At 45.5% G+C, this 127,405-nt stretch overlaps 1 protein-coding gene across 1 annotated transcript; it reads right to left on the bottom strand.

Moving 5' to 3' along the window:
• Positions 1-23,545: 23,545 nt before the first annotated feature.
• Positions 23,546-83,230, bottom strand: LOC141116362 (interferon-induced very large GTPase 1-like). The gene is made up of 2 exons (XM_073608597.1): positions 83,144-83,230; positions 23,546-33,393 (listed from the first exon to the last, which is right to left on the bottom strand). The coding sequence occupies exon 2, from the start codon at positions 33,338-33,340 to the stop codon at positions 26,096-26,098; it is 7,245 nt and encodes a 2,414-aa protein (XP_073464698.1). The 5' UTR covers positions 33,341-33,393; positions 83,144-83,230; the 3' UTR covers positions 23,546-26,095.
• Positions 83,231-127,405: the final 44,175 nt, after the last annotated feature.

The following is a 127,405-nucleotide window of genomic DNA, read 5'->3' as shown; positions in this document are numbered from 1 at the left end:
GCTCATCCTCCTCAGGAGTGGGGACACCGTGCACATCTGGCTTCCTCACAGATAAGTCCCATTCAGTAGCAGCAGCCTGGTTCTCTGTATCTCCCCCAGCTAGGGATAAGGTCTCTACCATTGGCAGAGGGGGCAGATACCAGGTTGCAAACTCACTGTTAAGGACATCCTGGCTGTTGTCCCATCTAGCAGATGGGGGAAAGACAGGAATAGGATAATCTGCTCGTGAATCAGCACTGAACACACAGGGACGAAGGAGATTATGATGCAGTCTCTTGTGAGGTCCATCCGGCTTCTCTGAAACCAGATCATACACAGGCCACCCAGGGAAAGGTTGTTGCTTGACTCGATATGGACAGGGCTCCCACTTTGGCTCCAGCTTGCTGCCCCTCAGATGTTTAGGATTCATCACCAAGACTCTGTCTCCCGGTGTAAGTGGCAACAATTGAACAGTACTTTCCTCAGCTAAATCCTGGTGCTTTCCCAGTACTATCTGTTTGGCTTGATCCAGGCGGTGCCAGTGATCCTGGACCCACTCCTCGGGGGTCCTTAACGTAATAGGCTCTGGAGTTTCCAAGAGTAAATCCACCGGTAATGGCCACAATGCCCAAACATCAGAAAATGGGGAGTATAACCAGTGGCTCGATGCACAGTCTGATTGTAAGCCCAAACAACATTTCCTACATACTACAGCCAATGTTCTCGATGCTCTTGCTTTAATGTGCGAATCAATAGCAACAATGTGCGATTAAAGCGTTCACAGGCCCCATTTCCCTCAGGGGTGTAAGGAGTAGTATAGACTTCCGAATACCACTAAGATGGCACAGTTCAGAAAACACTTTGGACTCAAAGTTCGGGCCTTGGTCGGACAGAATCCGTTTGGGGCACCCGTAGGGCTGGACTACATGGGTCCGAAACAGTTTAGCCGTGGTGGCGGCAGTCTGATCTTTAGTTGGCACCACGATGTCGAACTTAGAGAAGTGGTCCACAAACACCAAGGCATAGCGATACCCTGAAGAGGTGTCAGCCACTGTCAGCAAGTCCATGGTTGATAATTCAAAGGGTTCTCCTGTGCTCACCACCAAAGGGGTAGTTTTCTCTGTTCTCCCTTTGTGGATGGCACAACTCTTACACCCCTGAAATGCCTTCTGCACCCACTTGGATAACTCCGGACAAAAGACGTACTTACGAATAAAGGCCTTCGTCCGTTCTGCACAGAAGTGTCCTCCAATATGGTGAAAGACTTGACAAACCTCTAAGGCCTCCGATTGAGGGATAATCAGTTGATGAATAACTTGCGGCTCTCCTGGAACGGTGCCTTTCGGTATAAGAGTCCATTATATCTTTCTAGCCTATCCCACTGCTTTAGAAGCTGACACAATGTCGGCGAGAGCCTTCTTTGCTCTTGAGAATCTGGTTTCCGATTCCTGCCCAAAATATCTTATGAGCTGATTAATGGCAGGGTCTTTCCACTGGATTTGCAGCCACTCTCGAAGAGTATGAATTTCTGGCCCTCTTGGCGGAACTTGGTTGCTCTGCAGAGCCGTTGAAGCCAGTTGCTCTTGCCAGTGGGTCCCGGAGGGAACAACCTCATCCTCTTCGAGTTGTTGATCTAGATCATCCTGAGGCCCGTCGAGGGGAAATCGGGAAAGAGCATCAGCATTACTATTGGAGCGTCCTGGCTTGTAGTGAATAGTATAGTTGAACCGGGCCAGTCGTGCCACCCAACATTGCTCCAAGGCCCCCAGCAGTCTCTAGATAGGCAAGAGGATTGTTGTCAGTATATATGTCCACGTGACCACTTACTAAGTACTCAGCAAACTTTTCGGTGACGGCCCAGACTACCGCTAACAACTCGAGTTTAAAGGAACTGTAGTTGGTTGGGTTACGTTCGGTAGGGCGTAAACTCCGACTTGCATAGGCGATCACACGCTCCGTTCCATCTTGTTCTTGAGCCAGCACAGCCCCCATCCTTGGAGACTGGCATCGGTGTACACCCGAAAGTGTTTACGATAGTCAGCGTAAGCCAATAAGGGAGCGGAAGTCAGCTCCGCCTAACTGCCTCCAAAGCCTCACTTTGTGCTGCCCCCCAACTGTCAGTAATGCTGGGAGAAGATTTTCCTTTTTGATGAGGTGGTTGCCTGCACAATAACTGGGTCAAAGAGGCTGCGATAGTAGCAAAGTTCGGAATGAATCTGCGGTAGTAACCCACAAGCCCCAAGAAAGAGCGAAGCTCTGTTACCGTTTTAGGGATTGTCCATGTCTGTACAGCCTGAATTTTGTCGGGATCGGGGGACACCCCTTTTGCCTCGACCACATGCCCCAAATACTGGATTTTTGTTTTCATGAGATTACATTTTTCCGGTTTAAGCCGAAGGCCATACTGGGCTAGCCACTGGAGGACTTGATCCAGATGTAGCAAATGGTCCTCGAACGTTCTGGAAAAGATGATGATGTAATCTAAGTAAATCAGGACAGATTCAAAGTTCAAGTCTCCCAAGCAACGTTCCATTAGCCTTTGGAACGTACTGGGGGCATTAGTCAGGCCAAAGGGCATCCGATTAAACTCTTCTAGTCCCAGGGGATGATGAAGGCCGTTTTTCACGATCTTCCTCTTTTACCAGGACCTGCCAACATCTTCTGGCCAAATCTAGCGTGGAGAAGTACTGGGCCTGTCCTAAGGCCATTATGAATTGTTCGACCCGGGGCAGGGGGTAAGCATCCCAATGGGTACAGGCATTCAATATGCGATAGGCCACACAAAAATGTAAGTTGCCCTCCTTTTTCCACACAAGAACTATGGACGCAGCCCAGGGACTACGACTCTCTCGAATCACCCCCCTTGCAGCATTCATAGTTAGTCAGGTTGAAAAAAGACACAAGTCCATCCAGTTCAACCATAAAAAAACATAAAAAGCATTCTGCGTAATAGGTCTTTGACCTCTTGACAAAGAGCCGGGGGTATATTACAATACCTTTCCCGAATAGGAGCCGTGTCTCCATTGTGGATGGAATGATCCAAAGCATTAGTACAGCTGTAGTCTTAAGGGCCTTGAGAGAATGCCATCAAATGTCTGTGAACTAGTTGCTGGAGCTTGTTGCTTTGAGCGGGAATTTTGGAATCAGGGCCAAAGCCGCTCCATATGGTGCCATGATTGACCCTCTAGCCACACCCCCCCGCTTGAAGACGATGGTTCTGACATCCTGCCGACTACGCCAAAATATAAGCAGGTGTAGGGTGTACACGGCTTCACAGAGGGAATCACACGTACTGACTTTATAAACCAGGCAACGTTTATTACCAGAGAAACGGTAGAAGAAAGAATATTTACAGCAGTAATGCAAGTAGTTTCACTCCAAGCATGGAGGCCTAGATACACAGCACAGTCACTTCTGATTTAAGTGGTAGTTGTATTCGTCAGCACTATAGGTACTTTACACTGACTGACACAGTATAAACCCAAGCACACAATGCGTATGGTAGAGGCTGATATTCACACACGTTACCCGGTAACAGCGGTATTCCTTCAGCATATAATTATAGGCATCTAATACGCTTGTCCCACCCTCACAGCAAAGGCACTGGTTTAATTATCCACAACAGGGAGTCTTTCAACCGACCATGATTGCTGATGCAGGACTCCGTAGGAACCCTGAGCTATCCCTCAGAAGCCCAAACACTCTCCCTACCTTCTCCTATTTCTCCCTCACAAACGGGTTCTCTGTCCCTGTCTATGCACTCACATGAACTGAATTCAACTCAATGTGGCTGGGCTTTCCTATATAAGATATCCACCCAAAAATGGCTGACCAAATCTCTCGAGATTTGCTTGTCCTATCAGGACACAGGCTTCTCCAAAATGGTGCTGGAGACAATTATAGAGGCCAAACAGCTCTGAACATATGTACACATAATAAACATATCAAATTGGCTGAAAAGGGGTATATACATAGCTCCCAACTGTCCCTGATTTCGAGGGACTGTCCCTGATTTGGAGCAATGTCCCTCTGTCCCTCTTTCCTCCTCATTTGTCCCTCATTTTGGTCTGACCTATATAGTTGTATATAAAATGCACTTTTTATATTTCAAAAAGTGTTTCCCAGTGCTAAACCTTTCATCCAATTTCTAAATTGCTGCATTTGTAAATTTTACAAGCAAATATAAAGGAATAATAGTGGTAAAAAAAAGGACTTGATTTGATTTAATTAACCTTTTTTTTGGTTAATTCTCCTTTAAGGGGGTGTGGCAGGGGGCGTGCCCTATGCCTACATACATTTGCTAGTAGGTGTCCCTCATTCCCATCTCAAAATGTTGGGAGGTATGGTATATACACTTGCTAACCCACTTCCTCTTGCAGCCAGCTAGGCTGCCCTGCACTGCAGCTGCCTACAGGCTACTATGCGATGCATAGTAGCCCATTATTATTTACCTTTGCACTGAAATAAAGAGGAAGTAAAGCCCATCAGGGTTTACTTACACTTTAACTTAAAGGGTTACTAAACCCTCCTGTTTTTTTTTTTTAATTAACAAACATGTCATATTTACCTCCACTGTGCAGTTGGTTTTGCACAGAGAGTGGCCCCGATCCTCCTCTTCTGGGGTCCCTCAGCGGTGCTAGTAGCTCCTCCCCGCATTAAGTGTCCCGTCAGAGAAGCGCCCTCCTCTGGGACACCCGTGCGGGCGCGCTCCCGAGTCCTGCTTCTGTGTCTATTGACACAGAAAGCAGGACTTGGCCCTGCCCCCTGCATCATTGGATTTGATTGACAGCAGTGGGAGCCGTGGCTGCACTGCTATCAATCTATCCAACCAGGATACAAGACACCAGCTAGAGCTGATGTGCTCGTCCTCGGGGAGAAGAAAACCAGGTTCAGGTAAGTAAAACGGGGCGGAGGGGGGGTTGCAGCACTACAGAAGGTTTTTCACCCTAACCCCAGAAGACCCAAATATAGAACACAACTGCAAAAAAAATGGTTTTACCTTTTAGATATTGGCCTCTAATGTAGAAATCAATGAGTTTTAAAATTTTTGAAATTTTTGAATGTTTTTAGGGGAACGTTGTAATTTTGCAAAATTGGGCCTGTTTGGTAGCAGAATTTCAGTAATTTTACTCATACTGTCAGAACAAATGTAGAGACCAACAAAGGGTTTATTTGAAAGGTTTTCTGCTTAATAAGTCCTTTAACAGTAGACTATATATCTATGCAGTAATTATCACAAAATAATAATGATGCGTCATATTTTTAATAACATTTTTATTTTATTAATCATTTATTATAAAACTATGTTCAAACTGTTTTTACAAAACCTACTGCATTGAATGAAAACTTTGACATTGATTATGTTTATCTATGTTTATAGCCATGCTCAGTTATGATAGTCCCAAAGGCAGTCCCAAATGTCCATACATGTCCTTGCAAATGTCTTTTGGTGGATGCGCAGTTGACCTTTTGGCCTGGGTGCCATTTGAAGGACTTCCTTTTTCTGTTTGTAGCACTAACTCTCGGTGGAGCTGCTGGTTTAAGCGGGCTTGTTACCTTCACTCTCCTTCCCTCTGTTTCACCGACACCGGGTCTAGGGTTCCGTTGAGTTTACCTCCGGACGATACAAGCACCAACACTTGAGTACATTTTCAATGCTTTATTGAACAATTAACGAAGGAAGTAGCAGGAAAAAGGCAGAAGGGAAACTGCAGGGAAAGCTCAAATACCTTTCTGTAGGATTCTTGACAAATGTCCTTTAGAGTTGAATATTACAGTAGAATGCGCTCCCCTCGTGGGACACACTCTCGCCTGGATAGGCCTCTCTCACTTGCCTAGCAGCCAGTACGTAGCACGAACAAAAGTCTCTGCCCCAGACTTGCTTGGGATGAACCCGTACGATCCTCTGCCACAGGATGTATTGGTTTTGTGGTGAATGTCAGTCACAGTGCTTGAACCTTTAAGCCAAACCCGGCAACACTATGCTGTAAAGTTAGTTTAGGATACGTCTTCCAACCGAGTCACCAGGCCCCTCTCCAGACCAGCACTCTGCATGATCCTTCCATGACGGGTCCTCCCCTGGGATCTCCTCGGTTGTCCAGCTTCTTCACTCAGGATAGACAGCTCAGGACCATTTCTCGGCTGCTGTGGTAGGCCCCAGACAAAGCTTCTGGGCCCACCCATGCGCCGCAGCGACGCAGGCCTCCGGAACGGAGGACCACAAGGTAGCTCTCTAACGCATACCTGTCAGCCAGGAGGGCCAGCAGGTGGCTGTAAAACGAAGCCCAAAATATGGCGTCTGTCCCATAAATACCCTTTCCCAGAATGCAACTCGGAGGACCACCTCCACCGAGTTGTCTCCGGGACAGAGGAGCACCCATACGCTTTGAAATGTTGCCTTTCCAACACTAGCCAGTGGTAACAGCGACACCCACCGGCTCAGTATGGAAACACACGCAACGTCAGCCAAGCTGGAACAGAGGCAAATCTAACTTCCCTAATGAACAAGTTACTAAATTTACCTATCAGATGGTAGATCGCAAATCTACCAGCGCTACATGTTGCTGGTCTCTTCCTGTCATTTAAGGGGCTCCGTCTGCGGAATTGGTCTCCCATGGATTAAACCTGGTCGCCCTCTCTTTGGTTTTATGACAGTTGTGCCGACTAGAATGAGAGAGGGTGCTAACTTGGCATGAAACAGCATCCTGTTAAGTATCTTTTTCTTGGGAGCATTCATTGTGTTACAGTCCCGTTTGTACAGCAGCCATGCATTGATCACAGCTAGGATGATGGTGTGCCAGAAGATGTAAATATACCAGCAGCTGGATTTCAAAGGAAACTTATATTTTTCTGAAAATGAGTCCAACATATTTATACCATCCATGAATTTGTTATAGACACCCACAATTTAAGTAAGGCCTCTCAATTTCAACATATCTTTTGGTGGCTTTGTCCCATCATTGAATCTCCTCCACCGCTTCTGGGCCAGCAAAGGATTTTTATTTTCCTCTTCCAGTTTACAGGCAATTTCACATCCTTTTTCTTCTTTATATCAGTGTCCTCTGAGTCCATCTCAAAGTCACTGTCCCCATTTTGGATGGCATCAATGATATGAAAAACATTGTAGACATTGCCCTTGGCTGGTGACATTCTGAGATGGAAAGACTGATTATTTTCCAGGCTAAACAATCTCAATGTAAATGAATCCTAGTCATACATACTGTAAACATTCAAAAGACTTAACACATTCCAATCAATTAACAGAATCCACAGAGGGCACACAATACTGTCTGGCTAGCCTATTGTGCCCTCTGCTTATTATGCGATTAGCACCTATACCCCCTCCATATGCCAGAACATTATCACCTGTCCCTCATGTAGCAAGCAGGTATTAAAACCTCGTACACACGATCCAATTTTTGGCAGAGGATTGTCTGTTGACAGACTGTTGTCCTAAAATCTAAAGCCTCGTACACACAATCAGATTGTTGGCATACAATACCATTAAAGTCCAAATTTCGAAGCTAGTAGCATTAACTGATATCCCTTGGGCTAGAGATCAACTCGTTATCAGGTTTCTCAAGGCGGCAATCAAGATTCGGCCCCCGATTCATCCCATATTTCTAAGGTGAGATTTGCCATTAGTACTGAAGGGGTTACTGAAGTCATAATTTTTTCCAGATTCTACCAGCTAAATATATTTTCTTACTTTGAAGATTGTGTTTCTGACAGCAGCGGTCTGGGCTAGGCGAGTTTCGGATATTTCCGCATTTTCCTGTAAGGATCCGTATTGCACATTTTTTACAGAGGGAATTGTGTTACGTCCTTCTCCAAGTTTCCTGCCTAAAGTCTCTTTGAAGTTCCACTTTAATTGGCAGTCAGTACTTCCAGCTTTTTCACCTTCACCTCTAGACCTGGAAGGGTCAGAATTACACAAGTTGGATCTGAAGACCATGCTCCAGACACATTTAGAGAGAACAGAGCCATTCCGAAAGTCTGAGACTCTCTTTAAATATCCGAATGGTCCCAGGAGGGGCATGCTGGCTTCCCCAAGGGTCATTTCGTCATGGGTGATGAAAGCAATTCAGACAGCATATTCACTAGGAGGCCTCCCCCCCCTCCCCAGGAGATTCGTGTGCATTCGACCAGAGCAGTCTCGTCCCCCTGGGCGACCTGGTCCAAGGTATCAGTGGACATGGTCTGGAAGGCGGCAAGCTGGAGTTCTCCTAATACTTTCATTAAGCATTACATACTAGACGTGGCTTCTTCTCAGTTAAGTCTTATGGGAACTTCTGTATTGTCCTCTGCTCTGTCTAGATGTTAATAGGTTTACCTTTTGGCAGCAATTGGTGTCTGTTTTTTTCCCCCCTGCTTTGTGTGTGCTAGTTAGGCCCCGAGGTTGTGCTGGCATGAGGCTGAGCCAGAAAAACTGAAAATTGTTATCAATACTTACCGTAATTTTCCTTTCCTGGCTCTGCCTCAGGACAGCACAGACTCATCCTGGGCCGTCGCAAGCTATTTACAGCCATCTGCACAGTGGCGTCACTAGGGTTGGTGTCACCCCGTGCAGAAAAAATTAGTGTCACCTCCCCTCCGCCTACTATAGACCCCCCTCCCTCAGTACAGACCCCCCTCTCAGTACAGACCACTCCCCCCCGCAGTACTACCCCGCTCAGTACAGACCCTCTTTCCTTAGGATAAACCCCCTATTAAGTACAGACTCCTCTCCCTCAGTGCAGACCCCCTCTATCAGCATAGACTCTCCTCAGTGCAGACCCCCTTCCATCAGCATAGACCCCCCTCAGTGCAGACCCACCATAAGCATAGACCCCCCCTCAGTGTAGACCACCCTCGCCACTTGTGCTAGTAGTCCCCCCTCCCATAGCGCCCCCAGCATATGTCCATGTACAAATACAATACACTGTTCAGACCTCAGAACAGCACAGGATAGGCACAGTGGTATGTCCCTCCTCGGACTCCCTCCTCCTGTGTACATGTACTGTGTGAGGAGCTGCAGTGCAGAGGGCTGGAGGGGAGGAGTACTGATCTGAGCCGAGAGCCGGGGGAAACCTATTTTGGCAATCTGTCTATACAGGGGTGTCCTATAGGGGTCAAGGGGCGATGTTGACCCAAAGTTGTGCTGTCCTGAGGCAGAGCCCGGAAAGGAAAAATACGGTAAGCATTGATAACAATTTTCCATTTTATTTTCACTACCACTGATGCCTGAGCTAATAGCAAACAATTCCTTTCCTCTTTTGATATAATTAGATCTAACAATGTATTCAGACCGCTGGTTTTGTAATATATGCCTTCAGATCCATTGCTGGCTCTGTGACACATAGACCGACTGAGCTTACTAATTATACCTCCCATTTAGTCCATCCCCCTCCTCTCCTCCCCTCCCTCTTGTTGCATAAAAGCAGATTCCATACACAGGGGCATAGGTCTGATGAAGGAGCGAATTGCTCATGCTCCGAAATGCGTTACCGCCCCTTGACATCAGCTCTGGCCTATACGTTCCAGCATGGCTCCGGAAGTCCATTGGCTATCTTGCTTCCTCGCTTCTCCCTCTCCTGTCACAGATGCGGAGCCAGCTCTCCCTCCCCCTAGAGGCGAAGGACTCTACAGGATGCTTATTATGCTGACTGAGATATTCATTTGATCTACTACATTGTAAGTGTTTTTAACCGCTTTTTATTAATTAATACTCCTTAATACTGCACTCAGAAGCGCCTTCTGTTTTTTACTTTACTTCACGGGGTATATGTATTGGTTCACAACCAGTTTAAGACTATTTAATTCCACAACAATATCTGGTGCCGAAAACCAGCGAGGAAAGAATCTCTGCAAATTTGCGCACATTTTCTTTTCCGGAGGTGGAAACCCCAACCTAGTTACAAAACTAAGGTAAGCACTTTTTAGCTTACTGGGTATCTCCCCTGCCACTTCTGAGTTACTGAATTGATGAGTGACCCCGTCCAGATTCCTTCATTGGTGAGAAATGGCTACCACTTGCATTTCCTGTATTATCTTTTGTGCCTACAAATTGAATGTCTGCTGAAAGAAGTTGTCCAACTTCAGGTGCTGTGTGCGGGATAGGAGAATCCCTGCAGATGACCGGCCACGTCAGGGATAGGACATTTTTTTTTTTCTACAACCCAAGGGATTGTAGGAGTGAAAGGGTCCTGAGATGCGGTGAGGCCTTGATCGCTTGAAATGAGTCAGTATCTATTTCACCTGCGATATCTATCCTTTGTTTTCTTCTCCATGTGGCTCTTATAAAGCTACACCATAAATAGAGAGCAGCGTCTATTGCTTTATTCCAGGTATCTCCAAACTAGGACCAGTGGCCAAATTCAGCCCACTGCAAGATTTTGTCCAGGCCACCGATGTAAGAGGGGACTCAAATGGGGACCCTGGTGTAAGGGGAGCTGTGAGGGGAAACTGTGATTCAAGGGGACTTTGATTGGGACGCTCATGTAGGGGGGGGTTAATGGGCTTAAGTATTGGAATTTCAGAGCATTGTTTTAATGAAATTTTTTTCGGTTGTTTTAAATCATATGTAGCACGAAGGGTGCAAGTCGCTTTAGTCTTTTTCAAATATTTATTGCTCCGGCTCACAGGAGGAGAGGGTTAGGGCTTCCGATACTTCCAGTAACAGGGATTCCAGACTTCACCATTCTTCTCCTCCATTCAAGATAGTACCAGGATCCTCTGAGAGTGGACATTAATCCCCCTCCAGCAGATCTTCCACCTTTGGTTCTCCCCCTTGGGTGCTGTACCTTCCTCGAGCAGGCAGGGCACCTTGAGGAGGGTTCTGTGTTAGGACCAAACAGGCTTCTGGCCTTACCAGCACACAGAACTGCACACACCCTCTCAAGGCCGAAGCCCAGGGAAAAAGAGGACTCACCAGGCCACGCCCCAAATATTAATATCTTGCACCAGCATGCACCACTGGCCATAAACCTCCATTTGGTCACCAGGGGGCATAAATATTCATAATTCAAGATTGTTCTGGATCCAATGACTGTTGCCCTAGATGCCAGTGACACCCAATGGCAGCAGCATGGAACAGCAGCAACCCTGAGAATAGAGGAGCGACAAGCAAAAACTACAAATGGGCCTGGGTTACCTACTATACAGCAAAGTAAATTTGCTAGTCATCTCTGCATTTAGCAGGCTGGCTACTAGAGCTGCATGATTCTGGCCAAAATGAGAATCACGTTTTTTTTGCTTAGAATAAAAAGATCAAGTTTCTTGTGACGTAAAATCTTTCACATTATACAAAAAAATTGGGCTAACCTTATTGGTTAGTTTTTTTTTTTTTTTTTTTTTAATTCATTAACCACTTCCCGCCCGCCCTATGGTGGATTGACGTCCGGGAAGTGGTTCTGTTATCCTGACTGGGCGTCATATGACGTCCAGCAGGATAACATGCCGCAGCGCGCCCCCGGAGGCGCGCATCGCGGCGATCGGTGGAGCGGTGTGTCAGTCTGACACACCGCTCCACCGATCTTGGTAAAGAGCCTCCGGCGGATCACGCTGTCAATAGGAAGAGCCGTTGATCGGCTCTTCCTCACTCGCGTCTGACAGACGCGAGTAGAGAAGAGCCGATCGGCGGCTCTCCTGGCAGGGGGGGTCTGCGCAGCCCCCCCGCAGATCACCACACTGGACCACCAGGGATCGCCACTGGGACCACCAGGGAAGGGGCAACATGTGGATGGCCAGGTATGTACCCCATGGCCATCCACATGTGCCCAGTGTGCCAAATCTGTGCCAATCAGTGCCCACAAATGGGCACTGATTGGCACCATCATGTTGCAGTGATGCCCAGCAATGCCACCCTTAGGGGCATCACTGCAAACAAGCAGTGCCATCAGTGCCACCCATCAGTGTCCATTCACCTGTCAGTGCCCATCCGTGCCCATCAGTGCCCATATATCAGTGCCCATCTGTGCCAACTATCAGTGCCACCCATAAGTAACCATCAATGCCACCTACGAGTGCCCATCAATGCCACCTATGAGTGCCCATCAGTGCCGCCTATAAGTGCCCATCTGTGCCACCTATGAGTGCCCATCAGTGCCGCATACCAGTGCCACCTATCAGTGCCCGTCAGTGCCACCTATCAGTGCCCATCAGTGCCGCCTATCAGTGCCCATCATCAGTGCCCGTCAGTGCCACCTCATCAGTGCCACCTCATTGGTGCCACCTGATCGGTGCCCATCAGTGCCGCCGTATCAGTGCCCGTCATTGAAGAAGAAAACATACTTATTTACAAAAAGTTTTAACAGAAACAAAGAAAAACTTGTTTTTTTTCAAAATTTTCGCTCTTTTTTTATTTGTTGCGCAAAAAATAAAAACTGCAGAGGTGATCAAATACCACCAAAAGAAAGCTCTATTTGTGGGAACAAAATGATAAAAATTTAGTTTGGGTACAGTGTAGCATGACCGCGCAATTGTCATTCAAATTGCGACAGCGCTGAAAGGTGAAAATTGGGCTGGGCGGGAAGGTGTCTAAGTGCCCGGTATTGAAGTGGTTAAAGTAATTAAAAAAAAAAAATTGCATTTGAAAGACCGCTGCGCAAATACAGTGTGACATAAAATATTGCAACTACCACCATTTTATTCTCTAGGGTCTCTACTGAAATAAATATGTATAATATTTGGGGGTTCTAAGTAATTTTCTAGCAAAAAAAATGATTTTAACGTGAAACCAAAAAATGTCAGAAAAAGGTTTAGTGTTTAGGTGGTTAAACTTTCCTCATTTAGGCCCCTTTCACACTGTTGGACCATTCAGGTCCACCTGTCAGTTTTGTCGGCGGACCTGAACGGGCGAACATGTTAGCCTATGGAGCGACGAATGTCAGCGCTGACATGTCCGCTGGCATCCGACCTGGTTCGATCTGCTAAAATCAGACGCATGGCCCTACGTTCGCATCCGTCCCTGGCGGATCGGTACGGGTGAGATCTGATGAAAACGGACATGCTGTCCGTTAGAGCTGCACGATTCTGGTCAAAATGAGAATCACAATTTTTTTGCTTAGAATAAAAAGATCACGATTCTCGCGACGTAAAATCTTTCACATTCAATTCACATTTTTTTTTAATTCATGAAAGTAATTTTTCTTAAAAAAAAAAATTGCATTTGAAAGACCGCTGCGCAAATACAGTGTGACATAAAATACTGCAACAACCACCAATTTATTCTCCAGGGTGTCTACTAAAAAAATATATATATATAATGTTTGGGGGTTCTAAGTAATTTTCTAGCAAAAAAAAATTATTTTAACTCAACAAATGTCAGAAAAAGGTTTAGTGTTTAAGTGGTTAAAATCTTTTCACTTACACATAGTCTATTCCATTGACAAATTGTTACAATGTTTATACTTAAAGAGGGAGTCCCGTGAAAAAAAAAGTAAATAAAAGTCAGCAGCTACAAATACTGCAGCTGCTGACTTTTAAAATAAGGACACTCACCTGTCCAGGAGCCCAGCGACGTCGGCACCAGAGACCGAATCGTCCCTCGGTCCTCGGGTGCTGCCACCGCCATTCTTTGTAAGGGAATCAAGAAGTGAAGCGCTGCGGCTTAACTTCCCGATTCCCTACTGCGCATGCGCGAGTTGCGCTGCGCTTCCTAACTGGTCCCCGATGTCTCTGGGATCCGTGTGTCCCCCAGCAGACAGCACGGTGGGGACAGGAAGTGGCGTAGACTCCCCTGGGAGTCTATGCTGGAAGTGGGTGCAAATACCTGTCTTAGACAGGTATCTGCACCCCCCTCCCCCCTGAAATGTGCCAAATGTGACACCGGAGGGGGGTAGGGGTCCGAAAAGCGGAGGTTCAATTTTTGTGTGAACCTCCGCTTTAAAGCAGGGGTCCACCTAAACCGCCAAAAAAAAAAATATTAAAAGCCAGCAGCTACAAATACTGCAGCTGCTGACTTTTAATAAATGGCCACTTACCTGTCCCAGGGTCCAGCGATGTCGGCAGGCGACGCCGAGAACCCGCTCGGTTCTCGGCAGCTGCCGCCGCCATCCTAGGTGAGGGAATCAGGAAGTGAAGCGTTGCGGCTTCACTTCCCAGTTCCCTACTGCGCATGCGCGAGTCGCGCTGCGCTTTCTCAATGGTCCCCGCTATCTCCTGGGAGCTGTGTGTTTCCCAGGAGACAGCGCGGAAGGACAGGAAGAGGCATAGACTTCCATGGGAGTCTATGCCGGAAGTGGGTGCAAATACCTGTCTCAGACAGGTATCTGCACCCCCCTCCCCCCTGAAAGGTGCCAAATGTGACACCGGAGGGGGGGAGGGTTCCGAAAAGTGGAAGTTCCATTTTTGTGTGGAACTCCGCTTTAAGTTCAACTGATAAAGAAGGTTTTGATTTTTGGCAGACTGCCCAGTTTTTCGTTTTTCTCTTCCTTTCTTTTGAGGGCTGTGGTTTCAGAAGAGCAGAGAGAATTCCTTGCATAGAAAAAATTGTGAAACATTTTAGTCAAGATCGCGATAACGATTCTTGATGATTAATCGTGCAGCTCTACTTGCTACCCATATCACGCTTGTTACTAATGTAGCGCACCCCACGCAGGAGCTGCTGGTGAACTGGGATCCCCCACCCTGCACAACCAGGCACACCGAATTTCCACAGGCACACTTGAGTCAGGAAACAGTCCAGCACTTTGTTTTGTATTTTATTGAGGGGATAAAACTTGGATGGGGGATAGAGGTATTATGGGATGCCCACTTGACTTCAGAAAACTCTTCAGGGAGAACTATTCCTCTATACAGCTATATACACTCCATCTCATCCTCCAGCACTTGCTTGCAAAACAGACCCAGGTGGGACACTTTAGTAAATCTGGCAAAGCACTTAGCCCGATTAAAGCAAGAGCCCTTTACAGGCAGGGACCCAGGGCCCCTTTGGTTGTAAAGCAAAGTCCAGTGTCCAGCTTACATTCCTCGTGGATCCCAGCTCCATCGCTTCAGGCACTGCCAACCCGCCTGGCTACAGCTGCCCCTTTCACTAGCCCTCCTGGCTAAGTTCTCCACAGTCCTGCTAGACTGACACCACAGCCCTCCCAGACTGCTCACTCACCAGCCCACCTGGCTGACTTCTCCTGGAGAACTCCTGGACGTGCTGGCCTGCTCCTGCTGTCCTCAGACTTGCTTCCGTGCCTCCAGGAAGGATGTCCTCCATGTGTTGTAGAGGGTCCCTCCAGCACCCGAGCCCCAGGCCCAAGGTCATCCCCCCAAACTAGGGGGCACCCTCAAGGGCCACCGACAGCCTCCCCAGCACTATTTCTCCATAATCCACCCGACTGCCCCTGCTGGCATGACCCAAGAGTAGTAAAGAGGTGCCCTCCCCCTGCCAGCCAGTTTACTAGGGATTGGCTGGGGCCCTCATCAGTACTCCAGGCAGCTCCTCCTAAACTCCACCCTCTACTTCTGGAAGCTTCTCCAAGGTTCCAGAGAGCAGGGGGAGTTACCAGAGGTGCTGCCTGATGAGTCATCCAGCCTACCTAAGTCATTCAGCCCTGAACCAGATTAAACCCAGGCTTGGCTGCTAGCCAAGCCAAATTAACCTGCTCTAACAACTATGTACACTAGCACACTAAGCTAGAGGGTGCTACACGAAAAAACTGTTAGTAAAATGTATTTTCTCATTTAAATTTGATTTGCTAATTTATAAACTTTGTAAAATATACAATGTGGATCTTATACTGTAACGTTTAAAGACCCCTGCTTTATTTCATGTGTTTTTTTGTTTTTTTTTAAATCGTCCAATAATTGGCATACTATACATGACTATTTCTACATGGCCTGATATGATTCTTGTTATAATGTGTGTAAACCTCTTTGCTGTGTGTGGGTACAGGTTGCTTGAAAACTACAGGAATACCAGTAAAATAATAGTGTTTTGCATGGGAGTGCGCATGCATGGACTGTCTGTCCTTGCAAGAGTGTGTTAGACTGTGTCTAATATTGGAAAATAAACAGTGCACTGACAAAAAGTACCATGAGGCTCATGGTATCACCGCACAGGAATGTATGCATAACCAGAGCAAGGCCACTCAATCGTTAGATCAACTTCTAACAGGAACGGCCATAGATGGATCAAAATTCGGCCAGTCCCTTCTGAACCAGCCAAATTTTGATCCATCTATATATGGCCAGTTTTAGAAAAATAAGACAACTATGACTGCTGCAATAATAAATTATGACATTATGGGGTTGATTTACTAAAACTGGAGAGTGCAGAATCTGGTGCAGCTGTGCATTGTAGCCAATCAGCTTCTAACTTTAGCTTGTTCCATTAAGCTTTGACAATAACACCTGGAAGCTGACTGTTTTCTATGCAGAGCTGCACAAGATTTTGCACGCTCCGATTTTAGTAAATCCTCCTATGTCTAAATGGAGATTCCACTATTTTTTTTGTCTATAGTTCTACTTCTGCTAACTAGTTCTACGAATACATTTTGCCTATACAGTGGAACCTTGGATTACGAGCATAATCCGTTCCAGGAGAATGCTTGTAATCCAAAGCACTCGCATATCAAAGCGAGTTTCCCCATAGAAGTCAGTGGAAACGAAGATAATTCGTTCTGCATTGACTTCTATTGCATGCAATTCAGCATGTGACCAGAGGTGGGGGGGGGGGGGGCGCCGGAGAGACTCGGAAACACTCGGGAATGGAGTAATTCCGAGTGTTTCCGAGTGATTACGAGTATTTCCGAACGTCTCCGAACGGCGCCAAACGGCTCCGTGGGTCACCGGCGCCCCCGCACCAGTCAGGTTTTTTTTTTTTAAAGTTGCTTGTCTGTCAAAACGTTATTAAACCACGTTACTCATAAACTAAGATTCCACTGTATTGATAACTGTAATAAAATTTAGAAAAACTATGTTGAGGTGTATATATGTTGGTCAAATACTTTTTTTTTACAAGAGAATAAATTGTCTTAAAGTGGTTGTAAACCCTGGTTAACAGCCTACTAGCTCATTATAAATGACTTACCTTAGATCAAAGCCTCCGCAGCCGTCCTCATCTCCCCCTCCAGCCGGCGACATCTATCCCAGGGCTTACTTCCGGGTATCGCTGTTCGGGAGCTGTGATTGGCCGGAGCACCGATGACGTCACTCTCGCGCATGCACGCGGGAGCCACCGGTAAAGGCACGCTGACTGAAGCAACGGCACATACGCTCTAGTGCGCATGTGCCGATGACATCGGCACATGCAGGGGACAGGGGATATCTCCTAAACCGTGCAGGTTTAAGAGATATCCTGGGAAGCTACAGGTAAGTCTTAATATAGGCTTACCTGTAGCATAAAGTTGTTGTAAAGGGTTTACAACCACTTTAACATTCTGTTTAAAACTTTGTGTATTTGTACTGCTTGGACCTTGAAGAAGGGGGTACACCCCAAAAGCTTGCCTTAAAAATCTGGATGGTAGTGCAAATAAAAAAGTATCACAGACAGTACTCAATTGTTCTTGATTAAAAAAATCATAATTCTTTATTTACATACAGGATACATAAAAATATTCAGAGAAAAATGAGAAACACTGCGTATGAGTTCTTATACTATTTCTTCAAACATTTCCTCATATACTTATGCCTTATAGCAATCTCATGCTGTCAGAATATACTAATCAGCAGCTGCAGTCAATCGAGAAAAAAATGACAACATCCACGTTCAAACGATTGACTTCTGTCGAACAGTGGTGGCCACACATGGATCCAAATTTGCTGAACCAGATGAATTTTGATCCTTCTATGGCCTTTCCTTCTCTAACGAATGACTTCTGTCAAATGGTACCGTTGCAAAACTTTTGTTGATCACCTACTTGCAGCCAATCAGCTGCAGACACTGATCAGTGTATTCTGAAAGCAGAGGCGTTCCACTGTCAGAGTACAATGGCCAGGGCTTTTTATATCAGAAAATAGGTGCAGGGACTACGACCCTCCAAACCCCCCCTGCCCCTTCACATACACACCCTCCACACCTTCCATCCAACCTCAATCAAATGGTGTGGTCAAATTTCAGTTATGCTGTGTACACACGGGTGGACTTTTCGACCGGACTGGTCCGACGGGACGTATCTGTCGGACAATTCGACCATGTGTGGGCTCCATCGGACCTGCAGCTGACTTTTTCGGTTGAAAATCAGACAGACTTTAGATTTGGAACAAGTTTCAAATCTTTCCGACCGACTCGAGTCCGGTCGAAAAATCCGCTCGTCTGTATGCTAGTCCGACGGACGAAAACCAACGCTAGGGCAGCAATTGGCTACTGGCTATCAACTTCCTTATTTTAGTCTGGTCGTAAGTCATTATGCACAAATCCGTCGGACTTTGGTGTGATCGTGTGTAGGCAAGTCCGTTCGTTTGAAAGTCCGTCGGAAGTCCGTCAAAAGTCCGTCGGCATAACAGTGGAAGGGTCTTAAAGGGTCATTAAATACAAGGAGTGCATTATGTACAGAGTGCTGAGTTGGGGGGGTTACACACAGAGTGCAGAGTTGAGGGGTGTTCTAAGTACATTGTGTAGAGTTAAGGGGTGCTCTGCAAACACAGTGCAGAGTTCAGGGGTGCACTTCACCCTTCTTCCAAAGCTGCTTACTTCTGCATCCCCCATCCACATCTGACTTTCACCCCTCTTCAGCTCTGGCCTCTGCATGCAACCCCCCTTCCACTGCCCCCATCTTCTCCCTCCCTCCTTAGAAGCTCCACCATCTTCCACATGTTTTTCTTGTGTTGCTGTATTAAGTTGAAGCACCCAGCCAGCTCTAGAACCTCCCCGCACATTGTAGGTGGCTCTGCCTCTATAACTTGCAGGGAGATCATCCAGTTGGGGTGTAGGCATCCACACTGCACCCTGGGCACCTTCATATCCCTTGTCCCCATCCTGCACTCAGTAGGAGTCACTCAGGAGATCAGATCTGTGGGAGCTGTTAGGATATAAGCTGTCACTGATAAAAAGCCGGACTTCTTTTTTTACAAGTAATAGTGGTGACTGGTGAGAAGGGAACAGAAGGCCTGAGCCAATGGTGGTGGAACTGAGTTCCACCAAGTTCCAGCTGAAAAAAGCCCTTACAATGGCACAGCGGGGAGAATTCTTCTATTCACCTCACTTGTGTGCATGGGAAAATCAGTTTTTTTTTTTTTCGATCTTCGATTATAATGGGAAGTTAGAACAAATGCGGGCGCCAGTCACAGTATTTTTCAATGCTTTAATTAGAACTTGATAAAGGTTGTAGAAAAGAGGTTGAGGGGAGGTTTCAGATACCCTTTTTAGCAGATCACTTACAGACTCCTTAAATCAAAGGACAAAACAGCTTTTCTTCTAGCAGATCTTGAATATCTGGGTAGGTCTCTCACACAGACCTAGCAACCAGTAAGTGCCTGGATAAGCCTCTCTCACAGACTTAGCAGCCTGGAGCTTGTTACCTTGATTAAATTGTAGAGCAGCTTCACAGTACCAGAACCTTTAAGCCACCTGGCAAGACTCTGAGGGTAGTTTAGATGTAGGTGCATCCTCCCACCAAGTCAAAAGGCCCTTCTGAGAGACCAGCCTTCATCCGGGCTCTCTCCAGCAAGGGTCCTCCCCTGGATCTCCTCAGCTTGGCTTGGCTTCTTACAAACAGGCAAGATAGCCTAAGGACCACCTCAGGATTAGTAGGCCCCAGACAGGCTTCTGGGCTTACTTGCAGAGCTTGCAGCAAAGTAGCCTCAGGCCTGGGGGGCCACGAGGTGAGGACTGACTAGAGCACATGGCCTCTGTCCAATAAATACCCCTTTCCAGAATGCACAGCGGCAGGAACCTCCTACTGGGCTGTTTCTGGAAAAAAGAATATTCATTACAGCTCAACCTAGTTGTTATGCTTACACTGTCCTCTGGTACCAGTGACACCTACTGGCTACACTGGGAAATGCACAACACAGTCAAGATTAGACAGAACCAATAAACTATGTACAATCAATCTGAGCTGTTTACAGCTCAGCCAAAAACGAAATTTACATTATAGCCCCATTTTTGGAACAGGGGGCTACATGTGACTAAGGCCCCTTTCACACTACCTCAACTTCAAAGAAGCGTGATTTTGCCATGATTGAGCGGGCTGCCATTTTGACGAGATTTTTGCCGCCATTTCCGGGAATGCCAGTGTAACTCGCATCAAAGTCAGACCAAAGTATTGCAGGGACTACTTTGAAGTCGGCACGACTTGAAGTCGTACTAATATGAATGGTTGTCATTGGAAATCATAGGGAACGACTTGTCATGCAACTTTGCAGTCCCAAGTCGCAGAACAAGTTGTACAAGTGTGAAAGGGGCCAAAGGGAATCTGGGCATTTATTTTTTTTTCTTTCAATCCACTAGCTGAACGAAAAAAATGAAGCATGTATAGACTGCCAAAGGCTGTAAAAGGGGTTGAATAAAAAAAATGACCCAATTCCCCCGTCCACTTATTCAAGGTGGATGGGGGAATCCCACCCGCTGTGCAGGGAGCTTTTCCTGCTGTCAGAACACACTGATCAGCACTGCCGTCTATAGCAGTTGGCACTGATCTTTCCTGAATATTTATCAGCAGTCCCATTTGTGAGAAGTTGATTGATAGATTGACTTCTCATGAATGGGAACAGCCATACGTGGATCAAAATTCGTCCGGTTCCTGCTGAACTAGCTGAAATTTTGATCCATGAATCGCCAGCTTGAGACTCTGTCTGTGTGAGCCTGTTCTCTGCAGCCCTGAAACGCTAACGCAAAATAAACTCTCCATTTTTTAAATTATAAATATAGGGAAGACCATTCCCCCTCCCAAAAAAAAGGGGGCTTACATTCCACTTTCCCTAGCCACACAAACTCAGCACTGAATATAGTGCTGTATATAGCACTGTATAGCTGTAGTAGCACACTACACGTCCAGCTCTCTCTTCCTGCAATACTGTCAGCCTTTTATAGCATGGGGGCTGCAAGTTTGTTAAAAACCACCATTGGTCTTTCACCTATTCAGAGGTCAGGTGCAAGGCTGTGACCAGTTTGCATTGCGTTATGGGACATTTGGTAGAGTAATTTCCTTTCCCACTGAATGTCCCATAAGTTCAGATTTAATCTAAAGCCTGGTACACATGATCGGATTTTCTGCGTACAAAGCGCAGGACTTTTGTCCGAAGGGCGTTGACCGTGAACTTGTCTTGCATACAAACGGCAAAGAATTGTCGGTCAACAAACACAAAACTACGTGGTTGTTCAGCTCTTTAGTGCCACCCTTTGGGCACCTTCTGCTAATGTTGTGTTTGGTGGGCATTGCTTCTGAGCATGCGTGTTTGTACTTTGGACTTTTGTCCGACGGACTTGTGTACACAGGCTTGGACAGGACAACAGACAAATGCTCACGGAAAATTTTAGAGCCTGCTATCTAACAATTGTCCGATGGAGCGTACAAACGGTCTGATTTTCCGCCAACAGCCTGTCATCACACAATTCCCATCAGAAAATCCGATCCTGTGTACGAGGCTTAAAGTGGATGTAAACCCACTCCCATCTTTTTTAAACTACTGCCATAGGGGTGATCTATAAGGATATACATGCCTCCTGCATGTATCCTTACCTTTCAAATTTCTCCCCTCTGTCTGTTTGCAGCCCCCAAAAACGCCGGATTCAGTGGGCGGGTCCGTTGTACGGCGCTCGGCGGGCGGAGTCATGACATCACCAGACTCCCTGCCCACCTCTACACTCGCGCCTGGCCGGAGTGAAAAGTGCGCGCACAGGGGAAGAGGAGCGTGCTCATGGCACTGTCCAGTGACAGTCGGGGATGATCAGTGCGGCAGGGACAGCTGTGAGCACGGATCCCAGCAAGGGGGCGTATTTGACAAAGTTTTTCTCATTTTGTCAAGAATTTTCTCACTGAACAATAAAAGAGGATTGCTCAGAGATGGATTAACTCTGCGTGGCAAGACTGGGCTCAAATGATAGGAAATCTTATACTCTACAATATGACATAAAAAAAAAAAAATTTCGGGTTTACATCCACTTTAAAGCTCATCCCAAATGAGGAGCTTCCAAGACAATTGGGTAAGGATAGAATATGTGATCCCATTACTTTGTATTGCAGAGCAAGATGAATCTTCCTAGTGCTTCTCACAGCATCATTGGGAAGTTTGAAAGCTTGTGGTGTGGCCTAGCATTAGGTATATACAGTATTGTGCAAAAGTTTTACGAGTAACGCGGTTAATGAGCATTTTGAAAGACGAGCGACTTTTTAAAAAAAATTCTGACTCGGTTTGCGAAACGAGCAGACTGCAAGCTAATGGGGTGTGCAGTACCGCATTTGGCCAGAGGTGCGGGGGTGCCGGTGACACTCTGAACGGTTCGGAGCCGTTCGTGAATACTCGGAAATACTCCGTTCCCAAGTGTTTCCGAGCCTTTCCGATGGTTTCCGAGATCAGCCGAGCTGTCCCCGAGTATTTCGGAGGCTCTCCGGCACCCCCCACTTCTGGCCACATTCGGTATTGCATGCCATAGACGTCAATGCAGAACTAATTATCTTCCTTTCCATTGACTTCTATGGGGAAACTCGCTTTGATATGCGAGTGCTTTGGATTACAAGCATTTTCCTGGAACGGATTATGCTCGTAATCCAAGGTTCCACTGTATTTTAATTGTTTGTTTTTTATCAATGTGCAAAATGAAAAGTGAAAAAAGAAGAAAAATCTAATTCAAATCAATTTTTGGTGTGGCTACCCTTTGGCTCTAACCGCTAGCCGATCAGCCGCCACAGTTATACTGCGGCAGGTTGGCACAGCTAAGCAAATTGCCGTAGCTATACGTCGCTCCATTTGGACGTCCGCCGGGCACCCGCGATCGCTCGTGACACAACGAGAACGGGTATGTGTATGTGTGTGTAAAATCCTGGTTCTCTCATCTCTAAGTATAAGCACTGATTGGTCTCCTCCCATAGTCAGTCCCATTCCCCCCATAGTTAGAACGCGGAGGTGATCAAATACCGCCAAAAGAAAGCTCTATTTGTGGGGGAAAAAAGGACGTAATTTCTGTTTGGGTACAGCATCGCACGACCGGGCAATTGTCAGTTAAAGCGACGCAGTGCCGTATGGCAAAAAATGGCCTGGTCATTGAGCAGCCAAATCTTCCGGGGCTGAAGTGGTTAAAGCTTTTTCTATGCCTAGGGGGAGCTCTACCAAGGATAATGATAGTCAGACTATTTCAGTCCTGCAGATACCATTTCAGATCAGCTTTAATTAGTTACATCATCTTGAGAATGATTAAATCCAGCCAGTTTTAGTTAGGCTTTTGGTAGATCGTTTGTAGTTCAACTTAAAAGACTGCATCTTTAGTACAAGTTGCTCTTTAACGACTTCAATACCGGGCATTTTCACCCCCTTCCTGCCCAGGTCAATTTTCAGCTTTCAGTGCTGTGACATTTTGAAAGACAATTGCGCGGTCATTCAATGCTGTACTCATGATATTTTGATAACTTTTTTCCCCACAAATAGAGCTTTCTATTGATGGTATTTGATCACCTCTGCGGTTTTTATTTTTTGCGCTATAAACAAAAAGCGACAATTTTGAAACAAAAACAATATTTTTTTATTTTTTGCTATAATAACTATCCCAAAAAATATAAAAAAAACAAATTCTTATTCTTCTACATATTTCTGGTAAAAGAAATTGCAATAAGCGTATATTGATTGGTTTGCGCAAAAGTTATAGCATCTACAAAATAGGGGATAGATGTATGGCATTTTTATTGTTATTTTTTTTTTTTTACTAGTAATGGCAGCGATCTGTGATTTTTATCATGACTGTGACATTGCGGCGGGCAGATCGGACACTTTTGACACTATTTTGGGACCATTCACATTTAAACAGCCATCAGTGCTATAAAAATGCACTTATTACTGTGTAAATGTCACTGGCAGGGAAGGGGCTAACACCAGGGAGCGATCAAGGGGTTAAATGTGTATCCTAGGGAGTGATTCTAAGGCCCCTTTCACACTGGGGCGGTGGGGGCGTCGGCGGTACAACAGCGCTATTTTTAGCGCTGCTGTACCGTCGTTCTTGCAGCGGTATTCGGACGCTAGCGGTGCGGTTTTACCCCCCGCTGGCGGCCAAAAAAGGGTTAAAATCCCTCGTACAGCGCGGCTATAGCCACTGTATTGCCGCGGTATAGCTGCGCTGTCCCATTGATTTCAATGGGCAGGAGCGGGGAAGGAGCGGTGAATACACCGCTCCTTCCCCGCTCCAAAAAAGCGGTTTGCAGGACTTTTCTCACCGCCCTGCCTGCGCACCGCTTCAGTGTGAAAGCCCTCGGGCTTTCACACTGAACAAACAGCGGAGGTTGTTTAGGAGCGGTTTTCAGGCGGTATTTTTAGCGCAATACCGCCTGAAAACCGCTCCAGTGTGAAAGGGGTCTTACTGTAGGGGGAAGGGACTCACAAGGGGAGGAGACCGATCGGTGTTCCTCTGTACTGGGAACACACAAATCGGTCTCCTCTTACCTGACAGGATGTGGATCTGTGTGTTTACACACACAGATCCACATCCCTGCTGTGTGACAGACAATCGCAGGTGCCCTGAGGACATCGCAGCCACTGGGCACGAGCATCGGCTCCCGAGTGATGCTGCGGGGGGCGCGCGACCCCTAGAGGTTAGGGAAGTCAAAGACATCATATGACGATTGCCCAGAGGGACAGAGGGTTCCTGCCGCTCTCATATGACAATGGGGCAGTAGGGAAGTGGTTAATGAACACCCAACCTACTGGGTACAGCCAACGTGATTACATACTTACTTTTTCCCCATTCCAGCATTCTTCACTGTGTGGCTCTGCCTAGACTTCCTTCAACATCCATGCTCTTTTTTAGTGTGCAGTAACCCCCATACATTCCTATAGGACTTTCTTACTCTGTTGGACCGCTGGAAGCCACCATGAGTATGGCTCTCCCATAGGAATGAATGAGGTCATGGTGTGCATGCACACTAAGAAGATGACCTTATTGGGACGCTTTCTGAAGAAAAGCTGTGCAGCCTTGCACCAGATCAGAGAGGAAGGTAAGTATGTAACCAGGTGTGCACTCCCAGGGGGGTGAGGGATTCATTAAAGTACAACTTGTACTAAGGCAACAGTTCTTTAAAATCTTTTTATTTATTTTTTTTTAGGAGGGAACAGTTATGACCCCTGTCATTTTTTTCCAGCTGTCTTTGTCTCTGCTGGAAACAAGATACATCCTATTGGTCCTGGTGAACATTTCACTACAACACAATGTTACATACTGTATGTCACCAGAACAGGAATGGTGTGGAAATCTTCCAAATGGCAAACCTGTTCTGGTGACAACGGTCTAAAGGTGGACTTCTCCAAACTTTGGATAGGTTTTTTTCTTGCCTCCAATTGTGTCTCCTGGACAACTAAAAATCTCCAACAGGACACACACATAGCAAAAAAAAGTGACAGGGGTTCCAATCATCACCTGCTTGTGTTGCATCCGATGTGTTTTTATGTATATAATACACATGGAGATGTGAGTGTGTATATGTGTGCTATGTATATTTATATATTCGTGTGACTATCCCAGCCTCACACTCACAATCAGGCTTGTTTGCTCAGGCTTTCAGCAAGTGGACACTTGTCCAACAGATGTCCTGGAGTGCTTACACAAGATACCCTCTCTGCTACCATTGTTTATACACGTTCCGGACAACTATAAATATCTAGCTTGACCTTTTGCTATATTTGACATCAGTGTAATGGGGCAGAAAAGTATACACCCAGGTGGGATTGTCTTCTCAAAACCTTCCAAATAAAAGCAAAAAACAGAGATGGAGAGCAGGACTCTAGCATGACTTAACACCAAGGAAGGTCATTGCCAAAACCTGAAGACGCTTTTTCTCCCGATCTCCTGCAATCGCCTGGGGTCCTCATTGCCAAGGAGATTGTGAAGTTTCTACAAGCAAAGCTAAGTAAACCTTTCGTGTATTCTTATTGCATACAAAAGCAAAAAGCACATTTATACACTGCAGAGGTCTGAGCTTCCTTGCTGATACCGCAAAGTAACCTTAATAGATAGACAAAAGCAAAACACTGCTCCGTCCAAAATAATTTTGGCAACAGACCTTTAGAGGTCATTCAAGCTGGCAATTACATCTTCCCTAGTGATATTTTCCCACTGGGATGGAATTTCTCCTCTGAGTTCAAACTTCAAGCCATAGTAATTTTCCAGGTTTGCACGGAATTTGCACACAAACCACCTCCAGTAGAGCTGAGAAGACTTGTCTGGGGTGATGCTCCAGTTGGCATAATCAAGGCCAATTTCTCTGTAATGTTTGTAAGAGATAGAAGTTGTTTTGTTTACAAGCATGCAGACGTTTGAACTAACAAGGGATGAACATATATCAGTGACAAATTCTTTTGAATCCCTCCATGGTATGCCATTGATTGCCAGGGAACGGTGGAAAGGCACAGAGTGATCTCCATCATGGCCAGGGATTGTGTTGGTGCATATTGCTTTGCAGAATGGGCACTGTTCTAAGCAGCCTGAGAGCTGAAAACTAAGTATATCATGAGGCTTCATTTCAAATGAGTCAAAATTGGTTGTTGCCAAACCTTTTTGAAAATCCTCAATGGCAGTTCCCCAAGCAGTACACATGACTTCCTGAAATAACTGGATGTTCTGGACCTCTTGGTGCTCAATGCACTTTAGATCTGCTCTTGAAAATGTCACAATATCTTCAATTTTTTTGTAGAAAACATCCAGCCAGTTAGACACATTGCTGCTTTCATTTTCAAATTTGGTGGATTCAATGATGCTTCCAAGAACTTTTTTGTGGAAATAATCAAGACTAATCTGCAAGAAATTCTTCATTCTTTGTGAATTCTTCTCTAGACAGTAATCATTAACACATTTGTCGATAAACGTTTTGAAAAACCTCTTTGAATTGCGAATATATTCCATGTATTGTTCAAAGTTTTCCTGCTTAGCTAAGTCAATTAAAATGTAGTTTTCAAGTTTGGAACGGTTGCCACTAAAGGCTGGAAAGTTACATGTCATCTCATCAACAATCGCCAGAGCTGTTCTATCATAAAATGCTGGACACATAGCTTTCACAATCTTCTTACACAGGAAGTCAGAAAATGTTTTGATGGAGGCAGCACCTTGGCAAGAAATTTTGAAACAACTGAAAAACTTTTCACGGTTGTTCTCAAGTGTTACAAGGGGATTATTGTCTTTCTGAAATGCTTCATGCATGCTTTCAAACTTGGGCACCGCCAAACCAAAGAAAAACAAGCACACATCAATCTTGAACAACTTGGTCACTGTAAATTTTCTTGATGCGTCACCATTGATGCTGGTAATCGAGTCAGATACTTTATGAATTATCTCATGAAAGTATGTTTGATTATAATCTACCCGTTCTTTTCTTTTTTTCTCCAGATACTCACAAACATCTTGACTGAGGTTTTGAAACACACTATTGATCTGTTGCTTATCCAAATTATCTGGTTTGTAGGACATTATCTTCCAATGTTTGTTACCAACAAGATGGACTGAAATATCAATGTTGAATGATGTCCATCTATTGAACGTGTTAAATTTATTGTTATTACGTAGATCATGCGGGAAAAACTCCCAGAGGACATCCACTGCTTCAGCAATCATGTTAGGTTTTTCTGTATGTGGGGTAGTGGCATTTATTTCAGCAACCCATTTTTGCCACAGTGTGTTGAAGTGGTCACTTAGTTGGGATTCATCTAGACCTTCATTTTTAATTTCAAGTGCCAGCTGTTTACTTTTCCTAAATAATTCTTCCTCATACCCCATCTGCCTCTGCTCCACTTTTCGCTGGCTTTTTTTTAGACTGATGTGTTCCTTTGCTTGCCTTTTGGTTTCTTCTACAAGTTCTGTATATAAACACTTTAATCTGAATTCAATATGGGCTTTCCACTGGATCAGTATCTCTTTGTCCGTATCTTCAGTAAAAAATATTTCAAATTCTTCTTTAATACAGTCAAACATTATTGTCATCTCTTCCTCCACATCAATTTGGCTGACAGTGCTTACCTCGCCCTTCTTAATTTTGTTGTTCAGTCTTGTTTGGTGTTCAAGAAAACTGCGTCTCAGCTGCCATGTTAGATTTCTGTATCTGTTCTCCACCCTGCCATAGGCAGAAATCTCCAAGGTGTTTTTAAAACTAAACAAAAAGTTCTCATTTTTTAAAGCTGACCACAGATCTTCTACACGGACAATGAGTTCTGAGATGTTCAGAATGCTATGGGAATCTTTTTTCTTACTCAGTATGATATCCTTGACTTTTTGAGCATCCTCGCTATAGCACGTGTTGGGTGGAGCCATGGGAGGGTTTCCTTCCCACAAAGGAGCAAAATAATATATGTGTGTTTTTGCATCAAATCTGATGACCTCACTGAATCGATGAATATTGCACTGTTCTTGTTCAGCTGCGAGAACCGTCATTTTGTCTAATTCAATCTGAAGGTTTCGATGCCCTTCCATATTCTTATAACTAGCAGTTAAGTCTCCAACATTCTGGTGAACAAAGAGGCAGCTTGAGGAAAGCTTTACGCGTTTCATTCTCAGAAATGCCTGGACAGAAATTTGGAGAACATCTTTGATCTCAGAAGGGTTTTCACCAAACACATTGATTAACGTCATGTTGCCCATGCCTATAACAAACATTGCTAGTTCATTGTCGTGATGCAAAGTAACTTTGCTGGATAGTTCCATGGCTCTCAGGCCTTCAGTGTCAATAACCAGAATGTAATCAAAGTCCAAGTCTTTTCTGAGCTCATTTGCAATTTCAACAAGCTGCATAAAAGCTCCTCGGGTACATCTCCCAGCACTGACAGCAAACTGTAGACCAAACATGGTGTTGAGCAGAGTTGATTTACCTGAACTCTGAACTCCAAGTACAGATAGTACAAATAATTTCTTATCTTCTATGATTTTATTTAATTCTCCTAGAACAGCTTTTATCCATTTCAAAGGCACGTAGCAAGCATCACCATCCATCAACTCAATAGGGTATCCAGAAACCATCATGTCAGCAGCAATTTTTGGCAGCTCATAGAAGCAATCATCCTCATAGTGCAAGTCATAGAGAGCTTCATATGTTTGTCCAACTTCTCTAAGGACATGCTCAAGACCGAACATACAGGCATTCATCTGCTGCGAGAGAGATTCCAAGTCTTCCTGTGCTGTATCCCTCAAATGGTTGTCCTCTATTTGTTCTGACTGAAGCTGACTCCACAATCTGTTGTATTCATCCCGTAGATCCATCACACGGTCACAGGACAAGTCATCAATGTAGATTTTTAGCCACTGTAAGAAGAACAGTTTGGTTGTTTTTGAAAGAGATCTCAAATGAGTGATGAAGATTTTCATTAATTCATTGTGACTTGCTTTTTCTATCTGTTGCTTCCTGACTGATCTCTTCTCTGTCTCAATGTCACTAAAGTGTTGCTCAATGTTTCGATTAATTTTGTTCTGTAGTTGAGTCATCTCTTTATCTTTTTTGCACCAGGAATGCCAGAGATGACCTGAAAGAGGAAACAATTCATTCTTGGCCTCCAAAAGACCTTTTTGTGTTAAAAGAGACATAATTTTCTGAGCATGGGATTTCCCCTCTGTGCATTCCTTGCTGTCCTCATCCACTAGGAACCCATGCTGTTGACCTATTTCAGCACAACGTTCAAGGCTGCAAGGCTTAGAATACAAAGCCAACAAACGGCAAAGAGAATCAGTTAGTTCCTTCAAGACTTTTGCTTCATTTTGTTCTTTTAGGCCAATTATCACCTGTTTGCTTTCTGTGTACACATTTATTGAAGCCGCTGTGTCTGGGGAAAGAATTATCAGTGGTTTCTCTGTTAGCTTTGTTAATATTTCGCTACTTTGTTCATTCTGGTCAGATTTTGACGAAAGAACTACATTTATTGAAGAAATCCCTTGTAAAAGTGAAGCTTGCTTGGTATATTTCCAGGCATCACCATGGAGGTTAACAAAGGCAGTGATCTTTTTAAACTGGTCTGTGTCCTTCCCACTTGGGCAAAACCAGAAGATCTCAGCAAGTCCATCAACCAAAATGCGATTTTTCACACTGCCTTCACAGTTCCTGTGAAAGAATATATCATGTTTGTGCTTACTCAGCAGATTGTTCAAAATCTGGGATTTTGAAAATGGGGTGTTTCCAAATCGAGTGAAAAAGACAACTGGAAAATCACTTTGACAGATCATCTTTTCTTTATGTTTTACAGAATCTGATACATCAGTGTCTAAAACACTCTTATAGACTTGTCTGAAAGCCCACAGAGGTATTTCTATCCTGGAGTCATAAGGCCTTGGAACTATAAGTGGCAGTGCAAATTGGCACATGGACATTTTGGTAAAAATATACTGCCTCATCATGTCATCTGCACAGTGGTAGATGGCTAACAACAGATCCATGGGGTGTATCACCTTAGCCTCAGTTTGAACAACGTGTGTCTCTTTGGAACAGAAATCAAATAGCTCATTAACTGTGACAGGCAAGCAAATCTCATCTTTAGGGTTCTTTATATTTTCCACAATGCTGACAACATCAGTGCTCTTGCACACCAGGTACCTAAAGCGATAATCTAAACTCATCAGCATCTGCATGAACCTTTGAGGGAGCTCAATCTCCTTCTCTGGATGAATCTGCAGACATTTTTGAATAGGAAAGTTTCTTCTGTTCAAACCTTTAGGATAATACTGCTCTAGACCCAATGTTTGCATGAAACTATGAACATTTTGACTGTAAGCAGTAACTTCAATATTAGTAATGTTTGGTTGGTTTTGAGATTCAGTTGTTGATACAATTACTGATTTTAAATAGTTTACTTGGCTTTCTGTAGTATCGTTGACAATGGCTTCAAAAATTCCTAACTGTAAATGGTTCAAGTCACCAATTAAAATTTGCAAATCAATAGGTTCACTATGCTTATGTAGAACAGTCAAAATTTCTGGTTCCAGGGTACTTCCTATGTTCTCCAACATGAAATGGAGAAATTCCTTTTTTTGTGCAGTGGACCTGGGTTTATTATTCTTGTCACCCAGTGTTAGTCCTGCTGCTAACATAAAGGCTTGTCCTCTGTATACTTTGATGTCTTTGAGCTTCTTATATTCCTGGAATAAATACTGCATTTTTTCAACCAAGAAGGTGACCTCTTGCCTCCCAAGACTCTGCTGGAAATAATGATTCTGCAATGAGTATCCCACACAGCTTGCAGCGCAAAAAACCAAAAGCTCCTCTTCTTTTTGTTTCAAACGTTTTAAGGTTTTTAAGAAGGATTGAAGATAAGAATAAATGATAACTGAAAGTTTTGTTGTTGCTTCTTGAATGTCCTCATTGCCATCATCAGTGGAATTAACTTGTAGGTCTTCTTTAGCCTGGGACATCAGTTTAATTAGAGCTGAAAAATCAGAGATGTCAAGAAGGTGTTGCTCTTTCTTAGACTGGTAAATCCATTTGATTAGAGGTGCATATGAATCTTCAATGTCACTAGAACATGCAATGTTTTGAAGAAGACATTTCAACAAACAACGAATAATAGATTCGTCTTCTCTGGAGCTTTGACTGTAACATTCTAAAACTCTTCCTAAGAAACCTCTTAATTCTTCATGAGGGAGGCAAACCTTTAACCAGACATTGTAGTTCCCAGTCTTTTCATTGAGATCTTGTTTAAAAGTGATCAACCTCTTTAATTGCCGCTGTGTTGGATAAACCTCCCAAGATTGCAGCTGTGATAAAAAGATATTGGCTTCATGAACAGCAGTGGAAACATTTTCACCAATTGGAAAGTTGTGGTGTAGACCGGTAGCAGATGCATAGATGCTTTTTAGATCTTTTGCTAATTGATAAACATTTTTAAAATCCTCATTGTGGCTAGACAATATTATATCCCAGACTGGAATGAGATGGATTCCACGATCGATCACACTCCAGGTCTTGTTGTTGGCTTGAAGACCTGACTTCCAGTCATTTAGAGAGTCCACTGTTGGCGGTCCTCCAGTTTTTGTTACAGACAGTTCAATGTTTTTCTCAAGTTTTTTTGTCTCATGTTTGAAAGAGGATTGTTTTGTGTCTGTTTTTATTACATCAATACCGGCTGATGCTGACCAAGGAGCAGAAAAACTTATAGCCACTGAAGCATTTGCAACCCTTGTAGTTTCCTTTTTAACCTTTTCCAGCATCTCCTGTTTAAAACCCCGAGTTGAAGCTGTCCACCAGTATATTCCTCCAAAATGAAGTGGCCCTTGATTAGCATGAGAGCCAAAACGGCTGAAGAACTTTTTATATCGTTCCTTTACAGAAGGTTTGTTTACCTCATCACAATATTCCAAAAGTTCCTCGGTTGATTTTAGTTCTTTTAGGGCTGCTGGAGAGAGGTGGAGCTTCTCTTTGGAAATAAAGCAGGATGCCAGTGGAATGTAGCAGTAGTTTGTTGTAGAGATATAAGCATGTTCTGTGTGAGACTCTGCCTTTTTTTCTGACATACTGGTTGGGCTGTAGCCAAAACTGGTCTCGGCCTGAAATCCCCAGAAGCCACCTTTAGCTGCAGTAGTAATACTGAAACCCAACTTCTCCATCAATTGTTGGAACATTAATTGTTCATCAGAGGATGAGAACTCTTTCTGCTTAAGCACAGGTTGCTGCAGGGGGCCAGTGAAACCAATGCTACCTGGAACATCAAGAAGTCTTTCCCGTTTCATTAGGACATCCTCCTGCCTCTTTGTCATGTAAATTCCTTCCAAAGCAAGGCCACCTGATGCATTGTATAGAACATCTGCATCTGATAGGTTAGCAGCAATGGGAGGTGATCCCCCTGTTGCAGTCAGCTCTTTGTGCAATTTTTCAATAATTTCTTCAAACGGTTTGGAGGATTTTACAGATTTTTCTTTCTGCTTCTGCAGGCTTTCAACACCGTGTTTGGCCCAGGTTTTGGCTTCTCTCCACGTTTTTTTAAATTCCTCTAGTCCTCTTTTGGCTTTGTCTTGGTTTTCTTCTAGTTCTCTCTTGGCATTGTCTTGGTTTTCTTTCCACTTTGTGGCCTGCTGATCTAATAATTTCTTCTGGGTAGTTTGCGGATCTTCTATATTCAAAAGATTTTTTAATGCTTGCTTTTCCCAAGGATGTTCTGTGTATTCTTCAAGCTTAAGGTAGTCTTCAAGACCTAGATATTGCAAGGCCTCTGTGTTTTCCACTCCCAGGAGTTGCTGGAAATGTGGCAGCCATTTTTCTGGCTTGAGTGCAAATGTTTTAAGATTCTTGCTAAACTCCATTTCTGCTGGTTTGGATCCAACTTCTTTGTCCTTTTCAACAAGCTCCATTTTTGCAGAAGTCTTATGGTCTCTTGCTGTCTCTTGAGGCTTTTCAGACAGGGCTGCAAAACAAAGGCAATAAACTTCAAAACTCTGGGGGACCGAAAGTCAAGTAATAAAAGTTATTTCTTCGGAAATACATCAAGGAAATATACAACCCAAAGATAATTGCAGTGGAATATTTACCATCCTTGAAAGCAGAATTTTGGGATTGCATTGACTACCACATTTGATAGTAACGTGAAGTCTACAGAAGGTACAGCAATTTTGGATCTGCAGGCTGATCTGGATGTTTAAAGTGGAAGTCCAGGCTAATCCTAACCAAAGGCGGCCCATATATAGATCTAAATTCTCCTGGTTCATGAGGAACCAGCCAAAATTCATTCCATGTATGGGCATGCTGGTTGTACAGTATTTCACAAAAGTGAGTACACCCCTGACATTTTTGTAAATATTTTATTATATCTTTTCATGTGACAACACTGAAGAAATTAAACTTTGCTACAATGTAAAGTAGTGAGTGTACAGCTTGTATAACAGTGTAAATTTGCTGTCCCCTCAAAATAACTCAACACACAGCCATTAAAGCGGAGGTTGACACAAAAATTGAACCTCCGCTTTTCGGAACCCTCCCCCCCTCCGGTGTCACATTTGGCACCTTTCAGGGGGGAGGGGGGTGCAGATACCTGTCTAAGACAGGTATTTGCACCCACTTCCGGTATAGACTCCCACGGGAGTCTATGCATCTTCCCGTCCCCACCGCGCTGTCTGCTGGGACACACATGGGTCCCAGAGACAGCAGGGACCAGTTAGGAAGTGCAGCGTGACTTGCGCATGCGCAGTAGGGAACCGGGAAGTGAAGCCACAGCGCTTCACTCTCTGATTCCCTTACAGAGAATGGTGGCGGCAGCACCCGAGGACCGAGGGACGATTCGGTCTCGGGTGCCGACATCGCTGGACCCCAGGACAGGTGAGTGTCCTTATTTTAAAAGTCAGCAGCTGCAGTATTTGCAGCTGCTGACATCTAAAAAAATTTTTTCGTGGGACTCCCGCTTTAATGTCTAAACTGCTGGCAACAAAAGTAAGTACACCACTAAGTGAAAATGTCCAAATTGGGCCCAAAGTGTCAATATTTTGTGTGGCTACCATTATTTTCCAGCACTGCCTTAACCCTCTTTGGGCATGAAGTTCACCAGAGCTTAACAGGTTGCCACTGGAGTCCTCTTCCGCTCCTCCATGACGACATCACGTAGCTGGTGGATGTTAGAGATCATGCGCTCCTCCACCTTCCGTTTGAGGATGCCCCACAGATGCTCAATAGGGTTTAGGTCTGGAGATATGCTTGGCCAGTCCATCACCTTTACCCTCAGCTTCATTAGCAAGGCAGTGGTCGTCTTGGAGGTGTTTTTGGGGTCGTTATCATGTTGGAATACTGCCCTGCGGCCCAGTCTCCGAAGGGAGGGGTTAATGCTCTGTTTCAGAATGTCACAGTACATGTTGGCATTTATGGTTCCCTCAATGAACTGTAGCTCCCCAGTGGCGGCAGCACTCATGCAGCCCCAGACCATGACACTCCCACCACCATGCTTGACTGTAGGCAAGACACACTTGTCTTTATACTCCTCACCTAGTTGCCGCCACACATGCTTGACACAATCTGAACCAAATACGTTTATCTTGGGCTCATCAGACCACAGGACATGGTTCCAGTAATCCATGTCATTACTCTGCTTGTCTTGAGCAAACTGTTTGTGGGGTTTCTTGTGCATAATTTTTAGAAGAGGCTTCCTTCTGGGACAACAGCCATTCAGACCAACATGATGCAGTGTGCGGCGTATGGTCTGAGCACTGACAGGCTGACACCCCACCCCTTCAACCTCTGCAGCAATGCTGGCAGCACTCGTACGTTTATTTCCCAAAGACAACCTTCTTTGGTCGACCAAGGCGAGGCCTTTTCTGAGTGGAGCCTGTCCTGTTAAACCGCTGTATGGTCTTGGCCACCATGCTGCAGCTCAGTTTCAGGGCCAGTGTTGTCACATGAAAAGATATAATAAAATATTTACAAAAATTTGAAAAGTGTACTCACTTTTGTGAGATACTGTGTGTGTGTATTAGGGATGAGCCGAACACCCCCCGGTTCAGTTCGCACCAGAACCTGCGAACAGACTGAAAAATTTGCACGAACGTTAGAACCCCATTGAAGTCTATGGGACTTGAACGTTCGAAATAAAAAGTGCTAATTTGCATGGTATTCTCCTAAAAAGGGTTTGGGGACCCGGGTCCTGCCCCAGAGGACATGTATCAATGCAAAAAAAAGTTTTAAAAATGGCTGTTTTTTCGGGAGCAGTGATTTTAATGATGCTTAAAGTGAAAAAAAAAAAAAGTGAAATATTCCTTTAAATATTGTACCTGGGGGGTGTCTATAGTATGCCTGTAAAGTGGCGCATGTTTCCCGTGCTTAGAACAGTCCCTGCACAAAATGACATTTTTAAAGGCATAAAAGTCATTTAAAACTGCTTACGGATTTAATGTAATGTCGGGTCCTGGTAATATGGATGAAAATCAGTGAGACAAATGGCATGGGTACCCCCCACCCCCCCAGTCCATTACCAGGCCCTTTGGGTCTTGTATGGATATTAAGGGGAACCCCGCACCCAAATTAAAAAAAGGAAAGGCTTTGGGCCCCCAGGCCCTATATACTCTGAACAGCAGTATACAGGCGGTGCAAACAAGACAGGGACTGTAGGTTTGTTGTTAAGTAGAATCTGTTTGTAATTTTGAACTGGTACATTTTTAACGTGTTTAGCTCCAGCCAAAAAATCTATTTTAAGCTTTTTGGAAAACATAGGGAAGGGTTATCACCACTGTGACATTTGTTTTGCTGTCTGTGCTCCTCTTCAGAAGATTTCACCTCACTTTCTGTCCCAATGACAAATGTTTTTAGAAAATTTGGGGTTTTTAGTGAAACAAGGATTGGTGAAAAAGCATCAGTGGAAAGGAGAAATGTTTTTCCCATATTAACTCTTACAGGAGAGAATTTCCCTTCCTAGGGGTAGATTTCATCTCACTTCCTGTTGTCTCCTTCCGTTTGCAAGTAGGAGTCGTTTGTAAGTTGGATGTTTGAAAGTAGGGGCCTGCCCTATATACTCTGCAGAAATTGGGGCCTTAGGTGTTGGTGTTGCCACAACACTGTAAGCCCTCACAGGGCCCTGCTGTAAAATATTAGATCAAGAATTGGAATTACATACCCCTGTTGAACAGGGGCAGAAAAATTGGGCCTTTGGTGATGGTGGTGGTGCTGGTGCCACAACACTGTAAGTCCTCACAGTTACTCTTGGTGGGTGTAGAAACGGGCCCTGCTGTGAAATGTTAGATCAAGAAATGTAATTACATGCACCCGTTGAACAGGGGCAGAAAAATTGGGCCTTTGGTGGTGGTGGTGCTGGTGCCACAACACTGTAAGTTCTCACAGTTACTCTTGGTGGGCGCTGGAACGGGCCCTGCTGTGAAATATTAGATCAAAAATTGTAATTACACGCCCCTGTTGAACAGGGGCTGAAAAATTGGGCCTTTTTTTTCAGAACAGGGGCTGAAAAATTGCACAACACTGCAACCCCTCACAGATACTCTAGTTGGAGCGCAGGAACGAGCCCTGCTGCAAAGTATTGCATCAAAAATTGTAATTACACGCCCCTGTTACACAGGGGCTGAAAAATTGGGCCTTAGGCACTGGTGGCATTCCCCAGAAACAAAAATATTATTACAGGCTATCAGCATGATCATTGAGAAGGAAGATGACTCAGCATAACAGGATAGTCACTCCGTATCAGCATAGGCAGTCTTGAAGGGGTCTGACATTTCAAAGAATAAAATATTCGGTTACATCAGCATCAGGTGCTTGGTGGTGATCCAAGACTGATTCATTTTTATGAAGGTCAGTCGATCGACCGAGTCAGTGGACAGGCGCACTCTGTGATCGGTTACAAAGCCTCCAGCAGCACTGAATGTGTGTTCCGAAAGAACGCTGGATGCAGGACAGGCCAGTAGCTCAATTGCATACTGTGCAAGCTCTGGCCAGTGATCCATCCTTAAGACCCAGTAACCCAGAGGATTTTCGATGGGAAAGGTGTCCAAGTCAGATCTTGCCCCTAGGTATTCCTGCACCATGTAAAACATACGCTGGCGATGGTTGCTGGAACCGATCATACCTTGGGGCTGCGGACCAGAAAATTGTCTGAATGCATCGGTCAGACGGCCACCTTCTCCACAGCTCCTTCTTTGACCGACCGAAGCCTTGGCAACACGTTGTCCAGGAACAGGAGTTTGTAACTTCCCAGTCTCTGGGAACGCGTTGCACAGACCTTTCTGCAAGGCCTCCCGAAGATGTTTCATCCTCTGCTCCCTCTGCGACGGCAAGATAAGGTCTGCAACCTTACTCTTGTAACGTGGATCAAGGAGGGTTGCCAGCCAGTAACGATCCCTCTCCTTGATACCACAAATACGAGTATCCTTCCGCAGGCTTTGCAGGATCAGGGAGGCCATGCAGCGTAGGTTTGCTAAGGTATTCGGTCCGGAGTCCTCTGGGTCACTAAGGACGACATGATCCGCAGCCACCTCCTCCCAGCCACGTACAAGTTCATGGGTTTCTTGGGACTGTAAATGATCCCTTAAAGACTGCTGCTGATGCCGAGTGCCAGGCTCCACCTCCATGCTGACACAATCCCCTCCTCCTCCTCGTCCTCTTCCTGTGTGATCGGCGGGCATGCAGGAACACTGTCTGGATAAAGGGGGCCTTGAGAGGTAAGGAAGTCCTCCTCTTCCTGCCTCTGTTCTGCCTCAAGTGCCCTGTCCATTATTCCACACAGTGTGTGCTCCAACAGGTGGACAAGGGGGACAGTGTCACTGATGCATGCACTGTCACTGCTCACCATCCTTGTGGCCTCCTCAAATGGTGACAGGACAGTGCATGCATCCCTGATCATGGCCCACTGGTGTGGGGAAAAAAAACAAGCTCCCCTGACCCTGTCCTGGTGCCATACTCGCACAGGTACTCATTGATGGCCCTCTGCTGCGTGTGCAGCCGCTGCAGCATGGTCAACGTTGAGTTCCACTGGTGGGCATGTCACAGATTAGGCGGTTCTTGGGCAGGTTAAATTCCTTTTGGAAGTCAGCCAGCCAAGCACTGGCATTATATGACCGGCGGAAATGCACACAGACTTTCCTGGCCTGCCTCAGGACATCCTGTAAGCCCGGGTACCTGCCCAAGAACCTCTGCACCACTAAGTTAAGGACGTGAGCCAAACAGGGCACATGGGTCAGTTGTCCCTGTCGGAGGGCGGAGAGGAGGTTGGTGCCATTGTCGCAAACCACTCGTGGCTTAAGTTGGTGTGGCGTCAACCACCTCTGAACCTGCCCCTGCAGACTTGACAGAATCTCTGCCCCAGTGTGGCTCCTGTCCCCCAAGCACACCAGCTCAAGCACCGCATGGCATCTTTTGGCCTGCGTACTTGCATAGCCCCTTGAATGCCTACGGAGCTGGTTCCGAGGACTAGGCACAGGGAGAGGCCATGGGGGAAGAAGAAGAGGAGGGGGTGGAGGAGAGAGGTGTGTCAGAATCACCAGTAGTGGCATTTTGGAGGCGTAGTGGCGGAACAACCTCCAACACTACTGCACCTTGTCCTGCATCCTTCCCAGCTGCCAGCAGAGTCACCCAATGCGCCGTGAAACCTAGGTAACGTCCCTGTCCATGCCTGCTGGACCATGAGTCAGCGGTAATATGCACCTTACCGCTGACTGCCCAGTCCAGCGAGGCCAAGACATTGCCTTCCACATGCCGGTAGAGAGCCGGAATCGCCTTCCGTGTGAAAAAATTGGTGTTTGGGAACCTGCCACTGAGGAACCACACATTCCACAAACTCACGGAAGGGGGCAGAGTCTACCAACTGAAAAGGTAGCAGTTGAAGTGCTAGCAATTTTGCCAAGCTAGCATTCAACCGCTGGGCATGTGGATGGCTGGGAGCGAACTTCTTTCTGCGGTGCAGCAGCTGGGGCAGGGAAATTTGCCTGGTACAATCTGACGTCGGTGTACCGATAGCAGATTGCCCGCAAGTACTTGGCTGTGACACACCTAATTCTACACCTTCATTCCTCTCAGTGCAGGTCTCAGAGAGGACTGAAGGTATAGTGGGGTTGGAGATCCCAGCTGATGAAGAGCAAGGAGAGGTCCTTTTTGTTCTTTGGTGTGGGTCTTTTAGGTACGCTTGCCAACTAACTGCATGGCAGGTCAACATATGTCTGGTCAAGCATGTGCTGCCCAAGCGGGAGATGTTTTGGCCACGCGAGATACGCTTGAGACATATGTTGCAAATAGCAGCGGTGCGATCTGATGCACTCGTCTCAAAAAAGGCCCACACCAAAGAACTTTTGGAATAATGTGCAGAGACAGCAGTTCCCTGCACATGTGGAGCTCTGCGGTGTGATGCAGTCAGTGTGCTGCCCTTAGGCTGGCCCCTGGAGGGCATCCTGCCTCGGTGATGTGCCTCCTCTTCCTCCTCCTCCTCTCTCCTATCAGGCACCCACGTGGAGTCAGTGACCTCATCATACCCTCCCTCCTCATCACTGGAGCAAACCTGGCAGTATGCTGAAGCAGGGGGAACATGACTGCCAGATTGCTGTCCTTCTTGGGCACCCCCTTTGTCTGGGCTCACATTACTGTCTTCCTCTAGCTGAGTACCATCATCGGAGCCTTCAAAACGCTGGGCATCCTCCTGGAGCATGTACCCAACACTGTGGTCAAACAGTTTGGGGGACTCCTCAGGAGGACATGGTGGGGCTAGGGAAGGAGTGACTGATGCCATTGAGCCGAGGGAAGAGGCCGCGTTGGCAGCTGCTTTGCCAGACAAAGTATCCTGAGCCTGTGTGAGAGAGGATGAGGAGGATGAAGACGGCTTGGTCATCCACTCGACCGAGTCTTCCGCATGTTGCGGCTCAACGCGGCCAACTGCCGAAAAAAAGGACAATTGTGTCCCACGGCCACGTGCTGATGAGGATGCACCGTGTCCACGGCCAGCACTGTTGCCTCTAGACACAGAGCCTGCTTTCCCTCTTTTATTGGCTTGTAACTGTCTGCCTCTCTATGTTGGCCTTCCAGACTTACTATTGGCCTGCAGTGAGATGTAGCTGCACAAAACTGGGATGTATATATATATACCGATTATACTGCAGCTAGCAGAATCAATTGCCTGCCTGTAGTATTATTAGTATGAGAACACCTGCACTTGTCTTCAGGTAGCTATACTGTAGGTGCAACTGTGCAGGGTACACAGTACACTAACTGGAAATACTTCAAGAGCCTACACAAGCACCTGTCTTCAGGTAGCCATACTGTAGGTGCAACTGTGCAGGGTACACAGTACACTAACTGGAAATACTTCAAGAGCCTACACAAGCAACTGGCTTCAGGTAGCTATACTGTAGGTGCAACTGTGCAGGGTACACAGTACACTAACTGGAAATACTTCAAGAGCCTGCCTGTGCTTTTAATAGAATCAGAAGAAGCACACAAGCACCTGGCTTCAGGTAGCTACACTGTAGGTGCAACTTTGCAGGGTACACAGTACACTAACTGGAAATACTTCAAGAGCCTACACAAGCACCTGGCTTCAGGTAGCTATACTGTAGGTGCTACTGTGCAGGGTACACAGTACACTAACTGGAAATACTTCAAGAGCCTGCCTGTGCTATTAATAGGATCAGAAGAAGCACACAAGCACCTGGCTTCAGGTAACTATACTGCAGGTGCAACTGTGCAGGGTACACAGTACACTAACTGGAAATACTTCAAGAGCATACACAAGCAACTGGCTTCAGGTAGCTATACTGTAGGTGCAACTGCGCAGGGTACACAGTACACTAACTGGAAATACTGTAAAAACACCTGCCTGCCTGTCAGTATATTACGAAGAGAATAACAGGAACAGATCTAGCTAAACTGAATACAGTGTGTATATATATATATATATATATATATATATACATACATACAACACCTGGGATGCATATATATACACAATACACTGTAAGTGCAGCTAACTGACTCGACCTGCCTACTCTATCTAACTTAAATCAAATGACACTGTCTCTCTATCTCTCTCCAGTCTCCACCGCAACACACTACACAAGGCCGCCACGGAGGCGGCCTTATATAGTGTGGGGCGTGTACTAAACCCCTGAGCCATAATTGGCCAGAGCCTCCTTGGATTTGGCCAATTACAGCTCTCTGTAGACACAGCGCTGTGATTGACCAAGCATGCGGGTCATAGTGCATGCTTGGTTAATCATCAGCCAGCAGTGCACTGCTGCAGTGAATTATGGGCCATGACGCGCCACTCGAATTTGGCGCGAATGGCCCATAACGTTCGTAACGTGATGTTCGAGTCGAACATGGGTTCGACTCGAACACGAAGCTCATCCCTAGTGTGTATATATATGTAGCTGTACCCCCGTAGGGGCTGCTAATTTGGTTACTAAGCAATCCGCCAATTACCCTGCTGCCAGGCTCCCCACAATCAGATCAGACAAGAAACAGTCATTTGCTGAGTTTGTTGAGTTTATTGCAGGATACAACTTGGGTGGAACAAGGGGGGTGATATGAGATGCCCATAGAAGTTGGTGTATTGCACTACAATACTGAATAGCCTTGGCTTAAAGTTGTTGTACATCTAGTATTCTCAATAAACTGTTGAAACACTACTTCTTCACTTCCAATTTTGACAAAGAAGAATCACTCTGAATAATTCCACCTTGCAGACTATGACGGTTTCCGAGAATCAAAGATCCAGAGGCCTAACACAACCTCTCCCTGATGGATCAATGAGTTATGCCCCGTACACACGAGCGGATTTTTCGTCAGAAAAATCTTGGATGGTTTTTCCAACGGAATTCCGCTCAAGCTTGCCTTGCATACACACGGTCACACAAAAGTTCGCTGAACTTTCGACCGTCAAGAACGCGGTGACGTCCAACACTACGATGAGCCAAGAGAATGAAGTTCAATGTTTCCGAGCATGCTTCGAATTATTTCCGAGCATGCGCAGGAATTTTGCGCGTCCAAATTGGTACAGACGATCGGAATTTTGGGTCAAAAGTTTTTCCGACAGAAAAATTAAGAACCCGCTCTCAATCTTTTGCTGGCTGGAATTCGGCCAGCAAAAGTCCGATGGACCATACACACGGTCGCATTTTCCGACCAAAAGCTCTCATCGGTCTTTTGCTGGCCGAATTTCTGATTGTGTGTACGCGGCATTAGACTGCCAAACAGTCTTTGGAAGATATTACCAATGTGCTAACCAGACCAGAGATAACACGGTATCTCCCCCCAATGGCCTGACACATGGTAATGAGCGGACTACTGTTCCCAGCCAGTCCTTTGCTATCAATGCCGTGTTCCCCGGCCACAGCATTCTACACTGTTCTTGATAGCTTCTCTTGTTACGTTCACACTGACCTTTGGTTACTTGGCCGTTCTGTGTCCCTGGTCACAGAACGCTGCTCTACTCTCTTCCGTTTTACTGCTACTTCTGTTCTGATCTTGTCCAGCATTCAAGTCCTGTGTTTCCCGGTCACGGCAGCTTGATACCTTTTTAAAGACGAAGATCTTTATCTAAAACTCCCTCTCCGCGGTTCCTCCATCCCTCCTCCGCACTCAATACTCCATGCTGTCTTTTCCGTACTCCAGACTCCTCCCTGGCAGCATGTGACTCCAGCTTATATGGGAGGCCTGCCCCCTGCCAATACCGAAAGATAATTGGTCAGGGCTCCTCACATGAGCTGCCTGCCACTCAGACTTCAGGTCCAACCCCTATTTCAGAACCAAACAGGGGAGGCATCTCTGAATCAGAGCACAGGTGACCACACCCACCACTACACTGAATACTCCCAGTCCCAAATCAAAATAACCAGGCCTAGCCTAAAGCACAGGCCTGGCTAAATTTACCTGCACTTGGGCCCTGAGCTAGAAAAATCCTAGTCTAGCACCTACCTTTAGGTAGAGGGTGCTATATATATATATATATATATATATATATATATATATATATATATATATATATATATATATATATATATATATATATATATGTAAACACATACACACACACACACTCACCGGCCACTTTATTGGGTACACCTTGCTAGTCCCGGGTTGGAGCCCCTTTTTCATTCATTCTTGGTGGCATAGATACAACAAGGTGTTGGAAACGTTCCTCAGAGATTTTGCTCCAAAGTGACATGATAGAATCACGCAGTTGCTGCAGATTTGTCAGCTGCACATCCATGATGCGAATCTCACATTCCACCACATCCCAAAGGCTCTCTATTGGATGGGATCTGGTGAGTGTGGAGGCCATTGGAGTACAGGGACCTCATTGTCCAGTGGTGAGATGATTGGAGCTTTGTGACATGGTGCATTATCCTGCTGGAAGGAGCCATCAGAAGATGGGGACACTGTAGTCATAAAGGGATGGACATGGTCAGCAACAATACTCAGGTAGGCCGTGGTGTATAAACCATCATCAGTTGGTACTAAGGGGCCCAAAGTGTGCCAAGAAAATATCCCCCCCACCATTACACCCCCACCACCAGCCTGAACTGGTGATACAAGGCAGGATGGATCCATGCTTTCTTTTCTGACCCCACCATCCGAATGTCGCAGCTGAAATCGAGACTCATCAGACCAGGCAACGCTTTTCCAATCTTCTATTGTCCAGATTTGATGAGCCTGTGCGAATTGCGACCTCAGTTTTCTGTTCTTAAGTGAGAGGAGTGTCATCCAGTGTGGTCTTCTGCTGCTGTAGCCCATCTGCTTCAAGGTTGGATGTGTATTCTGCATTCCCTGGTTGTAACAAGTGCATAGCTCCCAACTGTCCCTGATTTCGAAGGACTGTCCCTGATTTGGAACAATGTTCCTCTGTCCCTTTTTCCTCCTCATTTGTTCCTCATTTTGGTCTAATCTATATAGTCGTAAATAAAATGCACTATTTATCTTTTAAAAAGTGTTTCACAGGGCTAAACCTTTCATCCAATTTCTAAATTGGTGAATTTGTAAGTGTTAAAAGACAATATAAAGGAATAATAGTGGTAAAAAAAGCAATTGTGGGTTTAACTATCTTTTTTATTGTAAAATTCTCCTTTTAAAGGGGCGTGGCAGGGGGTTTGTCCTATGCCTACATATTTTTGCTAATAGGTGTCCCTCATTCCCAACTCACAAAGTTGGGAGGTATGCGAGTGGTTATTTGAGTTACTGTTGCCTGCCTATTCTTCTCTGACCTCTGACATCAACAAGGCATTTTCCTCCACACAATTGCCGCTCACTGGATATTTTCTCTTTTTTGGACCATTCTTTTTATACCCGAGAGATGGTTGTAAGTGAAAATCCCGGTAGATCAGCAGTTTTTGAAATACTCAGACCACCACATCTGGCACCAACAACCATGCCATGTTTAAAGTCACTTAAATCCCCTTTCTTCCCCAGTCTGATGCTCGGTTTGAACTTCAGCAAGTCGTCTTCACCATATCTAGATGCCTAAATGCATTGAGTTGCTGCCATGTGATTGGCTGATTACGAATTTGTGTTACCAAGCAATTGAACAGGTGTACCTAATAAAGTGACAATCAAGGGAGATCAGCCATGGTATATGAATTAATTAATAGAAGCTTTATTGGTGAAGTACAAAATTATTGACAGTGTTCCAATCCAGGCGGAACAACCCTTCCCTGGTTGGATAATCTTCATGTAATTTGCAAAAAATTCATGAATCACTAATAAAATCACATTGTAATAAGACAATATTGTCACAAATTAAAAAGCGCTAATACATGAACCCTACTATATCAAGACTAATACCAAAGACCAGGAGGAAAAATGGACTTGAAAAGAAAATGAGTTTCCCAAGGGTGACACCAAAGGTAATTGTAGCAAAGGTGTCTCCAGCTTTCAATTAACTGCAGAGATCTGCTGTTTTCTGTGCCGGTGCCGGTGGCCGAGGTGGTCGGCGATCGGAGGTGAGGGGGAGGCCATCCTTCCTGGCCCCCCCTCGCGATCGCTCCAAGCCAATCAGATCATTCCTCTGCTGCTGTATGCTAAACAGCAGCAGAGGAAATGATGTCATCTCTCCTCGGCACGGTATTTTCCGTTCCGGCGCCGAGGAGAGAAGACTTCAATGTGAGTGCACAAACACTACACATACAGTAGAACATGCCAGGCATACAATACACCCCCCCGATCCCCCCCCCGATCACCCCCTAATCACCCCCCCCCCGTCACACTGACACCAGAAGCAGGTTTTTTTTTCTGATTACTGCATTGGTGTCAGTTTGTGACAGTTAGTGTGGTAGGGCAGTTAGTGTTAGCCCCCTTTAGGTCTAGGGTACCCCCCTAACCCCCCCAATAAAGTTTTAACCCCTTGATCATCCCCCGTCGCCAGTGTCAATAAGTGATCATTTTTCTGATTGCTGTAATGCCCCGTACACACGGTCGGACATTGATCGGACATTCCGACAACAAAATCCTAGGATTTTTTCCAACGGATGTTGGCTCAAACTTGTCTTGCATACACACGGTCACACAAAGTTGTCGGAAAATCCGATCGTTCTGAACGCGGTGACGTAAAACACGTACGTCGGGACTATAAACGGGGCAATGGCTAATAGCTTTCATCTCTTTATTTATTCTGAGCATACGTGGCACTTTGTCCGTCGGATTTGTGTACACACGATCGGAATTCCCGACAACGGATTTTGTTGTCGGAAAATTTTATATCCTGCTCTCAAACTTTGTGTGTCGGAAAATCCGATGGAAAATGTGTGATGGAGCCCACACACGGTCGGAATTTCCGACAACAAGGTCCTATCACACATTTTCCATCGGAAAATCCGACCGTGTGTACGGGGCATATTAGTGTCACTGGTGACGCTAGTTAGTGAGGTAAATATTTAGGTTCGCCGTCAGCGTTTTATAGCGACAGGAACCCCCATATGCTACCTAATAAAGGTTTTAACCCCTTGATTGCCCCCTAGTTAACCCTTTCACCACTGATCACCGTATAACTGTTACGGGTGATGCTGGTTAGTTACTTTATTTTTTATAGTGTCAGGGCACCCGCCGTTTATTACCGAATAAAGGTTTCGCCCCCTGATCGCCCGGCGGTGATATGCTTCGCCCCAGGCAGCGTCAGGTTAGCGCCAGTAGCGCTAACACCCACACATGCAGCATGCGTCTCCCTTAGTGGTATAGTATCTGAACGGATCAATATCTGATCCGATCAGATCTATACTAGCGTCCCCAGCAGTTTAGGGTTCCCAAAAACGCAGTGTTAGTGGGATCAGCCCAGATACCTGCTAGCACCTGCGTTTTGCCCCTCCGCCCGGCCCAGCCCACCCAAGTGCAGTATCGATCGATCACTTACAAAACACTAAACGCATAACTGCAGCGTTCGCAGAGTCAGGCCTGATCCCTGCGATCGCTAACAGTTTTTTTGGTAGCGTTTTGGTGAACTGGCAAGCACCAGCGGCCTAGTACACCCCGGTCGTAGTCAAACCAGCACTGCAGTAACACTTGGTGACGTGGCGAGTCCCATAAGTGCAGTTCAAGCTGGTGAGGTGGCAAGCACAAGTAGTGTCCCGCTGCCACCAAGAAGAAGACAAACAGGCCCGTCGTGCCCATAGTGCCCTTCCTGCTGCATTCGCCAATCCTAATTGGGAACCCACCGCTTCTGCAGCGCCTGTACTTCCCCCATTCACATCCCCAACCAAATGCAGTCGGCTGCATGAGAGGCATTTTTATGTCCTCCCGAGTACCCCTACCCAACGAACCCCCCCAAAAAAGATGTTGTGTCTGCAGCAAGCGCGGATATAGGCGTGACACCCGCTATTATTGTCCCTCCTGTCCTGACAATCCTTGTCTTTGCATTGGTGAATGTTTTGAACGCTACCATTCACTAGTTGAGTATTAGCGTAGGGTACAGCATTGCACAGACTAGGCACACTCTCACAGGGTCTCCCAAGATGCCATCGCATTTTGAGAGACCCGAACCTGGAACCGGTTACAGTTATAAAAGTTACAGTTACAAAAAAAAGTTTAAAAAAAACCACAAAAAAATCTATAAGATAAAAAAAAATTGTTGTCGTTTCATTGTTCTCTCTCTCTCTCTATTCTCTCTCTATTGTTCTGCTCTTTTTTACTGTATTCTCTTCTGCAATGTTTTATTGTTATTATGTTTTATCATGTTTGCTTTTCAGGTCTGCAATTTTTTATACTTTTCCGTTTACTGTGTTTTATTGTTAACCATTTTTTTGTCTTCAGGTACGCAATTCACGACTTTGAGTGGTTATACCAGAATGATGCCTGCAGGTTTAGGTATCATCTTGGTATCATTATTTTCAGCCAGCGGTCGGCTTTCATGTAAAAGCAATCCTAGCAGCTAATTAGCCTCTAGACTGCTTTTACAAGCAGTGGGAGGGAATGCCCCCTCCCCCCACCGTCTTCCGTGTTTTTCTCTGGCTCTCCTGTCTCAACAGGGAACCTGAGAATGCAGCCGGTGATTCAGCCAGCTGACCATAGAGCTGATCAGAGACCAGAGTGGCTCCAAACATCTCTATGGCCTAAAAAACCGGAAGCTACGAGCATTGGGAAATTGGGAAAGCATTTTATCACACCGATCTTGGTGTGGTCAGATGCTTTGAGGGCAGAGGAGAGATCTAGGGTCTAATAGACCCCAATGTTTTCAAAAAAGAGTACCTGTCACTACCTATTGCTATCATAGGGGATATTTACATTCCCTGAGATAAAAAAAAAAAAATGAAAGGAACAGTTTAAAAATAAGATAAAAAAGCAAAAAAAATAAAGGAAAAAAAAAAAAAGCACCCTTTTCCCCCCCTGCTCTCGCGCTAAGGCGAACCCAAGCGTCGGTCTGGCTTCAAATATAAACAGCAATTGCACCATGCATGTCAGGTGTCACCGCGAAGGTCAGATCGAGGGTAGTAATTTTAGCAGTAGACCTCCTCTGTAAATCTAAAGTGGTAACCTGTAAAGGCTTTTAAAAATGTAATAATTTTGTTGCCACTGCACGTTTGTGTGCAATTTTAAAGCATGTCATGTTTGGTATCCATGTACTCGGCCTAAGATCATCTTTTTTATTTCATCAAACATTTGTGCAATATAGTGTGTTTTAGTGCATTAAAATTTTAAAAAGTGTGTTTTTTCCCCAAAAAATGCATTTGGAAAATCGATGCGCAAATACTGTGTGAAAAAAAAAAGAAACACCCACCATTTTAATCTGTACGGCCTTTACTTTAAAAAAATATATAATGTTTGGGGGTTCAAAGTAATTTTCTTGCAAAAAAATAATTTTTTCATGTAAACAAAAAGTGTCAGAAAGGGCTTTGTCTTCAAGTGGTTAGAATAGTGGGTGATGTGTGACATAAGCTTCTAAATGTTGTGCATAAAATGCCAAGACAGTTCAAACCCCCCCAAATGACCCCAAATGACCCCATTTTGGAAAGTAGACACCCCAAGCTATTTGCTGAGAGGCATGTCGAGTCCATGGAATATTTTTTATATTGTGACACAAGTTGCGGGAAAAAGACAATTTTTTTTTTTTTTGCACAAGTTGTCACTAAATGATATATTGCTCAAGCATGCCATGGGAATATGTGAAATTACACCCCAAAATACATTCTGTTGCTTCTCCTGAGTACGGGGATAGCACATGTGTAAGACTTTTTGGGAGCCTAGCCGCGTACGGGACCCCGAAAACCAAGCACTGCCTTCAGGATTTCTAAGGGCGTAAATTTTTGATTTCACTCTTCACTGCCTATCACAGTTTCGGAGGCCATGGAATGCCCAGGTGGCACAACACCCCCCCCAAATGACCCCATTTTGGAAAGTAGACACCCCAAGCTATTTGCTGAGAGGTATAGTGAGTATTTTGCAGATCTCACTTTTTGTCACAAAGTTTTGAAAATTGAAAAAAGAAAAAAAATTTTTTTTTCTTGTCTTTCTTCATTTTCAAAAACAAATGAGAGCTGCAAAATACTCACCATGCCTCTCAGCAAATAGCTTGGGGTGTCTACTTTCCAAAATGGGGTCATTGGGGGGGGGTATGTGCCACCTGGGCATTCCATGGCCTCCGAAACTGTGATAGGCAGTGAAGAGTGAAATCAAAAATTTACACCCTTAGAAAGCCTGAAGGCGGTGCTTGGTTTTCGGGTCCCCGTACGCAGCTAGGCTCCCAAAAAGTCCCACACATGTGGTATCCCCGTACTCAGGAGAAGCAGCAGAATGTATTTTGGGGTGCAATTCCACATATGACCATGGCCTGTGTGAGCAATATATCATTTAGTGACAACTTTGTGCAAAAAAAAAAAAATTTGTCACTTTCCCGCAACTTGTGTCAAAATATAAAATATTCCATGGACTCAACATGCCTCTCAGCAAATAGCTTGGGGTATCTACTTTCCAAAATGGGGTCATTTGGGGGTGTTTGTGCCATCTGGGCATTTTATGGCCTTCAAAACTGTGATAGGTAGTGAGGAGTGAAATCAAAAATTTACGCCCTTAGAAAGCCTAAAGGCTTTCATTTAGTGACAACTTTTTGTAATTTTTTTTTTTTGTCATTATTCAATCACTTGGGACAAAAAAAATGAATATTCAATGGGCTCAACATGCCTCTCAGCAATTTCCTTGGGGTGTCTACTTTCCAAAATGGGGTCATTTGGGGGGGGGGGGTTGTACTGCCCTGCCATTTTAGCAACTCAAAAAATGACATAGGCAGTCAAACTAAAAGCTGTGTAAATTCCAGAAAATGTACCCTAGTTTGTAAACGCTATAACTTTTGTGCAAACCAATAAATATACGCTTATTGACATTTTTTTACCAAAAGACATGTGGCCGAATACATTTTGGCCTAAATGTATGACTAGAAAATATCATTTTTTTTCAAAATTTTCGGTCTTTTTCCATTTATAGCGCAAAAAATAAAAACCGCAGAGGTCATCAAATAACATCAAAAGAAAGCTCTATTTATGGGAAGAAAAGGACGCAAATTTAGTTTGGGTACAGCATTGCATGGCCGCGCAATTAGCAGTTAAAGCGACTCAGTGCTAAATTGTAAAAAGTGCTCTGGTCATTATGGGGGTAAATCCTTCCGGGGCTGAAGTGGTTAACATCCTATTGGCTGATTCAGTCAAGTTTGAAGCTGGATCAAGGGAAACAATGTAAACACCCAAAGGTAAAAATGTCCGTTTGTATTGTGTCAAATGTCCATAGTATAGGTGTTTATCAAAATGTATACGGTCTCATATAGAAGACAATTAGACTGATATCACTGCAGAAATCAGCTGAGAAATCATCAATAGCAGAATATCCACCGATAAACAAAGTATTAAACCTGCTGCATACATCAAAACGGGAATGTAATTGAACAATATTGGCCCGTGTATGGGCGTCTTACCCCAACTGTATCGTAGTTACTGGTCTCTGGATGTCCAGGATGGATTTCCAGATTCAGTGTGCTGAGATGTCCTTTGGATCAGTTGATGATTTTGGGCTGTAATTTTAATTTGGTTAATGTCCGCAATTGTAGCCGTTGTATCATAAAAAGATAGTGCCTAAAACTGCTGGTATTTAGGGAGAGGATTCAATCATCCCAGGCATAGTGCAGGACACATGCAGAGATAGTGTCTGTGGAGTACGGCTTGGATAGTCCAAATAGCCTCCAGGTGGATATCAAGTGAATGTCAAATGAGCCGTTTAATCAGTCCAAACCTCCAGCGTGAATGGTAGGCAATTCTGCCTTATTGCTCGGACTTGGGGGTCATCGAGAAATGTGGGGGCATGTTAGCGCTACCCTCCGTCTACGCGTTTCATACACTGAAACGTGTACTTCATCTGGACATGTTGTGCCTGTGGCCAATTATAGCACAGGGGGTTAAGTACACGCCCCACACTATATAAGGCCGCCTGCACGTTGGCCCCGTGTAGTGTGTTGGTGGCATTTGTTCAGAGAGAGACAGAGAGTATCATTTCATTTAGGCAATTCCTGGTGTTCTGCTGCTAATATACTTCAGGCAGGTGAGACAGAGGGTATTTTGTATATATATACATACAGTGGGGCAAAAAAGTATTTAGTCAGCCACCAATTGTGCAAGTTCTCCCACTTAAAAAGATGAGAGAGGCCTGTAATTGTCATCAGTGGCGGCTGGTGGTCCATTTTTTTGGGGGGGCGCAAACAAAGCCCCAACCAACCCCATTCCACCCCCCCCCCCCGTCACTCGCCCGCATTAGGGCCTACAGATAGATAGACACTGGGTGGGAGAGATAGACAGACAGAGACTGGGTGGGATAGATAGATAGATAGATAGATAGATAGATAGATAGATAGATAGATAGATAGATAGATAGATAGATAGATAGATAGATAGATAGATAGATAGATAGATAGATAGATAGATATGAGAGATAGAGAGATAGATAGATAGATAGATAGATAGATAGATAGATAGATAGATAGATAGATAGACATCTATTCCTATATACTGATCTCCATGTATACACCGCTGGGATCTGTAGTAGGATTTTATATAAACCCATGTATTTCATATTGTTCATATTTAATTTTTATGTGTTATTAATACCAGTAGTAGTATCAGTAGTAGTAGTATCAGTAGCAATATCAATAGTGAGATATAGATAGATAGATAGATAGATAGATAGATAGATAGATAGATAGATAGATAGATAGATAGATAGATAGATAGATAGATAGATAGATAGATAGATAGATGTAGAGAGATATAGAGAGATAGAGATAGAGAGATATAGAGATAGAGATAGAGAGATATAGAGATATAGATAGAGAGATATAGAGATATAGATAGAGAGATATAGATAGAGAGATATAAAGATATATAGATATAGATATAGATATAGATATAGATATAGATATAGATATAGATAGAGAGATAGATAGATAGATAGATAGATAGATAGATAGATAGATAGATAGATAGATAGATAGATAGATAGATAGATAGATAGATAGATAGATAGATAGAGAGATATAGAGATATAGATATAGAGAGATATAGAGATATAGATAGAGAGATATAGAGATATAGATAGAGAGATATAGATAGAGAGATATAAAGATATATAGATATAGAGAGATATAGATATAGATAGAGAGATATAGATAGAGAGATATAGAGATAGATAGAGAGATATAAAGATATATAGATATAGAGAGATATAGAGATAGATAGATATAGAGATAGATAGAGAGATATAGATAGAGAGATATAGAGATAGATAGAGAGATATAGATAGAGAGATATAGAGATAGATAGAGAGATATAGAGATAGACAGATATAGATATAGATATAGATAGAGAGATATAGATATAGATAGAGAGATATAGATATAGATAGAGAGATATAGAGATAGATAGATAGATAGATAGATAGATAGATAGATAGATAGATAGATAGATAGATAGATAGATAGATAGATAGATAGATAGATAGAGAGATATAGATATAGATAGAGAGATATAGAGAGATATAGATATAGATAGAGAGATATAGAGATAGATAGATAGATAGATAGATAGATAGATATAGAGAGATAGAGATAGAGAGATATAGATATAGACAGATATAGGTATAGATAGAGAGAGATAGATAGAGAGATATAGATAGAGAGATATAGATATAGACAGATATAGATATAGATAGAGAGAGATAGATAGAGAGATATAGATAGAGATATATAGATAGAGATATAGATAGAGAGATATAGATAGAGAGATATAGATAGAGAGATATAGAGATATAGATAGAGAGATATAGATATAGATAGAGAGAGATAGATAGAGAGATATAGATGGAGAGATATAGATATAGATAGAGAGATATAGAGATAGATATAGATAGAGAGATATAGAGATAGATATAGATAGAGAGATATAGAGATAGATATAGATATAGATAGAGAGATATAGAGATAGATAGAGAGATATAGAGATAGATAGAGAGATATAGATAGAGAGATATAGATATAGACAGATATAGATAGAGATAGAGATATAGATATATAGATAGAGAGATATAGATATAGATATATAGATAGAGAGATATAGATATAGAGATATAGATAGAGAGATATAGATATAGAGATAGAGAAATATAGATATAGATAGAGAGATAGATATAGATAGAGAGATAGAGATAGAATGTGTGTGAATCCAGAGAGAGGATTAGACAGATAGAAGTGTTTGGGTCCCCCTCCATCCAGCAGAACTTTTCCTCCCCCCCCCCCCCCCCCCCCAGCACTCACCTGGAAGACAGCCCAGCACAGTGAGCCCAGCTCCATCCTTCTCCCCGTACATTGAGACGGCTCCTGCTCTGACTCTGAGGACGGCTCTCTCACTCTCCCTATACAGCATTCTCTAATCTCTGTGTGACTGTGTAGTCACACAGCAGTAGAGGAGTCCGCTCCTCATGCTTCCTCTGCTCGGGCGCACTGGGAAATAAAAAGCGGAAGTGACATCATTCCTTGAATGTCACTCAAAGTCCCGGCCATCTAATGCATATAATATGCGGAAGCTACTCGGCGCGATGGATCGCGCCACAAGGCGGGTTAAAAGCCCGCAAATGAAGCGCCGTGTCTGCAATCTCGTGATTGCATAGACGTGGCGCTTCCCATAGTGCACTGCGCCCAGCGCCCGGCGCCCGAACGCAGTGCACTTATGGACCTTTTTTTCGAATTTTTTTTCATTTTTAAAGGGCCAGTTTTAAAAAATTTTTTTTTTTTTCATTTTTTTTTTTTTTTTTGTGACTGTGCAGAGGGGGGGCGGCGCCCAGGCACCCCCTATGGACGGGCCGCCACTGATTGTCATCATAGGTATACCTCAACTATGAGAGACAAAATGTGGAAACAAATCCAGACAATCACATTGTCTGATTTTTGAAAGAATTTATTTGCAAGTTATGGTGGAAAATAAGTATTTGGTCACCTACAAACAAGCAAGATTTCTGGCTCTCACAGACCTGTATCTTCTTCTTTAAGAGGCTCCTCTGTCCTCCACTCATTACCTGTATTAATGACACCTGTTTGAACTTGTTATCAGTATAAAAGACACCTGTCCACAACCTCAAACAGTCACACTCCAAACTCCACTATGGTGAAGACCAAAGAGCTGTCGAAGGACACCAGAAACAAAATTGTAGACCTGCACCAGGCTGGGAAGACTGAATCTGCAATAGGCAAGCAGCTTGGTGAGAAGAAATCAACTATGGGAGAAATAATTAGAAAATGGAAGACATACAAGACCACTGATAATCTCCCTCAATCTGGAGATCCATGCAAGATCTCACTCCGTGGGGTCAAAATGATCACAAGGACGGTGAGCAAAAATCCCAGAACCACACGGGGGGACCTAGTGAATGACCTGCAGAGAGCTGGGACCAATGTAACAAAGGCTACCATCAGTAACACACTACGTCGCCAGGGACTCAGATCCTGCAGTGCCAGACGTGTCCCCCTGCTTAAGCCAGTACATGTCCGGGCCCGTCGGAGGTTTGCTAGAGAGCATTTGGATGATCCAAAAGAGGATTGGGAGAATGTCATATGGTCAGATGAAACCAAAGTAGAACTGTTTGGTAGAAACACAACTCGTCGTGTTTGGAGGAGAGAGAATACTGAGTTGCAACCAAAGAACACCATAACTACTGTGAAGCATGGGGGTGGCAACATCATGCTTTGGGCCTGTTTCTCTGCAAAGGGAATAGGACGACTGATCCGTGTACATGAAAGAATGAATGGGGTCATGTATCGTGAGATTTTGAGTGCAAACCTCCTCCCATCAGCAAGGGCATTGAAGATGAAACGTGGCTGGGTCTTTCAGCATGACAATGATCCCAAACACACCGCCCGGGCAACGAAGGAGTGGCTTCGTAAGAAGCATTTCAAGGTCCTGGAGTGGCCTAGCCAGTCTCCAGATCTCAACCCCATAGAAAACCTTTGAAGGGAGTTGAAACTCCGTGTTGCCCAGTGACAGCCCTAAAACATCACTGCTCTAGAGGAGATCTGCATGGAGGAATGGGCCAACATACCAGCAACAGTGTGACAACCTTGTGAAGACTTACAGAAAACGTCATTGCCAACAAAGGATATGTAACAAAGTATTGAGATGAACTTTTGATATTGACAAAATACTTATTTTCCACCATAATTTGCAAATAAATTCTTTCAAAAATCAGACAATGTGATTGTCTGTATTTGTTTCCACATTTTGTCTCTCATAGTTGAGGTATACCTATGATGACAATTACAGGCCTCTCTCATCTTTTTAAGTGGGAGGACTTGCACAATTGGTGGCTGACTAAATACTTTTTTGCCCCACTGTGTGTGTATATATACACTGCAGCTAACTGAATCGCCTGCCTGAAGTATTTAGAAAGAGTACACCAGGAACGGACTGCAGTGAGATATAGCTAAACTGGATACATTATATATATATATACACAAGACTTACTGTATATATATATATATATATATATATATATATATATATATATATATATATATATTAAATACACTGCAGCTAACTGAATCACCTGCCTGCTTGAAGTATATTAGACAGAGTACACCAGGAACGGACTGCAGTGAGAAATAGCTAAACTGGATACAGTGGATATATATATACGAGACTGACTGTATATATATTTATATATATATATATATATATATATATACACTGCAGACAACTGAATAAACTGCCTGCTCAAAGTAAATGAAATGACACTCTCTCTCTCTATCTCCGCCAAGAACACACTACACAAGGCCGAAGTGCAGGCGGCCTTATATAGCGTGGGGCGTGGACTTAACCCCCTGAGCCATAATTGTCCAAAGGCACCCTGCCTTTGGCCAATTATGGGTCTCTTTGCTGACGGTGCTGTGATTGGCCAAAGCTTGCGGGTCATAGTGCATGCTTGGCCAATCATCAGCCAGCAATGCACTGCGATGACGCTGTGCACTATGGGGCGTGACGTGCCGCTCGAATTTGGGGCGAACGCCCCATAATGTTCGATCTTCATCGAACGATCGAACAGCCGATATTCGAGTCAAACTCATGTTCGACTCGAACAGAAAGCTCATCCCTAGTCAACACTAGACATGTGCACACTGAAATATTTCGTTTCGGAATTTCGTTTTCGTCCGAAAAATAAATTTATTTAGTTACTCCCGAAATTCGTTTTTATTTATTTCGTTTTTCGTTAAAAATTGCATTCGTAAATAGCGCATTGGGTATAGAAATTTCACTAGATCCAAATTTATGTTTATTAAATATAGTGGAGGAACCAAATATTTCAAAACATACCCATACCGCAATGACGAGAGGCTTGTTTCAGGCACGAAAGCTAATTGCTCAGAAGTGGATATCTAAATACCCCCCAACGGTCGAAGAATGGAGAACACAAATAAAAGAAGCCATAATAAAGGAGGAATTTATTTATACACATAGAGGGAGCCAAGATAAATTTGACGCCATCTGGAAAAGCTGGGTAGAGGCCTGGGACAATGAAAATAAAAGATGAATCAATATGGGAGAGGGACAATGTTGGGTCTGGGTAGAGGATGGGAGGATGGGGGGGGGGGCTTTTGGGGTCGCGGGGGGGGGGAGAGATACAGCAGGGGGAGGAAATCTATTTTTGTTGTCGTTGGGTTTTGCCCCCTTCTTTTTTAGTTTTTTTTTTTTATTTATTTATTTATTTTATTTTTTTGGGGCGGGTGAATGTTAGAAGCAAGATTATGTATCTGGAATAAAATGTATGGAGAAATGTATAACTTGTACTGCTATGAAAAGAATAAAAAAAGTACTGAATTAAAAATTGCATTCGTCCGAAAATCCAAATTAGGGTTGAATCTGTCATTGAAGGCTTATGGTGTCTGTCGAATGTTCAAAGAAGATTCGACAGAGCAGCTAAACTGTACGACACCGTATAGTTTACCTGCTCCGTCGAATCTTCTTAGAACTTTCAACAGACACCATAAGCCAAAGTACGTGTGTACTTAGTTCTAGCTATTTTACTGCTCCTCCTCTTTGGTTACAATCAGCCAATAACATTCATCATCATCATTTTTTTTATTTATCTTTTCTCCCCTACGTCAAATCTTTTCTCCCCTACGTCAAATCTTTTCTCTCTATGTAGAATAAGCTTGGACTAATAGAGTTAATGTTAGGCACATTCGACCACAGGTTTGATGGAAACAGATTGTTATTGTCATCATCATGTCGAATCTCCTATCTATATCGAACTGTTGTAGCAACGAAAACAAAAATAAAGCATTTGTTTATGTCGGATCTTTCGTTTTTCAGATTCTGCACTTTCGTTATCGTTTGTTAAAACGATAACGAAAATACCTGATATTCGGACGAAAACGAATGCACATGTTTAGTCACCACCAGTCCACTTCAACTTCTCCTGATCACCAGGATAATTCAAGTACTTCACTAAAGAGCTAGCTGAAAACTAAAGGCTTCTTGCTTCTGAGAGACTACAACATATCCCCCCCCCCCAGTAAAGGATTACCCATTTAGTGACATAAGTACAAATACTTACAACCCAGGACTCTATTTGCCAATGCAGGTTTAAGTACTTGAGGGTAACGGTGCCATTAATTTAAGAACAATGTTGTAACTTAATAATTCATCTGGCCTGTGGCATTGAAGCACAGAAGGGAGTGGTTTGACATCAGAATGGTCATCCCTCTGCCCCCCTCCTTTTCACAGAGGTTTCCAATTAAAGAGTGTATTGTTGAAAAGTCTTTAACGACTTCAGCAGCGGAGGATTTGGCTGCTAAATGACCGGGCCACTTTTTGCGATTCTGCACTGCGTCGCTTTAACTGACAATTGCATGGTCGTGCAACGCTGCACCCAAACAAAATTGATGTCCTTTTTTTCCCACAAATAGAGCTTTCATTTGGTGGTATTTGATCACCTCTGTGGTTTTTATTCTTTGCGCTATAAACAAAAATAGAGGGACAATTTTGAAAAAAAAGCAATATTTTTTACTTTTTGCTATAATAAATATCCCCCCAAAATATATAAAAAAACTAATTTTTTCCTCAGTTTAGGCGGATATGTATTCTTCTACATATTTTTGGTAAAAAAAATTGCAATAAGCATTTTTTTATTGGTTTGCGCAAAAGTTATAGCGTCTGGGGATAGGGGATAGTTTTATGGCATTCTTATTAATATTTTTTTTTTTACTAGTAATGGCAGCGATCAGCGATTTTTATAGTGACTGTGACATTATGGTGGACACATCGGACACTTTTGACGCTATTTTGGAACCATTGTCATTTATACAGCGATCAGTGCTATAAAAATGCACTGATTACTGTATAAATTACACTGGCAGGGAAGGGGTTAACCACTAGGGGGCGGGGAAGGGGTTAAGTGTGTCCTAGGGAGTGATTCTAACTGGTGTGGGGGCTGGGCTACATGTGACACGACACTGATCACTGCTCCCGATAGCAGGGAGCAAAAGATCAGTGTCCTGTCACAAGGCAGAACAGAGAGGTGCCTTGTTTACATACGGTAAGCATCCCCCAGTTCTGCAGCTCCGTGACACGATCACAGGACACCGGCGAAAATCGAGTCTGCGGGTACCGCGGGCACGGTCACGGAGGTCGCGGCTGGGGCGCGCGCCCGCATGGCGCGAAATTCAAAGCAACGTATATAAACAATGCTTTGCGCAGCCGTGCCATTCTGCCGACGTATAAGTGTGTGACATGGTCGGCAAGCGGTTAAGGCTGGGTTCACACACGATTCCAGTTCCCGCATCGCATAGGACACGCAGGCAGTTCACACTGCCCTATGTGAACCTCTGCCGGTGTCAATAGGAAGTTAATGACACCGCCATATCGCAGTACGAACCTGCAAATATTGCAAAAATCAGATCACATGGGTGTGAACACCCATGCGATCCGATTCCAGTGCAAACCAAAAAAAGGGTCCTGCACCATTTTAGTCTGAATGCAGTGGCGTCTCCAGCTTTCATATTTAGGGGGGGGCACATGGGGGGACAGGGACAAAAGTAGGGGGGACAACTATACAATGAAATTTATAAAATATATATATATATATATATATATATATATATATATATATATATATATATATATATATCTCCTGGGGCCCTTTACTACGATCCCACAACGGGCCCTTTCACATGTTCTGCAGTACGCTCCCTTCCTACTTCATTCGTGCCCCCCAGGGTGGCAGAGAACAAGATATATATGTCACCAGCACACCAGGAAAATATAAGGGTCCAAAGCAGTGGAAGAACTACCAGGGTTGCAAAGGTTATTGCCATTGTATATAATGTGCATATACGTGAACAACTATGTGGTAACATACGAAAATGTATATATAAAAATATATATATATATATATATATATATATATATATATATATATATATATATATATAAAAATAAAAGTCTTTGAAAAAAGATAAAAAAAATATAAATATTCAAATGAAAAAATTATACAACAGTGAAATATACTAAATAAAATATAAAGTGCTGTAGTGTACTGTGCAATATTCAAAATAGTCCATAATTGCTCCAAAAATCCATGCGATTTAGTGAGATGCCAAAGGTAAGAACCTGTGTCCACACAGAGGTGCTCCCCCCCTAGGTGATAGCTGCTCACCTTAGGGCATGTGACCTTGCTGCTAGGCTTGGTCAAAACACGCCTTTGAACCACTAAAGGGTTCAGTAGTACATCCAAGATCCTGGGTTGATCTTATGACACTGTACATCAAAGGAGTGCGACTTTTACCTCTGTATATCAATAGAGAGAGGGCTTCATGGTGCAGTATGTAAACACTTTTATTTATAAGACACAGTAAAAATCCCACACAGGGTACTCACATTAGCATGGCGCTTCAGGGCCCCCTGAGGAAGATACGAAATACCCCTTTTATCGACACGCGTTGGGGAAGGGGACAGGACGGAACGCTGGGCAGAGAACCTGCCAATCATGATCAGCATACCAGCCCGATATCGGCCGGCTTATCCCATCTGTTTGTGGCTATTTTAGAGTGGCGCCCTGAAGCGACATGCTAATGTGAGTACCCTGTGTGGGATTTTTACTGTGTTTTACAAATAAAGGTGTTTACATACTGCACCATGAACAGGCCTCCCCCCATGCCATGGGTGCGGAGCGGCCCGAGGAGAAGAAGATAGAAGACGCCGCGGAGGAGATGCTGGACGAGAACACTGGAGGAAGAACCAGAAGAGCCAGAAGAACCAGAAGAAGAAGATGAAGGAAGATAGAAGAAAGAAGAAGCATTTAAATAAAGGAATTGTCAAAAACTGTCTCTTGTCATTTTTAACATTTTTGACAGTTTTTTAGTGAAATGGTAGGAGTACTTTTGTACCCCCTTACCATTTCACACAGGGGGGGGCGGGATCTGGGGGTCCCCTTGTTAAAGGGGACTTCCAGATTCCGATAAGCCCCCTGCCCGCAGACCCCCACAACCACCGGCCAGGGTTGAGGGGATGAGGCCCTTGTCCTCATCAACATGGGGACAAGGTGTTTTGGGGGGCTACCCCAAAGCACCCTCCCAATGTTGAGGGCATGTGGCCTGGTACGGTTCAGGGGGGGCGCTCTCTCTTCCCACCTCTTTTCCTGCGGCCTGCCAGGTTGCGTGCTCGGATAAGGGTCTGGTATGGATTTTTGGGGGGACCCCACGCCATTTTCTAAAAAAATTTTGGCGCGGGGTTCCCCTTAAAATCCATACCAGACCTGAAGGGTCTGGTTTGGAATTTAGGGGGACCCCCGCGTCATTTTTTTTTTTATTTTGGCCGGGGTTCCCCTTAATATTCATACCAGACCTGAAGGGCCTGGTATGGAATTTAGGGGGACCCCCACGTCATTTTTTTTAAATTTTGCTTCGGAGTTCCCCTGTGGGGAATTCCCATGCCGTTTTTATCAATGAACTATTATGTGAATTGTCGGACCGGCAATGCAATAGCTGCGAGTAGTTTTAAATGACTTTTTTTTCTTTGAAATGTCATTTTGCTGTCAGACTGTTCTAAACACAGGAAACATGCACCCCTTTACAGGCATACTATAGACACCCCCCAGCTACGAAATTTAAAGGGATATTACACTTTTATTGTTTGACTTTAAGCATTATTAAAATCACTGCTCCTGAAAAAACTGCAATTTTTAAAACTTTTTATTGCATTGATCCATGTCCCCTGGGGCAGGACCCAGGTCCCCAAACACTTTTTATGACAATAACTTGCATATAAGCCTTTAAAATTAGCACTTTTGATTTCTCCCATAGACTTTTAAAGGGTGTTCCGCGACATTCGAATTTGCCGCAAACACCCAGAATTGTTCGCTGTTCGGCGAACTTGCGAACAGCCGATGTTCGAGTCGAACATGAGTTCGACTCGAACTCAAAGCTCATCCCTATTCACGTATATGCACATTATCACTTTATTTGCAATATTGCATGGATTGCACATTTAGCACTTTATGCTGGATTATATAATTTTGATAGCGCAGCGTATTTATATATTTTCATTGTTGACTTTTTGAATAATTTATGAGACATGTGTAATGCTAGCGGCTAAATAAAGATAGAGGCATTGGTTTTGGAGACCTGTATGGTCTGGTAATTAGTGGTGGCTCACAGGACGTTGTATTATAACTCACATATATATAATCAACCATAGGGCTTTGATCAATAAAATCACTGATATTTAACACTAGGATTTGACTAGGAGCATCACCTGAATTGCATCCCGATCAGCATGTCAGAGAAGGCTCCACTGCTGCTAAGCAACCTGCAGGGAGCTCAACTGTCTACTCTACAACCATTTGAGATGGGCTTGGGTGTGTTTGCAATTCCTTGTGCCCTATCTCGCCAGGAAGCCGACACTGCTAATCACAGACGCTGAGACATTCCTGATCTGTGCAGCTGTGGACCGGGAAATGTCTCACTGCCTGTGATTAGTGCTGTGCAGTGTCGACTCCCTGGCGGGATAGGGCACGTGGAATTTTTAACATGCCCAGCCCATCGCTAACAACAAATTGTGCTGGCCCTCCTGTAAATCAGCCCCATAAAGTAACCAGCGCTGGGTTCCAATATGCTGCCGCCGCTGCCATGAGGACAGAGACCAGCGCTGTAAATAGCCGGGACAGGACAGCAACCCTGGTAGTTCCACCACTGGTCCACACTGGGAGGATTCCCCCATCCACCTATAATGTGTGTATGGGGGAATTGGATCATTTCTTTTTTTTTTCATTCAACCTAATAGTTGAATGAAAAAAGTGATCAATGTATTATGGGCTGCCTAAGTGCTAAGATCAGCCATAGATAGTTTAAATCTCAGCCGGTTCAGCAGGAACCGGCTGAGATTTGAGCCATTAATGAGCAGGCTGAATGTACCAAGTTGATCGATCAAATTGGGTACAACCAGCCTGCCAGATACTCTTATGATTATCACTAGTGGTTGCTATAGCCACTAGTGATAATCACTGTTTGTCGGGAGAATACAATTGCTGGGCAGGAGGGATATTCCCCTGTCACCACTGTCTGCGCTGATGGGGGAATCATGCAAGTTTGTTTCCTGCAATCTGTGGATGCAGGAAAGAAATTTGCACCATCTATTACCTGCCTAACTGAAAGTGAAAGTAAATTGTGAAGGTCTTGAAAGAACAGGAGAGGGGGAGGGACAGATGGGGGAGAGAAGGGATGGAGATAATGTAGTTCAGTGATTACAATGTACTGCAGTGCACACACTTACCCACGGGTCCAGGCTAGAAGCTCAGGCATCATTGACACACAGCCAGGAATGCTGCTGATTTTCATATTTAGCGCCCACACATCGCCTCTCTTCAGATACAGCTGCATGCCGGGGTGTCCAAATGCCATGCAATGTTAGCCTTACAATCTTTATGGCTGAATTTGCATCGCACAGATATCGCATGTGATCTGGACAGCAATGTGGTGTAAATCACGTGCGATGTCTGACATTGCACTAGTGTGAACCCAGCCTAATCCTGTGTAGCACACTCTAATGTGCTAAAACTGTAAAGAGTATTTTTTAGAGTAGGTACATTTGGACGGCTGGCCATTCAACTGGCGGAGGCGTTGCCTAATGCTCCACCTACCCTCCTCCACTGGCATCCTGGCTGGATTTGTCTGTGTCCAGAGGAGGACGTGGGGAACCCCCAGGCAGTGGTGTCACTATGGGGGGGGGGCGGAACGCACCTGGATGACGCCATCCATCCAGGAAGCAGTTGTAGTGACGGGTGCTGTAGAGTGTCCCCTCCCCCCATCAGTGAAGCGGTGACAGCGAGCTGCCTCTCAGCTGAAGAGAACACAGCAGTGGCACTGTGACAGGGGACAGGCGGGCTGCACAGGATAAGAGAGAGGGCTCTTTTCAGATTCAACGTCCAGCTTCCTGCCTGTTTTTTGCCCCTCCCCATTGGCCACAGCGGAGGCCAATCAAAAGAGACTAGGGGAGCATCATGGGACATGTAGTCCCAGAAGATTGACGGCCCCATTCTTCTCCAGAGGGAGCCAGCTACACCCCCCAGCATTCACTCTGCTGGGGGAAGAGAGAGAGATCCCAGTAACAAGCTGAGGGAGTGAGTGCTACACTGTAGCAGCCAGTTACAGGAGACAGGAAAAAGAAAGAGAGGACTGTGCCGGGGGAAGCCAGAGAGAGCGCCACCCTGCCCAGCACCACCAGAGAGAGTGCCACGCTGCCCAGCACCACCAGAGAGAGCGCAACGCTTCCCAGCACCACCAGACAGAGCACCACGCTCCCCAGCACCACCAGACAGAGCACCACGCTGCCCAGCACCACCAGAGAGAGCAGAATGCTGCCCAGCACCACCAGAGAGAGCGCTACACAACAAAGGGTGAGTGAACATCCAGCCAGAGGGATCACTGCTGCTGTTTCGCTGGGTCTGGTAAGAGGGCCTGTCGGTCATTATGCATTACTGATCCTAGGGACTGGGGGGGGGGGCAGACTTGTAGTCTTGTTAGCTGTTTTTTTGTTAAGGTTATCTAAAATATGGGTTTCAAATGTTTTGACAGGGGCGCAGTTTCAGTGCTTGCCATAGGCGCCATTTTCACTAGATATGCCTCTGTCAGTAAGAAGGGTCCGGAGACCCTTCCTCCCCACAGGTCCGATGACTGTCTGATCGAGTGGTTCTCAACTTAGGGGTTGGATAATGATTTGCCAGGGGTCAACAAATCCTGGGCTGTTCCTGAAGCCTGCACCACTCTCCCAGCTTTTTTGCAGCCGCCCAGCAGGGCTGTCCCTGGAGCCTGTGGAAGCCCAGCTGGGCTGTTCCTGGAGCCAGCGGCCGCCCACTCAGCCTCTTCCCAGCTGCCCATTCAGTTTACGGCATGTGTGAGGGGTAGAGTCTAGAGGTCAGCTGACTGGTGAGGAATGTGATGTGGGAGGGGCTGGAGGAGACCCTTTCTCCTGATTTCGGCATAGGTTTCACTGCTGCGAGACACCACAGAGCTGGACACACCGTAAAGCCGGAGACACAGTGAGTAACACTACCTGTGATTAGAGCTGCCATTAAAAGTCCCCACTACAGTTCTCAGATCAGTAGATGACCTTGATCAAGAGCACCTAAGTTGGCTCATCAGAATTACCCCCAGCACTGCCACTCATCCCAACTCCCCGCCAGAACTGCCACTCATCCCATTCTCCCCACCCCCCAAGGTGTAAGAGAAGGAATAAAAATAGAGAATATATGGAAGGGAGAAGAAAAGGGGGGGAGGAACAAAGAAAAAGGGAGAGAAAGAATAAGAAAAAGATGACTAGAGAGAGGAATGGGGAAGAAAAAACAAGAAATTAGGATAGAGAGACATAAAAGGGAAAGAAAGAAGAACAAAGAGAGACTGGTACATCCTAAAATGTACCATAAGGGGTTTTAATACTGTACAAGTGGAAGTCGCTAAATGTCCGTGGGTTAGGGGCGCAAATTACTTGTCTTGCCTTGTGTGCTGACAACCCATGCTACCAAAATAATTCTTCTGTTAGGGGTCCCCACAACTTGGAAAATTGTAACAAGGGGTCACGGAACTAGAAGGTTGAGAACCACTGCCCTAAGTGAACTAGAACTGGGCACACTGAAAGAATATATTGATGATAATTTGAAGAAGGGATTTATTCGTACATCCACCACTCTGGCAGGGGCAGGTATTTTCTTAGTTGAAAAGAAGGATCACACCTTACGCCCCTGTGTAGATTATCGGGAGTTAAACAAAATTACTGTTAAAAATCACTACCCGCTGCCTCTGGTACCTGAGTTATTTCAAAGGCTGGGAGCTGCGATTATCTTTACCAAGCTGGATCTCCGAGGAGCCTACAACCTGGTTTGCGTAAGAGAAGGGGATGAGTGGAAGACAGCTTTCCGCACCCAATTCGGGCATTTTGAATACTTGGCCATGCCATTAGGTCTATGTAATGCCCCGGCCACTTTCCAACACTTTGTCAATGACATCTCCCGAGATTACTTAGACCTATTTATCATAGTATACCTACATGATATCCTAATCTTTTGATCTTCATTGGATGGCCACCGCAGATATGTCAAATGTGTGTTAACCTGCTTCAACAGCATGTCCTATATGCCAAACCAGACAAATGCGAATTCGAATTCAAACTACAGAGCATTCAATTTCTTGGGTTAATTATCTCAGTTGAAGGCATCAAAATGGATCCGCAGAAAGTTACTGCTATTCAGGACTGGCCAGTTCCTGCAGACAAAAAAGGAATCCAACGCTTCAGAGGATTTGCCAACTTCTACCGGAAGTTCATTAGGGGGTTTTCTGCCATCATCGCTCCAATCACAGAATTAACCAGGCAAGGCATCCGATTCCACTGGTCCTCTGAAGCTCAGGCCGCCCTTGAAACCCTGAAGAAGTTGTTCACGTCTGCATCCATCTTGAAACATCCTGACCCAGCTCTGCCGTTTGTTCTTGAGGTCGATGCATCTGAAATGGCGGTCCATGCACTACTTTCACAACGGCAAGGGTCCAAATCTCTCCTATACCCAGTTGCATTTTTTTCCCGCAAATTGTCGGCAGCGGAGAGGAACTACGATGTGGGGGACCAGGAGCTCCTGGCTATCAAAGCTGCACTGGAAGAGTGGCGGTATCTATTAGAAGGAGCGGCACATCCAATTCTGGTCTACACAGATCATAACAATTTGGAGGAACTGAGGACAGCGAAGAGATTAAAGACACGTCAGGCCAGATGGGCACTATTTTTCTCCAGATTTTTATTTCATGTAACCTTTAGACCTGGGTCGAAGAACACAAAGCCTGATGCATTATCCTGCATGTTCAATGACTCTGAAGGAGCCACATCCCCTGGACACCATCCTGCCCTCAGGGAACTTTCTTGTATTACAGGAAGACTTACTGGCTCGGATCAAACAAGCCTCCTTGTAAACTGCCTTCTCCCCAGAAACCAACTTACAGGCGAAAGATGGTCTATTATGGTATGAGGACAAAATCTTTGTACCCAGGCACTTAAGGGTTGCAGTATTGGAACTCTGCCATGATCACAAGTTAGCTTGACATTTTGGTGCTTTGAAGACTGCTGAACTTGTGCAATGCACATTCTGGTGGCCCCAGGTAGAATGTGACTGTAGAAGCTATGTGGAATCCTGCACCATCTGCATCCAAAACGAGAATAACAAAATCAAGGCTTGCAGTTTGCTGAAACCATTGTCTGTCCCAGAGAGACCATTTAGAATGATTTCAATAGATTTTATTGTGGAGCTTCCCCCAGCAGAAGGCTTTACTACCATCTTCGTGGTGGTAGATAGACTGTCAAAGATGGCTCATTTCATACCAATGAAGGGGACACCTTCAGCTGCGGAAACAGCGCAAGTCTTTATTAAAGACGTCATAGGGTTCCAGCCAATATCATATCCAACCGCGGGGTGCAGTTCACATCCAGGTTCTTGAAAGCCTTATGCACTGATAAAAATGATTCTGTTGGCTTGTAATTTTAACATAAAAAATTATATCATTTTCAACATATAAATAAATGTTAATTCATTTACTTTGATATTTTAAGTACCTTACTTAATTTTCATTAGTTCTTGAAACACAACTTTTACATTTACAAAAATAATGTATAATATTGAGTAGTCTAGACAAAACTTTTACGGTATGTGCATTTCCATATTCTAATTGAGTTACATTTCCTTAAAAGAGTTATCTTTTCATTTGACTGAAATTGCGGGACGCATATGTTTGCCAAACGTGCAACCGCACGAGTTTTGATGCTGTATATTTTAAAGTTTGATGTCTTCTGGAACTTTGAAAGCCCGCACAAGGCAGTTCCCATACATTTGAGGCCCAAAATGGCGCCACCAGGGACAACAATTTTTCCAAGTCACTACAAAGCCATGCAATGCCATTGAAAGGTAAGAATGAGCAGTGAACAAATTGTCGTTCACATGCTTTAAATGTTGCTTAACATACCATCCAAAATGTTTATTTTATTTGCGGATTAATATATTTATAATAAATGGACATATGTCCATTGTATACATCTATTGAGACAACTCACTTGTGCGCACGCAAAGTTTGTGCTTACTGCATGCGGCAGAACGCAATCAAGATGTAGGGTGAGTGACCGCCGGCTGTTAAGCTTAAAAACTATTTTGTGCCACAAACATAAATGTTTCAGCCATTCGGTTTTTGAGATATTCAAATTCAAATTCAGATTATGTAAGATCAAGCCCCGCCCACTTTGCACTCAATGTTATTAACCACTTAAGGGCCTAGCCTCTTTCTGAGATTTGTTGTTTACAAGTTAAAAACAGTTTTTTTTGCTAGAAAATTACTTAGAACCCCCAAACATTAAACATTTTTTTTCTAACACCCTAGAGAATAAAATGCTGGTCGTTGCAAAACTTTCTGTCACACCGTATTTGCACAGCGGTCTTACAAGCGCACTTATTTTTTGAAAAAATAAAATTTTTTAATTATAAAATAAGACAACAGTAAAGATAGCCCAATTTTTTTTTTATTTTGTGAAAGATAATGTTACGCCGAGTAAATTGATACCCAACCTGTCACGCTTCAAAATTGCGCCCGCTCAAGGAATGGCGACAAACTTTTACCCTTAAAAATCTCCATAGGCAACGTTTAAAAAATTCTACAGGTTGCATGTTTTAAGTTACAGAGGAGTAGGGATGAGCTGAACGCCCCCCAGTTTGGTTCGCAGCAGAACAATTACGTAAACAGGTGACCCCGACCCCTTATGACACCACTGGGGAAGCCATAGGGAAGTCTCCGTGCGTCATAACCCTAAGTTATATGAGAGCTGTCACAAGAACAGAAGCGTCACACAGCTGGAGAATCCCATTGAGCCGGATTGTCCGGAGGACGAAGCGGGGAAGAAGAAGCCAGAGGAAGATGCCGTAGGAGAAGACCGGAGGAAGAAGCAGAGGACCGCAGGATGAAGCAGAGGAAGAAAGAGGAAGAAGCGGGGGAAGAACAAGATGGAGGAGGAAGAAGAAAACCGAAGGAAGACCAGAAGAAGATGGAAGAAGAAGCGGGGAAAGAAGAAGACATTAATAAAGGAATTGTCAAAAACCGGCTATTGTCTTTTTTTAACATTTTTGACACTTTTTTGTGAAATGGTAGGGGTACATCTGTACCCCATTACCAATTCACACATGGGGGGCGGGATCTGGGGGTCCCCTTGTTAAAGGGGGCTTCCAGATTCCGATAAGCCCCGCCGCTCGCATACCCCCACAACCACCGGGCAAGGGTTGTGGGGATGAGGCCCTTGTCCCCATCAATATGGGGACATCCTCCGCATGTTGAGGGCATGTGGCCTGGTACGGTTCAGGAGGGGGAGGGGGCGCTCTCTCATACCAGACCCAAAGAGCCTGGTAATGGACTGTGGGGGAATCCCATGCCTTTTTTTCAATGCCTTTTATGTGTATTGCCGGGACCAACAATTCATTATAGCCGCGAGTACTTTTAAATGACTTTTTTTCCTTGAAATGTCATTTTGCTCTTGGACTGTTCTAAACACGAGAAACATGCGCCACTTTACAAGCATACTATAGACACCCCCCAGGTACAAAATTTAAAGGAATATTTCACTTTTATTGTTTAACTTTAAGCATTATTAACCACTTCAATACAGGGCACTTAGACACCTTCCTGCCCAGACCAATTTTTAGCTTTCAGTGCTGTCGCAGTTTGAATGACAATTGCGTGGTCATGCTACACTGTACCCAAACTAAATTTTTAATATTTTGTTCCCACAAATAGAGCTTTCTTTTGGTGGTATTTGATCACCTCTGCGGTTTTTATTTTTTGCTAAACAAAAATTTTTGCTTTTGTTTCTTTTAAAAAAAATTGTAAATAAGTAAGCTTTCTCTTTCACTGATGGGCACTGATAAGGCGGCACTGACAGGCACTGATACGGCAGCACCGTTGAGGTGGCACCAATGAGCGGGCACTGACAGGCACTGACGATGGGCACTGATATGCTGCACTGATGGGCACTGGTAGGCGGCACTGATGGGTGGCACTGATATGCAGCACTGATGGGCATTGATAGGCGGCACTGATGGGCACTCATGGGTGGCACTGGGTTGCACTGGTTGGCACTGATGGGCACTGATAGGCAACACTGATGGGCACTGAAAGGCGGCACTGCTGGGCACTGATGGGCGCTGATAGGGTGGCACTGATAGGCGGCACTGCTGGGCACTGATGGGCACTGGTAGGCGGCACTGCGGGCACTGATACGTGGCACTGATGGGCACTGATATGCAGCACTGATATGAGGCACTGATAGGCATCCCTGGTGGCACTGGCAGTGGTAGGCATTGGAGTGGGCACTGATTGGCAGCTGCCTGGGCACAGATTGGCAGCTGCCTGGGCACATAGTGGTATTTCCCTGGGGGTCTAGGGGCATACCTGGTGGTCCAGTGTGGATGGCTTCCCTGGTGGTCCTGGGCAGCTTCCCTGGTGGTCCTGGGTGGGATCCGAGGGGGGCTGTACTGATAAACAATCAGCACAGACCCCCCCTGTCAGGAGAGCAGCCAATCGGCTCTCCTCTACTCGCGTCTGTCAGATGCGAGTGAGGAAAAGCCGATTACCGGCTCTTCCTATTTACATCGTGATCAGCCGTGATTGGACACAGCTGATCACGTGGTAAAGAGTTTCCGTTAGAGACTCTTTACCTAGATCGGTGTTGTGGGGTGTCAGAGTGACACCCCGCAACAACGATCACCACGATGCGCGCCCCCGGGGGCGCGCAGTGGCTCGATATTCCTGATCACGTCATATGACGTCCGGTCAGGAATATCAAACCACTTTGCCGCCGTCATTTTGTAATAGGGCAGGCGGCAAGTGGTTAAAATCACTGCTCCCAAAAAACGTCCATTTTTAAAACTTTTTTTTGCATTGATGCATGTCCCCTGGGGCAGGTCCCAGGTCCCCAAACACTTCTTATGACAATAACTTGCATGTTAACCACTTCAGCCCCGGAAGGATTTACCCCCTTCCTGACCAGAGCACTTTTTACAATTTGGCACTGCGTCGTTTTAACTGCTAATTGCGTGGTCATGCAATGCTGTACCCAAACGAAATTTGCGTCCTTTTTTTCCCACAAATAGAGCTTTCTTTTGATGGTATTTGATCACCTCTGCAGTTTTTATTTTTTGCGCTATAAATGGAAAAAGACTGAAAATTTTGAAAAAAAATTATATTTTCTACTTTTTGTTATAAAAAAAATCCAATAAACTCAATTTTAGTCATACATTTAGGCCAAAATGTATTTGGCCACATGTCTTTGGTAAAAAAAATGTCAATAAGCGTATATTTATTGGTTTGCGCAAAAGTTATAGCGTCTACAAACTAGGGTACATTTTCTGGAATTTACACAGCTTTTAGTTTATGACTGCCTATGTCATTTCTTGAGGTGCTAAAATGGCAGGGCAGTACAATACCCCCCCCCATGACCCCATTTTGGAAAGTAGACACACCAAGGAAATTACTGAGAGGCATGTTGAGCCCATTAAATATAATTTTTTTTTGTCCTAAGTGATTGAATAATGATAAAAGAAAAAAACTAATTTACTAAAAGTTGTCACTAAATGATATTTTGCTTACACATGACATGGTTATATGTGAAATTGTGCCCCAAAATACATTTAGCTGCTTCTCCTGAGTATGGGGATACCATATGTGTGGGACTTTTTGGGAGCCTAGCCACGTACGGGGCCCCGAAAACCAAGCACCGCCTTCAGGATTTCTAAGGGCGTAAATTTTTGATTTCACTCCTCACTACCTATCACAGTTTTGAAGGCCATAAAATGCCAAGATGGCACAAAATCCCCCCAAATGACCCCATTTTGGAAAGTAGACTCCCCAAGCTATTTGCTTAGAGACATGTTGAGTCCATAGAATATTTTATATTTTGCCACAAGTTGCAGGAAAATGACAAACTTTTTTTGTTTTGCACAAAGTTGTCACTAAATGATATATTGCTCACACATGCCATGGTTATATGCGAAATTGTGCCCCAAAATACATTTAGCTGCTTCTCCTGAGTAGACACCCCAAGCTATTTGCTGAGAGGCATGTTGAGTCCATGGAATATTTTATATTTTGACACAAGTTGCGGAAGATGCCGTAGGAGAAGACCGGAGGAAGAAGCAGAGGACCGCAGGATGAAGCAGAGGAAGAAAGAGGAAGAAGCGGGGGAAGAACAAGATGGAGGAGGAAGAAGAAAACCGAAGGAAGACCAGAAGAAGATGGAAGAAAGAAGCGGGGAAAGAAGAAGACATTAATAAAGGAATTGTCAAAAACCGGCTATTGTCTTTTTTTAACATTTTTGACACTTTTTTGTGAAATGGTAGGGGTACATCTGTACCCCATTACCAATTCACACATGGGGGGTGGGATCTGGGGGTCCCCTTGTTAAAGGGGGCTTCCAGATTCCGATAAGCCCCCCCCGCTCGCATACCCCCACAACCACCGGGCAAGGGTTGTGGGGATGAGGCCCTTGTCCCCATCAATATGGGGACATCCTCCGCATGTTGAGGGCATGTGGCCTGGTACGGTTCAGGAGGGGGAGGGGGCGCTCTCTCATACCAGACCCAAAGAGCCTGGTAATGGACTGTGGGGGAATCCCATGCCTTTTTTTCAATGCCTTTTATGTGTATTGCCGGGACCAACAATTCATTATAGCCGCGAGTACTTTTAAATGACTTTTTTTCCTTGAAATGTCATTTTGCTCTTGGACTGTTCTAAACACGAGAAACATGCGCCACTTTACAAGCATACTATAGACACCCCCAGGTACAAAATTTAAAGGAATATTTCACTTTTATTGTTTAACTTTAAGCATTATTAACCACTTCAATACAGGGCACTTAGACACCTTCCTGCCCAGACCAATTTTTAGCTTTCAGTGCTGTCGCAGTTTGAATGACAATTGCGTGGTCATGCTACACTGTACCCAAACTAAATTTTTAATATTTTGTTCCCACAAATAGAGCTTTCTTTTGGTGGTATTTGATCACCTCTGCGGTTTTTATTTTTTGCTAAACAAAAATTTTTGCTTTTGTTTCTTTTAAAAAAAATTGTAAATAAGTAAGCTTTCTCTTTCACTGATGGGCACTGATAAGGCGGCACTGACAGGCACTGATACGGCAGCACCGTTGAGGTGGCACCAATGAGCGGGCACTGACAGGCACTGACGATGGGCACTGATATGCTGCACTGATGGGCACTGGTAGGCAGCACTGATGGGTGGCACTGATATGCAGCACTGATGGGCATTGATAGGCGGCACTGATGGGCACTCATGGGTGGCACTGGGTTGCACTGGTTGGCACTGATGGGCACTGATAGGCAACACTGATGGGCACTGAAAGGCGGCACTGCTGGGCACTGATGGGCGCTGATAGGGTGGCACTGATAGGCGGCACTGCTGGGCACTGGTAGGCGGCACTGCGGGCACTGATACGTGGCACTGATGGGCACTGATACGCAGCACTGATATGAGGCACTGATAGGCATCCCTGGTGGCACTGGCAGTGGTAGGCATTGGAGTGGGCACTGATTGGCAGCTGCCTGGGCACAGATTGGCAGCTGCCTGGGCACATAGTGGTATTTCCCTGGGGGTCTAGGGGCATACCTGGTGGTCCAGTGTGGATGGCTTCCCTGGTGGTCCTGGGCAGCTTCCCTGGTGGTCCTGGGTGGGATCCGAGGGGGGCTGTACTGATAAACAATCAGCACAGACCCCCCCTGTCAGGAGAGCAGCCAATCGGCTCTCCTCTACTCGCGTCTGTCAGATGCGAGTGAGGAAAAGCCGATTACCGGCTCTTCCTATTTACATCGTGATCAGCCGTGATTGGACACAGCTGATCACGTGGTAAAGAGTTTCCGTTAGAGACTCTTTACCTAGATCGGTGTTGTGGGGTGTCAGAGTGACACCCCGCAACAACGATCACCACGATGCGCGCCCCCGGGGGCGCTCAGTGGCTCGATATTCCTGATCACGTCATATGACGTCCGGTCAGGAATATCAAACCACTTTGCCGCCGTCATTTTGTAATAGGGCAGGCGGCAAGTGGTTAAAATCACTGCTCCCAAAAAACGTCCATTTTTAAAACTTTTTTTTGCATTGATGCATGTCCCCTGGGGCAGGTCCCAGGTCCCCAAACACTTCTTATGACAATAACTTGCATGTTAACCACTTCAGCCCCGGAAGGATTTACCCCCTTCCTGACCAGAGCACTTTTTACAATTTGGCACTGCGTCGTTTTAACTGCTAATTGCGTGGTCATGCAATGCTGTACCCAAATTTGCGTCCTTTTTTTCCCACAAATAGAGCTTTCTTTTGATGGTATTTGATCACCTCTGCAGTTTTTATTTTTTGCGCTATAAATGGAAAAAGACTGAAAATTTTGAAAAAAAATTATATTTTCTACTTTTTGTTATAAAAAAAATCCAATAAACTCAATTTTAGTCATACATTTAGGCCAAAATGTATTTGGCCACATGTCTTTGGTAAAAAAAATGTCAATAAGCGTATATTTATTGGTTTGCGCAAAAGTTATAGCGTCTACAAACTAGGGTACATTTTCTGGAATTTACACAGCTTTTAGTTTATGACTGCCTATGTCATTTCTTGAGGTGCTAAAATGGCAGGGCAGTACAATACCCCCCCCCCATGACCCCATTTTGGAAAGTAGACACACCAAGGAAATTACTGAGAGGCATGTTGAGCCCATTAAATATAATTTTTTTTTGTCCTAAGTGATTGAATAATGATAAAAGAAAAAAACTAATTTACTAAAAGTTGTCACTAAATGATATTTTGCTTACACATGACATGGTTATATGTGAAATTGTGCCCCAAAATACATTTAGCTGCTTCTCCTGAGTATGGGGATACCATATGTGTGGGACTTTTTGGGAGCCTAGCCACGTACGGGGCCCCGAAAACCAAGCACCGCCTTCAGGATTTCTAAGGGCGTAAATTTTTGATTTCACTCCTCACTACCTATCACAGTTTTGAAGGCCATAAAATGCCAAGATGGCACAAAATCCCCCCAAATGACCCCATTTTGGAAACTAGACTCCCCAAGCTATTTGCTTAGAGACATGTTGAGTCCATGGAATATTTTATATTTTGCTACAAGTTGCAGGAAAATGACAAACTTTTTTTGTTTTGCACAAAGTTGTCACTAAATGATATATTGCTCACACATGCCATGGTTATATGCGAAATTGTGCCCCAAAATACATTTAGCTGCTTCTCCTGAGTAGACACCCCAAGCTATTTGCTGAGAGGCATGTTGAGTCCATGGAATATTTTATATTTTGACACAAGTTGCGGGAAAATTACAACCTTTTTTTTTTTTTTTTTTTTCTTGCACAAAGTTGTCACTAAATGATATATTGCTCAAACATGCCATGGGCATATGTGGAATTACACCTCAAAATACATTCTGCTGCTTCTCCTGAGTATGGAGATACCACATGTGTGGGACTTTTTGGGAGCCTAGCTGCATACAGGGCCCCGAAACTAAGCGCTGCCTTCAGGATTTCTAAGGGCATAAATTTTTTATTTCACTCCTCACTACCTATCACAGTTTTGAAGGCCATAAAATGCCAGGATGGCACAACCCCCCCAAATGACACCATTTTGGAAAGTAGATGCCCCAAGCTATTTGCTGAGAGACATGTTGAGTCCATGGAATATTTTATATTTTGCCACAAGTTGCAGAAAAATGACAAACTGTTTTTGCTTTGCACAAAGTTGTCACTAAATGATATATTGCTCACACAGACCATGGGCATATGTGGAATTGCACCCCAAAATACATTCTGCTGATTCTCCTGAGTACAGGGATACCACATGTGTGGGACTTTTTGGGAGCCTAGCCGCGTACGGGGCCCCGAAAACCAAGCTCCGCCTTTAGGATTTCTAAGGGCGTAAATTTTTGATTTCACTCCTCACTATCTATCACAGTTTTGAAGGCCATAAAATGCCCAGATGGCACAAAACCCTCCCAAATGACCCCACTTTGGAAAGTAGACACCCCAAGCTATTTGCTGAGAGGCATGTTGAGTCCATATTTATATTTTGACACAAGTTGCGTGAAAGTGACAATTTTTTTTTTTGCACAAAGTTGTCACTTAATGATATATTGCTCAAACATGCCATGGGCATATGTGGAATTACACCCCAAAATACATTTTGCTGCTTCTCCTGAGTATGGGGATACCACATTTGTGGGACTTTTTGGAAGCCTAGCTGCATACGGGGCCCGAAAACCAATCACCGCCTTCAGGATTTCTAAGGGCGTACATTTTTGATTCACTCCTCACTACCTATCACAGTTTCGAAGGCCATAAAATGCCAAGATAGCACAACCCCCCCCCCCAAATGACCCCATTTTGGAAAGTAGACACCCCAATCTATTTGCTGAGAGGCATGGTGAGTATTTTGCAGCTCTCATTTGTTTTTGAAAATGAAGAAAGACAAGAAAAATGTATTTTTTTTTCTTTTTTCAATTTTCAAAACTTTGTGACAAAAAGTGAGGTCTGCAAAATACTCACTATACCTCTCAACAAATAGCTTAGAAAGCCTGAAGGCGGTGCTTGGTTTTTGGGGTCCCGTACGCGGCTAGGCTCCCAAAAAGTCTCACATATGTGGTATCCCCGTGCTCAGAAGCAACAGAATGTATTTTGGGGTGTAATTTCACATATTCCCATGGCATGTTTGAGCAATATATCATTTAGTGACAACTTTTTGCAAAAAAATAAAAAATTGTCTTTTTCCCACAACTTGTGTCACAATATAAAATATTCCATGGACTCGACATGACTCTCAGCAAATAGCTCGGGGTGCCTACTTTCCAAAATGGGGTCATTTGGGGGGGGGGGGTTGAACTGTCCTGGCATTTTATGCACAGCATTTAGAAGCTTATGTCACACATCACCCACTCTTCTAACCACTTGAAGACAAAGCCCTTTATGACACTTTTTGTTTACATGAAAAAATTATTTTTTTTTGCAAGAAAATTACTTTGAACCCCCAAACATTATATATTTTTTTAAAGCAAATGCCCTACAGATTAAAATGGTGGATGTTTCATTTTTTTTTTCACACGTTATTTGCGCAGCGATTTTTCAAACACATTTTTTTGGGAAAAAAACATACTTTTTAAAATTTTAATACACTAAAACACACTATATTTCCCAAATGTTTGATGAAATAAAAAAGATGATCTTAGGCCGAGTACATGGATACCAAACACGACATGCTTTAAAATTGCGCACAAACGTGCAGTGGCAACAAACTAAATACATTTTTAAAAGCCTTTAAAAGCCTTTACAGGTTACCACTTTAGATTTACAGAGGAGGTCTACTGCTAAAATTACTGCCCTCGATCTGACCTTCGCGGTGATACCTCACATGCATGGTGCAATTGCTGTTTACATTTGACGCCAGACCGACGCTTGCGTTCGCCTTTGAGCGAGAGCAGGGGGGGACAGGGGTGCTTTTTTTTTTAATTATTTTTTATCTTATTTTTAAACTGTTCGTTTCATTTTTTTAAATCATTTTTATTGTTATCTGCAATAGGTAGTGACAGGTACTCTTTTTTGAAAAAATTGGGGTCTATTAGACCCTAGATCTCTCCTCTGCCCTCAAAGCATCTGACCACACCAAGATCGGTGTGATAAAATGCTTTCCCAATTTCCCAATGGCGCTGTTTACATCCAGCGAAATCTAAGTCATGAAATGCTCGTAGCTTCGGGTTTCTTAGGCCATAGAGATGTTTGGAGCCATTCTGGTCTCTGATCAGCTCTATGGTCAGCTGGCTGAATCACTGGCTGCATTCTCAGGTTCCCTTTTGGTACAGGAGAGCCAGAGAAAAACACGGAAGACAGTAAGGGGGCATTCCCTCCCACTGCTTTTAAAAGCAGTCTAGAGGCTAATTAGTGGCTGAAAAGAATGATACCAAGATGTTGCTGGTCCTTGTTGGGCATATATTGTAAACTTTTTTTTCATGCAGCCTGTGGGCTGAACGAAAAAAAGAGATTGATCGGTGGGTATGCCCACCATTAGAATACCTCCCTTCATCCACCCATTTCTAATGATGGGCATACATGCACCGTTTATATATGCCGAAGCATGGGGCATCTGCCCCAAAAGGTAGGAGCAAATCGCTCCTCCGCCCACTTCTGCCCCCACGCTTCGGCATATATGCTCTTTTTTTTAACTGTGGTGGTAAAATCGCCTCCTACAGCAATTGGAGTCACAGCTTCATATCGTGGGAGCAAACGCTGTTGCTGTCAAGATAAATAAATCCACGCTGCAACTGAATGGCGTAACTGCTAAGCAAATGATGGTTAACAATAAAACAAAGTAACTTTACAGTATAACAGTAATGCTTACCATACCTGCAAAGCAAATACAAAAAATAACATAGTAAAAAATAAAACATTTTTTAACGCAACCTGTGCCTAAAATATATATATGCCAAAGCATGGGGGCATCCACCCGCAAAAGGTAGGAGCAAATCGCTCCTCCGCCCCTGCTGCCACCATGCTTCAGCATATATGCTCTTTTTTTAACTGTGGTGGTGAAATCACCTCCGACAGCGCTGGAGTCACGGCTTTATGTATCGTGGGAGCAAACGCTGTTGCTGTCAAGATAAATAAATCCGCTCTGCAGCTGAATGGCGTACCTGAAAACAAAAAAATTGTTAACAATAAAACACAGTAAACAGTAAAGTATAAAAAAAATTGTATACCTATAAAGCAAACATGATAAAACATAATAACAATAAAACTTTGCAGAATAGAATACAGTAAAATATAGCAGAACGATACAGAGAGAATAGAGAGAGAACAATAAAACGACAACTATTTTTGTTTTTTTTATTTTATATATTTTTTGTGTTTTTTTTTTTTTTTTACAATTTTTTTTGTAACTAACTTTTGTAACTGTAACCAGTTCTAGGTTCGGGTCTCTCAAAATGCGATGGCATCTTGGGAGACCCTGTGAAAGTGTGCCTAGTCTGTGCAGTGCTGTACCCTACGCTAATACTCAACTAGTGTATGGTAGCGTTCAAAACATTCACCAATGCAAAGACCAGGATTGCCAGGACAGGAGGGACAAAAACACCGGGTGTCACGCCTATATCCGCGCTTGCTGCAGACACGACATCTTTTTTGGGGGGCTCGTTGGGTAGGGGTACTCCGGAGGACATAAAGAAAATGCCTCTCATGCAGGCGGCTTACTGCATTTGGTTGGGGAAGGTGAGGTGGAGCACTGTCTGGAAACAGAAGGGCTCTGACAATCTCTTCCTGGAATTTAAGGAAGGATCCAGTCTGTCCTGAAGCTCTGTATAGCACATGAGCATTCAGCAAAGCCAATTGAAATAAGTATACAGACACTTTTTTTATACCAGTGTCTGGCCTTACAGGCAACTAGGTACGGCACCAAAAACTGGTCGTTGAGATCCACCCTTCCCATATTTTGGTTGTATTCGTGGACACAGAGGGGTTTCTCCACAACACCTGTCGCCGTAGTAATTTGGACCGTCGTGTCTGCATGAAGGGAGGTAAGAATAAAAACATTCTTATTATCCCTCCACTTCATAGCGAGCAAATTATTACACTGCAAGCAGGCTCTCTCCCCCAGCCTAAGACGGGAATCTACAAGCCCCGGCGATTAGGTCGCACGGTGCCACATGCTCCAATCTGCTGATCAAACAAGTGACTAAAAAGTGGCATGCTCATGTAATAATTGTCCACATATAAGTGGTACGTGGTACCCCTTTCTGAATAAGGGTGACACCAAGTCCCACACAATCTTGCCAGCACTTCCTATCTTTTCCCTCGTAAACCATAAAACTACATGTATAGCCTGTGGCCCTGTCACAGTGCTTATACATCTTGACCCTGTATCTGGCACGCTTGCTGGGAAGGTACTGTTTGAATGACAAGCTGCCAGAAAACTTAATCAGGGACTCATCAACGCAGACAACTTGATGGGGAGAAAACAAGTCTGCAAAATGTTGGTTGAAGTGGTTTACAAGGGGCCGAATTTTGTAGAGCCGATCGTATCCAGGGTCTTCACGAGGACAACAGAGTTCATTGTCATTGAAGTGCATGAACCGCAAGATCTGCTCGTATCGTGCCATGGAGGCAGAGAACAAGGGAGTATGGTGTATTGGGTCAGTGGACCAATATGACCGCAACTCACTCTTTTTAGTTATGCCCATGTTGAGTTAAAGGCCCAGAAAGAGCTTAAATTCGAAGACCGTAATTAGTCTCCAATCTCTGGCAAGGGAGGACTGGGGATTAGCGGCGATGTGTTGACCAGCGTATAAATTGCTTTGGTCCACAATAGATCTATAGAGATCTTCGGTGAAAAACAGCGAATAAAAATCAAGTGATGTAAAATCAACTGTTTACACCTGAATGCCGGGTTGGCCAGTGAATGGGGGAAGTATGGGTGCTGCAGAAGTGGTGGGTTCCCAATTAGGATTGGCGAATGCAGCAGGAAGGGCACTATGGGCACGACGGGCCTGTGTTCCTCTTCTCGGTGGCAGCGGGACACTACTTGCGCTTGCCACCTCACCAGCTTGAACTGCACTTATGGGACTCTCCACATCACCAAGTGTTACTGCAGTGCTGGATGTACGACCAGGGTGTACTAGGCCGCTGGTGCTTGCCAGTTCACCAGAAGGAATAGCGGCACTAGTACTGCTCTGCTCCATACGAGGGACCTGCGGTTCTTGCACATCAAGGACAGAAGAAGAAGTTCGGGGTCTGGTACGCCTGACCTTGGCACGGACCACAACTCCGTCGTCAGAGCTATCTGTCATGGAGCCGCTGTCCTCTACAGGATCGTATTCTGAGCCTGAATCTGACAGATGAGTGACTTCCTCTTCACTATCTGTCGTGCTCAGAAACGTGTAGGCCTCTTCACTAGTGTACCTTCGATTTGCCATTTTGGGCTCTAAATTTAGTGGTACACAAGTGAGACTTACAGGTAAAAAAGCTCCTGACTGTTGGCGACTGTATCAAAACGCTACCAAAAAAACTGTTAGCGATCGCAGGGATCAGGCCTGACTCTGTGAACGCTGCAGTTATGTGTGTTTAGTGTTTTGTAAGTGACAGTGATCGATCGATACTGCACTTGGGTGGGCTGGGCAGGGCTGGGCCGAGGGGCAAAACGCAGGTGCTAGCAGGTATCTGGGCTGATCCCGCTAACACTGCGTTTTTGGGTTTGGGAACCCTAAACTGCTGGGGACGCTAGTATAGATCTGATCAGATCAGATATTGATCCGTTCAGATACTATACCACTAAGGGAGGTGTATGCTGCGTGCGTGGGTGTTAGCGGTACTGGCACTAACCTGACGCTGCCTGGGGCAACGCAGACCCTATCTGACCCTAAAACTTAACTTAGATCACCGCCGGACGATCAGGGGGTTAAACCTTTATTAGGTAATAAACGGCGGGTTCCCTGAAACTATAAAAAACAAACTAACTAACCAGCGTCACCTGTAACAGTTATACGGTGATCACTGGTGAAAGGGTTAACTAGGGGGCAATCAGGGGGCTAAAACCTTCATTATGTAGTATATGGGGTCCCTGACACTATAAAACACTGATAGCGAACCTAAATACTTACCTCCCTAACTAGCGTCACCTGTGACACTAATACAGCGATCAGAAAAATGATCGCTTAGTGACACTGGCGACGGGGGGTGATCACGGGGTTAAACCTTTATTAGGGGGGGTTAGGGGGGTATCCTAGACCTAAAGGGGGCCTAACACTAACTGCCCCAAACTGACACCAATGCAATAATCAGTAAAAAAATAAATGCTATTGGTGTCACTGTGACAGGGGGTACAGGGGGGTGATGGGGGGTGAAAAGTGTGCCTAGCGTGTTCTACTGTATGTGTGGTGTTTGGTGCACTTACTTGATGTCTTCTCTCCTCAGCGCCGGAACGAAAAAGACCGACTTGAGGAGAGATGACATCACTTCGTCTGCCGCTGTTTACATTACAGAGGCAGAGTAAGATTGTCATTTGTTGGGAGCGATCGCGAGGGAGTGGCCACGAATGAGTGGCCTCCCTCTCATCATTGATCGCTCCCCTAACGATGCCGACCGCCTTGAATGTATGTGCTGGTTTGGTTTCAGAGATATTGCGCATTATAGTTGTTGAAACCTCTCCCACTTTGCACCACGTTATTACATTTTTAAAACAATTATACAATTTGTTTGTGCTGATTTGTACCAAAAAAAAAAAATTCTGTTTGTTCGGTTTTTGAGATATTGGACATTCAACGTTAGATTATGTAACCTAAAGCCCCGCCCACTTTGCAAATTATTACATTTCAAAAACAAATATACCATATTTATGCTGCATTGGCAGGAAAACAAGCATACAGTATTGGTATTGCGTATTTGTTCATATAGCACTCTCATTTTGTATCAGAAAGAATGATTATGGCACTCATTTATGCTTTTAGCCTGAGCGAACCTAAAAACTGCACATTTACCTAGCGGCAAAAGGGTCACTGGTTCGAATCCCCACCACGGCACTACTTACCTGGAGTTTGCATGTGCCTGCGTAGGTTTCTTCCCACACTCCAAAGACATGCTGGTAGGGTACTTGGCTCCTGTATAAATTTGCCCTAGTATGTGTATGTATGATTGTGAGTTAGGGATCTTAGATTGTAAGCTCCTTGAGGGCAGAGACTGATGTAAATGTACAATGTATATATAAAGTGCTGCGTAAATTGGCATTAACTTGAAATAAATAAGTTAATGTATGTGTTCCTAACTTAAACTTTTCTATAAACTGGAAAAATTAAGTTGGCTTTACTTAAACCTATGGTCTATAAACTGGGAAAATTGAGTTGGCTTTACTTAAAACAACTCAGTTGAAAACATTAAAAGTCTAATGAGTCAGATAAAAATATGTTTAGTTGACAGTACTTAAAAAGCTGATGTAAAGTGATGCCTCAGTTTTTTGAGTAGACCCAGCACAATATTTTTTACAGTGTGTGGATCCCTGGAAATTGAGCTATCCTTCTCTTCGGCATATCATCTGCAGACGAACGGACAAACAAAAAGAACCAACCAAACCCTGGAGTAGTACCTGCGCTGCTTTTTGCCCTTCTCCCTGGATGACTGGGTCTCCCTGCTTCTCTTAGCCGAATTCGCCTATAACAACTCCTCTTATTCTGCTACTAAACAAGCCCCATTTGTTGCCAATTACAGCCTCCACCCATCCTTCCTACCGGGCACCATTCCAGAATGTTCAGTTCCTGCAGTCTCTGAAACAATGAATTTCTTCAGCAATAACAACAAACTACTGCAGGAAACTATGACCAGGACATAGGAGTACAACAAAAGGATCTTCGATAAAAAGAAACAAGGTAAATTAATCCTGGAACCTGGCAACCAGGTCTGGTTACCCACAACAAACCTAAATCTGGCATGCCCTTCAAGAAAATTAGGCCCTAAATTCGTGGGACCCTTTCCTGTGAAAAGGGTGTGTAGCACCCTGGAGTTTAGGCAGGGATGCTCCTCACAAATTTACTTGCCAGGAGTAGTTATCCTGGTTGCTTGCTAGAGATCTACAGATTTCTCACTACGTTTGGCTTTGTTGCACTCTTCTCTTCTACCACTAGGTGGCCGGGCACTTGGTGGTACTAGATATGAGGAGGGCAACTCAAGGTCAGGTTATGGGTATATGGGGTATCTCAGCCAATGGGCAGGGGTTTTCTTAAATCCCTTGGCCTGCTGGGAGAGTCTATGTATTCAGGTGAAGTCAGGTGATCTATGCTCTGTGCCACCTGGACGGCTGTCTGGGTGGATGTATGGCCCCAGGCTGCTAGGCTGAAGATTGGGCCTATCCTGGGGGTATCTATCTTCTAGGCTGTCTGAGGGCCTATCCAGAAGCGCAGGGTTGGGATTGCGGGTTGCAGTCCAACCATAAGTGATGGTTCTGCTGGCCGGAGAACCTGTCAGTGGTCGGAGGTAGAAGGGAAGCTGTTGCCACTAAGGGACCAACCACCTTATTACCAGGGACGACAGTGAGTAACTGAAGCAAGTACCGGAGAAGTATGCTCACCGAATGGGCACGGTGGAGAATCGGGAAACTTCAGGCGGCAACCAAGTCAGGGACCAAGCCAGTGGAGGTGACGCTTGCCGAGCAGCCTTGTGTGCCAAGCTAGGGACCGAGCAGGCCAGTGGGGTGAAGCTTGAGAAGTATCTGGAGTGCCAAGCTAGGGACCCAGCAGAGAGGCGGGGGTGACGCTTGAGGAAGATACCACCATGATTGGAGGAGCTCAAGGAATTCAGTGGCAGTGAATGAGAGGGTCTAGCGGGAGACCGGGAGCTCAGTGGGCTGAAAAACTACAAGGAGAAGTTGTAGTGTAGGTGAAAGAACTGTTACGCTTTGTGTTAGGAACTGTAAAAGACAGTTGCCATCGGAGACAACATTCCTGCATGTGCAGATGTGGCTTCTTGCTGGAGGCCTTTCCCTGCACGACTGTCTTCCTATTGAAGTCTCGGAGTCTGCTAATTGAACTTACAACTACTCAAGGGTGTCCTGGCCCTAACCCTCTTTCCCCCCCAAAAAAGTTGGTAAGAGGTACAGAAGGATGTCAGCTCTCCCTGACTCTGGAGGTAACCATAAGGCCTGTAGGGGTCGGGGCCCTTGCTACACCTGTTATTCCTGATTTTTTTCCTGAACGAAGCACTGGTCCACCGGAACCTGCAGCAATCAACGGAGAGTTTGAGGTCGAAGCAATTCTGGACTGCAGAAAAAGGTACAATCAAATTCAATATTTAATCAAGCGGAAGGTTTATGGGCCAGAAGATAACTCCTGGGAGCCTAAAAAAAATATCGATGCCAAAAGGCTGATGCAATCATTTAGGAAAACCCATGCTTTAAAACTAGCCCAGTTGGGCATCCAGAGGCTGCCCATTAGGAGGGGGCAATGTCAGGAAGTGCTCTGCAGGAGAAATCCTGCTGCTGGCCGGGCTGGCGCACATTTGCGAAGTGAGCTATTGTAAACCTGTAAACAGAGCCAGTGCTGTCTGATCTGCAGCTTTCCCGTGACCCCTGCTACCTGTAACCTGCTTCAGAGATCTATTCCTGTGTTTTGACCTAGCTTACTTTTGACTTTTCCTACCTTCTGCCTGCATCTGACCTCAGCTTGTCCTTGACTTTGATCCTGCCTGCTCCTTTGATTACCACAATGTCTGTTTGTTACCGACCGGGCCTGCCTTGGCTTCTGCATCTGTTCTGATACCACCTGCCTGTGTATGACCCAGTTTGCCTGTACCTGTCTGTGCTCCATATCCCTCGGGGCTGATCTGCTGTGTGCTGACTTTAACATCCAGGTGTGTGGTGTCCTGATAACAGCTGATCCAGTTTCCAGCCTGCCCACTGTCCTGACTACTCATCTTTCTGGTCCTCATCCCCGTGGCATCAGGAACTCCGGAGCAGCTCTTCTGACAACCAACCTGCCAGGCACTCATACCACTCTGCACTCTTGGGCCCCCTGTCTGCTCTATTAAGGGCCGCGAGTCAGATATGTAAGGGAGGCCTTCCTCTGCATTATCAGGCTCATCTACAAGGTACGGGAGAACATGACCCACCCACAATCAGTTGTTGTTTCTGTTCTACTGTCTTGTATCCTTGCTGTTTTTTTTCCAAGGGCTAAGTTACTGAAATCTAACGCTCATCACCTTTCAGTGAACAAGACTCAAGTATTTCCCTTAAACCTGTGTATGTGTCTCTAATCATTTTGATTAACAAAAATGTCTGAACCCAGGGTGTCTGAGGTGTTGGAGGACTTGCAAGGTTGGGGCAACCAGTGGAGTACAGAATCAGTAAGCATCCCTCACGGGGGTAGCGCTATATATATATAGAGAGAGAGAGAGAGAGAGATCTATATCTATCTATCTATCTATATATATATATATATATATATATATATATATATATATATATATATATATATATATATATATATATATATATATCTATGTATCTATAGATATATAGATATATATATAGATCTATATATCTATAGATATATATCTATATATAGATCTATATGTATTTATATAGATCTATATATATATATATATATATTTTATATATATATATATATATATATCTATATATAGATATATATAGATCTATATATATCTATATATAGATATATATAAAATCAGACATGTGCAATTCGTTTCGAGCCGAATACAAATTCAGACACATTTTTGGTTATTCAGAGATTCGGATGTATCTGAATCTCCGATAGAAATAGTAATGAATAGTAACCAAATTTAGTTCAAATCCGTTAAAATGTGCTTCTATTTCTAACGAATTCTGACTTTTCTGAATAATTAGAATTCAGAATTTGAATTCTGTGTGAAGAAATAGCTGGTTGTTAAGCAGCGGGCCGGGAAGCTGGCTGCCTGCGTTTATAACAACCATGAATCATCATCTGTCAGCGGGCTTCCCCACTGACAGATGAATGCAAAGGTAAAGAATGCCAGCATTGCCCGGCAATAGAAAAATGTTTAAAAAAATGGCGTAGGGTCCCTCCCCCAGTCCATACCAGGCCCTTCAGATTTTCCCAAAAACTGCTTCCTTACGCGTTTTTTTTTTCTTACATTTTTCTGTTGCCCGGCAATCTTTATCTTTATATTCATCTGTCAGTGACAAAGCCCACTGACAGATGATGAATCATGGTTGTTAACCACTTCAATACCAGTCAATTAGACACCTTCCTGCCCAGACCAATTTTCAGCTTTCAGTGCTGTCACAGTTTAAATGACAATACTACACTGTACCCAAACTAAAGTTTTATCATTTTGCTCCCAGAAATAGAGCTTTCTTTTGGTGGCATTTTATCACCTCAGCATTTTTTATTTTTTGTTAAACAAATAAAAAAAGACCGAAAATTTAGAAAAAAATTAAAGTTTTGCTTTTGTTTCTGTTAAAAAAAATTGTAAATAAGTAAGTTTTCTCTTTCACTGATGGGCACTAAAAAGGCGGCGCTGATGGGCACTGATACGGCAGCACCGATGAGGTGGTACCAATGAGCGGACACTGACGGGCACTGATATGCAGCATTGATGGGCACTGGTAGGCGGCACTGATATGCAGCACTGATGGGCATTGATAGGCGGCACTGATGGGCACTCATGGGTGGCACTGGGTGGCACTGGTTGGCACTGATGGGCACTGATAGGCGACACTAATGGGCACTGAAAGGCAGCACTGCTGGGCACTGATGGGCACTAATAGGGTGGCACTGATAGGCGGCACTGATAGGTGGCACTGCTGGGCACTGATACGTGGCACTGATGGGCACTGATACGCGGCACTGATAGGCATCCCTGGTGGCACTGGCAGTGGTAGGCATTGGAGTGGGCACTGATTGGCAGCTGCCTGGGCACAGATTAGCAGCTGCCTAGGCACATAGTAGTATTTCCCTGGGGATCTAGGGGCATACCTGGTGGTCCAGTGTGGATGGCTTCCTGGTGGTCCTGGGCAGCTTCCCTGGTGGTCCTGGGCGGGATCCGAGGGGGGGCTGTGCTGATAAACAATCAGCACAGACCCCCCCTGTCAGGAGAGCAGCCGATCAGCTCTCCTCTACTCGCGTCTGTCAGACGCGAGTGAGGAAAAGCCGATCACCGGCTCTTCCTATTTACATCGTGATCAGCCGTGATTGGACACGGCTGATCCATAGTTGCCAACAATCCCGATTTTGGGACCCTCGTCCCGATTGGAGGCTGTCCCGAATCGGGATTTCCATCAGGAAAATCGGGAATGTTGTTTTTTTTTAATTTTTGGAGCAGCTGGCTCCAGCAAAATGGCGGCCGGCGCAGCCGCTCGATCTTCCCCCTAGTGCTCAGTGGAGAGAGGAAGGGGGCTCGATCCGTGCAGCCAATGAATCGGCTTCTTTAGCTGCACGGCCCCTCCCCTCTCCACTGAACACAGGGCGCCGCCGTGTCTTGCCGAAAAGTTCCCCAGCTCGGCTATTTCCGCCGGCTCGTACTAAGGGGTCCTTACTTGCCGAGGGGAACTTTCTCGGCAGAACACAACACCGGCCGCTCCTGGACGAGGGGAGGGTCTGCACTGAGGGGGGGTTGCACTGAGGGGGGGTCTGCACTAATAGAGGGGGGCTGCACTGAGGGGGGGCTGCACTAATTGAGGGGGTCTGCTCTAATAGAGGGGGGCTGCACTGAGGGGGGGGCTGCACTAATAGAGGGGGGCTGCACTGAGAGGGGGGCTGCACTAATAGAGGGGGGCTGCACTGAGGGGGGTCTGCACTAATAGAGGGGGGGCTGCACTAATAGAGGGGGGGCTGCACTAATAGAGGGGGGCTGCACTGAGGGGGGTCTGCACTAATAGAGGGGTCTGCACTGATGGAGGGGGTCTGCACTGATGGAGGGGTCTGCACTGATGGAGGGGGTCTGCACTGAGGGGCTCTGCACTGATGGAGGGGGTCTGCACTGAGGGGGTCTGCACTGATGGAGGGGGTCTGCACTGATGGAGGGGGTCTGCACTGAGGGGGTCTGCACGGAGGGGGTCTGCACGGAGGGGGTCTGCACGGAGGGGGTCTGCACTGATGGAGGGGGTCTGCACTGATGGAGGGGGTCTGCACTGATAGAGGGGGTCTGCATTGATGGAGGGGGGTCTGCACTGAGGGGGTCTTTACTGACTCTGCTGGGGGCACCTGATGCAAGGACAGACTCTGCCGGGGGCACCTGATGCAAGGACAGACTCTGCTGGAGGCAGGCGACGTGGCTAGTGACACGCTCAGGGATCCCACTGATTCGGCATTATGGTGAGTTGAATGATTAAATTTTATATTACAATGTAATAATAGAAATAATGCGCTTCAATCATCCTGACACCATAACAACCATGGTGCCGGGATGATTGAAGCGTTGACACCAGGTGTTTGGAGTATCTTTATCTGCTGATTGTTAAACTTTCTAGAATACACATATTTTTATTGTGTAGGATTTGGGGCTGCTATCCCGTCATTCCCCTCTCCCCCTTTCCCTCTCCCCCCCTCATTCATCTCAGACTCCAACCAAAAAAAGGGGGCGAGAACAGGGTGGTGGGACTTTAAATTAAGCATATGATGACGATAAAGTACAAATGGTGAAGTAATTGGAAGAATTTTAATAATTGTCATGGGGTACAGTCAAATATAGAACATGTAAAATATACAATACATAGAATTGCTAGCATAATAATGTAAAACATAAAATGTTACAAGTTCATTGTCACATTGTATAATAGGCTATAGCTTCCAAAATTTCACCAAGAAAGGTAAGGGTAAAAGTTGGTAATACATAGTAATCCTTGCACGGCTTTTGACCACAAGATCCAAACCAGAAAGGGTAAAGAGGGTAAACATGGTATCATGGGTACTGATTGGTAATCAAAACGTGTGGCAGCTCAATGCGTTTCGTGACTAGGCGGTCACTCGTCAGGAGGAAGCACATGATGAATCTGGGGGTAAGAGGGTTGGTTGAATTTAATAGGCTGTAAACATGTATATAAAATAGCGGGGTGGAACCCCCTATCTAAATGCCAATAGACTCACTAGGTTCGTATGGTGGCGGTGTGGTGCCGTGAAGCAAAGCCATCCGGAATGGCACTCCCACCCGGGAGCCGCGGCGGACATCTCCCCCGGAGCGCCCCCCCCGAGGCGACAACCATGGCAGGCAAAGGAACAAGGCAACCTGGATGAAAGAATGGGTGAAGGGGTAGGGCAATTAGTACCGGGGGAAAAAAGTATGAGGAAGAGGGTGAAAGACCCAATTGGGAAGTGAAGGTGTGAGTGAAGTGGACAGCGAAAGGGGGCTGGATGCAGAGTGGAGTGCAGCTGCGGGTGAACCAAAAGGGGATGACAGTGAGAGGAGTGAGAGTGGAGACCAGAGATAGTGGTAAAAGTGACTGTACCTGGGTATTGGGAAGGGGTGTCAGAGAGACAGAGCCTGGACTGGCGTGCGAACAAGTGTGCAGGGAGCCTTGAGTGACAGAACCTGCCCGGAAGACGCGCAAGTAGGCGACACGGCGAGGACGCCGCCGACGTCACGCCAGCGTAACAGGATGACGGGGGGAAGGGGGAGGAGGCAGGGCGGGCATAGACCGCTCCACCCTCCAACCGCCGCCGCCCCCCTGAACTGCTCGCGAGCGTGGCTACCACGCGCCGGACGCCGAAGCATCAGGCGTCCAGCACGGGATGCGTGACGTTGACGTGCGGTGACGGCGCCACCACCCCTCCAAGCATGAGGAAGGCAGAGGGTAGGAGGAGGCCCATCAGGCACGTCACAGCTCCCGGGAAAGGAGAACGCTCGGACGGCAAGCAGCACGGCCCAACCCACAACCAAGGCGGACCAGCGCATGGCAATGACACTCGGTGGTATAAAGTACAAAACCAGAATAAAAAAATGTGATAAAGCTGGAATTAGATAAAAAATATATATATATAATTATGAGGAGTTGGATAGTTGAATAACTATGATGTACACTATGAACTAGTAAAGATGAATCAAGGGAAATTGGTCATAGGATCAGGGTTGCAAAAAGAGGGGAAAAGGGGTAATTACATGCTTCCATCCCTATATCTAGTATTTCAGCAAAGGCGAGGGGGTAGGGACTTTAGGGACATCTGGCCTGGTGAGGCTGATAGTCCATCCCTTGGGACTTGAATTGAAATTGTGGCCTGGTAAGGTCACATATTTCCATCCCTATTGTATATCAAAAAAAGGGGGCTAGAACAGGGTGGTGGGACTTTAAATGAAGCATATGATGACGATAAAGTACAAATGGTGAAGTAATTGGAAGAATTTTAATAATTGGTACAGTCAAATATAGAACATGTAAAATATACAATACATAGCATTGCTAGCATAATAATGTAAAAGATAAAATGAAAAAGTTCATTGTCACATTGTATAATAGGCTATAGCTTCCAAAATTTCACCAAGAAAGGTAAGGGTAAAAGTTGGTAATACATAGTAATCCTTGCACGGCTTATGACCACAAGATCCAAACCAGAAAGGGTAAAGAGGGTAAACATGGTATCATGGGTACTGATTGGTAATCAAAACGTGTGGCAGCTCAACGCGTTTCGTGACTAGGCGGTCACTCGTCAGGAGCAAGCACATGATGAATCTGGGGGTAAGAGGGTTGGTTGAATTTAATAGGCTGTAAACATGTATATAAAATAGTGGGGTGGAACCCCCTATCTAAATGCCAATAGACTCACTAGGTTCGTATGGTGGCGGTGTGGTGCCGTGAAGCAAAGCCATCCGGAATGGCACTCCCACCCGGGAGCCGCGGCGGACATCTCCCCCGGAGCGCCCCCCGAGGCGACAACCATGGCAGGCAAAGGAACAAGGCAACCTGGACGAAAGAATTGGTGCAGGGGTAGGGCAACTCAGACTCCAACCACACTCTCTTGAGCCACATCCATTTAAGCCACGCCCACTATTTCACGTAAGCCACGCCCATTTTTCGCCGCGCCGCACTTCGCGCGGGGCACTTGTATTTTTTGCGAAGCCACGCCTACAAACGAATGCCCCCTAATTATTATACGGCTCCGCCTACAGCCAAAAAAGTGTCCCACATATTTTTTTTGCAATTTTGGCAACTATGCTGATCACGTGGTAAAGAGTCTCCGTCAGAGACTCTTCACCTAGATCGGTGTTGCAGGGTGTCAGACTGACACCCTACAACAACGATCGCCGCAATGCGCTCCCCGGGAGCGCGCAGCGGCTCGATATCCTGATCACGTCATATGACGTCCGGTCAGGAATATCAAACCACTTTGCCGCCATCATTTTGTAATAGGGCGGGCGGCAAGTGGTTAAGGATGTGGGTGGCCGGCTTCACGGCCTGCTGCTTAACAACCAGCTATTTCTCTGCACAGAATTCAAATTGGTCATTTGCTTTTCGACCAATCCAAATTGTTCTGAAAAGTTGGAATTCATTAGAAAATTAAAAAATAAAACAAATTTTTACGAAAACAAAACAACATTTTAGGAAAACAAAACCAAACTAACCAATTCAGAAAACCAAACTAAATGATTTCCATAACAAAACCGAAATCAAACTAAGCAAATTTTTCCATTCTGCACAGGTCTAATACTCATAGTTGCCAACAGTCCCGATTTTCCCGGGACAATCCCGATTTTGGGACCCTTGTCCCGATTTAATTTTGTCCCGGGTGTTTTCCCGAATTTTTGGGGTTTGTCCCGAGAAAATCGTGAGTGTTTTTGTAAAAAACGGCAACGGCTCCACAAAAATGGCCGCCGTTGCCTCCGTTGGCAACCCCTCCCCGCTCTACACTGCACACAAGGAAGATGTGATCAGCCTCCACTGCCATCACCCTCCGCCCCCGTGTGTCCAACAGAGTTCTGAGGAATAGTGGGAGTGACGGGAGGGAAGAAGGGAGGCTTTCATCTGGCTGTTCAGGAGTTGTCTGACCTGTGAGTAGTGGCCTGTCAGTGTAGTGGGGGAGAAGAGAGATAGGGGGAGGGGGTGTACTCAGTGTATGGGAGGCTTGGAGCTTTCCCTGCAGTACACTTCTCAAAGGCTGAGGTCCAGCATGGATGGACTGGGGCTCCGCTGGCTGGGGACATTGATGGTCCTGGCTCCCCTTTTGCACACCATATCACCACCATATCTGCACCCCCCTCCCCCCATGTTACCACCATACCTGCACCCCCTCTCCCCCCCGTGTCACCACCACACCAGATTCCCCCCTCCCCCCTGTGTCACCAACATACCTGCACCCCCCTCTCCCCCCCGTGTCACCACAATACCTGATTCCCCCCTCCCCCCTGTGTCACCAACATACCTGCACCCCCCTCTCCCCCCGTGTCACCACCATACCTGCACCCCCCTCTCCCCCCCGTGTCACCAACATACCTGCACCCCCTCTCCCCCCTGTGTCACCAACATACCTGCACCCCCCTCTCCCCCCCTGTGTCACCACCATACCTGCACCCCTCTCTCCCCCCCTGTGTCACCACCATACCTGCACCCCCCTCTCCCCCCCCTGTCACCACCATACCTGCACCCCCTTCTCCCCCCTCTGCTGGGGGCACCTTATGTAAGGACAGACTCTGCTGGGGGAACCTGATGGCATCTGGTGGCAGGCGACGTGGCAGGTGACACGCTCAGGGGTCCCACTGATTCTGCATTATGGTGAGTTGAATGATTTCATTATTTATATTACAATGTAATAATAGTAATAATGAGCTTCAATCATCCTGACATTATAACAACCATGGTGCCGGGATGATTGAAGCGCTAACACCAGGTGTTTGGAGTATCTTTATCTGCTGATTGTTAAACTCTGGAATACACATTGCTATTATGGTGTAGGATCTGGGTCTGCTGTCCCTCCATCCCTCTACCCCCCTTTCCCTCTGCATCCCTCATTCATCTCAGACTCTAACCACACCCCATTTAGCCACGCCCATGTAAGCCACGCCCACTATTTCACGTAAACCACGCCCATTTTTTTGCGCGGCGCACTTCGCGCACCGCATTTTTCCTTTTTTCCATGACACGCCCACTAATGCATGCCCCGCCCCCTAATTATAGGCTGACTCCGCCTACAGCCAAAAAAAGTGTCCCGGATTTTTTTTCCCCAATGTTGGCAACTATGAATACTGTAACTCACAGAAGTGAGTACACCTCTCACATTATATTTTATTATATCTTTTCACGTGACAACACTGAAGAAATATCACTTTACTACAATGTAAAGAAAGCCCGGAGCAATAGTAATGAAGTGGATAGGCGCAGGGCGTGCATGACGGGGTTAACAGGGAGATTAACTAAGCAATGAGGTGGTTTTATGGAGCCGAGGGGGAGGGGCTGGAGGAATTCATAAAAAGTGACTCCACCTTGGATGAGTCACCAAAGCGTGGGGGAAAGTTCAGGAGAGCAGCAGCATGGCAGAAGTGGAGAGGATTTTGGCCCAGCTCAGAGAGGAGGCAGCGGTTCGGGGCTCAGAGTGGCTACAGGATGGATTGGGGACAGCGTTACTGCGCCCAGAGTCAGAGGCCGGTGCGGGCGGGAGGAGCGGCAATCAGGCACGCAGGGCTAGGCCACCTGAGCGTTATTCCCCGGAACATCAGACAGTTAAACAGCGGCAGCCAAGGGGGGAGCCGGGAGGGACCCCCGGCGGGCCCACCGTCAAAACGGGCGACACGGGCGGAAAGCAGCAGCCTGGGGCGGACACTTGCCCGCCAAACCAGATCTTTCAGGGGGCAGATGGAGAGAGACAGGGCCGCATTGAGGCCTAGGAGGCACGGAGACGCTGAGTTTGCAGGCCCCGCCCCTAGGATGTCAGCAGGGGAGACAGGGTTCATGCAGAGGAGTGCTGCAGATGGTATCTCTGGGCCTTCCACGGCAGGGGACCTGCAACAGTTGGATCGGGTGCGGAGGGAGAAGGTCACTAGGAGAGCGGAGGCCCGCAGGACTGAGGTACCCCACATGCACACGCTGCGCGGAGGAGGGGGAGGATGGCTGCGGCAACCACGGCCGTCAGGCCCGGCAGGCCTTCATCCAAAGAAGAGGAAGATCTAGTGCTGAATGTGACGGGGGATCGATCCGGGTCGGAAGAGGAGGCGGCCCCCCTTTCCGGGAGGACGGCGGCGGTGGAAGGCAGACGGTCGACTGATGGGGCAACACCTGTGCAGCCTGGTAAGTCATCTTCAATTGTAACTGATTCGTGTTTGCCAGGGAGCATAGGGCCTGAGGGTAGGTCCGGGGTTTTGACAGCCAGTGGGGGGGCGGGGGAGGCCGCCGGGGGGGCTGTGGGTTTATTGGGCTTCTTGGAGGGTATAAAGGAGCTGGTGCAGAAGTTTGAAAATGCAGGAAAGGCCGTCGTCGGGCCGGCGGCTGCTTGGGTTCCGCCAGCAGGGGGCACTGGGGAGAGCACTACGTCAGGAGTAGGTGCCATGGCACCGGAAGTTATGGCGGCTGTTCCTTTGCCAGCTGCGGAAGTGGCGGTTATCGGTGGTACGCAGGGGACGGGCAAGACGGCTGTGGCAAGTGAGACTGTGTTGCAGCAGGATATAATTAGGCTAGCGGATGCAGCAAAATGTGAAGTTTATGTTTGTTACGAAGGGCCGTTAGGAGCTCACCTGAAGCAGGAGGTTTGGGAGAAGCTGTGGAAAGGTGAGTATGTGGAGATTTTTTCTCTACTACCATTGGAGAAGTTCAATTTAGACAGAGTAAAACCGGATGATTCTAAGAAGGAGGACGAGGAGAAGAGAAGATACAGGTTGATCCCGAGGACATTTGCCAATTGGCTGCAGGCGTTCTCCATCATGGCAAGTGTCATTGGGGAAAAGCAACCCGAACACTGTTCGGCGCTGTTTTGTTATCAGGATTCAATAGGGGAAGCTTATAGGGTTTATGGTGGTACGGCGTGGCTGAGATATGATGAGCAATTCCGTCAGCGGAGAGCGGTTCCCCGGAGCTGCGCTGGGACCACAAAGACATAAGCTTATGGATGCGCCTGATGACGACTGCGCGGGCACCGAATCAGTTTTTTCAGGGGGGGGGCGGTGGACCTTCGGCCCAGGGACAATCAGCCGGAAACAAAAAAGGGGTGTGTTGGTAATACAATACAGGGACATGCAAGTTCGGGGGTACGTGTAGGTACAAGCATGAGTGTTCAGGGTGTGGTGGAGCTCATCCGGCGTCCAGATGTTTCAAGCAGGGAAAAGGCCGTGCCAGGGAGGCTGGAAACAAGAGGGAGGACCCTGGTGAAAGTGGAAAGGATGCGTTCGTTTCTCGGTAGGTATCCGGATAAAAAAGCGGCGCATTTACTGGAGGAAGGTTTCACAGTAGGATTTAGAATTCCCTGCGCATTGGAGGTTGTTCCTCCCATATCTCCCAACCTGCGGTCAGCTTTGCAAGATCCAGATGTGGTTTCTGAGAAACTACGTAAGGAGGTTGCCCTGGGGAGGATGGGGGGTCCTTTTCCGTCTGTGCCTCTGGCCGATCTGGTGGTGTCACCATTTGGGGTAGTGCCTAAAAAGGAACCCAATAAATTCAGGCTCATCTATCACCTGTCCTTTCCAAAAGGTGGGTCGGCGAATGATGCCATAGATCAGGAGGCGTGCTCAGTAACATATACGTCATTTGATGTTGCTGTAGGGTGGGTGCGACGTTACGGAAAAGGAGCCTTGATGGCAAGGGGTGATGTAGAATTGGCTTTTTGGCTATTACCGGTCCACCCTGACAGTTTCTGGTTGCTAGGATGTCATTGGGACAACGAGTTTTACGTTGACCAGTGCTTACCGATGGGTTGCTCTATATCGTGTGCGATATTCGAGCAGTTCAGCTCTTTTGTAGAATGGGTAGTACGGGATGTGTCGGGTGTGAATTTGATAATTCATTACTTGGACGACTTCTTGTGTATAGGGCCGGCTTCTTCCAGAACTTGCGCGGTGCTTTTGGCTACACTAGAGCACATTGCGGACAGGTTTGGCATTCCTTTGGCGGCTAAAAAAATGGAGGGACCTTGTACGGTCATCACGTTCCTAGGCATTGTCCTGGATTCAGGCACAATGGAATGCAGGTTACCGGAGGATAAGTTGGCGGACTTTAAAAAAGAAATTGCAGGGCTGATTGGATTGCGGAAAGTGCAACTGCGTTTGCTGCAGTCTGTGTTGGGCAAGCTTAATTTTGCGTGCCGTATCTTACCTATGGGGAGGGTGTTCAGTTGCAGACTGGCAGCGTGTACGGGCGGAATTAAGTTCCCAAGACACTTTGTGCGCTTGGTCAAAACACATAGGGATGACTTGAGGGTATGGCATACCTTTTTGGAGTCATTCAACGGCCGAGCGTTATGGATGTCAGGGCCGGTTAGCAATTTTGACCTGGAACTCTTCACAGATGCAGCGGGGTCCACAGGTTTCGGGGCCTTTTTCCAGGGACAATGGAGCGCAGGTCCTTGGACACGGACATGGATCGAAGCAGGTTTTACTAAGAATCTGGTGCTGTTAGAATTATTTCCAGTAGTACTTGCGGTGGAATTGTGGGGAGCATCGTTCAGGGATCTGAAGGTGCGTTTCCATGGGGACAATTTGGGGGTGGTGCAGGTAATCAATAGGAATGCGGCGTCTTCTCCGCCGGTTATTAGATTACTTCAACATTTGGTTTTGCGATGTTTACAACTGAATGTTTTAATTCATGCTGTCCACCTGCCGGGTGTGGAAAATGTGATAGCTGATGCCTTATCTCGCTTCCAGTGGGACAGGTTCCGATAGTTGTCACCGAATTCGGAGCAGCAAGGGGTACCTTGTCCCGAGTGGTTGTGGGGGATAGCATTGGATTCATCACGGGATGGATAAAGCGGTCGGTAAGTGGGTCTACGTGGTCAGCATACACGAAGGTATGGAGGGAGTGGCTGGCATTTGTGCAAGAGGTGGGCGAGGAGCCGACTGGGCAGGTAGGGCGGTTACTCGTTTTATACTACGTTGCAAGAAAGATGGAGGAGTGTGTGTCAGCCTCAGTATTAAATGCGCAGCTGGCAGGTTTAGCTTTCTTGTTTAAATTACAAGGGCTGCCTGATCTCACAAAGGATTTTTGGGTAAGGCAGGCTGTAAAAGGTTATCGACGATCGGTGGTCTGGAAGGATACCAGGAGGCCTGTGACCTTTGAGATTTTGCTGGGTATTGTAGCCAGGCTGGGGGATGTGTGTTCCTCTGAATATGAAGTTAATTTGTTCAAAGTGGCTTTTTTGTTGGCGTTCTTCGGGGCGTTTAGGATTGGGAAATTGGTCAGTCCTTCAAAGAAGGTACATGGGGGACCGGGGAGTCAGGAGGTGGCGTGTAGAGATGAAGGGGTGTCCTTGTGGTTAGGGTGATCGAAGACGGACCAAGCTGGAAAAGGGACGTTGGTACGGGTGTATCCAATTCTGGGTTCACCTATGTGCCCCGTGGGGGCGGTAAGCGTCTTCTTGGAGGTTCGCCCGGCAGTGCAAGGCGCTTTTCTGGTACATGAAGACGGAACGCCTTTGTCGCGTTTTCAGTTTGGGGCCGTTTTTAGAAAATGCCTAGAGAGGTTGGGTTTAGAGGATAAAGCATTTTCATCTCACTCGTTTCGGATAGGGGCAGCTACAGAGGCAGCCAGACAAGGGATGGATGTTGAAGCGGTACAACGCATTGGGCGGTGGAAATCTAGTAGGTTCCGGTCATATGTTCGGCCCCACTTGGTGGTGGGTTTGTAATGTAGTAGTGTGGGTAGTGACTTTTCAGTCTGCCCGGGTATGGTGTTTTTGAATATTGATGGTCATGGTGTGGTGTTTCTGTTTTTTCTTCCAATTTCAGGTTTGGCGGCAAGACTGGTCTGGATAATGGGCCATTCCTATGTGTGCTGGGGGGCCCGGAGAGGGGACGTACGATATGAGGGTAGGCAGTTGGGTTTTGACAGGAGGGAGACCTGTATAAAATGGTTGGGAGTCCCGGGAATGTTGTGGGGTAGGTTAGTCACGGAGGTGCAGCGTTATGCAGCCAGGGACAGACGTTTTGATCCTGCATGTAGGCGGCAATGATTTGGGGGTCAGGTCAATGGTAGACATTACGTGAGACATCAAGTTGGATGTTTGGCGTTTGATGGAAGAATTCCCTAATATGGTCATTGTCTGGTCGGATATGGTGGCGCGTACGACATGGAGGATAGCCCGGTCAGTGGAGGGTGTTAATAGGGCCCGGAGGAAAATCAACAGAGAGGTGAGCAAGTTCAGGGTTAGGAATGGGGGGTTAGCGATACGACATTTAGAGTTGGAGTTTGAGACCTGGAGATATTTGAGGAAGGATGGTGTGCATCTGAATGATGTAGGCATAGACATGTGGGTTTTGGGCCTTCAGGACGGAATTCAGTGAGCACTTCGGGTGTGGAGGGGCATCCAAGTGTAAGGGGATTACTCTTGGTTGCTGTGGCGGGCGTTGGTCTGTGCAGGGGAAGGAAGATGTCAGAAGAAAGAGATCGGGACTATCGTTGGGATGGGTCCTGATGGCGGTTCCCGGTTAACAGAGGTTAGCCGGGAAGTGATAATGGGAGCACTGCGGCCAGTGGTAGTCTGCTTGTCGGCTTGAGGCAGGGTTAATACACTTGAGAGGGACCGCAGTGTAATATGGATATTAACACAGATGTTTACGAAGTTCCTGCTCAGACCAACGCTAGAGTTTTTAGGGTTTAATAACAGATGTTGTTTACTTGTATGTTTTATATGTTTATTTGAAGAGAGTTTTATATTTGTTAAAATAAAGTAGGCTGCTACAGCCTTTGTTACCCCAAAACCTTGGTGTGATCTCTGTTAGTATGAGTAAGGTATTTAGGTGGGGTAATAAGTTTTGGGAGTTAAACACATCTGTTATACAACAGTCAAGTAGTGAGTGTACAGCTTGTATAACAGTGTAAATTTGCTGTTCCCTCAAAATAACTCAACACACAGCCATTAATGTCTAAACCGCTGGCAACAAAAGTGAGTACACTAATGCCCTGTACACACGATCGGACATTGATCGGACATTCCGACAACAAAATCCTAGGATTTTTTCTGACGGATGTTGGCTCAAACTTGTCTTGCATACACACGGTCACATAAAGTTGTCGGAAAATCCAATCATTCTGAACGCGGTGACGTAAAACACGTACGTCGGGACTATAAACGGGGCAGTAGCCAATAGCTTTCATCTCTTTATTTATTCTGAGCATGCGTGGCACATTGTGCGTCGAATTTCTGTACACACGTTCGGAAATTCCGACAACGGATTTTGTTGTCGGAAAATTTTATAGCCTGCTCTCAAACTTTGTGTGTCGGAAAATCCGATGGAAAATGTGTGATGGAGCCCACACACGGTCGGAATTTCCGACAACAAGGTCCTATCACACATTTTCCGTCGGAAAATCCGACTGTGTGTACGGGGCATTAAAGTGAAAATGTCCAAATTGGGCCCAATTAGCCATTTTCCCTCCCCGGTGTCATGTGACTCGTTCGTGTTACAAGGTCTGGGGTTATGAATGGGGAGATGTAGCTAAACTGTAGCCAACACTCCATCTGCAGCCAACACTCCGCTGGGGACAGCTGATGTAAGAGGTACTGTACTGGGAATGCCTGATGGAAGGAGGCACTCTGCTGGGGCACCTGATGCAAGGACAGACTCTCTTGGGGGCACCTGATGTAAGGACAGACTCTGCTGCGGGAACCTGATGGCATCTGGTGGCAGGCGACGTAGCAGGTGACACGCTCAGTGGTCCCACTCTGCATTATGGTGAGTTGAATGATTTCATTTTATATTACAATGTAATAATAGAATTAATGCGATTCAATCATCCTGACGCCATAACAACCATGGTGCTGGAATGATGAAGTGCTAACACCAGGTGTTTGGAGTATCTTTATCTGCTGATTGTTAAACTTTCTAGAATACACATATTTTTATTGTGTAGGATCTGGGGCTGCTGTCCCGTCATTCCCCTCTCCCCCTTTCCCTCTCCCTCTTTCCCCCTTTTCCCGTCTCCCCCTTTCCCTCTCCATCCCTCATTCATCTCAGACTCTAACCACACCCTCTTGAGCCACGCCCATTTAAACCACACCCACTATTTTGCTTAAACCACACCCATTTTTCGCGCCACACTTGTATTTTTCTAAACCATGCCTACAAACGGATGCCCCGCCCCCTAATTATTGTACGACCCTGCCTACAGCCAAAAAAGTGTCCCACATTTTTTTTTTGCAATGTTGGCAACTATGCACAAAATAGTTTCTCTTTTGGTTTCCTCGAAAGTAGCATTTACCCCCTCCCATCTCTCCTCCCTCCTGATAAAACCTGCAAGGGATAAACAGATTCTGCCCTCCTACAACCCCTGACCTACCCTGATATCAACTGAAGGTCCTATCTGTCTGATTTTTTTTTTTTTATTTCATCCAAAACCAAGTTTGTAATAAACAAAAGATAGCCAGACAATGCCAAACAGTACAATGCACCTTTTCATACAATATGCCAATAACAGTACCATCCATAAACTGTACTCCAAGTTAGAGCAATAAAAGTACATTGATGTCCCACCATATGTGATATGAACCAACACTCCCTTAACAGCTTGTCAAGAAATATCCTCACACAGCATTTGGTCTGAGCACCATGTCCATGATCAGGTCTACTGGGGCTAGCCCAGGGACTTCTAACCAATGGAGCCCATAGCATTTCATATTTGTGTGGACACCCCCTATGTTGGAATATAATTTTTTCCAGCTGCAGTGTATTACCAAACGTAGTAATCCACTCTCCAACTGCTGGAGGGTCTTCAGATTTCCAATGAACCATTATTAGTTTACGGGCTAAAAATAAAACCCTGACTATGGCTTCTCTGGTATGACTTTCCCATTCATATTCGTCCATTAAACTAAGTAGACAAGGTTTTGGATCTAATGGAAGAGATACCTGGAACACCTACCTCCAGTAGGTGTGCAGTTTTTGACACCATGATCTCGTTTACATCTGGAGCACATAGGTGTTGGCAGCAGACCCATGGTATGTAATCTATGAGGGGTATAGTATACCCTCAGAAGAATATACAACTGAGTCAATCTCTGTGTCACATTCAGTGAGCAAGTCTTCACGGATTGGAAGGCTTCCTCCCACTGATCCCTACTGAGCTGGCCAATATCCCACTGCCACTTCTCCAGCATCCGCAAAGAGTGTTTCTTCAAAAAACTGAAGCAACTTAAGCATCCTTGATTTAAATTAAACAGGGGAGTTGGGGATAAAGTCCACTCAGAAGATTTGCCCTGGCCCACAACAGCATGTCTCAACTTTGTATAGTAAAAATACAAAAAAAAAAAAATACATAGAGGGTGGCAAATGCAAAAAAAATACATAGAGGGTGGCAAATGATAACAGTACTCCATCATGGGAAATTTGATCAAGATATAGTACCCCACATTCTTTCCACTTGTCCCATGCTGCAATTTGGCCAATTCAACATAGGTTCCGTTCTGGCAAATGGGGCTAAACTCTGTATACCCTGTGACCCGTTGGAGATACTTGGCTTTATTCCAAATTTTCTGAATGAGGTTATATGTCGGGAAAAATTTGTGCCTTGTGCCAAAGGCCTGTGCCTCAACAGCCAATGGAATGGATTCTCTACGTACCATGTAGATCATCACCGCTGAGGATGAACCACATCTAAAGTCCCCTTACTGATCAGCCTCAGAAAATTCTGCAATTGAGCTGCTAAATAATATAGCCACGGGTTGGGGTTCCTATGTCGCCATATATCAATCAAGGCAAACTCCGCCAATATGCGACTCAGTCTGGTCTGTCTAGTCTCACTTACCGTAACATTATGCTGTACAGGGCGGTCCAAGTAAGGATTCATAGTCATATTGAAATCCCTCATCCGCACGGCAGGGACCATAGCCACAGGTTGAGTAGTGCCAAACCCTCATCATCCTAAGGGCACTGCAAGTGTTCTAATTTTATTCTAGGAGTATGATCCTTCTAAATTATAGTATGAAACAGGGAATTGACTGTCCTAAAAACTTTTAGTGGCATCATCACCGGGGTATTATGCAGAAAATAGAGCAATTGTGACATGACAATCATCTTAATAAGTTAACCTTCCCAGCCATTGGAAGGTGGAGAGAGTGCCATGCTTTAAAGAGGAACTGCAGTCTGCTCACATAATAAAAACATATTTGCCATTCTGAAGCTTCCCGCCAATCACTTTGCATATTATTTTATATATACTGTGATTCTGTACTTGGCAAACATGCTGCAGAAATACCCCTCCCCCCCACACTAATGCCCCGTACACACGGTCAGATTTTCCGACGGAAAATGTGTGATAGGACCTTGTTGTCGGAAATTCCGACCGTGTGCGGGCTCCATCACACATTTTCCATCAGATTTTCCGACACACAAAGTTTGAGAGCAGGCTATAAAACTTTCCGACAACAAAATCCGTTGTCGGAATTTCCGATCGTGTGTACACAAATCCGACGCACAAACTGCCACGCATGCTCAGAATAAATAAAGAGACGAAAGCTATTGGCTACTGCCCCGTTTATAGTCCCGACATACGTGTTTTACATCACTGCGTTCAGAACGATCGGATTTTCCGACAACTTTGTGTGACCGTGTGTATGCAAGACAAGTTTGAGCCAACATCCGTCGGAAAAATTCCTAGGATTTTGTTGTCGGAATGTCCGATCAATGTCCGACCGTGTGTACGGGGCATAAGTCTGGCTGCCACTACCACCCACCACTTCCACTGTGCATGCAGATACACCCACCGTATGCCAAGATACTCAAAGTGGCTTAAGAGTTTGAGTTTCCACACAATATGTGTTGCAATACACTGGCTGATAGCATACCATTGGAAATTAGATTTAACAATATTAATCTCATGGAAAAAATATTTCACACCTTACATAATACAAATCATTTATATGATAAAAAATGTGACCCCTGGTTCAATCATTCTAAACACTTCTTGAACCCTAAATAATAATACTTTGCATCAGAGATCATTGAAAAATATAAGTTGTTTATGGTATTCAAGGATATTACTGTTAACATGTTAGTCAACTATAACAAAGTATATCTATCAACTACTGAATACTTTAACATAATCTTCCTTACTTGTAAATCTCATGTAATGCATTTCTCTTGACATATGATATCATTTTTTTTGTACCAATTTTTTTTGTATCCAATAAAAATAGTCACTTGGCAGAACTCCTTTCCCATCCCAGCACTGTACACAGCCCCCCCCCCCCCTCACACACACTACACATGGCTGAAATCGCATTCCTTTACACACAGTCTGACAGCCTTCACAGGGTGTATCTGGCTTTTATGTTGCCGTTCTGACCTGTGAAATCCCTTGGTCGAAATGGCAGTGTAGTTGCAGTAGGCAGATACACCCTGTGCAGATCATGGCTGACTGACTGTGTTGTAAAAGGAATGTGACTGCAGCCCTGCGGAGGAGGAGCAGTATAGAGTGCTGTAATGGGAAAAGGAGCTCAGCGGCCAGGCATAGCATCCAGGGCGGAGGGGCGGTCAGGGGGCTTTGGGGGGGGGGGGGTTGCAACTGAGATCTGGTGGGGCAAAGCCATGTGACACAGCACAGACGCTTTCCCATCCTGGACTGTTCTCACCCCGTGCTCCTCTCCATTCTGGAAATGGCTCGCAGCTTCTCCCCAGCCAATGAGAACAGAAGGGTGTGGACTGTGGACGGCAAAGTGAAAGCCCAGTACTGGAGCGTGGCTGTGGGGCCCTAGGGCAGATCAGAGCTGGATTTTGTGGAGGATATGATAATATGAGAGGGAGAGTGCAGGGGCCCCCTGGAGATGGGTGCTGGGTTGCGATTGTGACCCCTGCAACCCCTTATGCTACGCCCATGCTGCCTGCAACCATTTTAACTGTGGGCAGCTGAAGCTTCTGCCTGTTCACTTCCTGGATTTACACAGACACACAGAGCCACACCTCCAGCTCTGCTGCTTTCATTGGCCCTCCTACGACTCATCCCCCCTTCCCTTCCTGGCAAACTGTCATGAGAGTTTAATTACAATTGAATTACAATATGAGTTACCCTTTAAATGTAACAGAGGAAGTGGCTTCATCGTCCAGGCTGTGCTGTGAAGGAGATCTGTGTAAATTGTAGGGCTGAATAGACAGAAATATAAATCAGTTGGCAATTAACAGCTTCCATATTTGTGTTTCCTCTGTGATTGGCTATCTGTCCGGAGATCAGCTTTATAAAAATAATTGCCAAATACATGAAAAAAAAAACTCAAACACACATCACATACATGATTTATTTCTATCAGAAGACACCTGACAAAGTGCACTGTGATAGGCGAGGTATGTTGGCTTTAGACTTGGGTACATAAAGCACCTTAAGAAGGCATTCACCCCTCCTTGAATGATTCTCCCATCTTTCTGTATACAAAAGACCAGTGCCGGGACAAGGTTATCTAGAGCCAAAGGGCAGACATGCCAAATTGTACCCCCCTCCCCCCTAAGATGTATGGGCATTATGTGTCAGTGAAAATCCCCTCTCCCTCAAAAAAATCGAGCACTAATCTGCATGCTAACCCCCTAAGCATAAATTCCCCCTCCTCCCAGTACAAATCCACCCCCTGCTTAAACCCACCCCCTCCCTATTCCCCCAGCTCAAATCCTTTCTTTCCCCATATGCTCCTAGCACAAACCCCCCCGCCCAATAAAAAAAAATCTCCCCCTCCTAGCACAAATCCTCTACCCCTAAAATTTCCCCTCCAAGCACAAATCCTCTCTCCCCCACTTCAAATTCCCCCTTCCACCACAAATTCCCCTCCCCCAGCCTAGCATAAATTCCTCTCACAAATTTCCCATCCTAGAACAAATCCCTCCCAATCATCCCTACTAGCACAAATCCCCCCCTCCTCCAGGTAAGAATCCACCCCCCTGCTTAAACCACCCCCCCATCCCCCGTCAAATCCTTTCTTTCCCTATATGTCCCTAGCACAAATCCCCCCCCCTGCAAAAAAAATCCCCCCTCCTAGCACAAATCCTTTACCCTTCAAATTTCCCCTCCAGCAACAAATCCTCTCCCCACACTTCATATCTCCCCTTCCCGCACACATTCCCTTCCCCCAACCTAGCACAAATCCCCCCCCCCACACACACACACACATTTTCCCTACTAGCACAAATCTCCTCCCCCACATAAATTTTCCCTACTAGCACAAATCTCCCTCCTCCCCCCCAAAAATATTTCCCCTACCATTTTACTTTTATATATAGCACAAACTCCCCCAATCCCCCCTCCTAAAAAAACATCTCCCCCCCCCCCCCCAAAGCAAATCCCCCAAAATCACCACTCCTAGCGCACCTCCTTAAACTTGCCCTCCTAGAACAATTCTTACCCCCTGTCACCCCCCTCCCCAAATTCCCCTTCTCAACACAAATCCCCTCCCCCCAATCTCCTTGTGGTGCCCCCCATCTCACATGATACCACAGTGCCCAGGGCAGCCATCCCTCCTGCCCACCCCTTGTTCCTGCCCTGACAAAGACCCTTTGGGGGGAAACCTGGACTCGCATTTTGTTCTGCATCCCCTTCCTAACCATAAAGAAGAAGGAGCTCTCTAATTATATGTATTTCTTTATTACAGATTCCTGATCTGAGAGTATGTGGGACAATTGTCCCTGATTATCTTCCACACAATAAGTTGTAGATCCAGAATAAGGTCCGATCCAGTGACTTATAATTGTTATCATATATTACAGCCATTCTGTCCTCTCCTGCACCGGATCAGCTGGAGGCGCCAGGCAGGGCAATGAGAATTAGCAGACACAGGGCGGTCAGTACACGGGATCCGACGGGGACACTGGATGCCCCATCTACATTCTTTTCATCCTCTGCGTCTCCTCTGTCCTCTGTGATCTCTGGCTTCCTGGTATAGATGTATGGATGATCCTGCAAAATATATTAAAATGCTTCTAAAGCGAAAACTTTTTTTGTACCATAATGCATTCCAGGTAAAAAACGTTTTAGGAATTGCTGTGTCTCCCTCCTCCTCTAAACACTTACCCGACTCCTGGATCGACCCAGTGCTGTGCTGGGCTGCAGTCTTCTCTCCTTCCTTTATACAGGGACTGACAGGAAGCAGCTGGATTGGCTCCTGCTGCTGTCAGCCAAATCCAACGAAGAAGGAGAGGGAGGCAGGGCCGAGTCGCGTTTTGTGTTTCAATTAACTAGGGATGCACCGAATGGGTTTTTTGGTGCCGAAACCGATACCAAAAATGAAAAATACACTAGGCCGAAAACCGATACCGAAAATGACCGATACCGAAAATTACTGTTTTAAAAAAATATTTCTATATATTTAAAAAAAAATGTATACATTTTTATATAACACATTGCTAATAGTATTAGCAAAATTTCCATGCAGTGCACCTCTAGCAGATATGATGCAGGAGATGGTCAGAGACTGCAGGCATGGTACAGAAGATGGTCAGAGACTGCAGACATGGTACAGGAGATGGTCAGAGACTGCAGACATAGTATAGGAGATGGTCAGAGACTGGGGACATGGTACAGGAGATGGTCAGAGACTGGGGACATGGTACAGGAGATGGTCAGAGACTGGGGACATGGTACAGGAGATGGTCAGAGACTGGGGACATGGTACAGGAGATGGTCAGAGACTGGGGACATGGTACAGGAGATGGTCAGAGACTGGGGACATGGTACAGGAGATGGTCAGAGACTGGGGACATGGTACAGGAGATGGTCAGAGACTGGGGACATGGTACAGGAGATGGTCAGAGACTGGGGACATGGTACAGGAGATGGTCAGAGACTGCAGACATAGTACAGGAGATGGTCAGAGACTGGGGACATAGTACAGGAGGTGGTCAGAGACTGCGGACATGATACAAGAGATCAATGCAGCAGCACAACTGCCTGTCAGATTCAGTCTGCCTGTGCCCGTCATGCAGCCTCACCAGTGCCCGTCATGCAGCCTGCGTGTGCCCCTCAGATGCAGCCTGCCTATGCCCATCATGCAGCTTGCCAATGCCCGTCATGCAGTTTACCAGTGCCCATCATGTAGCCTGCGAGTTCCTGTCATGTAAGTGCCAGCTGATGATTGGAAGGTCCCATACACCTGTCACTATGGATGGTCACCATTACCAATGGAAGACTCCAAACCCCTGTCACTATGGATGGTCACCATTACCAATGGAAGACTCCATACCCCTGTCACTATGGATGGTCACCATTACCAATGGAAGGCTCCATACCCCTGTCACTATGGATGGTCACCATTACCAATGGAAGACTCCAAACCCCTGTCACTATGGATGGTCACCATTACCAATGGAAGACTCCATACCCCTGTCACTATGGATGGTCACCATTACCAATGGAAGGCTCCATACCCCTGTCACTATGGATGGTCACCATTACCAATGGAAGGCTCCATACCCCTGTCACTATGGATGGTCACCATTACCAATGGAAGGCTCCATTCCCCCTGTCACTCTGGATGGTCACCATTCCCTCCTGGAACATAAGAGCAGACTATAAGTCAGGACACAGAGAAGGCAGCGAATACTCACATCCCTGAACTCTGCCAGCCCCATCTTCCCCAGCTCGCTGACACAATCATAGGCCGAGCCGGCCTGTAGGAAGAGCTCTGCCAGGCACATAGGATCACTCCGGAACAGAGAGCCCATGGTGTGTGTCCGCCGCTCTGGGCCGGGCTCTTGTGTCACCAATAAACTCTCCACTACACTCCACGTCGCTTCCTCTCCACGGCTCACTCCGCACACAACACTTCAGGGATGGCCAGCCAGATAGGCAGAGTAGACGGCCTGCCCTGGGGGATAGGCTTCTAGAGGGCCGATCATTTGCTGGCTGTAGGGACCCACCAACGTGACTCAGGCTCTCAGAGTGATTGGTGGATGGGGCCATGGTTACTGTGGAACGAAACGCTTCCATTGACATGGCTTCTTAGCAACCCGAGTGTGCGGAGAGCAGAGGGATGGCGGGCCCAGGGGCTCCAGCGCTACTTTTAATAGGCATGGTGGTGCTGACAGCTCGGACAGAAGGACACCCCCCGTAATGGGCAGCACCAGGGGTCACCCCCACCCAGGCCCCGCCCCATTTTCGGCTCAATTATCGGCAAAATTTATCTTTCGGCAATGTGCCGAAAACACCATTTTCGGCCGATATATTTTGGACACACACAGCCAGACTCAGGAGTGAGCACAGTTCATGTGCAGCCATGAACATTAAAAAAAAAAAGATTGAGCTTTGAGGGTCGTAGCTTGGCGACCTGGAGTCACAGAGGGGTGTAGGTAGCTGAAGTCCTACCCCACCACTGATCAAATTTGGGGCTTATGCCACCTATAGTTCCAGACATATGGGGCTTCTTTTGCCCCATATTGGCCTGTCAGAAGCTACATACAGAGCGGCCAGTTTAAATACAAGCTGGCACACTGTGTTTGCAGCAGACTGAGAGGAGGAGCTCACAGTGCCTCTCACTTCTTGTCAGAAGCACTGAGATCAATGGACAGCTTGGAGCCTTGGATCAGTGGTAAAGCACCATTGGAACAAGCTGTTTAATAAAAATGCTGCAGTGGAGGCTGTCCTCTCACTGCAGTATCATAGAAGGATGCACGCGTCTAAGGCTGGGTTCACATTTGTACGTCAAACGCTCCGACATTGGGAGCTCATGTCGCATGACGTGTGAAAATCAATGTTTCCCTTTGAGAACCGTCTTAACTGGTCTGACACAAGTCGGTCCGACTTTAAAAATGCTCCCTGCACTACTTTGGTCTGACTTTGATCCTACTTCAGCCCATTGAATATCACTGAAGTCGGATCAAAGTCGGATCACGGTCTTAACTGATCTGACTTTGGCATGCGACTCGTGCTCTGATGATCTTGAAGAGGAACCCCCAAGCCAAAAAAAAATGCCAATATAAGTAGTGGGGTTGTTGGGATGGGCAGGGTTGTTGGGAGCAGGCCCTTGTCCTCAACAACATGGGGGCAAGGTGCTTTGGGGTGGGGGGCGCAGGATCCCCCCTGCCCCAAAGCACCCACCCACCCCCCATGTTGAGGGCATGGAGCTTGGTATGGTTCAGGAGGTGGGAGGGCCTGGTATGCTCTTGGAGTGGGAACCCATGGCAGTTTTTTTTTTCTTTGGCGTGGAGTTTTCCCTAAAGATTCATACCAGACACAAAGTGCCGGGCATTGTCGGGATCAAAGTCAGATCCCCGTTCATTGAAGTCGGAGTCAAGATTTTACCGCTGATGTTCGAAACATAGCAAAAGCACCACACCAAGTCCAGAAGGATGTTGTTTACTTGAATGATCAAAGATGTAAAAGAACCAAAGCATTGCAGGGGTTCATAAACTCCCTTCATCAGGGCTACAATGGAAAATGGAATATATATATATATATATATATATATATATATATATATATATATATACACTATATACTATATTACCAAATGTATTGGGACACCTGCGTTTACACGCACGTGAACTTTAATGGCATCCCAGTCTTATGCCCCGTACACACGGTCGGATTTTCTGAAGGAAAATGTGTGATAGGACCTTGTTGTCGGAAATTCCGACCGTGTGTGGGCTCCATCACACATTTTCCATCGGATTTTCCGACACACAAAGTTTGAGAGCAGGATATAAAATTTTCCAACAACAAAATCCGTTGTCGGAAATTCCGATCGTGTGTACACAAATCCGACGGACAAAGTGCCACGCATGCTCAGAATAAATAAAGAGATGAAAGCTATTGGCCACTGCCCCGTTTATAGTCCCGACGTACGTGTTTTATGTCACCGCGTTCAGAATGATCGGATCTTCCGACAACTTTGTGTGACCGTGTGTATGCAAGACAAGTTTGAGCCAACATCCGTCGGAAAAAATCCATGGATTTTGTTGTCGGAATGTCCGAACAAAGTCCAACCGTGTGTACGGGGCATTAGTCCGTAGGGTTCAATATTGCGTTGGCCCACCCTTTGCAGCTATAACAGCTTCAACTCTTCTGGGAAGGCTGTCCACAAGGTTTAGGAGTGTGTCTATGGGAATGTTTGACCATTCTTCCAGAAGTGCATTTGTGTAGTCGGGCACTGATGTGGACGAGAAGGCCTGGCTCGCAGTCTCCGCTCTAATTCATCCCAGAGGTGTTCTATATTGTTGAGGTCAGGACTCTGTGCAGGCCAGTCAAGTTACTCCACCCCAAACTCGCTCATCCATGTCTTTATGGACCTTGCTTTGTTCACTGGTCCAAATCATTTGGTGGAGGGGAGATTATGGTGTGGGGGTTGTTTTTCAGGGGTTGGGCTTGGCCCCTTAGTTCCAGTGAAGGGAACTCTTAAGGCGTCAGCATACCAAGACATTTTGGACAATTTCATGCTCCCAACCGTCCTGACCTCAACCCGATAGAACACCTTTGTCATGAATTAGAGCGGAGACTGCGAGCCAGGCCTTTTTGTCCAACATCAGAGCCTGGTCTCACAAATGTGCTTCTGGAAGAATGGTCAAACATTCCCATAGACACACTCCTAAACCTTGTGGACAGCCTTCCCAGAAGAGTTGAAGCTGTTATTGCTGCAAAGGGTGGGCCAACCCAATATTGAACCCTACGGACTAAGACAGGGATGCCATTAAAGTTCATGTAAAGGCAGTGTGTCCCAATACTTTTGACAATATGGTATATATCTATCTATCTATCTAGATAGATATATACTGTCTATATTTATTTTTTAGATACTTATTTGGCACTGTCAATTTATGCAGCACTTTACACATATACAATGATGTGAAAAAGTATTTGCCCCCTTCCTGATTTTTTTCTTTTTTTGCATATTTCTCACACTTAAATGATTCAGATCATCAACAAATTTTAATATTGCACAAAGATAACCCGAGTAAATCCAAGATGCAGTTTTTAAATTAATATTTTATTTAATAAGGGAAAAAAACTGTTCAAACCTGCCTGGCCCCATGTGAAAAAGTAATTGCCCCCTCCCATGCTGAATCATGAATGAACTGTGATTAACCACATGGCTTCCCACAGACTGCAAACAGGACTTCTTATGGCTTTCTTTCATCAATGGCTTTCTTCTTGCCACTTTCCATAAAGGCCAGATTTGTGGAGTGCCGACTAATGCTGCGTACATACGATCGAAAATTCCGCCAGCAAAAGTCCGATGAGAGCCTTTGGTCGGAAAATGCGACCGTGTGTATGCTCCATCGGACTTTTGCTGGCGGAATTCCAGCCAGCAAAAGATTGAGCGCAGGTTCTCAATTTTTCAGTCGGAAAAAGTTCAGATCAGAAATTCTGATCTTCTGTATCAATTCCGACACGCAAAATACCTACGCATCAGGGGCGGATCCAGGGGGGGGGCAACGGGGCAATTGCCCCCTCCGAGAATACTGGTGAGAGGGCAGGCAGATGGGTCCGCGGGAGAGAGAGAGCGGACGGCCAGGCGGGTGACAGTCTGAGACTGACAGTGGACGGGTGAGAGAGCAGATGGCCGGGGGGGCTGGTGACAGTCTGAGACTGACAGTGGGGTGGGCGGGTGAGAGAGCGGACGGCCGGGGGGGCTGGTGACAGTCTAAGACTGACAGTGGGCGGGTGAGAGCAGACGGCCGGGCTTGCCGCTGGTGACAGTCAGAGAGTGGGCGGGTGACATTTAGAGAGCGGCCGGGCTGCAGGCCAATCAGGGAGCCGGCTGGCGGGGGAGCAGAGAGATGACATCATCTCTCACCGCCCGCCCTGCATCCCTGCAGGTCCGCCCTCACTGTGCAGGTAGCCATGGGCAGCAGAGAGATTACATCATCTCTCTGCTGCCTGACTGGTAATCTGCTGCCTCACCCTCTGGGAAACAGAAAGTGACAATTGTAGCTGTAGCAGGCAAGTGACAATCCGCAACGTGTGGCAGATGATGTGGCAAGTGACAATCTGCATCTGGTGGCAGGGAACGTGGCAAGTGACAATCTGCATCTGGTGGCGGGCGACGTGGCAAGTGACACTCTGCATCTGGTGGCAGGCGACGTGGCAAGTGACAATCCGCAATGTGTGGCAGGCGACGTGACAATCTGCATCTGGTGGCAAGGTGACGTGGCAAGTGACAATCTGCATCTGGTGGCAGGTGACGTGACAATCCGCATCTGGGGGCAGGTGACGTGACAAGTGACAATCCGCATCTGGTGGCAGGTGACGTGACAAGTGACAATCCGCATCTGGTGGCAGGTGACGTGGCAAGTGACAAACCGCATCTGGTGGCAGGTGACGTGGCAAGTGACAATTGTAGCAGGCAAGTGACAATCTGCATCTGGGGGCAGGGGACGTGGAAAGTGACAATCCGCAATGTGTGACAGGGGATGTGGCAAGGTGACAATCTGCATCTGGTGGCAGGCGATGTGGCAAGTGACAATTGTAGCAGGAAAGTGACAATCCACATCTGGTGGCAGGCAACGTGGCAAGTGACACGCTCGGGGCTCCCACTGATTCTGCATTATGGTGAGTTGAACTATTTCATTTTATATAACAATGTAATAATAGAAGAAATGTGCTTCAATCATCATGACACCATAACAACCATGGTGCTGTGATGATTGAAGCGCCAACACCAGCTATTTCCCTGATAAATTTCCCCCAAAAAACGTATTTTCTGGCAGTGCCCCTCCCGAGACTAGACTCTGGATCCGCCCCTGCTACGCATGCTCAGAAACAATTCGATGCATGCTCGGAAGCATTGAACTTCATTTTCTCGGGTCGTCGTAGTGTTGTACGTCACCGTGTTCTTGACGGTCGAAATTTCAAAGAACTTTTGTGTGACCGTATGTATGCAAGGCAAGCTTGAGCGGAATTCCGTCAGAAAAACCATCCAAGATTTTTCCAACGTAAAATCCGCTCGTGTGTACGCGGCATTATAGTTGTCCTGTGGACAGATTCTCCCACCTGAGCTGTGGATCTCTGCAACTCCTCCAGAGTTACCATGGACCTCTTGGCTGCTTCTCTGATGAATGCTCTCCTTGCCCGGCCTTTCAGTTTAGGTGGGCAGCCATGTCTTGGTAGGTTTGCAGTTGTGCCATTTTCGGATGATGGATTGAACAGTGAAATGTTCAAAGTTTGGGATATTTATTTTATAACCTAACCCTGCTTTAACCTTCTCCACAACTTTATGCCTGACCTGTCTGGTGTGTTCCTTGGCCTTCATGATGCTGTTTGTTCACTAAGGTTATCTAACAAACCTCTGAGGGCTTCACAGAACAGCTGCATGTATACTGAGATTAAATTGCACACAGGTGGATTCTATTTACTAATTAGGTGACGTTTGAAGGCAATTGGTTCCACTCGTTTTTAGTTAGGGTATCAAAGTAAAGAGGGCTAAATACAAATGCACGCCACACTTTTCACAGATTTATTTGTGTAGCAAGGTCCCAGATTCCTAGAGGCTTAATGGTGACCTCCAGAGTCAGGGACAGCTGACTTCCTTCTATGTAGAGTGGGTTACAAGGCATGGTGGGTGTAATGCAAGATGCAGTGATGGGCACCAGACACTTTTTGGATGCAAAGAGATTTATTGTCTCTTGAACAAGAACTGTGGGTGAGAGGGTTAGGGCCAGGACACTCTTAAGTAGATGCAATGGTAATTGGCAGACTCCGAGACTTCTATATGTAGACAGCTTCTGTATAAGTAGGACCGCTGTCTCCTATTGCAACAATCTTCTAACAGTCACTAACGGTAGTTGTACTTAACTATTGGCAACACAAACAGTTCTCCTTGTACCCCACAGTCTCTCACTGTAGGTCTTCACCCACTGAGCTCCCAGTCTCTCGCTAGACTCCCGGATCCAATCGCCACTGGATCCCCTGAGCTCTTCTATGGCTGGTAAGCAGTATCTTCCTGAAACGTCACCCTCGTTTCCTTGTTAGGTCCCCTGGCTTGGCACTCACAGATACTCTTCAAGTGTCACCCCTGCTGACCTGCTAGGTCCCTGGCTTAGCACCCACTGATGCTCCACAAGCGTCACCGCTGCTGTCCCGCTGGGTTCCTGGCTTGGCATTTGCTGAAGCTTTCCTTCTTCTTCACCATCCCTGGCTGGTGAGAAGACTGCCTCGGTACTGACTCCAGCTTACTCACGGTGTTCTCCTCTGGTAACAAGGTGGATGGACCCTTAGTGGCACCAGCTTCCCCTCTACCTCCAACCACAACTGGTTCCCCGTCAGGCTGAACCTTTACTCTTGGTGGAACTTCAATCCTGCAGTCCCAACCCTGCGCTGCTTCTCCTGCTCCTGGATAGGCCCTCAGGCAGCCTAGCAGCCAGATGTCCCTGGGATAGGGTGACCACATTTCCAAACTGCCATTCAGGGACAACTGCCCACCCCCCCGGACCCACGCCCCCTCAAAAAAAGATGATTTTTGATACTTTTTTAAATCAAGTCACTTAGTGACAGCGGTGCACTTTGTACTTCAAATGCTGCCAGTGTGCCCATCAATTGCTGCTACAGTGCCCCATCAGATGCTGCCAGTGTGCCCATCAATTGTCGTTACTGTGCCCCATCAAATGCTGCCAGTGTGCCAACCAATTGCAGCGACTGTGCCCCATGATCAAATGTTGCCAGTGTGCCCATAAATTGCCACGACTGTGCCCCATGATCAAATGCTGCCAGTGTGCCCATAAATTGCCGCGACTGTGCCCCATGATCAAATGCTGCCAGTGTGCCCATAAATTGCCGCGACTGTGCCCCATGATCAAATGCTGCCAGTGTGCCCATAAATTGCCGCGACTGTGCCCCATGATCAAATGCTGCCAGTGTGCCCATAAATTGCCGCGACTGTGCCCCATGATCAAATGCTGCCAGTGTGCCCATAAATTGCAGCGACTGTGGCACTGTGCCCCATCAGAAGCTGCCAGTGTCAATTGCTGCTATTTGTCACCTGATCTGCTCCGGTTCCATTTGCTCACCTTTTAATCTGGACTGGTCTCAGTCTGGTCTGGTGGTGTGGTAAGCAGACTTCTCTTCAGTCATTCCCTGGCAGGCAGTCGGGCCGCTCGGGCGGGAGGAGGAGGAGCCTGGAGGAGGCCGGAGATGTCGCGGGCTGCAGCCTGCAATGCACTGCGGGAGGTCGGGACCGGGAACAGCCGAGCCGTGGATCTAAGGCTAGCCAGCACTGGCACTGCAGAATGCCGCCGCCCGCCGACTGCGCCGAGAGGTCACTGGAGGTTGGAGGAGTCAGAAATGACTGATGCTGCCGTGGAGGAGAGGTGGTGGGTGGACTCGGAGAGCGCAGTACAGTAATGGGTAAAAGCCTTGTTCCCTCGGCCGGCCGCCTCCCTCTGCTCTGATACTGAGACACTCTGCAAATGTGACGTCACTGGTTGCTACACGCCAGGCGGGGAGGCCCTAGCAACCAGTTGGGCAATCTTTTATTACAGTGGCAGGCAGTCCTTATTTCATTCCGGGACACTGCATTGTCCCAGAATGAAGGTGCCCAGGACACGGGACACAAATATAGATTACGGGATAATCCCGGGCAATCCGGGACACGTGGTCACCCTATCGTGGGATAGGCCTCAGGCTTCTGGCCTAGCAGCCCGGGGCAGCATAACCCGCGTCCACCCAGACAGCCATCCAGGTGGCACAGAATAGCGATCACCTGACTCCACCCAAATAAATAGGTTCTCACAGCAGGCCAAGGGACCCAAAGAAATCCCTGCAATTGGCTGAGACACCCCATCTATCCATGGTCCCATTTTACTACACCCTTGTCAATCCAATGCCACCAGAATATTTCCACCTGGTGACAGAGGGGAGGGAGTGCAGCATTCCAGAACTAGAGAGGAATCAATTGATCTTCTATCAATTAATCAGGACAATTACTACATGGTGAACTAAATTTACTAGCAACCCTGCCTAAATTTCAGGGTGCTACGTGTGTGAAAAAAAAATTGAAAATCATTTATCATTTTCCTTCCACTTCACAATTATGTACGACTTTGTGTTGGTCTATCACATAAAATCCCAATAAAATATATTTACGTTTTTGGTTGAAGCATGACAAAATGTGGAAAATTTCAAGGGGTTTGAATACTTTTTTAAGGCACTGTATTAATGCTGTACTGAAATTCCCTGCGCTGCTGTACATGGGTCTTACCTCGGATGGGCACAGAGGCTCAATATCGTCTGAAAACCTTTCCAGCAGAGACTTCTTCCCCACCGGCTGCAGCTGGACCAGAAAATGACAATGTGAATCAGAAGATGAAATGTTATTTGAAGTAATATACAATCTGTGGAGGATTCCAGCATCTTCCATACATTACCATGTTATTCCACAGAGCCTTTGCCATCTGCTCGTGACCCTTGATGGTCAGGTGGAAACAGTCCGGAGTGAAGAATGAATAGTCAATCTGACCGCTCTGTACAAGATAAGAGACACCTCAGTTGCACAGTGAGCCGATTCCCTGGGTGACATCACATGACATAAGCACAGAAATACAACGATGAATGAAAACTACAGCAAAGCATTTGGCCCCTGATACGTATCACATACCTGGTCAATGGCTGGCTCTACGTGCTGCAGAAAGGGTTGCAGAACGACAGCAAAGTCCCTCTTCCCATCATATCTCCCTGACTTCTCTATCAGATCTGCCAACTTCTCCTGCATAATGTTGACACAACATTTTAGAACTAAAGAGAATATGAATGTATTATTGTCTGTGTACAGAACTGCGGTATATGATCGAGCTATATAAATGTAAAATACTGTGTGACTGCGGTGGGACATTAGAGTGTAAGCTCCTCTGGTACAGAGACATATGAATGGCTCAGTGATCTCTGTACAGCACTGCGGTATAGATCTAAGCTATACAAATGTATATTAATAATAATAATAATAGTGTGTTACTGTGGAAAGACATTAGGGTGTTAGCTCTTCCGATACAGAGTCTGCTGAGACTGGCTCAGTGTTCTCTGTACAGCACTGCAGAATATGTTGGAGCTATATAAATGTATATAATACTGCATGACAGTAGCAAGGATATTAGAGTGTAAGCTTTTCTGGTGCAGAGACTGATGTGACTGGCTCAGTGTTCTCAGTACAGCACTGCAGAATATGTCAGAGCAATATAAATGTATTATAATAATAGTGTGTGGCTGTGGTTGGACATTAGAGTGTAAACCGGTCAAACCATGTCTTTATGGAGCTGGTCGAAACTAGTCAAATCATGTCTTTATGGAATGGTCCGAACTGGTCAAACCATGTCTTTATGAAGCTGGTTGGAACTGGTCAAACAATGTTTTTATTAAGCTGGTTTGAATTGATCAAACCATATCTTTTATGGAGCTGGTCCGAACTGGTCAAACAATGCCTTTTATGGAGCTGGTCCGAACTGGTCAAACCATGCCTTTATGGAGCTGGTCCGAACTGGTCAAGCCATGCCTTTATGGAGCTGGTCCAAACTGGTCAAGTCATGCCTTTATGGATCTGGTCTTAACTGGTTAAACCATGTCTTTATGGAGCTGGTCCAAACTGGTCAAACCATATCTTTATGGAGCTGGTTCAAACTGGTCAAACAATGCCTTTTATGGAGCTGGTCCAAACTGGTCAAACCATGCCTTTATGGAGCTGGTCCGAACTGGTCAAGCCATGCCTTTATGGAGCTGGTCCAAACTGGTCAAGCCATGCCTTTATGGAGCTGGTCTGAACTGGTTAAACCTTGTCTTTATGGAGCTGGTCCAAACTGGTCAAACCATGGCTTTATGGAGCTGGTCCGAACTGGTCTAATCATGCCTTTATAGAGCTGATCTGAAGTGGTCAAACCATGCCTTTATGGAGCTGGTCCGAACTGCTTAAACCATGTCTTTATGGAGCTGGTCCAAACTGGTCAAACCATGCCTTTATGGAGCTGGTCCAAACTGCTCAAACCATGCCTTTGTGGAGCTGGTCCGAACTGCTTAAACCATGCCTTTATGGAGCTGGTGTGAAATGGTTAAACCATGCCTTTATGGAGCAGGTCCAAACTGGTCAAACCATGTCTTTATGGAGCTGGTCCGAACTGATCAAACCATGTCTTTATGGAGCTGGTCCGCACTGGTCAAACCATGTCTTTATGGAGCTGGTTCGAACTGGTCTAATCATGCCTTTATAGAGCTGGTCTGAAGTGGTCAAACCATGCCTTTATGGAGCTGGTCCGAACTGCTTAAACCATGCCTTTATGGAGCTGGTCAAACCATGCCTTTATGGAGCTGGTCCAAACTGGTCAAACCATGCCTTTATGGAGCTGGTCCGAACTGCTCAAACCATGCCTTTATGGAGCTGGTGTGAAATAGTTAAACCATGCCTTTATGGAGCAGGTCCAAACTGGTCAAACCATGTCTTTATGGAGCTGGTCCGAACTGATCAAACCAGGTCTTTATGGAGCTGGTCCGCACTGGTCAAACCATGTCTTTATGGAGCTGGTCCGAACTGGTCAAACCATGTCTTTATTGAGCTGGCTTTGTACAAAGGAGCACAGTCATGCTGGAACAGAAAAAGGTCTTCCCCAACCTGTTACCACACTTGCAAGAGTACAATTTTCTAAAATGTTTTTGTATGATATAGAAGTAAGAGTTTACTTCAGTGGAGAGAGATAATATGTGGGAGCCGACAGAGAGAGAACAGATGCTAGAGGAGCGTGACCACATACAACAATGACAATGCTCAGTGGATTTTCTTCTATGTGGTGTTCAGGGGGTTCTTTGATAATATTAGTGTGATCAGATAAAGGTACAGAGGAAGATTTACCTGGAACTGGCGATTCTGATCCATGACCTCCAACAACTCCGGGGAATTTTCTTTTGGTTTCACCACACAGGCACAGAAGGACCTGTGGTGAGGAACACAAGTGGAATGTAATGGATGTAACATCTCCCGACTCTCTCCTCCCCACGTACCTCTGCCTGGTCATACCATATCCCGCCATTGTAAACAGAAAGTAACATCATACTTCGAATAGATGCAAAAACATACACATATACATTAAGTTATACATATAGCACCCTCTAGGTAGGTAGGTGCCAGAGATAGGATTTTGTAGGATAGGTAAATTTAGGCAGCCCTGGCTGGTAGCCAGGTTTGTTTGTTTTGGTCTGATCTGGGCTGGGAGTGGTTCAGGGTAGCAGCTGGTGACTCACAGGCAGCATCACTGAGACTTCCTTCTTCTTTCTAGAGTTTGCTAGAAGGTTCTAGAAAGAGAGGAGGAGAGGTGGAGCTGCCTGTGGTGTTTTAGGGAGCTCTGACCAATAATCCCCAACCAGGATTGGCAAAATGCAGACCTCCTTAAATACCCAGGGTCAGCCCAGCTGGGGAGGAGTTGTTTGGGTGGAAGAGCTGGAGATGGAGTGCTAGGCTGTCAGGGCCTTTGAGGGAGCTCCCCAGTCTGGGTGGGGTGACCTTGGGCCTGGGCTCGGGTGCAGACGGGGCCCTCCAAGAAATCGTGGAGGTGTCCTGGACAGGAGGCACAGGAGGAGCAGGAAAGAACAGCAGGAGAGAGCACTGCCGGGCAAGTCTCTAGGGAGAGGAACAACTGGTCGCAGCCAGGAGGTCTGGTGAGTGACATGCACAGGCCTGAGAGGACTGGGGAGGCACGCCTGAGAGGACTGGGAGAATGCAGTCTGGGATGAGTGCAGAACCAAAGGAATGGACTGTGGTGTCATGGGCAGCGGAGAAGAGCAGCTGCATCCAGGAGGGCTGGCAGGGCCTGAAGATGGGTTACTGGGCTCAGTAGCCGCATGTAGGACAGCTAGCACCAGGAAATTTCTATATTTTGCAACACTATAGGGGCCCGCGATCCCTGCCTGCAAAGGGCAATTACAAAGGCCTGGCTGAGTCAGTGTCAGGCCTGACCATTTTTGTGCTAGCTGTGCCTGGAAGCTCAAGTAAGCAAAGTGCTGGAGCAGCTGAGGAGTGATAGTCTGCAGCAAGAGTTGTGCTGGAGTGAAGATTGGAGTGTATATACGAGAGTGTATATAGTTGTCCCAAGCAAGCTCTGCAAATTTCATTGGGCATCCCATACTTCCCCTACCCCATCCAAGTTCAAACCCCTCAATAAAATATAAAAAACAAAGTACATGGACTGTTTTATGTCTCGGAGTATCTGAGAGGTGAATGCTGGGCTGGGCAGGGTGACAGGTGGGCCACAACACTTGGCAGCCCCTACGGGGTACTGATACATACATATATATAATTTGATATTTAAAGGGTATGTAGAGCGTACACTTTTTTTTTGGTGGGTTTTGAATAGAGTAGGGAAAAGTTAAAGATGCCATCAGGGTATTTATTTGACATGTACTGTATGTCCTTCTGGGGAGATTTTCATTAATTTGCCCATCTCTCAGAGACAAAACAGGAGGTATGAAGAATTTCCCCAAAGTGAAAGGAGTTCCCATCTTAGTTGTCATCAGTGATGATGAGCTTGGGCTCGGTCCAAACACAGAAGTAAGTTGTCATTTCCGAGTCAATCCGCTGTGGCCCAGACATTCCCAGCTGCACATAAACAAGGGGGGGGCAGCTTGTGACATCATTGACCTAATATGGTCTCATGGCCATATTAGGTCAACGACGTCAACCTAATATGGCCATATTAGGTCAATGTCATTGACCTAGCATAGCCAAATGACCATGTTGGCTCAATGACTTTGACCTAATACAGCTATATTAGGTCAATGTAATTGATCTACAATGGCCATATGGCCAGTGTCATTGACCCAATATGGTGACATGGCTAATGTCATTGACCTAATATGGTGGCATCAATGATGTTACAAGCTTAACCAGCATTTGTGTGCATGCAGCTTATGGAGTGAGGAAAGTCCTGGCTAGAGCTAATTGGCTCGGCAATAACAACTTACTTCTGGCTTGCAGACCAAAGCCAAGCTTATTACTAGTCACCAGAACATTTGTTCCCATTGGAGGATTTTCTTCCCCTTTTGCTCTCATGATAAATTTAAAATTGTCCCAGTTCCCACCAGTACTGATGATAGAGGTCACTAAAAGTCCAAAGTACAAAATAAAACTTGGCAGAGGGTCCAACTCCTCATTGCTCTATCTACACTTAAATAACAATAAGTTTGTCCTTACATATACTTTAATGGTCAGGACAGATGGCGACCCTAGACAGATGGCCATGACCTGTAGAGGAATATTGGATGACAGACTAACAATGGCGGCATCTCACCTTTGCAGGATACATCCCAGGCTGTTATCGTTGACCTGACGGAGTTTGTAGATTTGGAGCAGCTGGACCACATTGACAATGGATCGGGGCAGCTGAATAGAGAAGAATATTATGATGTAGAACAGACCCCATCCTCTGGACCACTGGGGATGGGAAAGGCTGAATATGATGGACAAGGAAAGGCATATCTATAATCATAGCACACCATGCGGCTGCCGTGGGGCCCGGAGCTGGCTGGTCACACAAGCAACCTATGATTACAGCAATAGCACTCACCAGATAATATTGGATACAATTAGAATATAGAGATTGGGGACCTGTATATGACTGCTGTGAAAGCAATTACTAATTTGTATCACTAGAGGAATTGACTTTGAAATTTGAGACGGGGAGGGGACCCACTTAAAGATGAAATTTAATCCCCCCCAATCAACATGCCAATGACATTTTTAAATAAATACTTCCTGTTTTCATCATATATCTTCTTTTAGTCTCAGTAAGGTCACAATGGCGACCCTAGGGAGGGGCCAGAGGGGGCCCTGACCCCCCCAACATTATGCTGTGCCCCACCATGTGCCCCCCCCCCCCAAAAAAAAAAAAATGTTTTTTTTTTTTTTTACAAAAAATCAATGTCTAAGAGGGAGAGAGTCCCCCGTCAGCTCCTGCGGGTGATTCCTCCCCCCTCCCCTGCTCGCTGACACTGCATAATGCGAGCGTTCACACAACCACGGCCACCCGATCTGCCCCTTCACCTGCATCCTCATTGGCAGGGAGAAGAGCGAGTTGCAGGAAGGACTCCACCAGGACTCTCAGTTACTGAAAAAACAGACTGATTTCTCCCGTCCTTAGGACAGGAGAACCAGCCTGTAAATTCCAAGAGATGCCAGACCAGAGCTGTCAATAGCAGGGGCAGGACAGCAAGAGGAGGCTGGGGAACCCCACAGTGGCAGAACACCAGGGCCCGGAGGCAAGACAACCTTTGCAACCCTGATAGTTCTCCCACTGCTTTGGATCCTTTTATTTTCTTGATATGCTGGTGACATATATCTCTTGTTTTCTGCCACCCTGGGGGACCCCAATACAGTAGGAAGGGAGCTCACTGCAGAACATGTGAAAGGGCCCGTTGTGGGGTTGTAGTAAAGGGCCCCAATATATATATATATATATATATATATATATATATATATGCATTTTATAGTTGCCCCCCTACTTTTGTCCCTGTCCCCCCATGTGCTCCCCCTAAATTTGAAAGCTGGAGACGCCACTGTAAGGTCACCATTGCATCTCGGTGCTTCTCTATGTAATCCAGACAGATCATGGCTGGTGGGAGGAGCCGGCAAGGTGCTGTACATAGCTTCCTGAAAACATCACAGCTCCCTGTCTCAGTACTGTTCTTAAAGTGGAACTTCACCCAAAAGGGGAGCCTCTGCCTTTTTGCATCCTCCCCCCTCCACTACCACACTGGGCACATTTAGGGGGGGGAGCGGGTATCTGGTTTTGACAGGTACCCGCTCCCACTTCCGATCAGATCACCGCGGTAAAGTTTGGCCCCCTCCTCCTTCCTCCCCCGCAGCCTTCTGGGACACATCACAGGTCCCAGAAGACTGCAAGACCATTTACAAAGCGCAGTGCGACTCGTTACCTAAGATGCCATTGAAGAATCCGGCTTCGGTAAGGACCACGCTGGGTCCCTGGACAGGTAAGTGTCCTTAAATTAAAGGTCAGCAGCTACAGTATTTATAATTTTTTGGTCCCCCCTCCAGTCATACTGCCCCCCCCCCCCCCTCCTGTCACAAAGCTCCCCCCTCCTGTTGGGAGGTTTCTTGCACCGGGGGAACTGAAGAATCTAGTTACGCCTCTGCTATGAGAGATGTGTTCAGTAAAGCCTCCATATTTGTATACAGAGACAGCTCATATAGTCTCATATTTCATATGATATACTGTACCTCTTTCTGCATTATATCCAGAGACTCGGTCACACTGCTGATGAAAGTTTCTACTGAGAACAGCGTCTGCAAGATAATACATGACGTTATGACCTTCTCTGTGCAGATCTAACAATATATAAAAGCGGTAATAAACCCAAAACCAAAAATGTAATATATTGCAGCTTACCAATCATTAGATGTGGTGGTAGCATTTGTTTTCTTTTTTTAAGCGTTCCCCCCCTCTGGCCAGTAACACACCTCTTGTATTAGAGCGCCCCCACTCTGGGTGAAGGAGCACAGGGGGCACCTTTGGACAGCAGCAATGTCAGTCTGGGGAGGGGGGGAGTGTTATTTGTATTAGCAGATTTAGATACACTAACAAACTGAAGACAAGCTCCAGCTTACACTATATAATCAGTTACTGGAACAGTTTTTTTTCTTACATTAATGAATAAAAGCTGATCATTGTCAGCACCCCTGCCAGTGGAAAATGGTTTGTTTCAACCCTGTAAACTGATACATTTGCAGGACAGCTTGTTTTTTTTTTTTTTATATACAGACTTACTGGCTGGATCACCAGATGAAAGCAGGAGAAAGACTAAAAAAAGAAAACGAATGCAGCCATCACATCTAAGAATTGGTAAGCTGCAATATAATAAATGTTTGCTTCTGGGTTTAATACTGCTTCAATGCTTGGATTATTATTACTAGGATCAGTAACTCTCAGCAACCAATCAGAATCCATCTTTCAGTGGGTAGCAGTTGAGCGATATTTGATTTGATCTATAATTGACTTTTCAGTTTATCAATTTGAAATGATTGTAACATTATTGTACAATGTAGACAGAATGTACCCATGTATAAATCAGTGCGATGATATTAAAGTGGACCTGTCATGGAGAAAGGTAATTAATGAGGACGCCACGCACCTTATTTTTGCAGTAGTCGCACAGATCATTGGCGCCAATAAATATGGTGATGACTTTCCAATCCTCTTCATAGTTTATCCCCTAATGAGACAGAAAGACACTGAGAGCGAATCCAACAGAGAAACACAGTGCGGCAAATGAATCGGCCTATCGGTGTCACTGGGGGCGGAGCCACTAACAAGACACACTTCACATAATAATCCCCCCCCCCCCTGTATTGTCCATAGATTTATATAACACAGAATATTACCGGGAGAGTTTTCAGGGTATCAATCAAATGTCTGATCTGCTCCGTAAATGAGCTGAAATGAAAGAAAATTAAGCAGAAGGTGATATAAAATATCCACATAAATAATAAAATTCCACCATGGAGCACTAACTGTGACACCTGTGACGATATAAGATATATTATACAGGAGTGACATCACTGCTCTCCAGATATAAGATATATTATACAGGAGTGACATCACCGCTCTCCAGATATAAGATATATTATACAGGAGTGACATCACTGCTCTCCAGATATAAGATATATTATACAGGAGTGACATCACCGCTCTCCAGATATAAGTTATATTATACAGGAGTGGCATCATCGCCCTCCAGATATAAAAGTATATTATACAGGAGTGATATCTTTCTCCAGATATAAGATATATTATACAGGAGTGACATCACCGCTCTCCAGATATAAAATATATTATACAGGAGTGACATCACCACTCTCTGGATATAAGATATATTATACAGGTGTGACATCACTGCTCTCCAGATATAAGTTATATTATACAGGAGTGAAATCATCGCCCTCCAGATATAAGATATATTATACAGTAGTGACATCACCGATCTCCATATATAAGATATATTATACAGGAGTGACATCACCGCCCTCCAGATATAAGATATATTATACAGAAGTGACATCACTGCTCTCCAGATATAAGATATATTATACAGGAGTGACATCACCGCTCTCTAGATATAAGATATATTATACAGAAGTGGCATCACCGCTCTCCAGATATAAGATATAAACACTGTTAAACAGGTTGAACTACATAATATAATAGATGTTTAATCCTTACTAAGAATTGGCTCCAGTTATGGCAAGGTTGAGTCCAGTAGCCTCCAGCTCAGCTGGTCGGTAGCTCAAGGTGCTTCTCTTTGCAAAGCCAACCACATCCGGATTAAAAGTCTTCAAAATATCTACAAGTAACAAACATCACATAACTAAAGAAAAATTATTAAAGTGCAACTGTTTTGGTTAGACATGCGCAGAATGAAAAAAATTTGTTGTGTTTCGTTTCGATTCGTTATTTAAATAAATTTGTTTAGTTATATTCGTTAAATTAGTTTTCGGAATTTGTTTAGTTTATTTGAATTCCAATCAATTCAAATTTTTCGAATTGCATTCAACTTTAATTCCATTCTAAATCAAATTTAGTCTATTTGAAAATTGAATTTTGGAAGACGGTTATATTCTTTCTATTCCATTCCTTTTCTATTGTTTTTTCTATTATATTTTTTTATTTTCTATTCTGTTCTGTTCTTTTCTATTCTATTCCAAATTCAAATTTATTCTATTTGAAATTTGAATTTATTCTATTTGACATTCGAATTTCGGAAAACTGTTATTTTGTTATATTCGTTCTATTTTGTTGTATTTTTTTTTCTACTGTTTATTCTATTCTTTTCTATTCTATTATTTTATTTTCTATTCTATTCAAATTCAAATTTATTCTATTTGAAATTCTAATTTCAGAAGAGGTTTATATTTTTTTTATTCTATCCTATTCTATTTTTTATTTTATTTTATTCTATTCCTTTATTTTCTATTCTATTTTATTTAATTCTGTTCTTTTATTTTCTCTTCTCTTTTGTTCTGTTTTACTCTGATTGTTTATTTTCTATTCTGTCCCTTTTATTCTATTCTATTTTTTTCTATTCTTTTAATTTGTATTCTGTTCTGTTTTACTCTATTATATTCTATTCTTTTATTTTCTATTATACTCTATTATATTCTTTTCTATTCTATTAATTTATTTTCTATTCTATTTTATTTTTTTCTGTTCTTGTCTATTCTGTTTTGTTCTGTTTTACACTATTCCTTTATTTTCTATTCTGTCTCTTTTTTTGTATTCTATTTTTTTCTATTCTTTTATTTTGTATCATGTTCTGTTTTACTCTGTTATATTCTATTCTTTTTATTTCTATTATATTCTATTATTCTATTATATTCGTCTGAAATTTTGATTGGTTATTCGTTTAAATTCATTACTATTGTAATAATAGTGAAAAATTTGACTGAATTTCAATTCAGAATGAAACGAACTACACATGTCTAGCCTTGGTCTCTCCCACAGTGGTCAAATCTCTCTGCAGTAGTTTGTGTCTCGGCCCCTCCCACAATGGGGAGATTTCCTGCAGTAGTTTGTGTCTCTGCCCCTCCCACAATGGGGAGGTTTCCCTGCAGTAGTTTGTGTCTCAGCCCCTCCCACAATGGGGAGGTTTCCCTGCAGTAGTTTGTGTCTCAGCCCCTCCCATAATGGGGAGATTTCTCTGCAGTAGTTTGTGTCTCTGCCCCTCCCACAATGGGGAGATTTCCCTGCAGTAGTTTGTGTCTCTGCCCCTCCCACAATGGTGAGATTTCCTTTCAATAGTCTGTGTCTCCGCCCCTCCTGTAAGCATTGTCAATGTTAAGAATAGAGCCCTTTGTAC

Source organism: Aquarana catesbeiana, linkage group LG13, assembly GCF_042186555.1.
Source record: "Aquarana catesbeiana isolate 2022-GZ linkage group LG13, ASM4218655v1, whole genome shotgun sequence".
Taxonomy (NCBI): domain Eukaryota; kingdom Metazoa; phylum Chordata; class Amphibia; order Anura; family Ranidae; genus Aquarana; species Aquarana catesbeiana.
This window is presented reverse-complemented; position numbering and strand designations above follow the sequence as displayed.

Bases quoted from the DNA above. Each gene is read 5' to 3' on its own strand.
- LOC141116362 (XM_073608597.1), bottom strand. From the start codon at position 33,340: ATGGAGCTTGTTGAAAAGGACAAAGAAGTTGGATCCAAACCAGCAGAA.